Consider the following 144,179-nt stretch of genomic DNA (forward strand, 5'->3'; position numbering starts at 1 on the left):
ATTTGAGTGGAAATAGCATTTTTGTCCCCTACGGTGGTCTTTTTGGTACCCAAAATTTTATTTAACAAAATTTATATTTTTTATAATGCAATTTTAATAAATGTTTTATAAAGTGTGTATGTTTCACTAACCCCTCCCCCCCCCCCCCCAATTTTTAGGTAGTACTACTACTCCCAGCATGGAACAGTCCATAATCATCCATAATATAGCAGAGAAGTGGAGCGGCTCTATACAGCACTCGCATCTCTGCTCTGTGCTCCGACCAGTGATGTGAATAGAACATCACTCATTCATATTTTCCGCCCAGAGTGGGGATTGGCCGGATGGTTGCAGCCAATCACCGCTTTCAGTGGGAAATATGAATGAGTGATGTTCTATTCACATCTCCGGCCGGAGCATAGTGCAGAGATGCGAGTGCTGCATAGAGCCGCTCCACATCTCTGCAATAGATAGGACGATCACAGCAGCTGTCAGGAGTGATACCCACTGTGATCTGTTCTTAAATGCAGGTACTACTACTCCCAACATGGAGCACACTCTGCTCCATGCTGGGAGCTGCTGTACCTGCATTAATAGACAGATCGCATTAATAGACAGATTGCAGCGAGTGTAACTTCTGCCACCTGTTGCGATCTGTCTATTAATGCGGGTACTACAGCTCCCAGCATGTAGCAGAGTGTGCCCCCTGTTGGGAGTAGTAGTACCTGCAGTTAAGGAAAGATCACAGCGGATGTCACTCCTGACACCCGCTGTGATCCTCCTGTATAATATATAGATGCGGCCGGCCGTTCTTCTATGGTCCCCTGCACTGCCCTATATATACACCTATTCATATTTCCCACAGAGAACTGTGATTGGCTGGAACCATCTGGCCAATCACAGCTCTATGCGGGAAATTTGAATAGGTGTATATATACGGCAGTGCAGGGGACCATAGAAGAGCGGCCGGCCGCATCTATAAATTATACAGGAGGATCACAACGGTGATCTGTCAATTAGTACAGGTACTACTACTCCCATCATGGAACAGTGTGTTCCATGCTGGGAGTAGTAATACTACCTAAAAAAAAATAAAGAAAAAAAGTGAAAAACACACACAGAGTACATTTTTATTATTGTCGGCTAAATTTTTAGTGCCCTGCCTGCCCACATAAATTGATCCCTGTTTTCAAAATTAATAAAAATTTTGTTAAACTTCGTTAGATGCAATTTTTTTTCACTACTGTATCTTTTTTATTTTTGTTTTTTTAATGGTACCCTATGACATTTTATTAAAAAAAGGTATCTCCATCACTTTTTTGGATGGCTAAAGTCCAAAAAAGAATAAAAAACACCTGCAAAAACGACAAAGTTAAAACCCACATGTTGTTTTTCTTGGTGTTTTTTTCCCTCCCATAGACTACTATGGGAGAAAAACGCCATGATTTCAGGGGGAAAAAACGCCATTGGCTCAACATGCTGCGACTTTGCAAAACCGCCAAGGAGCAAAAAAAAGAGTGAAAAAATGCCAACAGGATTAAACAAAATGGCAAACTGAAAAACGCCAAGTGGAAAAATAATTTAGCTATTTCTCATTGATTTACAGCTAACATCTGGCCGCAGCGTTTTTTGTCTGAAAAAACGCCATGCAGCAGAATTGGCGTTTTCTTGGCGTTAGGATCTAACATGATTTTATCCTCCAAAGTTACCTGTTTTACAAGGGGCAGGAAAAACACTGTGTATAGGAGGAAGAGACAGGGTGTTTCACCTTTGTGTTCTCTTTTAGTAGAAGACTATTTCAGGTGTGCTGAGTTGGGAACATGGCCCTAGAGATAAATCCACACACATTGCATAGTCACACCCCTGTTAATTTACTATGTTTTTACAACCAGAACTCCAATGAACCCAGAAATTGCCTAGAACCTTGTGAAACATTCGCTTAAAGGCAACAATAGACTTCTCCTTTAAAGCCACATTCATATTGAACCAAATTTAAAACTTAGGGATCTATTTTGGGTCAAAACAAAACTAAAGAGTGCAAATGTGACGGTTAGTTACAGGGGATCCAGGATGGTAAATGTATGGCCACTACAGATCCACTCTGATCTACTTACTTTAAAGGGGTACTCCAGCGCTAAGACATCTTATCCCCTATCCGAAGGATAGGGGATAAGATGCCTGATTCGTGGGGTCCCGCCGTTATAATCCGCCGTGTTCGCTCCGGGTCTGATTACTGGCATGTCACGCCCCCTCCCATAGGCTTGCATTGAGGGGGCGGAGCATGATGTAACACGGGGGCGGGTCCGTGATGTCACAATGCTCCGTCCCAGTGATTGCCAGCAATCAAACCCGGAGCGAACACGCTCCGGGGACTGATTCTAACGGGGTGCTGCGTGCAAGATCACGGGGGTCCCCAGCGGCGGAACCCCCGCAATCAGGCATCTTATCCCCTATACTTTGTATAGGGGATAAGATGTCTTAGCGCTGGAGTACCCCTTTAATAGTCAACTCATAAAATGAATTGTTTGCCTGAAAAAAACGGACTGAGTCTATTTTATAATTGTTTCTACTATTTCTACAAGTAAAGATTTATTGCGGATAGTTGAGCCTTCGTAAGAGCAAAAAATAAAAAAAAAACGAAATCTCTGTATAAGGCTCTTTACATTGCCAGCAGGGCTTCCATATTAGCAGGATCCATGGCATAACAGTTTTGTTATGATCTTTTTTTTTTATTACCCCCATTGATAGGTCTGTCAGGAAACCTTATTGGGGATAAAACGTACACAAGTGTGAGCGGATCTTTACTAAGGGATCGTTCAGACCACAATATGTGTTGTTAGGGTAGAGGGGAGCATCCTGTGACTTCCATATAAATAGGATATGGAGACTTCCATGGACATGCTGCAGAAACATCATTATTCAGATGGATTGGAGCAATTTCCTGTTGTGAAAAGTTCAGCAACAAATCTGCCATGTAAATGCAGAGAGTCTTAATCTAACAAGCCAGTAAGTGACATTCATGCACTCCTCAACGACACTGGCTGTCACTGCAAAGTGGAAATATGAAAACACAGTTCACCATTAGCTTTTCTCCAGACTCTGACTGGCTCTGCTACTGCTTTTTACTATTGCCTCTTCTGCTGGAAATCTTAAGGGGGTACTCCGGTGGAAAACTTTTTATTTTAATCAACTGGTGCCAGAAAGTTAAACAGATTTGTATATTACTTCTATTAAAAAAAATCTTAATCCTTCCAGTACTTATTAGCTGCAGAATACTACAGAGGAAATTATTTTCTCTTGGAACACAGAGCTCTCTGCTGACATCATGACCACAGTGCTCTCTGCTGACATCTCTGTCCATTTTAGGAACTGTCCAGAGCAGCATATGTTTTCTATTGGGGATTTTCTCCTACTCTGGATAGTTCTTAAAATGGACAGAGGTGTCAGCAGAGAGCACTGTGGTCATGATGTTAGCAGAGAGCTCTGTGTTCCAAAATGAAAAGAATTTCCTCTGTAGTATTCAGCAGCTAATAAGTACTGGAAGGACTACGATTTTTTAATAGAAGTAATTTACAAATCTGTTTAACTTTCTGGCACCAGTTGATTAAAAGAAAAAAAAGTTTTCCACCGGAGTACCCCTTTAAAGGTAGGGGAATTACATTTTTTAAATCAACTGGTGCCCGAAAGTTAAACAGATTTGTAAATTGCTTCTATTTTAAAATCTTAATCTTCCCAAAATCTTCCCTGTTTACTTGAATGGCACAACTCAATACAATCACCAGTGCGGATAAACATTTAAAAAAACGGCTGCTGTGCTTAAAGGGGTACTCCGGTGGAAAACAATGTTTTTTAAAATCAACTGGTGCCAGAAAGTTAAACAGATTTATAAATTACTTCTATTAAAAAATCTTAATCCTTCCAGTACTTATCAGCTGCTATATGCTCCAGAGGATTTTTAGTTGATCTTTTCTGTCTGACCACAGTCCTCTCTGCTGACACCTCAGTCCATGTCAGGAACTGTCCAGAGTAGGAGCAAATCCCTATAGCAAACCTCTCCTTCTCTGGGCAGTCCCTGACATGGACAGAGGTGTCAGCAGAGAGTGTGGTTATACAGAAAAGAACTATACAACTTTCTCTGTAGTATACAACAGCTGATAAGTACTGGAAGGAATAATTTACAAATCTGTATAAACTTTTTGGCACCAGAAAATAAGAAATAAATTGTTTTTCACCGAAGTACCACTCTAAGCGGCAGCTTCTTCAGACAGCTTATCTACTGTATTCGGACCCCTGCAAAACTCAAATCTAACATTGATGGCCTATGTGGAGGATGACGTGACAGCACAACGTTATAAGGAAGCAGCCTCTGATTGGCTATTTGCAAGTAGCTGTCTGTCAGTCAATGGAAGCATTTACAGCCAGGGAGGTTTGCATGGAGTGTAGCTGTTTGACTCAAGTTTTGGTGGACTGAAATGGAAGGCATGGCCGATAGCTGAATTAAAAGGGCTGTTAAAGGAAAACTGTCAGATATTTTCTCCCGCACTATCCACACTACTGGTGGATAGTACAGGAGACTCTGATTAAAATGAGCCCTACCTTACCCGGATCCGCCTGGCCGTTCGCCCGCAATTGTGGTTTTATTCTATGTGTATATCTTCCTGTAACTGGCACGGGCGGGGCTTCTGCAGGTTATCTGGCACTGACGTCAGCGCCGCTTATGAATATTCATCCCCCCAGTTAGGAGCAGCAAAGAGAGGGAGAGCTGGAGGGAGGGGGGGTGAATATTCATAAGCGGCGCTGACATCAGTGCAGAAGCCCCGCCCGTGCCAGTTACAGCAAGATATACACATAGGGGGAAATGTATCAAAGATTTTACCCCTGTTTTGTGTGTATTTTTTTGCGCCAAATTTTGCGCAAGCCCTTTTTTTGCGCATTTTTTTGTGCCCGTTTTGGTACAGCATGTCCTCCAGATGTGGCTGAATCAGGGTACCTTGGAGTGACATCTATAGTACACATGGATTTATTAACTGCGTACTTTTCCTTTACACCAAAAGTTTTGCCGCAAGAGCTGTTTTTTTTGCGCAAATATAAGCCATCTATGACTTAATGTAGCAAGATGCTCTAAATCATCGATTCTATTTTCCAAATAGTGGATTGAGGAGATTACTATATTTACCCGCAATTTATGAAGCTCATTGCACTTGATTGATAAATTTAGCGCTTCTGCACATAATTTAGAATTCGGGAAAAGGGGTAAAATGCTTCTACCATACACAAATAATGATACATGTCCCCCATAGAACAAAACTACAATTGCGGGCGAACGGCAAGGCGGATCCGGGTAAGGTAGGGCTCGTTTTAATCAGCGTCTCCCACACTATCCACAGGTAGTGTGGATAGTGCGGGAAAAATATCAGACAGTTTTCCTTTAAAGAAAGCAGGGTGAACAGACACTAGTCCTATTTATTATTGGTCAACACTCTATTAGCAGAATAGTCACCACTATTCAGTATTATCAAACTGATTTTCTGTTACCTGTAATACATAAAAAATATATAATAAATTTAGCTTATATAATCATTGATATCAGCTTTGGATTGAGTGCTTGGCAACGCTGAGGTGGGTCATGGTACAGTGTGCAAATATCTAACACAGGCAGACTGCATGCACGTATTAGTAATGTATTAGTCAGCACTGAGGAAGTGGTAACCAGCAGGTGCAGGAATTTAAGGAAAACGTTCTTTATTCCTTGCTTAGTTTTATATGTGATTTTTGTTTCAGTCACAGGGATTCTAATTGAAACAACTTTATTATTATTGTTATTATTTTAAAGGGATTATCCAGGAATAGAAAAACAGAGCTAATTCCTATTAAAAACCACTCCCAGTCTGTCTCCTGGTTGGGTGTGGTTCTGCAGCTCAGTTCCATTGAAGTGAATGGAGCCAAGTTGTAAAACCACACCCAACCTGGAGACAGACGGGGAGTGTTTTTTAAAGAATTTAGCCGTGTTTTTCTATTCCTGGATAACCCCTTTAAGGTTCAGATTTTATATATTAACACTAACAACTATTGCTTGTAAAAAAATTTGAAGCTGCTTGTAAAATTTTAGAATAGTGGGTAAAATCTTAAAATAATGTTAATAACAATTTTTAACAAAATTGTTAACAACTTTAACAATTTTGTTCACTATTGTTTAGAAAAGTTATGGCATGAAATCCGAAGCATGCCATGTGACCTTGGCAGCCAATTGCTTTGGTTGTGTCTACATCTCCTCCATAGTGACCACATGGTGATGATTGGTTTGGTCGTGTCTATATCTCCAACATAGTGACCACATGGTGATGATTGGTTTGGTCGTGTCTATATCTCCAACATAGTGACCACATGGTGATGATTGGTTTGGTCGTATATCTCCTCCATAGTGACCACATGGTGATGATTGGTTTGGTTGTGTCTATATCTCCAACATAGTGACCACATGGTGATGATTGGTTTGGTCATGTCTATATCTCCAACATAGTGACCACATGGTGATGATTGGTTTGGTCGTGTCTATATCTCCTCCATAGTGACCACATGGTGATGATTGGTTTGGTCATGTCTATATCTCCAACATAGTGACCACATGGTGATGATTGGTTTGGTTGTGTCTATATCTCCAACATAGTGACCACATGGTGATGATTGGTTTGGTCGTGTCTATATCTCCAACATAGTGACCACATGGTGATGATTGGTTTGGTCGTGTCTATATCTCCAACATAGTGACCACATGGTGATGATTGGTTTGGTCGTGTCTATATCTCCTCCATAGTGACCACAAGGTGATGATTGGTTTGGTCATGTCTATATCTCCAACATAGTGACCACATGGTGATGATTGGTTTGGTCGTGTCTATATCTCCTCCATAGTGACCACATGGTGATGATTGGTTTGGTCGTGTCTATATCTCCTCCATAGTGACCACATGGTGATGATTGGTTTGGTCGTGTCTATATCTCCAACATAGTGACCACATGGTGATGATTGGTTTGGTCGTGTCTATATCTCCAACATCGTGACCACATGGTGATGATTGGTTTGATGTCGCTGGGAACTTAGGGTTATTTTGTTCAAGTCTAAAACTAAAGCGGTCAATGGAAGGCAATGCCAATAAAATAAAACCCAATTGATACATTAAAGATATTACAAACGTATCATCTTAATATTTTAAGCCCATGGCACCCTGTTCTTAAAACCCCAATTACATCAATTCACCAAGTATTGCCTGGCTGATCTTTATATTTTCATATACCCAAGTATTAAAGTTGGGACAATTTACTAACATTCTGACTCCTCTCAAAATATTCTTAGGAAAAAAGAAAAAAAAAAGGATGAAAAGGCTTGTTACCCCAGGGCAAATCGATCACAGGTCTTTTCTAATAAGAAGCCTTCACAGCACTAACACTCCTATCTAAATTATTAAAAACTCATCTCTTAGACATGCTACAGGGGTTTGAGTGCACTACAGTTTTGCAACACAGTAAAAGTAGAAGCTTACAGATCCCATGATGCCCCACTGTTTCAATGGTACGGATGGATTTTCATAGTGTTTTCAGTTAGCCCAGGGTAAATTACAAGATAGCATCCACTAGTGAACCTAAAAGGCAGTGGGCCCAATAGCAAACAAACTGCATCACCTTCCTGAGTCTGTCCACCCTACAAAGTCTACCAAGAAAAGAAGGGTGTGAACCTTGTATTGGATTATCAAAACTGTAGTGTGCCTGGGGAGGGAGGATAACTATGCAGGTTCTATAGAACACAAGCAGGCTCAGCCCGAAGGTATTGCCAGTGAGGTGCTACCCCGTGTACCGTATTGCACATCCAACAAATTCACCAAAAGATCACCGAAGTGATCCACTAATTCCCTATATTTCCCATATATTTGTTAAAAGGTATAATCTTTATTAATTTCAAAACACCAACAAAAAAGGAGTTAAAATTTGCAGTGTATCTCTCCTCCTGTATTGTTAATTATCTGTGCCAGCCAGGCATCACCTATTATCTACCTGTGTGTACCTGCAGTGTACACACGGTTAGTGGAGGAGTCTGCACTGTATATTAAAAAACCTATCCTATGCCCCCCTCGACATGTTTCGCCGCAGAACGCGGCTTTGTCAAGAGGCTTAAGGGCACTGAATGAAAAAGCGCCAAAACAGGGGTTAAATAACCTCCTATTGTGACATCATGGTGGGGTGATATTCACTTCTGATTGGTGGGACGCCATCCCATCCAATCATCCTCTATTTAATTTGATGGACATTTCCATGCACCTATTGCTGCTCTCATAGTTCAACCAATCCGCATGGTTGTTTATTGGTTGCCTCGGTAATGCATCACATGATTACTGCGTCATGATCTCAGAGCCGATGTTCACATCCGCCTCCTGCGCTATGACCCCTGCGCGAGCTCTTGTACCAGTGCCGATATTCACATCCGCTTCCTGCGCCGTGACCCCTGCACGAGCTCTTACACCAGCGAGTGCACCTTGCTGTCGGAGCTGCGCAGTTCTGTATGCGCGGGGACTTAGTCTCCACGGGCATTTCCAAATAGATATAATAGTCAGTCACTATGTAATTTCATATGTGCCAGAATTTTTTATATATAAGGGCTGCGTGATGTAATCTGCGCACATACTTGGTCTTCCATAGTGCTCCATGTTAATAGGGATAAGATCCAATAAAATACATTATTGCTCTATATGATATTCTATATTATTCTATATTGTATATTATTATCACCATAGAAGTAGTTAATTATTTAGTGATAATTAAAAGGCAGCATATTGGTCCATCATGGTTAGTCCATCTACAATTCCCTCCCTGATGTCACTTCGGCAGGGTGTTTAATAATTGTGTTGATAATTGTACACGATGTTTATACATTATGGCAGCTATTCTAAATGAATGCTGAGAAGGTAAATCCCTCATTGAGTCCATTAGGGCTCAGGCTTTTGAGTCGCTGTATCCATCTTGCTTCTTCACGGAGTAATTTCTTATCTAAGTTACCTCTTCTGGGGCCCAATGTCATCTTGATTAGTCCCCAAAATTTAAGGGTTTGTATATCACCTCTATGAAAATTTCTAACATGTCTCGCCAGTAGGGTATCAGTCCCGGTGCGGATAGTGCTGAGATGTTGAGATATCCGTCTTCTCAGTTGCTGTGTGGTTTTGCCCACATATAGCTTACCACATCCGCACTGGGCAATATATATTACTCCAGAAGTCTGGCAGTTGATAAAATCCCTAATAACATATTTCTTGTTATCAGTTGGGTTAACAAATTCTTTCATCCTAGGCAGGAATCCACAAAAGGTACACTTTCCACAGGGATGAGACCCTTTTATTGTAGACTTGAGCCATGTTCTTTCAGTTTTTTCAGTATAGAGGCTGTGAACCAGATGTTCTCTGATGTTTTTCCCTCTCCTATATGTGATCGAAGGAAAAGGGGGGATGACATCTCTCAAATCATTGTCTGCCTGTAGAATAGGCCAGAATTGACGTAGAATATTCATTACCTGACGACTATTTTCGTCAAAAGTGCCAATACATCGTACCGTCTTAGTTATTGTTCCCGTTGTCTGTTTACTTTTCAGTAGCTCCTGTCTTGGGGTGTCACGAGCCCTAGCAAAGGCTCTATGAAGAACCTTCTTAGGATACCCCCTACTGATAAATCTGTTGTATAAAGTCCTGCATTCCCGTAGGAATGCTTCATCTGTGGAGCTGTTTCTCTTGGCACGCAGGTATTGTCCCACGGGGATGCCTCTCTTGAGGGGGGCAGGATGATGACTGCCCCACTCAAGAAAGCTATTGGTAGACGTAGGTTTCCTATATATGCACGTTTGGACGCTGCCATTGGGCTGCAGAGAAATCTGTAGGTCAAGAAAGTTGATGGTGGTCTGGTGAATTTCTGAAGTAAAAAACATCCCTATTGTATTGTTATTAAGTGTGGTGACAAATTGCTGAAATAGTGCTTCTGTGCCGTCCCAAAATAATAAAACATCATCAATAAATCGTGCCCAAAATAAAATGTGCGAGGTATACTGGAGATGGGTGTCTGTGAATACAATAGTGTCTTCCCACCACCCTAAGAAAAGATTTGCAAAATTAGGTGCACATGCCGTGCCCATGGCTGTGCCTTTGTGCTGTAAATAAAAGTGACCATCAAAAATAAAATAATTGTGTATAAGTAAAAAGTGAAGAAGTGACAAAATAAATTGATTGTGCTCAATAAATTGTGTTCCTCTCGTGTTCAGAGATTCAAGATGACATTGGGCCCCAGAAGAGGTAACTTAGATAAGAAATTACTCCGTGAAGAAGCAAGATGGATACAGCGACTCAAAAGCCTGAGCCCTAATGGACTCAATGAGGGATTTACCTTCTCAGCATTCATTTAGAATAGCTGCCATAATGTATAAACATTGTGTACAATTATCAACACAATTATTAAACACCCTGCCGAAGTGACATCAGGGAGGGAATTGTAGATGGACTAACCATGATGGACCAATATGCTGCCTTTTAATTATCACTAAATAATTAACTACTTCTATGGTGATAATAATATACAATATAGAATAATATAGAATATCATATAGAGCAATAATGTATTTTATTGGATCTTATCCCTATTAACATGGAGCACTATGGAAGACCAAGTATGTGCGCAGATTACATCACGCAGCCCTTATATATAAAAAAATTCTGGCGCATATGAAATTACATAGTGACTGACTATTATATCTATTTGGAAATGCCCGTGGAGACTAAGTCCCCGCGCATACAGAACTGCGCAGCTCCGACAGCAAGGTGCACTCGCTGGTGTAAGAGCTCGCGCAGGGGTCACGGCGCAGGAAGCGGATGTGAATATCGGCGCTGGTACAAGAGCTCGCGCAGGGGTCATAGCGCAGGAGGCGGATGTGAACATCGGCTCTGAGATCATGACGCAGTAATCATGTGATGCATTACCGAGGCAACCAATAAACAACCATGCGGATTGGTTGAACTATGAGAGCAGCAATAGGTGCATGGAAATGTCCATCAAATTAAATAGAGGATGATTGGATGGGATGGCGTCCCACCAATCAGAAGTAAATATCACCCCACCATGATGTCACAATAGGAGGTTATTTAACCCCTGTTTTGGCGCTTTTTCATTCAGTGCCCTTAAGCCTCTTGACAAAGCCGCGTTCTGCGGCGAAACATGTCGAGGGGGGCATAGGATAGGTTTTTTAATATACAGTGCAGACTCCTCCACTAACCGTGTGTACACTGCAGGTACACACAGGTAGATAATAGGTGATGCCTGGCTGGCACAGATAATTAATAATACAGGAGGAGAGATACACTGCAAATTTTAACTCCTTTTTTGTTGGTGTTTTGAAATTAATAAAGATTATACCTTTTAACAAATATATGGGAAATATAGGGAATTAGTGGATCACTTCGGTGATCTTTTGGTGAATTGGTTTAAATAACCCTCCATATATTGGTCCGCAGTTGGATCGCACATCCAACAAAGTAACACCATATAGCGCACACTCAATATTTCATTAATAAATGTCAATCTGTATTCAATATACAAAAATTACATAAACACATCTAATAAGACAGATCCCCATTAAAAACATTTAACCTGTTGGGGACGGAGGGCGTACCTGTACCCCCGTGGGAATTTCAGTCTCCGCCGCAGACCGGGATGACTGCAGATATCTATCAGCAGGCATCCCGTGGCGATGCCTGGGGGGGTCCTTAGACTCCCAACATTTAAATTCAGACTGGCGATTTGCGGCGATTCGGGGCCAATTGGGTCACTGCTGACCCCATCACCTGGAAAACAACAGTGATCGGAGCTGTCAGGCTGACCGACCAATGACAGTTGGGGGCGAGAGGGTTAAAGTTAATTTCCCCCGCTCTGCCCACCGATTGAAGTTTGGGCAGAGCGGGGGTAATGAATGCGACGAGGGAGGTGGTTGCGACGGCTTACCGGAGCGTTGTAATCGGAGCAGCCGCGGTGGGAGAGACCATCAGGTGGCGTCGGAGACATCAGGAGGAGTGCGGTGGTGGAGGAGGCTGCAGTGATGGAGGAGGCCTTCTAAAAGTTGTGAAACTACAACTCCCAGCATGCCCAAACAGCCAAAGGCTGTCTGGGCATGCTGGGAGTTGTAGTTTTGCAACATCTGGAGGGCTACACAGTTTAGAGACCACTATACAGTGGTCTCCAAACTGTAGCCCTCCAGATGTTGCAAAACTACAACTCCCAGCATGCCCAGACAGTCAGGGATTCTGAGCAGTGTAGTTCTGCAATATCTGGCCCTTCAGATGTTGCAGAACTACAATTCCTAGCATGCCTGGACAGTGTGGACATGCTTGGAGTTGTAGTTTTGCAACATCTGGAGGGCTACAGTTTGGAGACCACTACTTAGCGGCCTCAAAACAGTTTTTCCCCAGTTGTTGCATAACTACAACTCCTAGCATGTCTTTGGGATGTCAGTGCATGCTGGGAGTTGTAGTTTTGCAACAGCTGTAGGCACACTGGTTGGGAAACACTGAGCTAGAGTCTGTTTCCTAACTCATTGATTCCAAGCCGTGTGCCTCCAGCTGTTGCAAAACTACAACTCCCAGAATGCAATGACAGACCGTACATGCTGGGGGTTGTAGTTTTGCAACAGCTGGAGGCACACGGGTTGGAATCACTGAGCTAGAGTCTGTTTCCTAACTCAGTGGTTCCCCACCAGTGTGCCTACAGGTGTTGCAAAACTTCAATTCCCAGCTGTCAGTCTGTCAGTGCATTCTGGGAGTTGTAATTTTGAAACATGTGAATATACAGGGTACATTCACACAGGCGGGGGCTTACAGTGAGTTTCCTTCTACAAGTTTGAGCTGAGGCAAATTTTTCTACCACAGCTCAAACTCCCAGCGGAAAACTCACTGTGAACCCCCCGCCTGGCAGGCTGGGAGTTTTGCAACAGCTGGAGGCACGCTGTTTGGGAAACATGGCCATAGGGTTTTGGTGGAGACAAGCACCATCCTTGTATCCGGGTCCGCCCCTATTGCAAATTCCTAATATAGGCCTTAAATGCACATGGCGCTCTCTCACTTTGAAGCCCTGTCGTATTTCAAGGAAACAGTTTAGGACCACATATGGGGTATTTCTGTACTTGTTGGGGGGATTTTCTCCTTTTACCCTTTATGAAAAGGAAAAGTTAGGGGCTACACCAGCATGTTAGTGTAAAAAATAAAAAAAAATTACACTAACCTGCTGGTGTTGCCCCATACCTTTCATTTTCACAAGAGGTAAAAGGAGAAAAAGACCCCAAAATTTGTAACCCAATTTCTCGTGTGTACGGAAATACCCCATATGTGGATGTGAAATGCTCTGCGGGTGCACAACAGGGCTCATGAGTGAGAGAGCGTCATGTACATTTGAGGCCTAAATTGGTGATTTGCACAACTTGTGACCCCATTATGGAAACTACACCCCTCACGGAACGTAACAAGGGGTATAGTGAGCCTTAACACCCCACAGGTCTTTGACAAATTTTCGTTAAATTTGGACGTGAAAATAAAAAAAAAAATTTTTTTCTCCTGAAATGCTGGTGTTACCCCAAATTTTTCATTTTCACAAGGGGTAATAGGAAAAAAGCCTCCCAAAATTTGTACCCCTTTTCTTCTGAGTATTGAAATACCCCATATGTGTAGGTAAACTGCACACTACAGAGTTTAGAAGAGAAGGAACGCCATTGGGCTTTTGGAGAAAGAATTAGGCTGGAATTGAAGGCCATGTGCGTTTACAAAGCCCCCATGCTGCCAGAACAGTTGACCCCCCCTCATGTGACCTCATTTTGGAAACTAAACCCATCACGGATTGTAACAAGGGGTGCAGTGAGCATTAACACCCCAGAGGTGTCTGACAGATTTTGGAACAGTGATCCATGAAAATGAAAAATTTTATTTTTCATTTTCACAGCCTACTGCACTGTTCCAAACATCTGTCAAACGTCAGTGGGGTGTAAATGCTCATTGCACCCCTTATTACATTCTGTGAGGGGTGCAGTTTCCAAAATGGGGGTCACATGGCCCCCGACTTCCATTTCCAAATACTCATAATTCCCAAAACCCAATGGCGCTCCTTCTCTTCTGAGCATTGTAGTGCGCCCGCAGAGCACTTTACATCCACATATGGGGAATTTCCATACTCAGAAGAAATGGAGTTACAAATTTTTGGGGCTTTATCTCCTATTACCCCTTGTGAAAATGAAAAATTTGGTGTAACACCAGCATTTTATTGAATTTGTTTTAATTTTATGTCCCACTTTAATGAAAGTTCGTCAATCACCTGTGGGGTGTTAAGGCTCACTTTACCCCTTGTTACCTTCCTTGAGGGGTGTAGTTTCCAAAATAGTATGCCATGTGTTTTTTCTTTTTACTGTTCTGGCATCATGGGGGCTTCCTAAATGTGACATGCTCCCCAAAAACCATTTCAGCAAAATAGGCTCTCCAAAAGCCAAATGTCGCTCCTTCCCTTCAGAGCCCTCTATTGCACCCACAGAGCACTTTACATCCACATATTAGGTATTTCCTTACTCAAGAGAAAATTAATTACAAGTTTTGGGGGCCTTTTTACCTTTTACCCCTTGTAAAAATGAAAACAATGGTGCAACAATAACATGTTTGTGTAAAAAATGGAGATTTTTTATTTTTCTCCTCCATTTTGCAGCTAATTCCTGTGAAACACCTAAAAGGGTTAACAAACTTTTTGAATGTCATTTTGAATACCTTGAGGGGTGCAGTTTCCATAATGGGGTCCATCATAGGGGATTTCCAACATAAAGACCCTCAAATTCACTTCTAAACTTAACTGGTCCCTGAAAAATTCTGATTTTGAAATTATCGTGAAAAATTGGAAAATTGCTGCTATACTTTGAAGCCCTATGATGTCTTCAAAAATTAAAAACATGTCAACTTTATGATGCAAACAAAATTAACATATTGTATATGTGAATCAATATGTAATTTATTTGAGCTTCAAATTTAGAAAAATGCTAAACTTTCAAATTTTCTCAGAAATTTGGGCATTTTTCCCCAACAAATGAAAAAACCATCTCTGAATCAAATTTATAAGTAAAAGCATCCAAGAGTTATTAATGCATAAAGTGATAGAGGTCAGATTTGAAAATAATGCTCCAGTCATTAGGGTCATAAAGGGCTGCATCCCCAAAGGGTTAAAAAGGCACACAAACACCCTCCCACAACAGGGAGAAGCCCAAAGGACCTCTCCCAGGGAACCTGAATGTTGAGTATTTCCTATACTGTCTCATAAATGTCATAAACACATAAATGCATAGTAGACTCAATACACATATGCATTCCAAGACCAATATATAAGGTTTAACCTAGCCCCAAAACGAGTCATTGACAATAGTACAACCTGTCAGTCGGCAGTCCCACATATACATATAGGGGAAAGGCGCTCTAAAACAAGGGAACCAGACACAGTATGCAGTAATGATAAATGGAGCAGGTGCCCTCCTGAACCCCACGCGTTCCATCACCTGTGGATGACTTCCTCAGGGGTGTTATGGTTTGATCCATATCCTTATCTTATATATACATCCTTTCTGAATAATTAATGGACGATAGCTGTTGATCCATGTGAGCACTGCATACATACTTCATTCAATGGCGGCGATGGCCATCTTGCACTTCCTCTGTTCAGCTCTCAATATCCACGCATGCGTATACAACTATCACTCCCAAGGCGCACAATGCGCATTATATTCGCATGCGCATCGGCACCTATGTTATATCAACCAAACTTCACATTGTACCTGCGCACCATCGCGTTCAACTCCCATGCATCAACGCGCGTGCGCTTACAATGTATCAATGCGCATGTGCATACAATGCGTCCACAAATCACTCAAAGTACCATTCTATTTCCATATCCAAAACTTCTATTGCGCCTGCGTGCCACTGCATCTGTCCCATGCGCATTTAATTTGCCATTTCTCTTAAAATATATTCATTTACATTCATTATTCTGAACCAAGCAAAACGTACCGAGCGATATACACAATTGGTATACCTAAACACTTATCCTTATATCTAGTAGATACTGAGGTAGCATGGTAAGAATTAGTAACACATACTAAAATAGCAAATCCACATCTAGTTCAGCATAACATATACCAAAGAGCCGACATGTCTATCATTCTAGAATATACCCCTTTTATTACATGAAACGGCACAAAGATTTTATACCTGAGGAAGATAAACACAAGTTCACCCAACGTAACTTATGTACTACATAAATAAAAATATCATAACATTCTATCCATCTCTATACATGATTGTTGTAACATTCTATCAAAATTTTTACCACCACCTTAGTGATTCCTAAAAATATTAATGTCCTAAACACTATAATGAATACTCATACCCCTATCTTATTTCTATATATCTCATCCAGTGTTTTCCCCCCTGTATAAAGGGTGTAAGCCATAACAGGTATAAGTATTAAGTACTTCATGCTTCATATCCCCAAACATACTACTGCACATTCATTCATCACTCACATATTGGATCTCAGGCACTGTCCATTGAATACATATAATTAAATGCTATTTACATCTAATACACCATTTTATTCTAATTAGGAAACTTATCACAAGTTCCATCTATTTCCACATTTTAGGTAATCCCAATGATTTCTTCTTCCTGTGGCCTCTCAGAGCATTTAGGAAATCCCAACATTATTTCGCCTTACTGTCCACCGTACAAGTATAGCTAAATATGGAGTTCCTCAATGTACAGATCCCTGCTTGTCCTCGGTGCACAGAGCCCCGCTTGTCCTCGGTGCACAGAGCCCCGCTTGTCCTCGGTGCACAGAGCCCCGCTTGTCCTCAGTGTACAGAGCCCCGCTTGTCCTCAGTGCACAGAGCCCCGCTTGTCCTCAGTGCACAGAGCCCTGCTTGTCCTCAGTGCACAGAGCCCTGCTTGTCCTCAGTATACAGAGCCCTGCTTGTCCTCAGTGTACAGAGCCCTACTTGTCCTCAGTGTACAGAGCCCTGCTTGTCCTCAGTGTACACAGCCCTGCTTGTCCTCAGTGTACACAGCCCTGCTTGTCCTCAGTGCACAGAGCCCTGCTTGTCCTCAGTATACAGAGCCCTGCTTGTCCTCAGTGTACAGAGCCCTACTTGTCCTCAGTGTACAGAGCCCTGCTTGTCCTCAGTGTACACAGCCCTGCTTGTCCTCAGTGTACACAGCCCTGCTTGTCCTCAGTGCACAGAGCCCTGCTTGTCCTCAGTGCACAGAGCCCTGCTTGTCCTCAGTGCACAGAGCCCTGCTTGTCCTCAGTGTACAGAGCCCTGCTTTTCCTCAGTGTACAGAGCCCCGCTTGTCCTCAGTGCACAGAACCCTGCTTGTCCTCAGTGCACAGAACCCTGCTTGTCCACCCTCACTTCCTGTATTTGGACTCCTCATAGAGACACACAGGCAATAGCTGCAGGGACAAAAATATAAATTTTAACCAATTTATATTACAAATATACATAGAATGGTATTAACTACACTATATAAAAAGTTTTTGTTGACAACAGGTCCACTTTAAGTGGTATTATTACAAAAAATCATATTTCAGACTGTTCTGTTGCCAGAATTCTGCGATTTTACTATCTTATATTGTGTGTGTGACTACTGTAGGTTATATACATGTTAAAAACATGGATAAGCTATGTCTATGTGTAAATCTATGTGTATATGACATGTGAAGTGTTGTGTTGTGCAACACTCATACCGCCCAATCGAAACACCACATCTATAACCCCATGTGTATGGAAGAAAAAAAGTGGAAATATAAAAGATATGTTGAATAAAATGTGGATTTGATATCTGCTATTTTTTGTATGTGTTACCACGCATACTTACCATTCTACTAGTATCGACTAGGATAAGTGGTTAGGTATACCATTTGTGTGTGTCACTTGGTGCATTTTGCTTGTCTCTGAATAATGAATGTAAATGAATATATTTCGAAGAGAAACAACAAATTAAATGCGCATGGGAGAGATGCAACAGCACGCAGGTGCAATAGAAGTTTTGGATGTGGAAATAGAATGGTACTTTGAGCAATGATATGTGGACGCATTGTATGCGCACGTGCATTGATACATTGCATGAGCACGCGCATTGATACATGGGAATTGAACGCAATGGTGTGCAGGTACAATTTGAAGTTTGGCTGATATAACATTATAGGTGCGCCTTGGGAGTGATTGGGAATTGTGCGCCTTGGGAGTGATAGTTGTATGCGCATGTGTGGATATTGAACAGAGGAAGTTAAAGTTTGACCTGGAAGTGCAAGACAGCCATCACCGCCACTGAATGAAGTATGTATGCAGTGCTCACATGGATCAACAGGTACCGTCCATTAATCAGAAAGGATGTATATAACATAACACCCCTGAAGAAGTCACCCACAGTTGACAGAACGCGTGGGGTTCAGGAGGGCACCTGCTCCATTTATCATTACTGCATACAGTCTCTGGTTTTCCAGTGCCTTACCCCTATATGTATATGTGGGACTGCCGACTGACAGGTTGTACTATTGTCAATGATTCGTTTTGGGGCTAGGTTAAACCTTATATATTGGTCTTGGAATTCATGTTTGTATTGAGTTTACTATGCATTTATGACACAGTATAGGAGATACTCAACATTCAGGTGCCCTGGGAGAGGTCCTTTGGGCGTCTCCCTGTTGTGGGAGGGCGTTTGTGTGCCTTTTTAAATGTTTTTAATGGGGATCTGTCTGATTAGTTGTGTTTATGTAATTTTTGTATATTGAAGATTGACATTTATTAATTAAATATTGGGTGTGCGCTATACGGTGTAGTTTTTCTTCTTTGTTAACTACGCCCATATCTTCCATAGCCACAAGAAGGGACATTTATCATTGTTTGCTTTGGTAAGCAAGTTCTGAAGTCATTTTTATTTATATTTGTGTGCTTTAATTTTGCTTATGTACTACATATTTATCATACTATGACAGGGGGTCAATAAATTTGGAGCACATAAGCAAAACAAAAAAGTCGCAGCTGAGACTTTTGTGAGACTTTTTTAATTTGCTCACATACAGGAGTTTTGTACTTCGGGTCAGACCTGGAGTAGATTTGATTTTTTTTTGCCTACGTGCGACTTTCGCACATCATAAATACCTGACCACTGCAAAGTGAAAACTGAAATTTGCTTAGGTAAGGCTGTTTGTGAGACTTTGGTGAGTAAGCAAAAAGTTACAAAGACTTTTGTACGCAAAAAAAGTCTCTAAATACCTTGATAAATGTCCCCCAATATGGTTGCAACATTGGCCACCATGATACATGTGAAGTTGAAGTGAATGCTCATGCCAATCAAACTAGTGATTTATCTCTTTCCTTGGCCTATAAACAGCTGATAAATTGACCACTAACCATCTCAAAAAATGATTGTCCATATAATACATATATGGATTAGGTCTACCTGAGATCTAGATTCTCTTTGCAGTTCTCTGCTCTGGTTTATAAAGGATATCCCAATTAAGGGACATCATATGCCAAATGGGTTGCCTTGATCACTGTCTTTTGCACAAATATAAAATTTGGTAAAGAGATATGTTTGTCCCAAAATATATTACTTACTAGGCTTCTTTCCTTGCTCTACTCTTCACCTATCTACTAAATTCAGCATTCACTCTTCAAAAAGTGCGAAAAGTCCACCACACGACTGATCAGCTTTCAGAGGGAGCAAGTCACCAAGAAATTTCTATGGCGAGAGGAGGGGGAGTGGCTGGAGAGATACAGAACTGATCTAATATCTAGATCTTATCTCTCTTCATGCTCCCACCACCCCTTCCCCAAGTGCTGGACTCAAAGCTTACACTGCTCAGTACTGCTCTATAATGTCATCTATGCGGTTGCTTGAGAGAGTGAGATATAGAAATATAGGGGAGCTGGTTCCCTCTTCTGTGTGTGCAGTTTATGGGAGCCATCATAGCAGATACTATGCTGCTCCTCATGTACACACACAGGGCAGTGCATCGTGAAAAGTCACCTGAAATGACAGGTACACTTCAAAAGACTAGTTTTACCAAATAACTTTCTTACATCAAACTAACATTTTAGTATTTTTGAATATTAATACATACACAGTGTATAAGACACAATAAAAACACAGACCATATTCCACATAAATCAGTGTGGCACATTTATTTCCAAGCCAGGGTACACATTTTTTTTTTACTTTTTTGGCAAACCTATTCTTACATATGTGCCAAATAGAAACCTCTTACTACTAAGCATGTTGTATATATGTACCAACTGCTTTATACACTAAAAAAGGAAAAAAGAAAAACAAAAATTTCTAGTGCAACCACAATATAATTTAAACCCCTTACAATTCTGGGAAATAGCAAAAGCACTGACCAAACTTAAGGGCACCACAATCTCTTCAACATCCTGTGAAGAGGATTCCCTGTGCCAAGTGTAGCTGTGTCACATTTGCTGGGTACAAAAGAGGTACCAGCAGAGGGAAACTAATTCACAATGTGTAGAAAGATGGACCACCAGTGGCAGGAGCCATCTCTACTCATTTTTATTATAGTCTAATAAGGTGACAAAGCTTCAAATAGAAATATATGTACAAATACAAGATAGGTGTTAATGTTGCGGCCATGGAAAGGTGGTGCTCTTCTGTGTACGGTATAAAGATCTTGTGGGTTCACATTAGTGGTACGGTTTGGAAGACTTGATTTTCTTTTGCTCCTCTCGATGCTTCTGTCTCTTCCTCTTGCTTCCTTCTTTGTGTCCTAAAGAAAAAATTAGTATTACAATTTTGGCAGGTTGTAAGGTTCATCACGTACATGTCGAAAATATATGAGAAAAATAACTGGCAACTCTTGTCTTTACAGACCATGACTATATGTTGTCAGTAATTTACTATTAACTTACTTGCATCCACTGTACCAATCCACCACAGTCTGGGTTTGTGATGTTCTGCGAATCCATAAATAAAAAAAAGCCAGCACCGCTGTCAGGTCCTTTCACATAAGCTTATGATTCAGATCCAAGGGTTGTGTCTGGTATTGCAGCTTGGATCCACTTAAGTGAATAGGCATAGATGCAATATCACACACATCCTCTGGACATCGATGGCACACTACTCTTGGCAGAAAGAAGCCATGTTTTTCTAACTCTGGTCAACCCCTTTAAAATCTTCCCACACATTGTAAAAATTATTGAAATGGGTTATCCAGTAACCAACAAAACAGAGCTAAACAGCACCCCACCTGTTCCCAGGCATTACTTTTTGGCTCCATTGACTTAGATGGAATGGAATTGAGCTGCATACCACACACATTCTGAGGCCTGGTGCAGTTTTGCAAGAAATTAGCTCCGCTTTTTTATTCCTTGATAACCCCTGAAAGGAATTTTTCCCTTTTTTTCAAAAATTTGCAGAAAAGCAGAACTTGAACTATATGAAATAAGCCTGTAAATTCTAGCACTCTCTGTCTCCTGTGAGCCAACTACTTTGCTTATTTTTCAGACAGCAATCTCTCCCTATATGAAACACATCGATACAAGCTCATCCAAGCCTGTATGTGTTCCTAACACATCGATGCAAGCTCATCCAAGCCTGTATGTGTTCCTAATGGGGAAAGGCAAAAATAAGCTGTTGTCAGACTCACTGTTGCTTATCTCCGTTCAGAACAAAAGGATTGGGCTTGTTGAATTCCAACTGCCTGATCCTTCTCTCCCCTTATATCCGCCATTGTGGAGAGTCAGGAGCCTTCCATACACATTAGATGGATGGCCGGTATCACCAAAGTCAGTAGGTCTGACTGACAGTAAGCCGATGTGTACTCAGCTTAAAACAGATTATGGTCATCTAATGTCTTTGTTCACCTTAACATAGTTAAACTGCTTTAAAAGTAGGTCCTAATGATGCCCCTAACTTTATTAAAGAAGTATTTCAGCCTGAAGCATTTATCAACATTTAAATAATTGATAGGTGATAAAGGCTAGATCAATAGGGATTCGTCTGAACCCCTATCAACTGCCAGAGCAGCACTTGGCTACATGCACCAGTGCCATAAACTTTAAATGGAAGGTGTGGGGACCATCCAAGGAATCGTGCAGAAGAAGGATGCTTTACCGTGCTGACCAAGCAAAAGATGTTAAACAGTAACAGATTCCAGAAAAATAATAAAATGTATTAAAATTGGCACTGTCAACTTTTTATATTTTGTAAAGATATTGCTAGATGAGACGGAAAAAGGGCATGATTAGGAGACAAACTTACTATATAAGTCTATAGGATTGTTTCGGGCAGTGTGTCGTCCTCTCCCCGCCCATTCTAATGATTGGTGGGGATCTAAACACTTACACCCCAACAGATTAAAACTTTCGATTTGTTTTTAGGACATGTAAAAAGTTTTTCAAAGCAACGGGTATACTATAATAATCAGGTCCTGACTATTTGAAACCTTTGAAGTGCATTGTGTGTTGACTATTAAATAAATCTTTATTTTTTTAAACCCTTTATGTTTGTCCAGAAACTGTTACTGTTTAATCTCTTTTGACGTGTTAGTGCCGCAAAGGATGATTCCTCTGCGCAAATCTTTGGCTTATCCTCTTGACTTCTCAGTACATATGTGGTCAATGCCTGTTGTTCAAGGTATTGTACTTGTAAACCAGTGTTTTTCATAGTGTGACTCCAGCTGTTGCAAAACTACAAATCCCAGCTTAGCAATTTTCAGCTAGTTTTGCAACAGCTGAAGGCACGCTGTTTAAAAAAAAAAAAAAAAACAGCTTTAAAAACTCATATAAACTATATACAGAACTAAAGGTTAGCTAATAATTTACTTACATTTGAATACAGCAACTATAACCCTTTTCCCTGTCTTGTACCTTGAAAGGTTAATACTAAATGTTATCTGACCATGATAGTCTTCACTTCCACAGTGTACTCAGAATGCAGGAAACGTCAATACGTCATGCAGGGGGTATTACTATCATTTAGGATAAGTAGAGGCACTACAGCACCATATGTTGTTACATTTTTCAGATGTCTTGCAGTTAGTATTAAAGGGGTACTCTGCTGCTCAGCGTTTGGAAGAAACTGTTCCGAACACTGGAGCTGGCGCCTGGAGCTTGTGACATCACACCCCGCCCCCTCAATGCAAGTCTATTGGAGACTGTCACCCATAGACTTGCATTCAGGGGGCGGGGTGTGACGTCATGAGGGGGCAGGGCTATGACGTCGCCAGCTCCAGCGTTTTGGAACAGTTTGTTCCAAATGCTGAGCAGCCGAGTACCCCTTTAAGGTTACATAATTGTATATCATCCTGTGTCCAGAAAATACATATACAGGCGGCTTGCAAATACAAGGCTCTTTGTGTCATACGATATGTTATATTATTTCATGACTCCATCAAGTCTGGATCTGCCCTGTGCACCTGGAGTTACAGGGGAAAAGGTTAAAGAGTGAAGCACTGGAGCCTGAATGATCACCTGAGAATGCAGCTTTGTACACTGCTAGCGGAGCTTCTTTTAGAATGGTTATAGCTCCACAGTAAGAAGCATTCTAAGCAAAGGAGAGGATTACACTGGACCGTGCAGCTCTAAGAAGGGCTAGGATTCATTTAAGTCAATAAAGGATATGCTAAGTCTGACTGCAAGAAGAACATGCAAATTCCACTTTTCTACAACAATGCCAAAGACTTGAGAGCAACAGAGCAGAACGGTGCCATTCCATAGCTGCACGGGGGAGGAACACGCCATGGTGAGAAAGGTATTACTTTATAGTTATATTTACTCTTTACTCTTTTATTTCTTTCTTTATTACATTCATTTATTTATTTGAAAGGGGGGTGAGACTGCATAAATAAATTAATGAATAAAATAAATTAATTAATTAATTTGAAATAAAAGAAATAAATGAATAAATAAAGCATTACTTTCCATGCTATTCTGCCGCTCTCCTGGTCCTTTCTCAACACACACCTACACAAAAAAAAATTGTGTTTGGTCAAGAGGACATTTCCAGCCACCTCCTGTGTGTCGAGATGGGACCAGGAAGCAGGGTTGCCAACCCGATTTAATAATTATGGACAACCAATCTTTTTTTTTCTTCTTTTTTTACAAACAAATTGTAAATTAATAAAGCGTAAAAGAAAATAAAGCTAAATAAAACTATAAAGAAATAATGATTATAAGGTATACAATTCCATAGCTCAATATACTGACATAAGACCATTATAGGCATGAGCTTTAAAACCTCACAATCACCTGCTAAAGTGCAATCTGTCTTAAAAATGGGGAGATTTCTTTTTAGTAATACACGTTTGTGATTTAAAAAAAAATAAAATTATGCACTGTCCCAGAACTTCTGAATTGTTGGCAGCCCTGCCAGGAAGTGGGCAATCACTGGGTGCTCAGTAATCATCAGAATGGCATTGGCAGAGGTGTCATTATTTTTTTCTTAATATGTCTTAAAGGGATACTCTGCCCACAAACATTTTATCCCCTATCCAAAGGATAGGGGATAAGATGTCTGACAGCACGGGTCCCCCCCTCCCCCCCGCCCCTCAAATTAATGAATTATCAGCCACAGTGCGCTGTCCCCAGCCAGCCAGCTCCTTACATGACAGTGCGCTCAGCCTATCACCGGCCGAGGCGGGACATCTCTGCAGCCGGTGATAGGCTGACGGCTCTGTGAACGTTCCCATCCCCAGGAAGCAGCAAGAGGACCATGAGGCCGGTTCCAGAGCAACGGGGGAACGTAGGAAGAAGCAGAGTTAAAGTTTATTTTTAATATTTTCAGCCCAGGAACAGGAATACAGAGTACAGTACAGCGCAGCGGCTGATAATTATTTGGCAGGGGGGAGAGAAGCAGTGCTCCCGGGTGACTTATGAATAGTCCCCCGATGTGGGGACAGCGCAGCGCTGGGCTGATAAACCGGGGAGCAGCGCCCATCAAATGATGATGGGGGGGGGGGGTAAATACCGTTAAATACTGTGGAACTGCCATAATTTACCAAAATACCGTGATACACATCTTTGGTCATACCGCCCAGCTCTAGCACCCGGCATTCTAAACCGTAAATTTAGAACGCTGGGTTTCCACGGCCGCGACCTTTGAAGAGGGGATAAGATGTCTGTGGGCAGAGTACCCCCTTTAATTATTATTTATACATTTTTTTTACAGGTTGTTTTTCTTTGCTCAGGACTATACTGATTGAGGCCAAAGCCTACAACCCCCGCTGATCAGCTGTTCGACACCCCGCAATACACAATGAATGGGACAAGAAGCCCTGAGATGTTTACTGTAAAGTGGTGGCACTTGGTAACTACAGCACAGCTCTCTATATGAAGAACGGTGCAGGGTTTCCAGTCCCATTCAGGCCCCATTCACACAGTGGAATTTATGAGCACCTGCTGCCTGCGAAATATCTGGCCAAAATGTTTCTGTCTGGAAATGCCACCATGTGAATGGGGCCTCACTGTATACTGCAGAGCGTTGATCAACTGAGCACCCGGGGTGTCAGGTTTGCATAGACAATCAGAATAGTCCCGGGAAACCCCTTTAACAAATGTCTAATTCAGAAATGGAACCATCTGAATAAAATAAGTCATCAACTGCAGGAATTATCACTGCTGATTTTATGCAGCCAACAGTCTGTAGTTGTGGACGTTAAGCTGTCAATAGAAGTGCAATTGTGAACATATATAGTATGTGTATGAATAGATCCATGAAGTGAACGTTCACCCTTAATTCTTATTTACGTTGGAAATTCTATGTTAATTTCTTTATATATCTTAATATTAGATACAGCTATGTTTATCTGACAACTCCAGATCCCACACAGACATGTAGCCTGCAGCCACCTCTAAAAGGAAGCTTATTGCATACTGGCTCAGATTAAACTCTGTAGTAAGGCCCCTTTCACACTGCCGTTGCTCCCCATCGAGAACAACCGTCAAAGTCTTTTTTTTTCCCCCCCCCGCCTTTAATGGCCGTTCTCATGACTGAGAGCAACGGGCAACAATGGGTCCAGGCAGCTCCCATTTACTATTATGGGGGCCGTCGGCACTGTTTATGAATAACGGGACAAAAAGACGGCACAAGCAGTAATTTTTCTCCCACTATTCTGCCCGGCTCTCTCGAAAGCAGTTATACAACCGTGTACTAACAGCAGTGTGAAAGAAGCCTAAGACAGTATGCAGCAATCTCCCTCTTGTGGTGGCTGCAACCAGTTAGGCCAGGTTCATATCAGCGTCAAGCTCCATCAGACAGATCAAAATGAGTGGATGGAACGCAGGTGTGAACCCGGCCTTAGCACGTGATCTTTGCATTTCTGCCTATGCAGGAGATATGACTGTTGGAAAAGGACAATGGTAATTCTATGTAGCTGGATTTCTACTCCTAAATAATCCTACGTGGATTGCAATTATTTCATAAGGATACACTGCAGATAAGTGGACAATGTTCCTGGGGATAGTCAATGGAACACATGAAGAACAATAAATTCTATTTATGACAACCGTAAAATCCACATCTTTAAACCTTATTTTTTGCAGACATGGAAACCTGGTTTTATTACAGTAGAACGCAGCAGCATTTGTGCTTTTTCTCTGGTAGTGTTGTGCATTTACTTGACTGGCTAATGTACACATTATCATCTGTAACCCCCTCACCGCTCTCTTTTTGCACACCTGAAGATAAAAAGTGAGAATCCCCATAAACGTTTGAGCCTCGCGGCCTGTCATCCTCCTCCTCATCACTTATGTAGTTGTGACCATGCCTGGAAAGGGCAGGAGGTCTGTGAGATCTGGAAGTCTTACTGCTTGAAGGCAAAGCATTCTGTCCCCGGCGTCTACATTCTTCTGCAAGGGCCAGTTCATCTGCCACACCTATAAGGGGAAAAAAGGGAGAGAAGGGTAAAAGCTTAGATCATATCTAAATGTCTTGTAATAACATGAAAAGAAGGGGAGAGACAAGGTTTTCATCACATAGCCGGAAAACTAAATTGCTATAGAAAACATTTGCAACACGTTATGTATGGTAAAATCTCATAATTGGTTCCCTTCAAAATGGGACTGTGGTACTTTTAATCTTATCCCCTTATCCACAGGATATGCGTATGGCTGTGAGGGGTTTAACAGCTAGGACCCCCGCGATCTCCTGCCCGACACCATGGTGTTTTGAGGATTTTTGTCTCTCCTTGTCCACAGAGCTTTGTTGGACAACACATTCTCTCCATGCACTGTCTATGGGAGAGTCGGAGATGCAAGAGTACAGTGCTTGTGTATCTCCAGCTCTCCCACAGACAGTGCATGGATGGAGTGTGCCAACCACCACCACACTGTGCATGAGGAAAGCCAATGTTTTAAACAAAAATCTTCAGAACACAAGGGTGCCAGGCAGGAGATTACAGGGCGTTCCAGCAATCCCCCCGCAATCATAGACTTATCCCTAGAGTTCCCCTTTGAGTACAATGTCTGGCTGAGAAGCTTCTGTCCACCAGAACCAAGCCATATCATCAATAAGGACACATTTGTTTTAGATCCTAGTGGCAAGTACTCTGCTCATAAGTCAGCTTGAGGCTATCAGGCAGCGCTTCATTGGAAAAAGTATGCAAACCTGCTCTCCTCCAGAGGAAAGAGAAAACATCTCATATTGGCCAAACCAGAGAGTCTTCTCCAAAGGGAAGTGTTACCAATCTGTAGACAGTCAGTTCAGGGTTCTACGCCCTCGAAAGCACCGTGCAGGTTACTGGTTGGCTAGAGAGGTGCCCTGTGGAGATACGGACTCTTTCAGATCCGCGCCATGGAGACCTATTTTTAAGGCAATGGCAAATGAAACCTCCCAATAGCTGTCTACAGATGAATGACTCTTCCTTTTGGAGAGACTGGTTTGGCTAGTATGAGATAGTTTTCACTCCCGTGCTTACTTCACACCATCTTAAAACCGCACTAGTGGTATTGAGAAGGGGGCCCCCCACTGTACAATGAAAAACCTCCAAAGTGTCCAAATTTTCTGTCATTTACAGAATTTTCCATCACCGATGTATTCCGAAAAAACAAGGGATGGGTTTTTAAGACAAATGCCCATAAGAACACAACCGTATGTGCCAATTGCATTATGTTACTGCTCACAAATAACCAATTTCTTTTTTTATGGAGAAAACGACGTTATGGCATCAGGTGAGCTCAATAGAATCAGTAAAGGAAAGATGCTGCAAGAGCTGGAAGATGCTACAGTTCTACTACATTGGTGCCATGAATTAATACTTGGTGCCATCTGTAAGCTTCTAGTTCAATAAAGATTATAATCTTTATTTATGGTAATTTTAAAAGGTATCTTCTAATGTTTTCTTCATCTTTTATAAACTGAAGTGTTCTCTTAGGCTGTTTTAAGCATAAAACCATAGACAAAGTAAAGATCATATGTAGAGATGGCGTATTTCAGGCAGCTTTAAGTGTCCTCCCAATTTTTCGACAAATAGTAATTTTCTTATATTGTTAGGGTCAACATGGCACATACATTAGCTCTTGAATGACAGCTTCTATTGTCCACTGGCAAATACGGATGACTGGTTACCCATATCTGTCAGATGTGTCCATCAGTGTTGTAGATAAGCCCGCTCCTGCTGAGAGGAAGTCCCAAGTGTCTCACATGTATGGAAGCTTTGCATAATGAAGGGGGCTTCGCATATCTTATAGTATAGAGAAGAGCTTTGACATTGTATAATCCAGTGTTTTCAAAACAATGCTCCTCCAGCGGTTGCAGAACTACAACTCCCAGCATGCCCGGACAGCCTTCGGCTGTCCGGGAATGCTGGGAGTCGTAGTTTTGCAACAGTTGGAGAAACACTGTTTGGAAATTAATGCTAAAGAGTAATAAAACAAATTACTATAGGACTGTTCTTTGCACTTATGGCTTATATGTTATAAAAATATGCTCTATAACTCATCAATTATTAAACCACAAGCAGGATATAACATGTTTATCTTATACAGGGAAAGCTTTTCTTTCACTGAATAGCCAATAAAGTAACTCATGACATTGAGATAGTGTTCATATAGCACAGGTAAGCAAGAAGCAATGCCCCAGGGGGGTCAAGGAAGTTCCATATTAAAAGAGCCAGAGAACCTTGTGCAAGAATCTTCTTTTATACGACATATTCAATATCGCACTTTATGAATACGATCAAATTCGGACCTTACGAAGGTATTAATAGGGAAACCTAATATAGAGTGCAGATCCATTCGCTCAAAAGCAGACTTTAGGATAGGCTGGTAAAGATAGAGAATTCGGCTATGTACATATGGTGGAATTCCACTGCAGCGGAATGGGATTCTGCTACACAGAAATCCAGAACCAGTTTAATGTTTCTGCAGATTCCACTCAGAAAAGCATTGCCGTCTATAAAGACCGTACATTTACGAGCGATCCTAGTGCCGTCAAAACAAGCAAATGTGCGTAATGTCCGTGTTTACCGGCAGACATTCCGCACATTTTCGGCTGTGCCTTAGGATATGTTCACAATGCGGAAATTCTACAAGGAATTCCTCCATGGATCCGCACCACCCAGAATCAATGTTTTTACTTTTTTTTTTGTTCCTTTTTTTATTTTCCAATACCAAAACTTGTGCTTCGTTTAGTTCAAACCCATCAAAATGTTTAGGTTGCTTTCCTTCAAAATGCTGCCCTAGGACTTTAACACCCTTCCTTAGCCAAAAATATTTTCCTATACCTTAAATAAATTCCATAAATGTTGAATTTTCCCATATCTGTGTAAAATTAAAACTACCCGTGATCTTACACACAACTTTCATTTCTTTCCACACTTTTCGATACAGATAAACCAATGATAAGTGCTCTCAATGTTTATCAACTATAAAAAAAAACTCCACAAACTCCACTATATCTTTATAATGTTATCCCTGGCTCTTTAAAAATGGAGCCACCACCCTGTTGTGTTTCTTGTCTCTTAAATTCTGCAATTTATTGGCTAAGACATAAAATTTAAGTTTCGGCAAAGCCTAATCCCACTTCACCTTCCAATCCAACCAAATCTGTGTATTTCATGCATGCCCCGTCCCCATATCAATTTATCCAATGCTGCTTCTAGGCCTCGGAACCATATATCAGGTATCCAAACAGGTGCAGCGAACAGTAAAAACTAAATTTACAGCAATACTACCATTTTTACCAAACTAATCCTATCTGCTAAAGAAAGAAGTCATTTCCTTCAAATTTCAATTTTCCTTTTCTTTCCAGAATCAATGTTAATTTGGTGCCAAAATTAACCTCTGAAATTCAAAGCCCCATAAACAAATGGACTTTTCCGGGAAGATTCTGCTGAAAGAATGAGCATGTTTATTCTTTTGGCAGAATCCAATACTGCCACAGAACTTCCAACATGTCAACTGAGCAGCAGCCTCCCATGGAGAACAATGGAAGGCTGCCACAAGCGAAATCCGCTCAGAATTGCCAAGTGTGGACAAGCCCTAAGGGTCTGTTCAAAATCCAATTCCTTGTGGAAAGTTCTGCAATGTATTTCCGCCATGTGAACAGAGCAACAGAACCCAAATGAAAGCAATGGGAGGCTGCTGCAAATGGAACCAGTGCAGAATTTCCTTGTGAAAATTTCATAGAAAGTCTGCTAGGTTGCAAGTCTGCTAAACCATCTGCTAAGACTCATGCATAAGACTGTACTATGCCCTATAGCAGCTCTAAGCTGTAATATGACATACATAGACTTCTATGGGCCTTTATTTTAGATCTGAATGTCTCCAATCATAAATAAAAAAAAAATATATATATATATATATGAATTCTGTATGGAGGACCATATGACGGCACTCTCCATGAGACTCTGTACAGGGATATTCATTGAAGTAACCAGCATATGTGATCCACCGGAGTTCAAGTATTTACAGGATACCTAAAGGGGTCTCTTCAAGAACAGGAAATGCATTATAAGTGTGAGGCATGACTAGTAGAAACCACAAGACACCTCAGCACGGTGGATATTGGAGTCATAATGATAAAGCACTATATTTCATCATACACTGAGAAGCACAATGTTTTACGTGTTCCACAGGCAACATGAGAGCCCTCCAGGACATGGTGCTGCAATCCGACTAGTCATACCGCTACATCCAATTATAGTCAGAGGATTAGGAAATGGTTACAGTACATGAGCATTAATCCTAATATCAAGGTTTTTCGACTCCCTTCATCTTTCTGCATACATCTATCTTTAGGTCTAGGCCTACAGGATTCTGAATCTTAGTTACCATAGAAACATGAAGGTAGACTACAATTACAGCGAGCACCAGCAGAGAGGACGGGAGAGATACACCCACACTGGTGGTTAACCCCTTTATTTGTGCACAAGGGTTTTGTAAATATTTTCTTGTCGGTTCTCATCCAGTCTACAGACTCCATCGATAGTAAACATAATGCATTCATAGCTGAGCTGCTTATAAACAGGACCTCCATGACATTTAGGGATCAGCAGCAAGCCAGTCAATATTAAGCCATAAGACATCACCACAGCTCAGGAAGTGGAGAACCATTCTATAGGTTTTATGTAGTCTCATTTACCTCAACAATATACTGTTTGCATCACAGATTCCCATTCATTCACAGGGCTAATGGGTGTCATTCACTGCACAGACTTTTAGCGACATGTAATACCCCAAATATTGCAACACTACAACTCCCAGCCTTCCCTTACGGCCATCTGCAGCAATTATTTTTGTCCAATGAAAATCCTGAAAACATGACCTGTTAGCGGTATATCAGAACAGGGGCTAAAAACACTGACGGTAGAAGACATAAGCTCCTGAACTATATATATATATATATATATATATATATATATATATATACACACACACACACACATCTGTCACCTATAGGCTCGTGGGGAAAAAAAAAAAAGTATATTATTTTTATCACATACAGTTGTACTGTGGTATATTGTTTTTATCACATACAGTTGTACGGAATAGAACTGTCTACTACACTATATCATTTCTTTATTTTTTGCATTATACCAAAAACAGCATCACACCTTTCTTAAAACTTTGCTCCATCCACTTCAATGGAACTGTACAGCAATACCACGAACAAACTGAGGACAAAAGTGGTGCTGTTTCTGGATAACCCTAATTCACTCCAAATACTATAATATTCACCATGCTTGCAAAAGCCTTTAAAATGGAGAAATGAATAAAAAAAAACTTGCAATTCTGTACACCGTGGAGGATAGGAATAAATCACTACACCCATAGAGCACTCTTAATTGTATATCTATGATTCATGGATTGGTTTGTCAAAGTGGCTACAAATCTCTGACATGTCTAAACTAGTCCTAATACGGTCATTATTTAGCATTTCTTTTCTCCATGAACAGAGAACACATTGTATTAGGTAAATGTAAACAAAAACCCCAAAACAATCTAAAGAAACATTTACAGTAAAATGCCTAAATGCACCTTATAGTCATACATTTCACATCACCATCACCACCATCTATTACACAGGGAAATTATTGGCTAAATAGGCTAACATTACCCTGTGTAAGGGCTCCTTCACACGGAGTAATTCAAGAGGAATTTACTCGAGTAATTCCTCTTGAATTCTCCGCTCCAAATTAATGCACATCTCCTCTGCCCATTGACTATAATGTTTTTTTCCGCTGTCCTGTTCACACTGCGGAAATTCTGCTAGAGGAATTCCGACGATTAATTCCGTTCCGCTTGAAGAAAGAACATGTTCATTCTTCAAGCGGAATCCACTAGCAGAAATCAATAGAAGTCAATGGTAAAAAAAAAATCCGCCCAACATTGTTTTCGTGTGGAATTCGCGCGGAAATGGCTGAAAAACCCTTCACTTCTTTCTCCCCAATTTCGCGCGAAAATTTAATTATTTTCCGCCTGTAAATTTTTCGGCATGAATTACTCTTGATTTACTCAGTGTGAACATAGCCCAATACGGGCATCGATCAGCTGACAAATGCGCAAACACTCATTCATTGGTTAATCAGGTTGTTTTTGACCCACTTAATAAATACAACTAATTAGATATTTAATAGGTAATCAAATTTTATGCAAAAAAAACAAGTGCCCTAAGGGTTCATTTACGCGATCATTATTGACTGTTACAAGCGCCATTGATTAGCTGATTGCAGGACCTCTTATACAATACCAGGATGGGGACTGTTCTAACAAATGTTCACCCAAAGCCAAGGAAACCAATAAGGAAGTTCTTCTAAACAAGTGGTTAATGCATAGATTGTATCACTGTTTTAATTTAGGCCATTTCTCTTGAGGAAGTTATTTAAAACAACCCAGAATATTTGAGAATCACAAAGTCCTATTAATGGTGGATTAGAGGAATTTTTTATTGTATATTCTTCTCAGTCAAGAGGCTATATGTGGATATGATTTTGTGTGGATACATACACACACATGAACACTTTAGAAATGTAACAGCATGTTTGTCTGGACACTGCTCACTCCTATGATCATGTTTTGCTATTTTCGCATTAGGAGGGGGACTGTGATATTTGCTCTGGATTCTGTTCAGCATTTTTCTGAAGTAACATCTACTACTTCCCTTCAAGGAATGAAAAATAGAAGAAAACAAACATAATATTTAAGGAAAAATAGACCACTAGCGACTATTATGCTACATTATCTTCAAAAGTAAGTAAGTATAAAAGGTAGCAACTAGCAGCAAGACGAATGAAGAAAACAAATGAAGCTTATAATAGCTACTTCTATTACACGGTTGGTGGAGTTGTCTGGCGGGGTACTATCTATGGGTGCCAGGGCCGCAAAAAAAAAAAAAAAAACTGTCTGCTTTGGTCAAGTTATGCATGGGGTTTAAGGGGTTCTCCAGCTTGGAATGGCACATGGATTTTCTGAGCCCCAAATTTTATGTTGGAGAACGACCTTTACATTACCATACTATGGTACAGTTAGTCAGCTCCAAATCTGAACAAAAAGGAACTTTATCTTTTAAATTAAAAGTTAGGTTCAACATTCATGAATATTGTTAGTTTAGATGTAACCTAAGTGTGGTATATCTGTCATAATGGTTAATCACATCAAGAGGACATCGTTGACGTACCAACCATACCACACCATACACTGGGCAAATAGTTTTATTTGTATAAAAACTGTAAGTTACACGACAGCAAAGAGAAATAGTCCTATCATGTAATACAGCTATGTACATGAGTCTAACATTTGAGGGATTGTGGTCAAAAGATACAAGCCTTGATTAAAAAATAAAAATAAAAAAAAGAATTCTGAATGACTTGGTAAGTAACAGAATAGTGTGTACGGACACCCATCAAAAGCCTGAAATCGTCACTTACATACATTAATAGATTTCATATACATTTTATTTGAAATGTAATGCATCTTAACACGTGCACTACTAGACAGGAAGCACATTAGTCATTTAGAACTGCCACCTAACATATGTCAAAGACTGCAGAACCAGGAGAACAAAAGTGACACACTGAACTCTGGATCCTCAGACTACTTTCCATTTCTCGTACCTTCTAAACAGACGAATAGTTGTGGATGCATCATGCAGAACACAATGTTCCCCTGATTAGGAGCAGATCAGTATTCATACAGCATGATGTACTTGCTTGCTATAACTGCATTACACCGATACACTAACACCAGAACAAGCCAGGTGTTCAAGAACATCCCAAGGCTTTCGTCAGAATATTAGAGACAACATCCAGAGTTTAAACGAAAGTCAATGTAGTCCTGAGCACAGGCACATGTGTATAACATATTAGGAGCAAATGAGAATCAATTGACAAGCAAGTTGAAGAATAAGAAGAATCAATGTTACGGGGCCGAGAATGGTACAACGGAAGCAACAAATCTGTATTCACCTAGAACTCCAACATAAGAATTTGATATTAAGACTAAAGAGAACAGACCACATAAGGCATACAAGGATCATACTGAAATGGATGACTAACCTGCTTCTCTTTTTAAATCTTATCAATAAACTGCCAGAACAAATAGTTAAAAAAAGGTAAACCCTTAAGTTAAGAATTACCTGGATTTCTGCACTGAATTCACACACACAAAAAAAAATGTGGTCCAATTGTTAATTTTCCCACCTTGCAAAATTATCCCCGGATCTGCAGGACTCCAGCAGTCAGACCCCCGCGATCAGATAGTCATCCCCTTTGCAAGATGCCTTGTAAATTTGTGTTAAAAAGTTTTGCTTCTGTCTTAATTGCCCATAGAACATTTCCCCAGAAGAGTTCAGGAGGCCTTAGGCAAACTTAAAAGGGGTTGTCTCGCATAAAAAAAATGTACTTCTCTCTTGGTCCTAACAGTCTCCAGTCCACTGTTCCTGGTCTCCCCTTCCTGGTGCTGGGGGTAAATACGTCACAGTGACGCTCGGCCAATCAATTGCGAAGGCCAGAAAACACTGCAGCTGGTGACGAGCTGAGCTGTCTCCTGCCTACCCCAGCACCTGGTCTCCAATAAACTTCACTTCCTGGTGCTGAGGCCCTATACATCCCATTGACACTCAAGCAAGAGGCAAGTATAGACTTTCCTTGTTTAAGGAAGCTGCCTGGGTATGTTTTTAGAAAAAGCTTTTTCACTGAACAACCCCTTTAACATGTTTCAGGAATTATTTTTTATATATTATTTTTTTTAAGCAGCGGCTTTTTCCAGGGTGTCCATCCAAGAACATCTTTCCAGTTTAAATGTTTTCTAAGGGTAAGTCCACATAAGTGATTGGCTGCATACAGCCAAGATGCGGCTGCCAATGGCCACATCATTTTGCCAGCAGAATCATGCAGCTAATGCCAACACATTTCAGCTGCATGTGGCCTCATCACAATAGTGGATACATAAACAGAAGTTTTTCAGTCTGTAAAGTGACCTGTGTGTGTTTTTTTTTTTTTTTTTTTTTTACAGGATTGCCCATGGTGCTTTTGGCGTGAAGGGGTATTTCATGATCTTTTTTAATTATGCTATAAAACTAGTGTTTATAACAGTGTCTGTACTTTTTTTTTTATGGTGGCCTCGCAATTCTTGCTATTTTTGCCCCAAGGTTTATTTTTAACAGCATACAACATGACAGTTCCAAGTTGTAGTTCGGTCCAAGATATTACATTACTAGTCAGGTGTTCAGAGGGAGCCTGTCTTTCCTTTAATCAGTAGTGCGCCCGCTGGGTGGAAAGTAGATCATTCTGCAAGAATTGTAATTTTGCAACAGCTGGAGTCACCCTGGTCAGAAAACACTGGTCTATTGCATTGAAGGGATCACAGGGGTGTTTCAATGGGTGGGGTAGGCTGAAGTGTGGGAGGGAGAAAAGTGACCTCAAACTTACAAACAAGGAATTATGGGATTTGTTATTTGAGGGAATGAACTCCAACAGTAAATAGCCTCAAGACAAGAATGGATTCTTCCTAAGCATGGCTATTTCTGTCTGCCAGGTAAATACTAAAATCACTTTATGGTGGATAACCCCTTTAACAAGCCCAGTCCTAGGAAGACTAACTACATTTTAAAATTTTCTTTTCTTGCAAACAGACAATCTTGGATTGATAAACACTAGGTCCTTATGAACACTTTGTAGGCTTTCAGCTTCATGCATCTCTGAAACAATTCTTCTAAAAGCTTGTCAAAGTATGGTACATACTAACCATTTATTCTGGAGAAGTATAGATTTCTAAGTAACCAGACTTTGTGTGTCTTTATTTAAAAGAGGTAAAGTGCCTATCAAGCGTACACATCTCACAGACATAGCTTTTATGTTAAGTAGGAGTTAATAACGCAGAGGTTGACTCACTTATCCCCTGCACTGTGGATGTTTACTTAATGTGCTCAATAAAGGACAGTAACAGTAATTCAGTTTGTGTGTTACTAGTTTAGGTAGTCTTATCACATTCATGGTTATACAGAAACACAAATCAGACAACATTTTATTACTAATCAATGCAAAAATGCCAGAGTAACTTTCTCCTGCAATTGTAGAAAGAGTTATCAATACAGCCACTCATATGTAAAAATTGTAAGCCCTTTGACATAAAGCAGTGACATACTGATCTAGGGCTCATGTCTACTGCAGTCACAACCTGCAGTTGATCATACACAGTGGCCTTGGACGTTAGCATGGCATTTCTTGGGCCATTCTAAAACAAAACTACATTTAACTTACAAGACATTGCTAAGTTGCAGTGAATATTTGACGGTTTATATATTTTTTATTGATCTGAAGACTTTTGAATGACCAGATTTATCTACATTTAATTTACAGTGTTAATACTGTAACTAGAAGGAGCGCTGCAGTGCTATGCTAGCAGTATTTGGTTATTAACTGCAAGACTAAAAATGATTCCTATAAAACTGTGTGGTTTAAACTTAGACTGGGAAAACCGGATCAGCGCTTAGGGTTCTTAGTGCAGACATATGGAGGATTTGAGTTTACTAGCAGAATTATACACTTCTTAAACAGCTGTAAATGCCATAAGTCATAAAAAAGTGTAGGCAAGGCCTCTGAAAGACACTAATCAGCATGTGCATTTCTCTAGAATGTATCCCTAATATGATTTATATAAGTGCTCGAGCAATCTTAGACTATAAGAATATAGGTTGTTTATACAGTTCCTGTTAACCAGTTGGCAACTACAGTGAATAAGAAATTCACCATCTAAACAAGTTCTCTAGGGAAACTAGGGGGAAAAAAGTTTCTAAAAATATAGAAATTTTTTTTTAACATTGAAATGAATGGAGCCCATGCATCTCATTTTGACATTGTCCCAACGTATTCATGCACAATTGTGATGTGAACCTAGCCTAAGATGTAAAAGTATAACACAAACTCAAGGTTTTCTCCCATTAAGGCAACAATGCCATCGTGCCCTGTCCCGTTCTGGATCCGTTCGGCTCTCTCTTTGCACCAAACAGCCCTAAATTGGGTCGGAGCACAACTGACTCCACCGAGTTGCCACCAGGTACCGATGGAGCCCACTGACTTGAATGTGGTCCGTTGAAGATCTGGGAGTTTACTTTAGAGAAAAAATAATGCATGCACTATTTTTTTTCTCAGTTAAACTCCTGACTTTACAACAGACTTGCGGATGGAGCTTCATATAGCAGAGTTTGACAGCAATGTGAACTTGGCCTTAGGAGTATATTGTGAAGCATGTTAAATCACTAATGCCTGACAGATGCGGAGCTTCCATGTCTTGGACATCCACTTATCAGAAGAATGGGGATCCTTGCCCCCATATATAAGGAGTGCAAAGACTTAAATAAGACTAATACTTCTTCCTTTTGTATCCTGTGTTCTCAAATACTGCACGTATGATTCCTGTCTAATGTCACATTGTGCTTCCACTTTCAGTAAAGGTTATTTTTATGAGTCTCAGTATACACAGTCATTGCTCTGTAAATGTCACGATAATATATAGTTAATGTAAAACAGACTATTTGCTTCTAGCTTTGTATGGTAAAAAGGTTGGCCACTGCCTAGGAAACCATGAAACAAAATATATACTGTAGGTTGTAGTTAAAAGGAACAGTAACATGATTTATTGGGAGACATACAGCTACTATGACAATACACTAATGTCAGAGACAACATACAAAAGACAGCTGGAGAATTAGTAGTATGTGTAATCTAATCACCTGGGAGGGGAAAAAAAAGGTTAATAGAAGAAATCAAACAAAGCTCCGGTTTGGAGCAGCATTTCATATATTAACCCCTTAAGGACGCAGGACGTAAATGTACGTCCTGGTGAGGTGGTACTTAACGCACCAGGACGTACATTTACGTCCTAAGCATAACCGCGGGCATCGGAGCGATGCCCGTGTCATGCGCGGCTGATCCCGGCTGCTGATCGCAGCCAGGGACCCGCCGGCAATGGCCGACGCCCGCGATCTCGTGGGCGTCCGCCATTAACCCCTCAGGTGTCGGGATCAATACAGATCCCGGCATCTGCGGCAGTTCGCGATTTAAATGAACGATCGGATCGCCCGCAGCGCTGCTGCGGGGATCCGATCATTCATAACGCCGCACGGAGGTCCCCTCACCTTCCTCCGTGCGGCTCCCGGCGTCTCCTGCTCTGGTCTGTGATCGAGCAGACCAGAGCAGAAGATGACCGAAAACACTGATCTGTTCTATGTCCTATACATAGAACAGATCAGTATTAGCAATCATGGCATTGCTATGAATAGTCCCCTATGGGGACTATTCAAGTGTAAAAAAAAATGTAAAAAAAATGTAAAAAAAATGTAAAAATAAAAGTAAAAAAAAAGTGAAAAATCCCCTCCCCAAATAAAAAAGTAAAACGTCCGTTTTTCCTATTTTACCCCCAAAAAGCGTAAAAAACATTTTTTATAGACATATTTGGTATCGCCGCGTGCGTAAATGTCCGAACTATTAAAATAAAATGTTAATGATCCCGTACGGTGAACGGCGTGAACGAAAAAAAATAAAAAAAGTCCAAAATTCCTACTTTTTTAATACATTTTATTTAAAAAAAAAATTATAAAAAATATATTAAAAGTTTTTTATATGCAAATGTGGTATCAAAAAAAAAGTACAGATCATGGCGCAAAAAATGAGCCCCCATACCGCCACTTATATGGAAAAATAAAAAAGTTAGAGGTCATCAAAATAAAGGGATTATAAACGTACTAATTTGGTTAAAAAGTTTGTGATTTTTTTTAAGCGCAACAATAATATAAAAGTATATAATAATGGGTATCATTTTAATCGTATTGACCCTCAGAATAAAGAACACATGTCATTTTTGCCATAAATTGTACGGCGTGAAAACAAAACCTTCCAAAATTAGCAAAATTGCGTTTTTCGTTTTAATTTCCCCACAAAAATAGTGTTTTTTGGTTGCGCCATAAATTTTATGATATAATGAGTGATGTCATTACAAAGGACAACTGGTCGCACAAAAAACAAGCCCTCATACTAGTCTGTGGATGAAAATATAAAAGAGTTATGATTTTTAGAAGGCGAGGAGGAAAAAATGAAAACGTAAAAATTAAATTGTCTGAGTCCTTAAGGCCAAAATGGGCCGAGTCCTTAAGGGGTTAAGATAATAAATCATGAACTTCCATAAAATTTTTTAAAATTGCTCTCTCTGTAAATGGAAGCAATTCTGGATGACAATGAATGGCAGTGGAGGAAAAAAGATCCCCACCATTGCCCTGCAGACCACACTTGCAGCATAGAGGTACTAGTGATGGCACTCTACTGTGAATGGGGACACTGCCAACCAGCATTAATCTGCGATATAAAAAAAATTGCTGGCAGAGAAACTGAATAACCCTGATGTCTTCTCCTCCTTCATAATCTGGGTCGATAAAGGCTGTAAAGGGAGCAAAGCCCATAACAACATCACATATTATATAATATAGGGTTTTTTATTCAATTATTCGATAATATAAACTGGATCTCAACAGTTTACCCAAATTTAAGAGTACCTGTCGTCAAACCATATTTTTAAACTCAGATTATATTCACTTACTCCTAACATCCCTCCTGTTCTTAATTTTTTTTTTTTACAAGCTTTAAAAAGCTGTGCATCATACCTTTCCCCTTGCTCACATTGTGTGAGCTCCCGGCATGAGAAAGTTGGCGTTCCCCAGCAGGCGCAACGTCACTGAAGCCTGCGAGAGCTGTGCCTCACCCTGCTCCGCACGCACATCCTGAGTTTGGTCTCCTGCCAGGCCGGGAGGAGACCAAACTGTTAGACTTGCGTCAGGGAACAGAAGAGAGCCACCTAGTGGCAATTTTTTCAATCATATTAAAAACATATAAAAGGTTGAGAATTTTAACAGCAAATAAATAGCAAAGTGTCTTATAATTACATAAGGAACAATATATTAACCCCTTAAGGACCGGGGTTTTTTGCATTTTCGTTTTTTGCTCCTTGCCTTTAAAAAAATCATAACTCTCAATTTTTCACCTAAAAATCCATATGATGGCTTATTTTTTGCGCCACCAATTCTACTTTGTAATGACGTCAGTCATTTTGCCTAAAAATCTACGGTGAAACGGAAAAAAAATTATTGTGAGACAAAATTGAAAAAACCCCGCAGTTTTGTAACTTTTGGAGGCTTCGGTTTCTACGTAGTACATTTTTCGGTAAAAATGACACCTTATCTTTATTCTGTAGGTCCATACGATTAAAATGATACCCTACTTATATAGGTTTGATTTTGTTGTACTTCTGGAAAAAATCATAACTTCATGCAGGAAAATTAATACGTTTAAAATTGTCATTTCTGACCCCTATAACTTTTTTATTTTTCCGCATATGGTTCGGTATGAGGGCTCATTTTTTGCACCGTGATCTGAAGTTTTTAGCGGTACCATTTTTGCATTGATTGGACTTATTGATCACTTTTTATTCATTTTTTCTGGATATAAAAAGTGACCAAAAATGCACTATTTTGGACTTTGGAATTTGTTTGCGCGCACGCCATTGACCGTGCGGTTTAATTAACGATATATTTTTATAATTCGGACATTTCCGCACGCGGCGATACCACATATGTTTATTTTTATTTACACTTTTTTTTTTATGGGAAAAGGGGGGGTGATTCAAACTTTTGATAGGGAAGGGGTTAAATGATCCATAGGGACCTATAACACTGCACACACTGATCTTTCACATTGATCACTGGTTTCTCATAAGAAACCAGTGATCGATGATTCTGCCGCTTGACTGCTCATGCCTGGATCTCAGGCACTGAGCAGTCATTCGGCGATCGGACAGCGAGGAGGCAGGTAGGGACCCTCCTGCTGTCCTGTAAGCTGTTCGGGATGCAGCGATTTTGCCGCGGCTATCCCAAACAGCCCACTGAGCTAACCGGCACACTTTCACTTTCGATGCGGAGTTCAACTTTGAACGCCGCGTCTAAAGGGTTTATAGCACGCGGCACTGCGATCAATGCCCGCTATTAGCCACGGGTCCCGGCCGGGCCCGACCCGCTATCACGCCGTGGCCCCACATTATAGATTGGGAGCGGACACATGACGTTCCAGTACGTCAAGTGTCCTTAAGGGGTTAAAAGTCTAGTTTGGTGACAGGTACTCTTAGGTGTATGTTCATAAGAAGAAGGTAAGGAAGACATCGGCCACTCACAAGATTTCAGTAGAAAGTATCTTCTTTATTGAAGCATACTCACATACACATTCATCGGAAGAGGTTGGTGGGGGGACAGTGATAGACGACCGAGCTCTATTTCGCACGACTTGTGTCGTGCTTCCTCCGGCCACCTGACTATTCAGGGAAAAGTGAGAAGGATAGGGGATAAGATGTCTGATCACGGAGGTCCAGTGAACGGGACCCCCGCAATCTCCGTGCAGCACCCAGCATTCTAAACATTATGTTTAGAACGCTGTGTTTGGAGTGGCTGTGGTCATAAAGTCACAACCCTTCCCCTCGTGACATCACGCCACGTCCCCTTCATTCAGGTCTATGGGATGGGGCATGGTGGCCATCACATCCCCATCACATAAGCATGAATGGAGTGGACGTGGCACAACCGAGCCACAACCGAGCCAGTTGCTGCACAAAGATCTTTTGGTTAGGGAATAAGATGTCTATAGGTGGAGTACACCTTTAAACCCAGATTAACAATTAGTCATGTCATTTATCTGCAGTGGCATAAAAAGTGCCAATACCGCCATGTGTGGCTACAGCGGAGCAGTGGTTATCTTAGATTTTAGCTTCCAAGCAAATAGAAACACAAAAAAGCTGAACATAGCGGTGGTCATATCTAAGTATCAGTGTTGCACTTTCAGTATGACAATTTATCACTATTATATAGTGTATAAGATTTTAATCACCGATAGTAAACCTTAATAAACTAATTCTTAACTTGGTAACAGAAGTTTCCCTACACTGATGCAATGGTAAACTATGTTTTTCATTAGCTAAACACTTCTCTATATTTGATAAAATCTGCTTCGGCTAAAAGCAGCTGTTCTCATGAAAAAGCAATGTCTGGAATGCAGTGAAAAAGACTGTCGCAACATGAAGTTCATAGCATTCCCGAAGTAACACGAAGCGCCACAACTGCAGTCACCTTATTTTTTTCTGTACATTCTCTAAAGAAAAGCATTTTGGTTAAAAAGAGAAAAACAACTATGTAAAGCACATGGATAAAATGCAGTCTGCACAGCCATATATAGTGAATGTACGGTAGGAGGGAAACCTTTGAGGAGGTATCTAGTGCTAATAAGAAGCACATGACCAAAAATGGCTTAGCATCAGGTTTAAAGGACATACACTTCCATTTGTTTTCCATATCAGCTCCAGTGCCAAAATATCGCTTTATTCTAAAGATGTAAATTAGGCTCAAGTGTCCAGAGGGTGTTCCCCCAATGCTGGAAGAGACCAGACTTTGTTATAAATCTTGTATGGGTTGACAATCGTGTATTACATAGTATCTAGAAGTTTACTCAATGCAGTGTTTATATGAGATTGAATAATTTAAATGGGATAACCTTTTTAAGAAGTTTTGGAAAACTGTGAGACAGAAGTTATAGCAGATTTTTTTTGTTAATGTAAACTCTACATGACACATTTGTTCAGGATATGTTTGATACTAGGATGAAACGTTTGTTCAATCCTCTTAAAGTGTACCTGTCATTAAAAAAAATGTATATACTCTAGATAATACAATTATATGTATCTTTGTAATATACATTGATTACATTTTTTTTTATATTTTTGGGTGAAAAAAATGCTGTCCCTGCAGCTATTGCCTGTGTATCTCTATGGAGGAGACCAAATACAGGAAGTGATGGCAGGACAGTTGTCAGACCCCGCTCTATGGAACCAAGATGGTCCCCAGAGACTTGCATTATGAGACTGTTTGGTCATGTGGTATAGAGGTGGGAAAGATCACATTTAGTGCACACTTCTCCTGGCATCTAGTGATCAGTCAGGGTCTAAACATCCAGACCCTGTCTGATCAACTTCTGATGTGTTTTTATGACAGATCAAAGTTTCTATTAACATTACAGTGCCCATTTATATATCCAAAAGTAGTTAACAGGGCAATAACTTTTTCTTCATAGTTTTTTTTTTTAATAAGGCAGAACAAGCTTTACAAGAGAACATTCAACTTAAGAAAATTATTTAAAAAAGTCTGCAATTAGACAAAAAGAAATGATAAGTGCTGTACAGATGTTAGCTATAGTGGCACCTATCAATAGCTAAATGGTAATCCACACATGTGGATTATATATATGTGTGTGTGTGTGTGTGTGTGTGTGTGTGTGTGTGTGTGTGTGTGTGTGTGTGTAAAAAAAATAAATAAAAGAAAATCTGCAAAGTCTTCCAACTGTCAAATGACATGATTTAACCCCTTAACGACGAAGGACGTAAATGTACGTCATGGTGCGGTGGTACTTAATGCACCAGGATGTACATTAACATCGGACCGATACTTGGGTCACGTGCAGCAGATCCCGGCAGCTATCAGCCGATGGGGACCTGCCGGTAACAGCGCACATCAGCGATCCCCGCTGATGTGTGCCATTAACCCCTCAGATGCCATGATCAATACAGTATCTGCGGCAGTGCAGTCACTAAAATGGATGATCGGATCGCCCGCAGCGCTGCTGCAGGGATCAGATCATCCAGCATGGCGGCCGGAGGTCCCCTTCACCTGCCTGCGGCCGTCTCCCGGGGTCTTCTGCTCTGGTCTGAGATCGAGCAGACTAGAGCAAAAGATGACCGATAATCCTGTTCAGTGCTATGCCCTAAGCATAGCACTGAACAGTATTAGCAATCAAGTGATTTCTATAGATCGTCCCCTATGGGGACTATTAAAGTGTAAAAATAAAAGTATTTAAATAAAAAAAGTGAAAAATCCCCTCCCCAAAATAAAAATGTAAATTGTCCCTTTTGCCCATTTTACCCCCAAAGAGTAAAAAAAAAATTTATAAGAAGATATTTGGCATCGCTGCGTGCGTAAATATCCGATTAAGATCTAATGTTAATGACCTCGTACGGTGAACGGCATGAACATAAAAAATTTAAAAAAAGTCCAAAATTGCTGCTTTTTTGTAACTTTTTTTAATCAAATTTTTTTAAAATAAAGTTTTATATATGCAAATGTGGTATCAATAAAAAGTACAGATCACTGCGCAAAAAATGAGCCCTCATACCGCCGCTTATACAGAAAAATGAAAAAGTTAGATGTCAGCAAAATGGAGGGATTTTAAACGTACTAACTTTTTTTTTTTTTTTTTTTAAGCGGTACAACAATGGAAATAATGTAATCATGGGTATCATTTTAATCGTATTGACCCACAGAAGAAAACATGTAATTTTTAGCATATATTGTACAGCGTGAAAACGAAACCTTCCAAAATATGCAAAATTGCGGTTTTCTTTTCAATTTCCCCACACAAATAGCATTTTTTTGGGTTAAGCCATACATTTTAAGGTAAAATGAGTAATGCCATTACAAAGGACAACTGGTTGCAAAAAAAAAAAAAATTAAGCCCTCATACTAGTCTGTGGATGAAAATATCAAAAAAGAGTTAAGATTTTTGGAAGGTGGAGAAAAAAAATAAATAAAATGTAAAAATAAAATTTGCTGAGTCCTGAACCCCTTAAGGACCAGGGGTTTTTCCACTTTCATTTTTTCCTCCTTACCTTTAAAAAAAATCATAACTTTCAATTTTGCACCTAAAAATCCATATGAGGGCTTATTTTTTGCACCACCAATTCTACTTTGTAATAACATCAGTCATTTTACCATAAAAATCTACGACGAAACAGAAAAAAAAAAATCATTGTGCAACAAAATTGAAGAAAAAACAATTTTGTAATTTTTGGGGGCTTCCGTTTCTACGCAGCACATTTTTTGGTAAAAATGACACCTCTTTATTCTGTAGGTCCATACGGTTAAAATGATACCCTACTTATATAGGTTTGATTTTTTCGTACTTCTGGAAAAAATCATAACTACATGCAGGAAAATGAATACGTTTAAAATTGTCATCTTCTGACCCCTATAACTTTTTCATTTTTCCGCATATGGTTCGGTATGAGGGCTAATTTTTTGCACCGTGATCTGAAGTTTTTAGCGGTACCATTTTTGCATTGATTGGACTTAATCGCTTTTTATTCATTTTTTCTGGATATAAAAAGTGACCAAAAATGCACTATTTTGGACTTTGGAATTTGTTTGCGCACACGCCATTGACCGTGCGGTTTAATTAACAATATATTTTTATAATTCGGACATTTTCGCACGCGGCGATACCACATATGTTTATTTTTATTTACACTTTTTTTTTTATGGGAAAAGGGGGGTGATTCAAACTTTTAATAGGGAAGGGGTTAAATGATGATCCATAGGGACCTATAACACTGCACACACTGATCTTTCACATTGATCACTGGTTTCTCATAGGAAACCAGTGATCGACGATTCTGCTGCATGACTGCTCATGCCTGGATCTCAGGCACTGAGCAATCATTCGGCGATCGGACAGCGAGGAGGCATGTAGGGACCCTCCTGCTGTCCTGCAAGCTGTTCGGGATGCCGCGATTTGCCGCGGCTATCCCAAACAGCCCACTGAGCTAACCGGCACACTTTCACTTTCGACGCGGAGTTCAACTTTGAACGCCACGTCTAAAGGGTTTATAGCACGTGGCACTGCGATCAATGCCACGGTCCCGGCCGTTGTTAGAGGCTGGGCCCGACCCGCCATCACGCCGTGGCCCCGCATTATAGATTGGGAGCGGACACATGACGTTCCAGTACGTCAAGTGTCCTTAAGGGGTTAAAAGTATAGTTTGGTGACAGGTACTCTTAGGTGTATGTTCATAAGAAGAAGGTAAGGAAGACATCGGCCACTCACAAGATTTCAGTAGAAAGTATCTTCTTTATTGAAGCATACTCACATACACGTTATTAGGGCTCATTTTTTGCGCAGTGATCTGAAGTTTTTAGCTGTACCTTTTTTGTTTTGATCGGACTTTTTGATAGCTTTTTATTCATTTTTTCATGATAAAAAAATGACCAAAAATACACTATTTTGGCCATTGACTGTGCAGTTTAATTAACTATATATTTTTATAATTCGGATATTTCCATACACGGCAATACCACATGTTAATTTTTATTTACACTTTTTTTCTTTTTTATGGGAAAAGGGGGCGATTCAAACTTTTATTAGGGAAGGGGTTAAATTATCTTTATTTGCTTTTTTTCCCCCAGTGTTATAGCTCCCATTGGGGGCCTATAACACTGCACACACTGATCTTTTACATTGATCAATGGTTTCTCATAGGAAACCATTGATCAATTATTCTGCCGCTTGACTGCTCATGTCTGGATCTCAGGCACTGAGCAGTCATTCGGCGATCAAACACCAGGAGGCAAGGTAAGGGAGCCTCCTGTTGTGTCACAGCTGTCCGGAATGCCGCGATTTTACCGAAGCCATCTCGCACTGCCCCTTGAGCTAACCGGCATTGTTTTACTCTCACTTTAGACGTGGCATTCAACTTTGAACGCCGCTTCTAAAGGGTTAATGGTGTGCGGCTAGAAAGGGAAAGGACTCAGGACGTACCATTATGTCCTTGGTCCTTAAGGGGTTAAGGCCAAAATGGGCTGAGTCCTTAAGGGGTTAAACCCGGGTATAAACAGTATAAAGAGTGTACAATATTTTTAGGCTAGTAGAACACTATTTGTTCTTTTATACGCCTACATTTCGCAAAAAAATTAAGTCACCAAAACCTTTCAAAACTCCAAATAATTATTTTTTTAACGCAGCCCACATGCTGTAAAATGCAATTAGAGAACACAGCGTTGAAGGTTAACACGGGGAAAAGAAATACATATTAATTTGCACCTTTTTTCAAGTTACAAAGACTGAATGAACACTAAGAATTATTTCTGGACTTTAAGTCATGGACATTTTACAAAAAATATAACTCTGTTCTTCTACTCCAATAATATAGCTAATATAGTCCAGTAGAGCTTGAATAAAAAGGAAAAAAGTTTTGCTTTAAAAACAGCAGTTAAAAAATCTGCAACAGAATTCTGGACAGAAGTCAAACTGTTCATACAATGTTCAATGTACACAAAAAAAGTAAATATGTCTAGGAGGGGAAAACATCTCCAGGCTTGGTTGATAAAAACATTACAGGAGCTGTAGTTAAGTTAGATAATGTAGTACAAGTATCAGGAAAAAAGAAGCAACTGATAGTATAGCATTATGCTGATCTGGAATGCAGAGTTTGGGATAGATAGATTTTTTTTAATATTATATATATATATATATATATATATATATATATATATATATATATATATATATATATATATATATATATATATATTCACCCACTCCTAAGGCACTTCTGAACTATTCAAACCATTAAAGCATAACCCAGCTGTTGCTCTGTCAGCAGAATTCCTGTTTGAATATCCTGGCAACTTCGAACCCCAGCCTAACGTGATCAAAATACGGATTTGCTGTAGATTCCATCGACTTCCATGGACGATGAACCCCATTCAAGCCACTGGGATCTGTTGTGACCTCAGCCGAGCTCCAAATAAAAAATAAAATTTTTTTTTTTTTTTTGGGGGGGGGGGGGGGGATTGGTTCAAACGGACCTGAAACGGGTCCACTTTCTAAGTATCTGCATCTATTATGCATGTGCTCTGTGTACCAGCTAGATAGTAAGCACATAAATTGTATGTTGTATACAGAGTGGGTTGAGATCTCTTGTAAGTACACAGAAGCGAAGGGGTCATTTACAACCCTGTTAAAAGGAGCAATAGCACTCATCAATAAATAAATTTTCAAACAGTCTGCGTACCAGAAGCGTAACACACACACACTATATATACCGTATATATTAGTATACAGCAGAAGTTATTAAACCTATGAATATAAACCAGACAGTTGTGACAATGTCATAGCTATAAAATTGAAACACTGATCTCAGAAGTTGGTAAATTGTGGAAAACCTAAAATGTTGTAAGATGTGGGCTGCTGTAATGTCTACACTACTAGCTGGAGATGCCAATAAATATACAGAACAACCCCCAACAGCATTACACTAAACCACCAGTTTTCTGAAGAGGTGTTGGGGCAATAAAAAAAGAGTTGCCCCGCCTTCATTCCCCATGTACCTCATGTCTCCTTTCTTCTGGTGACTGAATTCTGCTGATAAGCTTGATGCACAAAAATGTTTTCTACTGCTGCTGCTGTGCACATTACATCTCTTCGTGTGTTGCAATTGCTGACATTTAAGAGGGATATTTAATATTGCCAAATAAAGCCAAGAGAGGCGCTAGCTTATTCTGTAGAGTCACTTGAGATTTTACATCCAGAATGAAGCAGATAGTTAGAACATTAGAAGACATTCTCTACTTTAGCTGCAAAATTAGCTGTCACCGTGTGACACCTTTAAAAGGTAATGGGTCATCAGAAAATGATTTGTTTAAATTAGGTTTTTATCTTAATATTTTTAATTTACGGTCTATGTTTTATATAAATACTGAACTCCTCCAGTTTCCATTCTGTCCAGTAGGGCTTAAACTAAGCTAAGATTTCCTGTTCTGTACAGATCATTTCCAATTAATACCTTTCTTCAGAGCACAGACAGGCCCTCCTCTCAGGATTACTTCATTTGGTGAGGCAGCAAGGTCTAGGAAGAGTCCTGGTTGTTTCAAACTTCTATTTAAGAATTATGGAAACCACTTGTCTCTTGAAAACTTTCAGAAAAGTAGAAATGTTCTGTCCCCTTCTCCAGCTCTGTGCCTCCACACAATCCTATCTTTGAACACTACAGGCAGGCCTTGTGGCAGGGTTTGTGCTCCAATATACAATGTCAGCTGTGAGACCTTTAGACAGGGCTGTGTATTTCCAAATCCTGTCCAATCAGCTGAATTCAGCATAGGTGACTCTAATCAGTGTAGAAACATCCATTTGCCACTTCTCTGCCCAAGCTGCCAGTTTATACTGATCCATTTGTAAGAGTATACCGTATACTATTCTTTTATGTACTCACATTTTGCGCCAGCATTCTTATTTTATGTAACAAAACCTTTAATGAACATTATGAAATTCTATGTCCAGCCTTGAACTTACCTCCTCATAAAAGATGATCAGATTGGTTTACCAGAACCTATCCTCCATAAACCCATGCTGAAACGGAGTTTTACATTCATTTTCACTCAGTTACCAACTTTTACGGAAAAAAATATTTAAAAAATAAACTCCTTTTATACTCTTATGAATATTGGTGCCATATTTGCTATGTACCCATCCTGCAAAAGAGACCCTGTCACTATAGAGTTAAAAATAAGGGTTGACTTTAACTCCCTTAGAATACAGGGGTGAATGCCATCTGGTCCTGCGCTGCACATTCTACTTGGACAGACGTCATTTAATTGACCGCTTCCTATCCCACAACATTGCTCCTCCTTTATTTTATGAACAGTGTGGGGGGGGGGGGGGGGGTAGAGCCTAATCTCTTCACTTTCTACTCAACACCTGCTACAATTTCTCTTGCTTCAACTTTTTTCAAGGGCCAACACATTCAGGTTTTAAAGAAGTTTGTAAATATTATCTTTGACAATGAGCCTTTATTTCCAGCTATGCTGCCTTCATCAGTTTTTTCACGTTTTATTTTGTGTCCTCCCCACCACCCTTTTGGAAGTAGCTTTTTGTCAGAACTTATCAACCATTGCCTGCTTTAAAAAAAAAAAAAATTGAGGACTACTTCAGTGCAGTAAAACATGGATAGGGGATACATTTTAGATTGCCAGGGGTCCGGCTCATGGGACCCCCCTTGTGATCTCCTGCATGGCACCCCAGCAGTCCCCAGCAAGGAAGCATGTTGACCCCTGCACGAAGTATAAACACCCACCCTTCATGTAGCTCTAAAGGGAGAACAAGAGGTTCATATTAAATCCAAAAGAGTGCCTCTTCCCCTCTAGATAGGTCTTGCATCACACACACACAAAAAATGTTTTCTGTAAGCATTTACTTTACTTCCTGGCAAAAGCCCATATGCTTTAGTTTCCCCAGTATATCAGGGTAACTGAGGTTCCCTATACACCTTCCTCATTGTAGTTTGTTGTCTTATCTATTGGGAGTAGATTTTCTGTGAATTCTGGTATTCCCCTCCCTAATATGTCTACCCGTAGCAACAACACTTGTTACTTTCCATCACATATATCTTCCCATTGTGTTGGCTTTAGACAAAACTTTACATAAATGGTAAATCCCCCTCACACTTTCTATGATCCTCTCTGAATAAATCCTGTTCAATAACTGCCCAGCAAGCTTTCTATTTGGAGAAGACTCTAGTTTGGCCATTATGTATTATGTGAAACTACAGCAAATGTCAGGAGAGAGGAGGAGGAACAAAACAAAATGGATTGAGCACGATGCCTTTCCATCCCCTCTACAACAGATGCCATTAGCAGTGGCTTATTTCCATCATTCCACTGAAAACTATGCTTGGCATAGTAGGAAGTAATAGCTGTAAAGACATAGTCTAGTTAAGAGATTACTGCATTTTGTTGCAGCATAAGAGAATAAAGGTCACAAACCACTGACATGGAAGCCCTAAGCCTTTGCTTAGTTGCATAGTAGCATTTCTTGGTCTTAGTAGAAAGTGGGTAATCTTGGAGAGAGCAGAAGGAGAAGTAGTCAATAAGTTATAATAAAAGCAAATGGTATACAAGCAAATGCAGCTATTTTTATAACCAACAATTATCTTGGCATAGTGTTAGCTTTCAACAGAATCAGAATGGTCAACTATAATAAAGGGGAGATCATGTGGATTCTAGAGAAAGTCAAATCAAAGGATCTTTCCTAGCACAGGTCTAACAAGTCGTGGGGAACTGTAGCCATCAAATGTAGATTAAATAAATGATATGCCATCACTGCTTTTTCAGGGACAACCCCCTTCAAGGTTGAATCTCTACTTAAAAGGGATACTCCATCCCTAGACATCTTATTCCCTATTCAAAGGGGTGCGGGTTTGGTGAAACCAATGGTACTCCTGTGATTTCCGGGACGGCACTGTGGTGTTCAGAAAAGGAAAGCTTGGAGCTTGTGTTCACCACGCCCCCTCCATTTATGGCTATAGGAGGGGGTGTGGAGACTAGTACATAGCCGACATGCCTCCTCCCATAGACATGAATGGAGGAGCGTGACAGCTGTGGTTGCCCATCATCTGGCAGAAAGCGGAGCTCTGTGTGTGGATGACTGGGGTTTATCCTTTGGATAGGTGATAAGATGCTTAAGGGCAGAGGACCCTTTTAAGTGTAGTTAACTTCATTAAAAAGGTTGTTGGAGCACTCTATGGGGGGGGGGGGGGGGGGGGGGGACTGAAACAGATGGTGTGAAGTCACAGCCACTTATGCCTAGAGCACCAATGCAGCCCTTTTTTTTTTTTTTATGACCGTAACACCTTAATATTAAATAAGCTTCAAAGACAAGTAAAAGTTAGTTATTCTAACAAATTTGATTTATATGAGTTACAGTTCAGTCATTGCTTGTTACCATTTGCTGTAGAAAGTTAAAAAGGTGGATGGTCACCTTTCCACATGTTTATTAAAACCATAATAAGAATAAAAAATGTGCACCTTCCTGATTTGTAAAACGATGCAGCCCCCTTCCGATCCTCCATTGCTGCCCAGACAGCTCAACCATCAACTAGATGGCACACTATGGCAGAGCACATGACCATGCAAAACTACAACTCCCAGCATGCCCAAACAGTCTTTGGCTGTCCGGGCATGCTGGGAGTTGTAGTTTTCTAACAGCTGGGGGCACCCTGGTTGGGAAAGACTGCCATACATCTTCTGTCTCCACCACTGGAAGTGCATGTTACATGCGCCTCTAGAACACACCATTTTTTTTAGATGGATAAGCCTTTGAGATGCAAATGGGTGGAAAGGGGAGCTTGAAGCTGCATCATTCTACATAAAAGGGGCACTATCACTCTGGTTACAGTTAAAATGGTTTTTAATAATCATATTAAAAAAGTGGCCAATCCCTTTAAATAAAGCAGGGAAGACTTGTCAAAACTTGTGCAGAGAAAAACTTTTTTTTTGCGGGCAAAGAACTGCAATTGGATAGATTGTCATGGGAAACTACTGTAGTTGCCCATTCATCATGTTAAAGGGGTACTCCGCCCCTAGACATCTTATCCCCTATGCAAAGTAAAGGGGATTAGATGTCTGAACACATGGGTCCCGCCGCTGGGGACCCCACGATCTCCCTGCTTCACCCGACTGTCGTTTAGAGTGTCAGGTGCAGCGCCGGAGGCTCGTCATGGCCACGCCCCCTCAAAGTCTATGGGAGGGGGAGTGACGGCTGTCATACTCCCTCCCATAGACTTGTATTGAGGGGCCGTGGCATCACAAGCCTCCACCCCCACATCACCAGTCAACCAGATCAGAGTGAAGTTTTCTCCATGAGAAAACTTTCACTTACCTTCCTACGTTCCCCCGGAGCTCCACAACAGCTGATCGGTCAGCCTGGCTGTCTACTTCTCTTAGTCTGGCACGTCACATGGCGCTTCAGCCTATCACCGGCCGAGGCGTGACATCGCTGTGGCCGGTGATAGCCTGGTATGCCACACGGTGCTTCAGCCTAAGGGAAGTGAGTAGACAGCCCGACCGATCAGCTGTTGCGGAGCTCCGGGGGAACGGAGGAAGGCAAGTGAAAGTTTATTTTCACTTTATTGCAGCCCGGGCAGAATGGAATAGGAGAAGTCCACACCGGACATCTCCTTTAAGCTTTTCAGAGAAATGCAAGATCAGTATTTTCCATACCAATCCATGGTGTTCGGAACATTGGGTCAGAGTGAAGGTGTACACTAAAATCATGCACATAGATGTTAACTTATTAGTAACGTACATAAGTATATACCCTTTTAGCTGGTCGTACACATTTCTTGGTATTTGTCTCCTCATATGATTGAGTGCTCTATGAAGGTCTATGACCGTTTGCTATGCCAGTAGGTAGAAAACGCTGCTTGATAACCAAGAAAAACCCAGATAAAAAGGTAGCATGTGCAAAACTTCTCCAATTGTAGTTGGCACCGAAATGTGGCATGTGTAACTAGGTTTATTGCCATCTATCAACCACAAATGAACATAGAAATTAACGTAACCAGTTGCTGCTAACAATGATCATTGTGCTTTGTGTGAAACCAGTGCCATAAACCATGCATGTGGGGAAATGCATACAGAAAGCACTTCAAACATCTGTATACTGCATGCAGGGGAAACCATCCATACTTGGGGAAGCCCTGCATTCTGGTCAGTGTATACACTGTATGTGGGTGCATGAGGAGAAGATCCTGATATCAGACAATTAGATTCTCAAAAGTAAACTCTTGTTAAGAAACCAGTAAAACTGATTGTGCATATAGATTTCGTAATTGTTAAATTTGGGGTTCTATTACCGCCATAATATGGCAGAACTAATTTTATATTATATACACAGAATATTCTAAATCTTACTGCATTACCGATATCTTGAGATTTTTTGAATATAAAAAAAATTATTGAACTTTACATTTGTGTCATGACTGGTCAGATGTAAAGTGCTATGCAAAGGAATTGTTCTAACCAAGCAGGGAACAAGGAAAAATCTTGGTTGCAATTTTTCATGAATATATCAATCTCCAACATATACTGTACAAACCAGTACACAATGTCCCCATACTCACAATACTCATCAGGTGAGGGGCAAGGAGGGGGCATGGTGACCTCACATCTCCAGTCTCAGAAACTCAAGAGTCCTGCACAGAGATCGCGAGGGTTCCTTTTAGATAGGGGATAAGCTGTGTATGGGCGGAGTACCCCTTTAATATCAGATTGGTGGGTGTCTGACTCCCTGCACCTCCGATCATTTGACAAAGTACCATGGTGTTTCTTAGAGTGCCAAACACTTTCATTGTTTAAAAGGGACACCACCATACTTTTTGTTTCAGTTGATACATATTGTATCCCACAGCCACTAAGTCAGTCAGTTAAGTACCAGGCACCGTCACAACAAAGTGTATAAAGTTGTGCCTTGTAAGCATAATAGTGGTTACCACACTTTCCGTGATCCCTTTAATAAATTTGATTGTTGGGGTTCCAGAAGTCAGACTGTCATTGATCAAGTAACCCCTTTGACATGAAGCACTGGAGTTACAAGAAACATAGCATTATTGCAATCAAGATTTCTCCATTTTGTAGTTGGGAGCAGTGTGGTGTCAAGAAGTTCACACAAGAGAAGCAAAAGCAAGTGGTAAAGAGCGCAGCTGGGAATTTGATTTGGAAGAAATTCCCTCATTTTATTCCCAGCCCTGAAGTGAGGGAGACTTGCTCATCTGTGAGAGAAGCAAATCTGTTGTGAGCGTGACCAAAATTACCCACAGACACAAGAATGCTACAAGCACCAAGAATAAAAGAATGCACTACAAATATTTGCATTTATTCAAATCCAACTTTTAGCAAATGACAAAATGAAAAAATAAAATAAAAAAAAAGTGTTTGTTGTCTCTTGCTTGGTCAGTGAAGTTACAACAGCTGTCAGAAAAGTGTGCCACATTGTTAGCACTCATGCACAGATAAAAAACAAACCTGAAAATACAGAAACTGGAAATCCGTCAGGGTTTAGCATCCTCTAGTTTAAGAAGATGAAGTTCATATGTGTTTGGCTGGGAAGTTGGATTAATAGCAGGTTGGATAGCTAACACTTGGTTCACATTTTAAACAAAATGAGTAAAAATTCATGCGGTTAGTGAAAGTTTCGCTCAACCACTAATGAAATATCACGGCTCACTTCTTGTTTAGCCCTTCGGATGCCAGGGAGGTCTACAAAGCGCTGTGCTAACATGACCCCATCAAGCAATTTGAAGGTAAACGCTTAAAAGTGCATACAGAAACTTACGATATTAAGACAAAGAGCAAAACAATATATTAAAAAAAAAAAAATTATGTATGGTCCTATGAGAATGGTCCCAAATTTGAGCTGAGAGTCTGACAAATACCAGAAACTCTCCATGAGCTTCTTTTTAGTTTTGTCTTAGAATACGTACAGACAAGTTCTTTAGATTTCTTCAAAAATGTTCCTGATAATCCACAAATGGTGCTTGTTTAGTTTAATATTTCTGATACATGCGTGCGTTGAATTTACTTGTTATCCAAGCGTAGCTGTTGCTCCTTACCATTTATTGTTAAGGACTTTAACTGACCGTCTTCTTCAACTTCAACACGTTCCTGTCCGTTCTCAAGAATCCTGCAAAACCGACAATAGAAGCTAGATATTTCATACATGGCCCAAGAATAGAGAATAAACATTTTCTGAGCAGGGTTTAATACAGCATTATCTAATGGGAAAGCAAAGTACTATATGGTGTCTAAAAGGAGTTGTCTCTTCAGAACTTTATAGGGGAATGAAGATGGCAAAAAAAAAACTCAGCTGATTGCTGGAGGTCTGACTTCTAACACACATTGGGGGGGGGGAATGCATCAAAACCTGTGCAGTGGAACTTGACCAGTTTCCCATTGCAGCCCAAACACATGGAAAGGTCAGGACAGCCAAAATGGGATCAATTGGTACTTTGCACTGCTATGCCTGAAGGTGTTAAACAAACCAAAACAAAAAACTCTAGGGTTTAAGTATATTGAGCAGTATTAATACCACACACACACGACCGGTGTGGGTCTGTTTCTTGTAGAATGCAGCCATTTTCTAATCTTGGATAACACCTTTAATAACAGTCATCTCTGCAGGTATAGCCCATTCAGGTTGACTAAGGTGGGACACCACTGTGGCCAGTGATTGGCTGCTCCAACAATCCCCTGAGATCAGATAACGCATATAAGGCAAGAGCAGCTTTACAACATCTGAGAGTTGCAACAGCAGAAGAGCCACAGGTTGGGAAACACAGGATCAGCGAGTCAACATACCTCTTTGTTGTAATTTTCCTGCCATTTATCATTTTGGTCGAAGTTGACACAGATTTGAAGTTGCCCATTCCAGAACCGCCAAATGATGAAGAGGAGAAGGAAGAAAACCCACCGTGTCCAATGGAACCAAAGGATGAAGTAAAACCTGTTTTTTTAAATAAAAAGTTAAAATCAGTAAACTCTCAGTACAGTATGACAATAGGGTGCAGACATAAAGTTTGAGGTTTTTGCTTAACTCTTTATTGCCAAAGATATAACATTTGATTTAAAACACTTGTGGTAACTAAACTACTAAGCTAATGGCTTAGACCTTGGTGAATTAAAATCCAGAATCTTCCATTTAAATAACCAGCATTAAAAGTTTCTGGCTCTGTGCATGTAGGAATGGTGGGAGGTAACGCTACAAGTAACAGCAGGAAGAAAATTCCCAGTGTGCTACAGTTTATTCCCCTGTACAGCCTCTAGTGACCCCACAGGGTGATATATGGATCTTTCACACTACAAAAGAAAAAAAAAGAAAATATATGTGCTTTCCGACTGTCAACGTAGGAGTTCCTTTCTTTAACTTCCCTTCTGAAGAGGTGAAAAGATGAACAGTTGTACAGGCAGCCAGGGCACCTCATTTAAAACTAGGATTGTGAAGATTTTTAGTGCTTTCATTTGATTGAGCAGCATGAACATTAGTGGCATGTATAAACATTGGACTTTCTAGGAGAGACTTTTAGCCTCAAATATTAATTTTTATATAAAATGTTAAATAGCAATGCAAAATAGCTTGAACGTGCCCATAATTGTCAAAGTAGCAATTTTAAATTATATCAAGGGAATTTAGAAACCAAAGCAGAGATATAATAGAATTGAATATTCTATCTGATAATTTATATTATGTATTGCAACAGTGTCAAGAATGCCCAAGCAGTGAAAGGATCAATGTCTCAAATGAAACTAATGGCAAAACCATACTAAAGCTAACAAATCCAAATAAAGTAGAAGTGGGCCTGTAGATAAACGATACTGTAGGGCAGAACCCCTTTCCACAGTCATAGTTTGAGTGGTGGGCAGAGTTGTTTAGCACATAAATGTGTAGAAGGCCCTGACTATCCAATGGGATGCAGAAGAGGGAAGGCAGGAAGGTTAGCGACAGAGTGGGCGATACCAAACCACTCGTCACAAAAAGAGCAGCAACACAGTCTTACATAGGTGAACTGACACCAAGCGGACCCTAGTAAAACATTCTGATTATTTTAGGCATTCCCCTGTTTAAAAAAAAAAAAAAAAAAGCCTTCATGTGAATCTCACATGTGAGCAAGTAAAACATATATGCAGCATCACATTTCATATGTAACAAACTAAAAGAAAGTAGAAACATTGTACAGGGTGGGCAATTTATATGGCTCCACCTTAATAAAATGGGAATGGTTGGTGATATTAACTTCCTGTTTGTGGCAAATTAGTAGGGGGGAAACCTTTTCAACATGGGTGGTGACCATGGCGGCCATTTTGAATCCAACTTTTGTTTTTTCAATAGGAAGAGGGTCATGTGACATCAAACTTATTAGGAATTTCACAAGAAAAACAATGATGTGCTTGGTTTTAACGTAACTTTGTCGTCGAGGTTAACGCATGAGGAGCAGAGAAAAATTGTCTTGATGTCTGGTGAACGCAGTAAACGGGTCATTGCGGCAGATTTCAATGCAAGACACCCTACGAGACAACCCATCTCCCATGCTACAGTTAGGAAACTGCTTGCCAAGTTTCGTGAAAGTGATTCAGTGTTGGATTTGCCAAAATGTGGAAGCATGAAATCGGTCATTAATGATGAAACATCAGTGGATGTCCTAGCTTCAATCAGCAAGAGCCCACAGCGTAGCACTCGCCGCATGTCACTGGAGAGTGGCATTAGTCGAACATCCCTTCGGCGGATATTAGCTACTCATAAATGGCACCCTTACAAATTCCAGCTACTGCAGCATCTCAACGAGGATGACCCAGATCGGCGCACTGAATTTGCAGAATGGGCAAAACAAAATTTGGAACAGGACCCTCAGTTTACGCAGAAGATTCTGTTCAGTGATGAGGCAAACTTTTATGTGAAGGGTGAAGAAAAACAAAACCACCGCTATTGGTCTGACACTAACCCACATTGGATAGATCCCTCCAAGACTGTTGGAACACAAAAATTGATGGTATGGTGTGGTATATGGGGTACAAAGATAGTGGGGCATTCTTCATCAATGGAAACCTCAAGGCCACTGGATATGCGAAATTGCTGCATGATGATGTGTTTCACTCTTTATGCACTGAAGCTGGCACGTTCCCTGAGTTTTTTCCAGCAAGATGGTGACCACCACATTATGGGAGTCAGGTCCGAGCAATCCTAGATTAACATTTTCCTGGAAAGAGGATTGGTCATCGTGGGCCAGTTGAATGGCCCCCAAGGTCACCCGATCTGACCCCCTTAGACTTTTATCTTTGGGGTCATCTGAAGGCAATTGTCTATGTTGTGAAGATACGAGATGTGCAGGACCTAAAACTACGGATACTGGAAGCCTGTGCTAGCATTTCTCCTGCGGTGTATATAGTAGTATATAGCAGTGTATATGGATACTGGAAGCCTGTGCTAGCATTTCTCCTGTGGTTTATATAGTAGTATATAGCAGTGTATACGGATACTGGAAGCCTGTGCTAGCATTTCTCCTGCAGTGTATATAGTAGTATATAGCAGTGTATACGGATACTGGTAGCCTGTGTTAGCATGTCTCCTGCGGTGTTGCTATCAGTGTGTGAAGAGTGAGAGAAGAGGGTTGCATTGACAATCTAACACAATGGGCAGCACATTGAATACATTTTATAAGTGGTCAGAAACTTGTAAATAACTCATGAAAGAATAAAGTTACGTTAAAACCAAGCACTTTGTTGTTTTTCTTGTGAAATTCCCAATAAGTTTGATGCGTCACATGAAATTGAAAAAACAAAAAAGTTGGATTCAAAATTGCCACCATGGTCACCACCACTCTTGAAAAGTCCCCCCCTCACATATACTAATGTGCCACAAACAGGAAGTTAATATCACCAACCATTCCCATTTTATTAAGGTGTATCCATATAAATGGCCTACCCTGTAGTTTGCTTATCAGTATTTATGTTTCAGCACCATAAACCAAAAATTAGGGTCAGCCACTATTAACCTCATCTCCCAAATAATCTGTCTCTTGGGAGAACCCTTTAGAGACCAGGTTTCCACACAGGTTTTTTTCTGGGTTTTTTTTTTAAGCCAAAGTCAGGGGTGGATCCAGAAGGAAGAAGTAGTAAAAGTCCTTTTAAGTTTTATTCCTTTTGAATACACTTCTGGTTTTGGCTCAAAAGCTGCAGTGGAAGGTTTCAAAAAAAAAAAAAAAAAAAAAAAAAACAGGAATAAAATAGAACCTGTGTGGAACTATAGCCTTAAATTTACATAATGAGTAAGCCGCTTGCATGAGCATGCCAACAAGTGACCCCTACACATCAAATTCAACCATAAGGGGTATAGCTGGGTTAGTTTCCATGTATACTTTCAACCATTTAGTTGTTGGAGTTTCTGTAAATGTATACAGAAAAATAAATGTGAAAATTACTTCACTGGTTATGATAAGTTAGAACAAACTTTGACGAGAAAGGATTGCCATTGAATTCAGCAGAAAATAGGTGGGAATAAGATACCTGAATCAAAGGAAGAAAAGCCAGGACCAAAAGCTGGGAAACCGCCAAAAGCGGAGAAGAAAGAACCTCCTGGCCTTCGGTTTCCTCTGTGGCCTCTTCTAGAACCAAAGAAGTCATCAAAGGGGTCATCTATAGCAAGATAAACAAAGTGAAGAAAAGCATAAGATAAACAATACTTTCACAGCTCTACACTAAGCAACTTTAAGAGCATTAGCCAGGTTAAACAATATTCAGCCATTTTACATAAATATGATCATAAAAAAAATATGATCATAAAATCTAAACAGTTAACATATGTGCTATGGAATATAAATGTACCATCTGGCTGCAAAACCAAATTACAAAGCCCAATATCACTGCTGTAAAATCATAGTAAATGCCCAAAACACTGTGAATCCAGTCTTGAAAGAGATGTTATTATATTGTAATTTAATACAAAAACAGCAAGCCAATGCAAAATAAAGCACTATACCAAAAAAGTCAAATGAAAACGGATCTCTTCCTCCAAAGAACTCCCTAAAGACATCATCTGGGCTTCTGAATGTAAAGCCGAACTCAAATGGATTGTCATAATGACTTCCACCTAGAAAGAGAAGAAAAAAATAAAAAAAGGACACATTGTTATGGCAGTAGAATATAAAGTCAGAAACAAAGCAAACGCTTAGATATTTAAGCTGTATCAATAAGGCCTCACCAGTGTGTCACTTGTGTAATTGTAGTTAACAGATGAAAGTAGTAAACAAAAACCTAGTAAAAACGTGCATAATACTTACCGCCACCACCACCTCCTCCTCCCGTTAGGCCTTCTTTGCCAAATTTGTCATAGAGGTCTCTCTTCTTGGCTTAAAAAATGTAAAAAAAAAATTTACGAAGTTTACAAAAAAAGAAAGCCAGGAATAGCATTGTCTATAGACAGCAGCAACATCATGGACTGGACAATATGGCTGTGCAGATCTGCCTTACAGTGACATAGGGGCCATGTGACAGACCTCCCATCTATCTGGAAGTTACCGTATATACTAGAGTATAAGCCGACCCGAATATAAGCCGAGGCCCCTAATTTCACCCAAAAACCTAGGAAAAGTTATTGACTCGACTATAAGCTTAGGGTGGGAAATACCGTATTTATCGGCGTATAACACGCACTTTTTAGGCTAAAATTTTTTGCCTAAAGTTTATCTGCGTGTTATACGCCGATAAGCCGCTGCATTTCAATGATTTAAAAGCGGGCGCTTTCAATCAATGAACTGCAGCAGCTTTGCAGGAGCAGAGACCTGCCGTCGCTGCCGCTTCTCTATCCCTGCTTGTCCTGGGGTCTAGAGCCCTGCTGCCGGCCCTTCTCTCCCCCTGGCTATCGGTGCCGCTGCCCGTTCTCACCCCCTGGCTATCGGTGCCGCTGCCCCATTGCCGGCACCGATAGCCAAGGGGAGAGAAGCGGCGCCGGCAATGGGGCAGCGGCGCCGACAGACCGGGGGAGAGAAGTGGCAGCGGCACCCATTGCTGCACCCATCAGGCCTCCAGTGTGCGTCCCCTGCGTCGTTGCTATGCGCTGCGAGACGCAATGACGTCACTCGTCATTGCGCCGTGCATAGCAACGACACAGGGGGCGCACACTGGAGGCCTGAAGCAGTGCGGACCCAACCCCGGCAACAGGTAATTATACAACCGGGGATGGGGGGAGGCAACGGGGCAGCGGCGCCGGCAATGGGTGCCGCTGCCCCTTCTCTCCCCCTGGCTATTGGCGCCGCTGCCTCATTGCCGGCGCCGCTTCTCTCCCCCTGGCTATCGGCGCCGGCAACGATAGTCAGGGGTAGAGAACGGGCAGCAGCGCAGACAACCAGCAGGAGATAAGCGGCGGCGGCAGCAGGGCTCTAAACCCCAGGAAAGGCAGGGGGAGAGAAGCAGGAAGCGACGGCCTCTCTTCCCCTGCCTTTCCTGGGGGCTTCTGCGGGGGTCAGAAACAGTGTATCGGGTATACGCATGCACATACACGCACGCACGCACGCACGCACCCTCATTTTACCAAGGATATTTGGGTAAAAAACTTTTACCCAAATATCCTTGGTAAAATGAGGGTGCGTGTTATAGGCCGGTGCGTGGTATACCCCGATAAATACGGTACATCATTCCCCCCCCCCCATCATTAACCCCCAAGTAATCATCACCCTGTCATTTTCAACCCCCCCCCCCCTTTCATCATTAACGCCCTGCATGCTGGGAGTTGTAGTTTTGCCACATCTGGAGGTCCACAGGTTGAAGACCACTGCGGCCTTTGTCATCATCCAGACCCCCCTTTAGTTTTCTACTCACCTTCCCTCGGTGGGAAGGAAGGGTGAGCTGGTCCGGGCCATCTATGCTGCAGGAACCGTCCGGTGGGGAGGGTTTGTCGTTCCGGCCTGTCCATTTTCACCGGGAGGCCCTCTTCTCAGCTCCGTGCCGGCCCCGGACTAGTGACGTTGCCTTGACGATGATGCACAGGGACGTTCATGCGCAGGTACGTCTGCTGCGCACGGACGTCCCTGTGCGTCATCGTCAAGGCAACATCACTAGACGGGGGCCGGCAGTGGTGTCGCGGAGGGTAAATAGCCGATAACTTATACCGATAGTCCGGTATAAGTTATTGGCTCTAACCTCCACCGATTATCGGCCCTAAAAAAAACACGATATCGGTCGATCCCTACATCATGGTATACAAAGGCATTCCTTTTTTGTAATGTCTGGACTCCAACATATACCTAGGAAGCTCTGCATTAACACAGTGTAAACCCAGAACAATTTCATAGAAATCCGTTTTAAAGATAGCTCTCTGCCACTGCTCCGCATGTTGCTGAGCTTGATCGAAAGGTCATGCACCAATTTGTGTTAAATTCGTGCCCCGTCAATCAAAGCCAGCAAGGTAGGGTGCATAGAGCCACCTCTTTGGCTGTAAAACCAGTTCCCAGGTAGTTTCTAAAACTATGATTTCTTTGAAATGCCACAGAAAATTTCAGAGAAAATCACAGGGCATTGTAGAGAGGGAGCTTCTCTTTTCCTCCTGTCTGTGGTTCAGGCTTACATTTATGCTTAAAAGGGTTGTCCAGGGTTAGAAGACTGCCGCATTCTTGCAAAAACAGCACCACATCTGTTCACAGTTTGTGTGTAGTACTGCAGTTTAGACCCATTCACTTCAATGTAGTCGAGCTGCAATACCAGAGACAAACTGTGGACAGGGGTGTTTTTGAAAGGAAAAAAGCAGCGATTTTCAAATCCCGGACAACCCCTTTAAAACCTCCCCTGGTTGAACTACGTACAAAATGTACCGGTAGATAAAATGCCTGATAATTTTTTTTATTTTTATTTTTTAAATGAAACTTGAGCAAGAATGTTTGTGCATTTGGGGTAATAAATTCTGTTAGCTCTTTATTCATAAGTAAAAGATCTGTAATTCTCCTTTTACAGCTGTTCATAAGAAAGACCTCAAGAAAATGACAAAAATAAATAAAAAAAAAAAAAAAGCTTACCATCTGATAAAACTTCATAAGCCTCTGCAACTTCTTTAAACTTTCGCTCTGCTTCGTCTTTATTATCAGGATTTTTATCGGGATGCCATTTAAGGGCTAATCTGCGATACCTAAGGGATACCAAAAAATAAAATACATTAGAAAAATACTGAAGAAAAGCAAATCCACTGCTACAGTATTTCTGTTCTGAAATCTAAACACACCGAAAGATCTCACTGACTCCCAACCTGCTTGTAAACAAACAGGTTTTATCAGCATTCAGAGTTTGTTTTTTTGTTTTTTAATTATAAGGAAGAAAATAAGGTCAGAAATATTAAACAGTTACTAAAAAAAAAAAAATAAGGAAATAATGGTCATGAGAACTGATGATGAAAACAGCATCCCATATATAAAAAAAAAAAAAAAAAAAAGTATCCAGCACTAAACTTTGTATATAAGTGAACCAAGAACAAGGAGATTTTTTAACACTTACCGTAAAATCTCTTTCTCGAAGGATCCATTGGGGGACACAGACCTTGGGTGTATGCGGCTGTCTCTAGGAGGTGTGACACTATGGCAACAAGAAAGTCTGCTCCTCCCAGCAGGATATACCCGCCTCCAGGCCCTGAGCTAATCAGTTTTAGTACCAGAGCAATAGGAGAGGACTGACAGGTCAAGGGAAAAAAAACACGTACTGTCCGAGAACCAGAAAAGATATAATTGAACACACCCTCGGACAGAGAACCAAAGAGAAGCCCAAAAGGGTGGGAGCTGTGTCCCCCAATGGATCCTTCGAGAAAGATTTTACGGCAAGTGTTAAAAAACCTCCTCTCTATCGGCTCCATTGGGAGACAGACCATGGGACGTACCAAAGCCGTCACTTGGGTGGGCAGATAATCAGTCAGGCAGACAGCTGATCCACTGCCGCCTGCAGCAGTTTAGGGCCCAGACTAGCATCAGCCGATGTGAAGGTATGAACCCGGTAGAACCTCGAGAAAGTGTGCAAAGACGACCAGTAGCCACCTTGCAATCTGCGATTGCCAATCGGCCTTGTTCTGAAGAGCCCAGGATGCCCCAACAGAAACTGGTAGAATGAGCCACAACCCTGAAGGGAGGAATCTTCCCCCTACAGCGATAGGCTTCTGAAATGGCAGACCTGATCCACCGAGAAGTGGTGGCCTTGGAAGCAGGTTGTCCCTTACGACAACCTTCCATAAGGACGAAAAAGGAATCGCACTGACGAAACGAAGAGGAGATAGAGAGGTAATACCTAACAGCCCGAGCCACATCCAGTTTGTGGAGTAAATGCTCCTTAGGATGAGAAGGAGCGGGACAAAAAGGACTGAAGAACAATGTCCTCATTGACATGAAAGGCCGAAAGAACCTAAGACAAAAAGGAAGGATCTGGTCGGAAGACAACCTTGTCCTGGTGAATCACCAGAAACGGAGAACGGCAGAATAGAGCTGCCAATTCAGACACCCTCCGAATGGAGGTGATAGCAACAAGAAACGCCACTTTCCAAGAAAAGAGGCGCAGGGACACCTTCCCTAAGGGGTTCAAAAGGTTCACCTTGGAGGACACCCAGAACCAGACTCCCCAAGGGGGAGAAGGTGACCGATAAGGAGGGGCAGCATGCGCCACTCCTTGAAGGAAGGTCCGGACATGAGAATTAGAAGCCAGAGGACGCTGGAAAAGAATAGAAAAGGCCGAAGCCTGACCCTTAAGGGAACTGAAAGACAACCCCAGTCCCAATCCCGACTGCAAGAAGACGGGGGACAGAAAAGGGAACAGGAGACAAGACCTGGGCTTCACACCAACGAAAATAAGACCGCCAGGTATGGTGGTAAATTTTCGCAGAAGAAGGCTTGCGAGCCCTGAGCATGGTGCGAATGACTTGGGAAGAGAAACCACGGTCTCAACCGCCACGTCGTCAAAAGCAGCGACTGTAAAATGGGGTGGCAAAGAGGACCCCGAGAGAGCAGGTCCGAACAAAGTGGAAGGCGCAGTGGAGTGTCGTCCAGGAGCCTGAACACGTCGCCGTACCACGACCTACGGGGCCAATCTGGAGCTTCCAGTATGGCAGGAACGTCCTCCGCTTTGAGCTTCCTCAGAACCCAGGGAAGGAGCGGAAGGGGAGGGAACAGATAGGGCAGAGCAAACCCCGCCCAAGGAATCACTAGGGCGTCCACGGCTAGAGCCAGGGGGTCCCGGAACTTTGACACAATGGAAGGATCTTCCGATTGTGCAGACGCGAAGAGGTCCACGTCTGGAATGCCCCAGAGGACGCAGATCTACGCGAAGACCACTGGATGCAGGGACCACTCTCTGGGGTTGGCTGAGGACCGGCTAAGGAAATCCGCTTCCCAGTTGAGCACACCCGGAATGTGAATGGCCAAATGGCCGGAACCTTGCTTTCTGCCCAGATGAAAAACCTTCATCACCTCGGCCATGGCTGCCGAGCAGCGAGTGCCGCCTTGCCGATTTATGTACGCTACGCCGTGGCGTTGTCCGACTGGACACGGACAGGGCGGGACTGAAGCAGGGACTCCCACAGAAGACGACAAGAAGAATCAACCTCAGTTCCAAGATGTTTATTGGAAGAAGGGCTTCCCAGGGAGACCAGAGGCCTTGAACCGTCTAGTCCCTGAACACGCCGCCCCAGCCCAACAGACTGGCATCCGTTGTAACTACCTGCCAGTGGAGGGGGAAGAGATGATCGAACTTGAAGAAGAAGGGGGGAGCGGAGCCAGAGTAGAGACTGACGGATCCGACGAGGGAGAGTAATCTTGCGATCGAGAGACAGAGGAGATCTGTCCCATCGAGATAGATTCGCCAGTTGAAGGGGAAGGAAAGGAAACTGGGCAAAGGGTACAGCTTCCATGGCCGCTACCATCCGACCCAAGACTTCCATGCAATTGCGGATGGAAACTGGGGCCTGGGCCTGAAGAGAGCAGACTCCTGACAGGAGCGTCAGACGTTTGTTCGTCGGAAGGCAAGTCCGGGCAGAGGCAGAGTTGAATTGAAGTCCCAAGAAAAATCAGAGACTGGGCGGGAGAGGACAGACTTGTCCCGGTTGACCATCCGCCTGAAACGATTCAGGGTCTAGAGAGAGTGAGATCCACATTCTCTAGAGTCTAGACTCTGGCGGGAACCTTGATGAAAAGGTCGTCCAGGTAAGGGATCACCGAGACTCCTCTGGACTCAAGGAGCCGAGGCCAGATCAAGGGGAGGGCTATGAATTGAAAATGCCCCTCCGGAACCGCAAAGCGGAGATACCGCTGATGGCCGGGAAATATTGGAACATGGAGGTAGGCATCCTTGATGACCAACGAAGAAAGAAACTCACCTTGTTCCATGGATGCCACTACTGAACGGAGAGATTCCATTCGGAAGTGACGGAGAAGATGACGGTGAGACACTTGAGGTCCAGAATCGGTTGCACAGAACCGCCTTCCTTGGGGCCCACAAAAAAAAATAAAAAAATTTTGGAATAAAAAACTCCGAAAACATTCCCCTGGAGTAATGGGGACAATGACTCCCTGGGCTGGGAATGGAGGGCCCCTGGAAACTGCTTCGCCAGAGAAGGAGACCAGGCGGCTCGGGACTTCCTGAAAGTGTGTGGTCCAGATGTTTCGAAGAATTGAGAGACAACCTCCCACCCGAGAAAAACCGGCGGGTGGTGGCTTCACTCCATGCAGAAGTGGGATTGCGGTTACCAGATTTGGCCACAAAACTGCCGGAACGGTTGGTGTCCGACTTCCAAGACGGACGTGCCCGGAACAAGGGAGACCTTTTGTCCCGCGAAGGCGCCTGCCCAGACCCCTTATTGGGGCCAAAGATCCGAAAGCACCAAAATGCCAGTGGGATGTAACCCAGGCCAGTGGGCTCAGCAGAACCAGACATTTTTGTCATAATATTTCATACAGACAAAATAGAAGACTAGCAGTCTAGTTATCAGTTTAGAGGGAGGAACAGATTTGTGTCCCCTATGACAGTAAAGTTTTAACCCCAACACTGTAACTCTGTCCCAGCTGAGAGGAAACTCCGCTCTATGCAGACAGAGAGGAGAACAGGCTAGCCAATAGCCTGAGAGGGGCGTTCCTGGAGCAGGGGCACTGATTGGCCCCTGCCACCTGAATCGCGTGCACAGCGCTGATTGGAGGGCGATTCGCGCCTCCAGTAAGCTCCGTCGGCCCTGTGGGCGGAGCTATAGCGCCCCGGCCGCCGAGAAGAACCACAGTAATGGCGCCCGCTCCTTGCCCCGAGTGCATATGTTAGCCACACATGCACCCGCGGGGAAGTGAGCGGGCGATACACATATCCGCCGGCAGCCGTCTGTGCCGAAAGTGAAAGCAAGTCGGCGCTTCATGCGCCCGAACAGTACAAGCGCCGGGGCTGTAAGCATAGTATAACACACACGTGCATAATAAAGTAAACCATACATTCCCAAATATGCCATTGCGCCCCCTTTTTTAGAATAAAAAAATAGAGCCCCTAACAAGCCAGCCCCTTGGACCCTGAAAGGTGGGCCAAAAAATGAGGGTCTCCAGATGTTGCAAGTCAGCACCTAAAAGGGAGAAGAATATATACTCACCTCAGTCAGAAGAACTTACCTCATGGAGTCTTCTGTGAGGTCTTCAGTCAGCTTTCTGTTACCTGCATCATGCCGAGCCACCATGTGCGAGTGAGGCGAGCAGGGAATAGGGGGACCCGGACCCATGAGGTACAACCCTCGGCGCTGACTGTTGGCGAGAGGGGGTTAACAGCACATATACGCAATGTCTGTGCCCCCTTACTCGCAATGCGGAAACAGTGAGCCGCAGTTCCCGAGTCCCCACCTGAAAACATGAAAGAAAACGGAATAAAAAAAAAAATAACATTCCCTAACTAGGAAAATAATAAAACCGAAGACCTGATCTGGAGAAATCCAGACCATGTCCACCTCCTTCGGACACTAAGCTAAAACTGATTAGCTCAGGGCCTGGAGGCGGGTATATCCTGCTGGGAGGAGCCGACTTTCTTATTGCCATAGTGTCACACCTCCTAGAGACAGCAGCATACACCCACGGTCTGTGTCCCCCAATGGAGCCGAGAGAGAAATATTATTTTGCTCATGTTGCTCCGGCAAAGCCAGTACATTTAAACAAGTTAAACAACAAGAAATAATAAAGCCTAAACAAAACATGAACAAGGTAGTATACCTTCAAGGAGGGATTTATTGTAGATAATGCAACGCGTTTCACCACGCATGCGTGGCTACCTCAGGCTGCTGATTTGCATGCCTGAGGAAACCACGCATGCGTGTTGAAACGCGTTGCATTATCTACAATAAATCCCTCCTTGAAGGTATAACTACCTTGTTGGTGTCCTTATCTCTGTCAGCGCCGATCAATTCTTGAACCAGAAGCCCACCCTGTCGTTACTGTTCACATCAGGAAGGCTGCATATTCCGGACTATTAATCCACGCGATCTCCATTGTTGTGTATGGGCTACACAACTATATCGTGTGAGCGGTGATTTTTTTTCCCCCCATTCCTTCCATATTGAAGTGAATTTACTCCACAAGGAGCGCCTCCACCTCTTTTCTACAAACAAAACATAAACCACATTTACTCAGGGCCCCCACCGACCCACTACTCACGCTTTCTTAATATCCTCTGGAGAGGCATTCCTATGAACTCCCAAGACTTGGTAATAGTCGACCATTGTTTATTTGGAACGAGTCTGGTAGGAACCTGCAAAAATGTTAAGACTTTGTTTTATTTGTAAAATACTAGTGTTCTAAATAAATTATAATAAAACAATCATCATGCAAAAACATTAAAGCAATGGGGGAAGGGAGCATAGGGCAATAACAAAGAATCAGCTGACTTTACAGGCTAGAATCTAGGAATTGTATTTTTAGAAGTGCTCGCTCACAGCGATGCCGCAGGATTTAATCAGGTCATACTGTGACCTGCTGCATGTGATGTGTGTATTCAATGCACACAAGAAGACAGCCAAGGGTCTGAAGTACAAAACACGGGCACTGCTACTTGAGGGTAGCAGAAATCGCCTAAAGCAAAGACATTACAGGTCTCCAAGATCTCTTTTGATGAAAAGTTCCCAAAATGTTACCCCTTTCTTGTTACAGCGATCATTTTTTCCACTTACTTTTTTCGCTCCTTGCCTTCTAAATGACATAACATTTAAAAAAAACAACTCCCATTGAGAAAAGTGTGAGAATCTTTACTTTTATGGTAAAATGAAGGCTGTGTCACCATTTTTAAACCCTATAAATAACATTTTTTGAGCAGAGATTGGTACCATTATGGGGTACATGGAACTTTGAGGAAAGCAATACACAATTCTGATGCTTTTTCATTTACGCCGTTCACTGCACAGGATCAAGTTATATTTTTATCGTTCAGACAGACACTTTCACACGAGCCAATACCAAATGTTAATTTCTTTAAAGAATAGATTCTTTTGTCTATTGACGGAATGGAAAAAAAGGGGCAAGTTTTTTTGTAAAGGGAGATTTTTGTTTTTTGTTTTTTTTTATAGGAAACTTGTATAAGCAATCAGTCAATTACTTATACAACTCAATGCAATACTATTGTATTGCACTGAGCATCGAATTTGGCACTCTACTATTGCGAACTTCCTGTGGCAGACTGTACTAGCAGAAGCAACAAAGGCTCCTTGGTCTGCCACACTGCTATTGTATCACCACACAGCAACTCTTTACATGCTGCAAATGCTACCAATCATGGTATTTAGAGAATTAAAAATTATTTCCCCTACCTGGCGCATGAAGTATGCGTAGGTCATATGTCAGGAAGGGGTGAAAGTCAGCAGCTACAAAACTGATACGCAAGTCAGTATTTTTCCTTGCGGCTTTCTAACAGCTTTTATTTAGCTCTATTAGGGCAAAAATATGATCTGTAACTACAGATTAGCAACAGTGTCTGGGAACAGGGAGTCTGAGAAATATCACCGATTTAGGCTGCTCGCTCCCTCCACAAGCAACTCTGCTTCCTCAGATTAAAAAAGGAAAACTGTCACCAAATCCCCCCCGCACTAACCAGAGGTACTGGCTGGTAGTGCAGGGGATGCTGATCAATATCAATATGCTGCCTACCATGCCCGGATCCGCGCCGCCGTTCGCCCATTATCTTCATTATGCCAGATATGCAAATCCTCTTCTAACTGGCACAGGCGGGGTTACTGCCTTCATCTGACACCGATGTCACCGCCGCTCTGCCTGCAACACCACATGGCCTATGCATATTCATGCCCTCCCTCTCCTCCCAGCTCTGTATGAGACTCCACTGCGCTGAGGCTGCTTCCGAGTGTACACAGGAAGCCGACACATGCGCAATGGAGTCCTGTACAGAGAAGGAGGAGAGGGAGATATGGAGGGAGGGCATGAATATGCATAAGCCGAGTGGTGGAGACGTCACAGTGCCAGATGAAGGCAGTTAGAAGATAATTAGCATATCTGGAATAATGAAGATAACGGGCGAACAGCGGGGCAGATCCGGGCATGGTAGGCATCATATTGATCAGCGTCCCCCGCTCTACCAGCCAGTCCCTCTGGTTAGTGCGGGAGTGGTCTGGACATACACCTCTGTAATAGAGGCTCTATTCAGGGCCTTGCAGATTCTGTTGCAGCATTAGAAAACAAAGTCAGCCAGTACACTACAGACATGACAGGCCACAATGACTATGAAGCATTACAGTCATTAAAATAAAAAAAATGCAGACATGTCAAATGTTTTTACATGCATAGACCCCACAATCCCTAGATAGACAGATGAAGTACATGGAGGAATCATAGGAGGATGTCAGAAATATAAAAAAATAAATAAAATACCCACAGGTAGTGCGCAGTCAAACAGATTTCAGCAAAATACAACACACGTCCTCCATCTACCAAGTAGGACCACACAACTCAATTCTTTAGCACAGATGGGTTGTAACATCACTTGACCGGTTCAAGTGTTATTGCTGCTAAAGGGAAACAGAAATACAAGACTCGAGTAGACAGCAAAATCTGGATCACTGAGTATTGGGAAAGCATTGCCTGGCAGGTGCCAACAGTTCAGGCAGGTAAAGAGTGTGGGGTAGTGATTTCCCAACCAGGGTGCATCCAGCTGATGCAAAACTACAAAACCCAGCATGCCCGGACAGCCAACGGCTGTCCGGTCATGCTGGGTGTTGTAGTTTTGCAACAGTTGGAGGCACCCTGGTTGGAAAACACTGGTGAGGGGAGTGTACTCTTGGCACACCCTTGGGCGTCTGAGACATGTGAATGGACATTTGGACAGTAGGGCTTATCTCAAGCATTATGGCTGACTAAATCCATGGCCTCTCATGCCACATGCCATGCATAATGATGGATTGGCTCCATGACTGTTTTACTTTCTTTCTTGGCCTTCACACAGTTTCCCCCTGTCCCAAATCCTAGAGAATGTCAGGGCCTTAATATAATTTGCTGAAACTATCAGAACATCTTGCTTGTGTGCAGCAGCCAATAAACTAGCAGGACACTTTCAACACCTAGAGGAATCTATGCCATGTCCAATTGTGCAGTTCGAATGTGTGTAAAGGTGTCTAGACTTCCTCGTGAAGACCTAATGTTGGCAGAAAGAAGGGTTGGGATTGTGGGATTTATACATGTATGGGCCTTTGTTCTCAAGGGAGATAAGTTGCCTTCAAAAGGATTATTCCCTTCTTCCTAATGAAAAGCAAATGTATACTCAGATAAGCATGTGTTTGGGGAAAGGGGTGAAGGTAATGGCTCTGAGGTGAAGGAGGGTTCGACTGTCAGCTATGTAGGGTGCATGACCACCTTTTGTGTGGGTGGGAGGAACCTGGAGAATTGCTTTAATTACCTATTGCTATTTCCAGAGAAAAATAAGCAGATTTCCATCTCTGGCATTCGGAAATGTAAACTCTTTACGTACAACAATGAAACTTGTAGCAACTTGCAGAAAGGAATCAGATACAATATGGTGTAACTTTTACACAGAAAATTCAAATATGTGCTGTAACAACGGAAATACCAGGACTACTATATTCATAGGCAATATGGCAATAAAAATATAACTCACAATGACATTTATACCTAAAAGACCAGTACTATCTTATTATATACCGTATATACTCGAGTATAAGCCGACCCGAGTATAAGCCGAGACCCCTAATTTCAACCCAAAATCCCAGGAAAAGTTATTGACTCGAGTATAAGCCTAGGGTGGGAAATACCTCATCCCCCCCTGTCATCATCCAGACCCGTCATTAACATCCTCATCATCATCATCCCGTCATCATCCCACACATCCCCCCTTCATCATCCCCTTATCATCCCACACATCCCCCCTTCATCATCCCCTTATCATCCCACACATCCCCCCTTCATCATCCCCTTATCATCCCACACATCCCCCCTTCATCATCCCCTTATCATCCCACACCCCCCCCCCTTCATCATCCCCTTGTAATCATCCCACACCCCCCCCCCTTCATCATCCCCACACCCCCCCCCCCTTCATCATCCCCACCCCCCTTCATCATCCCCACACCCCCCCCTTCATCATCCCCACACCCCCCCTTCATTATCCTCTTCTCATCATTCGCCCTCAGTGGTCTTCAACCTGCGGACCTCCAGAGGTTTCAAAACTACAACGCCCGGGCAGCCATCGGCTGTCCAGGCTTGCTGGGAGTTGTAGTTTTGAAACCTCCGGAGGTCCGCAGGTTGAAGACCACTGCGGCCTTCAACATCATCCAGCCCCCTCTCACCCCCTTTAGTTCTGAGTACTCACCTCCGCTCGGCGCTGGTCCGGTCCTGCAGGGCTGTCCGGTGAGGAGGTGGTCCGGTGAGGAGGTGGTCCGGGCTGCTATCTTCACCGGGGGGCGCCTCTTCTCCGCGCTTCCGGCCCGGAATAGAGGCGTTGCCTTGACAATGACGCAGAAGTACGTTGGCAATGAACGCACCTCTGCGTCGTTGTCACGGCAACGTGACTATTCTGAGGCCGGGCCCGAAGCGCTTAGAAGAGGCGCCCCCGGTGAAGATAGCAGCCCGGAACCACTATGCCACCGGACCACCTCCTCTCCGGACAGCCCTGCAGGACCGGACCAGCGCCGAGCGGAGGTGAGTACTCAGAACTAAAGGGGGTGAGAGGGGGCTGGATGATGTTGAAGGCCGCAGTGGTCTTCAACCTGCGGACCTCCGGAGGTTTCAAAACTACAACTCCCAGCAAGCCCGGACAGCCGATGGCTGCCCGGGCTTGCTGGGAGTTGTAGTTTTGAAACCTCTGGAGGTCCGCAGGTTGAAGACCACTGCGGGTGGGGGAGTTCACTCGAGTATAAGCCGAGGGGGGTGTTTTCAGCACGAAAAATCGTGCTGAAAAACTCGGCTTATACTCGAGTATATACGGTAGCTAGATATTGGCCTACTGACATTACTGGTTCTGAAAAGCACTACTGTCATTCATATGCAAATACACATCTGCAATTGTAACTAATTTACAGAGATTTATTAAAAATCTTTTATGGTTTTGTGTCTACTGCTCCTGTACAAACCTATGTATCTTCATGGTGAGGCTGGGTTCACATATCTGGCTCATATTACTCTACACTTGAGACCAGTGGAGTTTATCACTATAAAGGTCTTGTTCATACAGTAGGGCTGCACGATATACCGCAAAAGCAAATCAAATTGCGATTTTTGCTTTTTGCGATACAGCCCCCCTGGGAAAACATGCGATTATCTGCTCTGGCTGGCTCCAGTGGCGGGGGCCGGCCAGAGCAGGTAAAAACAAATTTAAATACTAAAAGTCAGTGTTTCCCCAACCAGGGTGCCTCCTGTTGTTGCAAAACTACAACTCTTAGCATGCCCGGACCGGTAAAGGCTGTCCAGGCATGATGGGAGTAGTAGTTTCACAACAGCTGGAGGCACCCTGCTAGAAAAACTGAGCTAAGGGCGCAGGGAGAGAGAGAAAAAAAAAAAAAAAAAACCTTCTGCTCAACTAGTCCCGGTCCCTGCAGATTAGTCTCTGTGCACTCTGAGGTGTCCTCTCTTAGTACAGTAGGACCTTTCCCCTTTCAGCCAATCACTGGCCGCAGTGGTGTCACATGTCAAGCCAGTGATTGGCTGATGGGGAGAGGTATTGTACTGCAGCAATACACTAGGTTTCCCGGGACCCGTGGAAGATTTGAAATCCGCCCGGGAAACCCAGAAACCCAGTGTATTTTGCTGCAGTACAAGAATACAAGCATGTGTCAGAAAGGGGGGGGGGGGTATTTCACAATTTTTTTTTTTATTATATTGCATCGCAATATTTAGGCCCAAAATCGCAATCGCACATTTCCCCCATATCGTGCAGCCCCATCACACAGTAAACAAAATAAAATATATAAATATTCTAATAGGCTGAGCAGGCTATTCCAATGTGCCAAGTGCAGCTTAGTAGCAATGTTTTCATTTTCCCTCCCCACAAATAAATTAACTATTTAAAAAAAATAAAATAAAAATGTAAATTATAATGACACACACACACACACACACACACACACAGTGCTGGGCGGTATACCGGTTCATACCGAACACTGAATTTTTTTTCCTGCACGATATGAGTTCTTCCCATACCGCAATATGGTTGGGCCCCTCCCCCCTCGAATGAATGAATTATCAGCCGCACTGTCCCTCATCGGGGAACTAATCATATGTGACCCTGGGGCGCTGTTCCGCTTAAACCCCCCCAATGAATTATCAGCCCAGCGCAGCACTGTCCCCCACATCTAGGAACTAATCATATGTCACCTCGTCCTCCTGTGAGTTGCGGGCCACCGGCGCTAGAAGTCTGTACCACATATTCCTTTTGCCCCGGCTGCAAAAAACAAACAAAATAAACTGTAACTCCCGTTCCCACATTCCCCTGTTGCTCCGGTAGCGGCCTCACACTGGGGATGGGAACATCACAGAGCCGTCAGCCTATCACCGGCCGAAGCGATGTCCCGCCTCGGCCTGTGATAGGCTGAGCGCACTGTCATGTTCGAAGCTGGCCGGCGGCTCACAACACACAGGAGGACGAGGTGACATATGATTAGTTGGGGGACAGCGCAGCGCTGGGCTATACCTCCACCTAAAAATGTTTTGCAAAGCAGAAAAATAAAAAGACCCTTTGTATTCCTGGCTTTATGCAGATGAGCGGGTGGCAAATACTGAAGATGTCTCCCATCCTCTGCACAGGATAATCCCCAGTTCCCCAGCTGCAGACAAAGGTAATCCATATATAACACTCACAATACTGAAGTAGGGACACAGAACCAGTTGGGAAGATTTCTGCATATTGACAGCGTTCATTCTTACAGGGATAGAAAACTAATGTGATCATAATGTGCGAGACCAAACTGGACAAATCCTTGATGATCATTAGCTGCACTTCACAAGTAGCGTATGGAAAGTTGAAGGTCATGTTGTGAGAATTCCAGCTCTTCCAACCCACCCACACAGGCTATATTTATAGTGCTCAGCTCTTCAGAGTACTGATACCAAAATGCTGAGCCTGTTTATTAAAAGATTCTCACATCGGCAGATGATTCAATAACTATTCATTTTATAAAGCGAAACCTTAAAAAAAAAAATAAAAAAAAAAACACACCACCCGGAACCTTAAAAAGGGGTCTGGTGAAATACAATTGTTTTAAAATCAACTGGTGTCAGAAAGTTCAAACAGATTTGTCATTTACTTCTGTTTAAAAATCTTAATCCTTCCAGTACTTATCTGCTGTATACTACAGAGGAAGTGGTTTTTCTTTTTGGAGTTATTTCCAGTCTGCCCACAGTGCCCTCTGCTGACACCTCTGTCCATATCAGGAACTGTCCAGCGCAGAATAGGTTTGCTATGGGCATTTGCTTGTTCTCGTGACATTTCCTGACATGGACAGAGGTGTCAGCAGAGAGCACTGTGGTCAGACTGAAAAGAACACAAAAAAGGAATTACAAACTTCCTGAGGAGCATGCAGCAGCTAAGTACTAGAAGGATTAAGATTTTTAAATAGAAATTATATACACATCTGTTTAACTTTCTATCACCATTTAAGGAAAAAAATAATAAATAAATGGTTTTCCACCGGAGTACCCCTTTAGGGTCTATTCACACACAGCATGCGCAGGATTTCATGCTCTGTTTAGTGATTAGACCATTAAAAGGGGTACTCCGGTGAAAACCTCTCTTTTAAATCAACTGGTGGCAGAAAGTTAAACATATTTGTAAATTACTTCTATTAAAATATCTTAATCCTTCCTGTACTTATTAGCTGCTGAATACTACAGAGGAAATTCTTTTCTTTTTGGAATGCTCTCTGATGACATCACGAGCACAGTTCTCTCTGCTGACGTTATTATAATAATAATAACGCTTTATTTATTGTTGTCCTTAGTGGATTTGAACCCAAGTCCCCAGCACTGCAAGGCAGCAGTGCTAACCACTGAGCCACCATACTGCCCTTAGCATACATCTGCTATGCATGGTTGCTAAAATGGACAGAGATGTCAGCAGAGAGCACTGTGCTCGTGATGTCATTAGTGTTCCAAAAAGAAAGGAATTTCCTCTGTAGCAATTAGCAGCTAATAAGTACTGGAAGGATTAAGATTTTTTTAATAGAAGTAATTTACAAATATGTTTAACTTTCTGCCACCAGTTGATTTAAAAGAAAAAAGGTTTTCACCGGAGTACCCCTTTAAAGTTACAATCTAAAGTAACCGCAACACAATTATAAATGAATTAGGTCTGATCCCATATAAAGACACCTAAAACTAACCCTGCTGCCAACTCTGAAAATGGATTAGAAGGTAATGAAATAGAATTGCGGAGTCTGACAACAGAATCACCACACTAACCTGCTGTAATGCCTGTTAGTGCAGTTGCCGCTGATCACAAATGGTGTTAACCTTTTTTTTTTTTTTTCCCCCTTGGTGCCGCTATTTCCAATATATCCCTAGAAATCCTTATATGTAAATGAGAGTCTGTGTACTTTGAGTTCCCTAGCCTCCAGTTCCACTGACCCTCCTTCCCAGCCAGCCCTAAATTCAGGCCTCCTAACAAACATCCAAAATTCTCCTCCCTCTTCAGCACAAAGCCACTACATGCACAGTAATAGCGCTGGAGATCTGATACTTTATTTACATATAAGGATTTCTCGGGATACATCAGGAACCGCAGCATCCAGGAAAATAAAAAGGTAAACACTAGGGATGCACTGAAAGGGAAATTTTGGTCCGAAACTGAAAATTTACACTGTGCTTGGCAGACACACTATAGGGGTACAACTACATACCTATCTGATTGGTTGCTATGGGCAACTACATTTTTCCCACAGCACATTTTGATAAATTTCCCCCTTAAAAAAAAAAATTTATAATAATCAGTACGCTTAAAATGTTCTCTTGATCCCTTGAACTTAATTTTCCCATATATGGGGTTGTAGAGGGGCAATTTTTTTGCACTGTGATTTTATCAGTACCATTTTTATTATGATGTGACTTTTTGGATTACTTTTTTTTTCTGCTACATTAAGTGAACAAAAATCAGCAATTCTGTTTGTTTTTTCATCACACACCCACACATTTAAAGGGGTACTCCTGTGAAAACCTTTTTTCTTTTAAATCAACTGGTTAAACATATTTGTAAATTACTTCTATTAAAAAAATCTTAATCCTTCCAGTACTTATTAGCTGCTGAATGCTACAGAGGGAATTCCTTTCTTTTTGGAACACTGATGACATCACGAGCACAGTGCTCTCTGCTGACATCTCTGTCCATTTTAGAAACCATGCATAGCAGATGTATGCTAAGGGCAGCATGGTGGCTCAGTGGTTAGCACTGCTGCCTTCCAGTGCTGGGGACTTGGGTTCAAATCCCACTAAGGACAACAATAAAGCGTTATTATTATAATAAAGTCAGCAGAGAGATCTCATCCGAGAGCATTCCAAAAAGAAAATAATTTCCTCTGTAGTATTCAGCAGCTAATAAGTACAGGAAGGATTGAGATTTTTTTAAAGAAGTAATATACAAAATGTTTAACTTTCTGCCACCAGTTGATTTAAAAGAAAAAAAGGTTTTCTCCGGAGTACCCCTTTAAGCAATTTACAAGTTCTGATATTTATGCACACGGCATGATCAAATATGTTAACTTTAATTTTAAAAAGGGGAGGGGGGGTGATTTAAACTTATTTAGGGGAAGGGATTTTCTTATATTTTTTTTTTACAAATTTAATTTTCACAATATTTTTCCCCCCCATAGGGTAGTGTTTCCCACAGTGTGCCTCGAGTTGTTGCAAAACTACAACTTCCAACGTGCCCAGACCACCAATGGCTGTAGGGCATGCTGGGAGCTGTAGTTTAGTAACAGCTGGTGACACATGTAATTTTTTTTACTTCTTGATACTGATCAATGCTGTAGGAGCCTATAGCACAGCACTGATCAGTGTTATTGGCGCTCCATTATCACAGGCTGCTAAGGCCTGCATTATTAGAGTGCCGATCAGACAGGACAGACAAAAGGTAGGGAACCTCTGCCCATACTCTCCACTGAGCTACCGCAGATTGTTTTCGGCATTTTAGATGAAGCAATCAAGTTTGAGGGTTAATGCTGGACATCAAATGGATCAGCGATGTCCGGCATTAGCCTCTATGAAGCAAGCTCAGCTGCACCATATGCACACAGCGGTAAGCAGTGTAAGGGTTAACTCACCTCCACCCAGCGCTTGGCACTGCTGGGAGGAGAGACAGTCAGCCAATAATGGAGGGCCTGGACCGGACTGCACCGCACGAGACCTGGGAAAGGGGGGCCTGTACTGCTGACTGCCCAAGTTACCTACCATAGCAAGGGGGGGGGGGATGATGAGGCAGCGTAGCACCGATGTGAGGTGCCGGAGTGCAGTTCTGCACCTCACATCGGTGAGTATAAAGTGAAAGCCACGCCCACCAAAATTATCGGTAGGCAATCCCCTTAGCCGAAAACGGAAACGCAGAGGGGGGCATTTTCAGACGATAATTTTCGGCTGCCGAAATTTCGGTGCGTTCCTAGTAAACACAGTTTTGATCAGAATTACCAGCACAAGTGGGTTAGTAAGGGTGACACATAAGCAATATTGAACAGAGTATGAAGCAGTGTGTATTAACCCCTTAAGGACCCATGACGTACCGGTACGTCATGAGTCCGCTACCGTTCTATAACGCGGGGCCACGGCATCATAGCGGGTCGGGCCCGGCCTCTAACAAAGGTCGGGACCCGTGGCTAATAGTGCGCGGCACTGATCGCGGTGCCGAGCACTTTTATCCATTTAGACGCAGCATTCAAAGTTGAACGCCGCATCTAAAGTGAAAGTAAACTAATGCCGGTTAGCTAAGGGAGCTGTTTGGGATCGCTGCGATGAAATCAGCGGACAGCTGGAGGATCCCTACCTGCCTCCTTGCTGTCCGATCGCCAAATTACTGCTCAGTGCCTGAGATCCAGGCATGAGCAGTCAAGCGGCAGAATTATTGATCAATGGTTTCCTAAGAGAAACCATTGAACAATGTAAAAGATCAGTGTGTGCAGCGTTATAGCCCCTATGGGAGCTATAACAGCCAAAAAAAAAAAAAAAAGTGAAAAAAACTATTTAACCCCTTCCCTAATAAAAGTTTGCATCACCCCTCTTTTCCCATAAAAAATAAAATAAAAAAAACAGTGTAAATAAAAACATATGTGGCATCGCCGCGTGCGGAAATGTCTGAATTATAAAAATATATCGTTAATTAAACGGCAGGGTCAATGGTGTATGCGCAAAACAATTCCAAAGTCCAAAATAATGAATTTTTGGTCCCTTTTTATATCATGAAAAAATTGAATAAAAAGTCCTATCAATGAAAAAATGGTAATGCTAAAAACTTCAGATCACGGTGCAAAAAATGAGCCCTTTTACCCGCCCATACACAGAAAAATAAAAAAAAAGTTATAGGGGTCAGAAGATGACCATTTTAAAACGTATACATTTTCCTGCATGTGGTTATGATTTTTTCCAGAAGTACGACAAAATCAAACCTATATAAGTAGGGTATCATTTTAATCGTATGGACCTACAGAATAATGATAACGTGTCATTTTTACCGAAAAAGGCACTGCGTAGAAACTGAAGCTCCCAAAAGTTACAAAATGGTGTTTTTTTTTTCCATTTTGTCTCACAATGATTTTTTTTTCGTTTCGCCGTACATTTTTGGGTAAAATGATTGATGTCATTACAAAGTAGAATTGGTGGCACAAAAAATAAGCATCATATGGATTTTTTTTTAGGTGCAAAAGTTAAAGCATTAAGATTTTTTAAAGGTAAGGAGGAAAAAAATGAAAACGCAAAAACGGCAAAACCCCGGGTCCTTAAGGGGTTAAACATAACGGTGAAGAACTTTTCAAAATCTGTGCAGAAGAAAAGTTGACCAGTTGCCCATAGCAACCAGATTACTTTCATTTTTAAAAACATGAAAAAGCAATCTGGTTGGTTGCTATGGACAACTGGTCAACTTTTCTTCTGCACAGGTTTTGAGAAATCTCCCCCAGTTTTTTGGTACTGTTAAAGAGTACCTGTCACCAATTAAACTTTTAATATAGTATTCCTTGTGTAATTAGAAGACAATTTCCCATTTACTTGCTTTTAAAATCATCATGAGAAATATGTTTAAAATGTTATAAAGTAATGGCCACTAGGTGGCTCTGTTCTGTTCCCTGACAATTAATACAATGAGTTTGGTCTCCTCCCAGCCTGGCAGGAGTCTAAACTCAGGAAGTGCTTATCTGCACTGAGCTTGATTGACAGCTGCACAGACAGTAAAAGCTCCACAGATTCTTACAGAAAGCAGCACAGACTGAAAGCTGCATAATTTTAGTAAGTTTTACATAGAGGTCTATGGGTATACCACTGCATATGCATCTTGCAGCGTACTGCTGTGTAGAAGTGAACAAGCCCTAAAGAGCAGCCACTTCTGGTGCCGATTCTGTCGGCTGGCCTGCACCAATGCACAAGAAGATCCACATGGTCTAACTGAAATCCTGACTATCTGAACAGGACAGATCAGGTTGACATCCTGAGATGTAAAACAAAGTCACCAAATCTGTCAAGTACTTAAAGGGGTAGTCCAGTGGTGAAAAACTTATCCCCTATCCTAAGGATAGGGGATAAGTTTGAGATCGTGGGGGGTCCGACCGTTGGGGCCCCCTGCGATCTCTCTGTACAGGGGCCAGGCTCTCCGGCCAGATAGCGGGTGTCGACCTCCGCACGAAGCGGCGGCCGACACGCCCCCTCAATACATCTCTATTGCAGAGCCGGAGATTGCCGAAGGCAGCGCTTCGGCTCTGCCATAGAGTTATATTGAGGGGGCGTGTCGGCCGCCGCTTCGTGCGGAGGTCGACACGTCCCCTTCCCGCGGGCAGTCGGGGCTCCGTACAGGAGATCGCAGTGGGCCCCAGCGGTCGGACCCCCCGCAATCTCAAATTTTCCCCCTATCCTTAGGACAGGGGATAAGTTGTTCACCACTGGGTCACCACTGGACTACTCCTTTAAGCTACACTGTTAAAGACTTTGGATTTGTTTACATCCGCACTGCCAGGAAATATTCATACACTGGTTCCAGCACAGTGGTGCTACTTGCTTACGAACATAGCCACTGAAAAAGTCTCTAAAACTACACCATCCCAGACCTGGCAAGTGTGACCTGCACAAAAATGTATCAAATGCTCTGTGAACATTTAATAAATTTGGTTCTCCTACACATTACCAGCACACACACACAAAAAAAAAAATAAAAAAAAAAAAAAAAAAATTAAAAATAAATATGCTTCACTTGCACATACAATGATAAATGTGGGCCATATAGTGGAGATACTTTAACATAAGTTGTTTAACAGGTTAAATGTCATAATGAAGCCATACACCTGCAAAACAATGGAGACACTAACCTTTTATATTTATTCTCCTATATCACAGAGGAGGATCATATAGAACTTCTCAGCATAAAAACAAATACACCACTGCTGTGCTCACATATGAAATCATTTGTATTAAAAGGTGTGGTGTCTCGTTTAAGGTTTCCGTGTACAAAAACGTGTCTGTTCTTCCTGTTAGCCATCGATGACTACAAGGCTCAGTGTCATAAGCCAACTTATCCTCTGGGCATTACTGAGCGAGTGATTTAAATCTATAAATGCTCCGAGATACAGTCAGGTAATCGCTAGAATTATTTAACACTTCCACAGCTAACTGATGCAATAGTGGAACAGCAAATTGTAATATGGCTCTGTACAAGACATTTCATGAATTAGACAGGCTTAAAGGAATAATCTAGTGTTTTTGTTTTCTTACAGAATAGGAACTCATACAATCTTTTAATATACATACATTTTAAAGGCCTGAATCCGTATAGCCTCAAAATGGGGATTTCCCTGGATGAATACAATACTAATATTGGGAAAGTTGAATGCCATCAGGGCAGACTGCCGATCTACTTTGTGTTTGGCAGGCTTGGATATCTTCTTACTGCACCAGACATGCAATACTAATTTTTTAGTATGAAGACTCTGGTACATTTGTTCTTCCACCAGATACCCCCACTGTTTTCCCGGCCTTTTTGTTATCACCTATGGATAATGTTTTCCCATGCTTGTGATTGCTGTGTGTGGCTTCCTCTTTACCTAACCAGTCCACCCTCCTTTCCTCATTATCTAGATTGTTTTTCTTTATGCTGTTATCTTTGCATTTGGATTCCCTACCTTCCCTAATTCCCCGCAGCTGACTCCTGTCTGCAAAGTAGAATGGAACAGCCAATGGATTAGGCTGGGTCCACACTACGTTTTGTCCCATACGGGAGCGCATACGGCAGGAGGGAGCTAAAAGCTCGCGCTCCCGTATGTGACCGTATGCGCTCCCGTATGCCATTCATTTCAATGAGCCGACCGGAGTGAAACGTTCGGTCCGGTCGGCTCATTTTTGCGCCGTATGCGCTTTTACAACCGGACCTAAAACCGTGGTCAACCACGGTTTTAGGTCCGGTTGTAAAAGCGCATACGGCGCAAAAATGAGCCGACCGGACCGAACGTTTCACTCCGGTCGGCTCATTGAAGTGAATGGCATACGGGAGCGCATACGGTCACATACGGGAGCACGAGGTTTTAGCTCCCTCCTGCCGTATGCGCTCCCGTATGGGACAAAACGTAGTGTGGACCCAGCCTTAGTACTGTGTAATACACCTATGGCTAACTGGATAGTCACATGGCATTAGTCTCGAAACAGTAAGCAAAATGGAGGCTTCTATGGGATAACTATGTAGGTCTAATGGTGGAATTTTTAAATTCCATGTTATGGCCAATCTGTATGCATTTATGTATTCAATTTAGGTGGGACCCAACTGCTGTAACATACTTTGTCCTGGGACCTGCTTAAAGGGGTACTCCAGGGGAAAGCATTTTTTTTTTTATTAAATCAACTGGTGCCAAAAAGTTATACAGATTTATAAATTATTTCTATTTAAATATCTTAACCCCTCCAGTACTTGTTAGCTGCAGAGGAAGTTGTGTAGTTCCTTTCTATCTGACCACGGTGCTCTCTGCTGACACCTCTGTCCATGTCAGGAACTGTCCAGAGCAGGAAAGATTTTCTATAGGGATTTGTTCTAGGGATCGACCGATCATTGCTTGGGCCGATAATCACGATTTTGGGCATTATTGGTATCGGCAATTACCTTGCCGATAATGACAAACCATGGGGGGTCAGGGCGGTGCAGTGGGGGGGGTGCGACGCGGCGCAGTGCGGAGGGGCAGTAGGGGGCGCGGAGCAGCGGTGGGAGCAGTGCGGCGGTGGGGGTGGTAAAGCGGTGCGGCAGAGATCGGACTCAGGACCCCCGGACAGGCAGGGGGAGAGAAGTGGGTGGCGGCGGCGGCGGTCTATGGCACCGCAAAAGCCACTGCAGCCCGCTTTAAATCAATCAATGATCTGCAGTGGTGTCGCGGGGGGATAAATAGCCGATAACTTATACAGATATTCCAGTATAAGTTATCGGCTATCAGCCCTAACCTCCACCGATTATCGGCCCTAAAAAAACAAAACAAAACAATATCGATCCCTAATTTTTTCCTACTCCGCACAGTTCCTGACATGGTGTCAGCAGAGAGCACTGTGGTCAGACAAATGAACTTTACAACTTCCTCTGCAGCAAACAGCAGATGATAAGTACTGGAAGGATTAAGATGTTTATACAGAATTTATAAATCTGTAGCTTTCTGGCACCATTGATAAGAATAAAAAAAATAAAAAAAATTGTTTTCCACCGAAGTACCCTTTAAGCAGTGAAGGGGTCGTGGGGCTTCCTTCTGCTGATGAGGAGTAACATTGGTGGCCTATTCTAAGACTATACCAATAATGTGATTCTGAAAAACATGTGTAGATGAAAAAAACACAACAAGTATAACTAAGATAACCAAACTTACTCTTCAGAAGCCAGAGAACACACACCAAGAAACAGTCACATCTACGTGCAGAACAAGTAAAAGACAGATTTTTCGAAGACTTTATTAGATGTCTCAAGCACTTGACAAATACCAAATGTCCAAACATGGATTTATAAAAGCTCTCACTAAAAAAAAAGATCTGCTGCTTGTAAAGATATAATTTTCAAATCATGTACTACACAGAGAATTACATAAAACCAGAAGATGTTTAAGAAAAAAAAATAAGAATAAAAAATAAAAACCTTGTCAGGAAGTGAAGGGCCAAGAATAGATTGTGTGTGGGGCCTGCACAGTCACCTGCAGATAGTCAGGTCATACAGAGACTTCCTGTGTCCTTAAAGGTGGTATTCCGCCGCACACATCTCCCCTACATGAATGGAGGGGGTGTGGTGTTCGGGACATCATGCCACACCCCCTCCATTCATGTCTATGGGAGGGGCAGTGACGGCTAGTACAGAGCCTTCATGCCTCCTTCCATAGACTATAATGGTGGGGGGGTGGCGGCCTGCATCACCAGTCATCGGGTACAGAGCAGAGTTTGGTCCATGACCTGAATGACAGGGGTGCCATCCCAGAGATTGCGGGGGTCCCCAGCAGCGGAACCCCCGCGATCTAACATAATTTCCCCTATCCTTTGGATAGGGGATGTGTGTGGCGGAGTACCCCTTTAAAGGGGTACTCCGCCCCTAGACATCTTATCCCCTATCCAAAAGGATAGGGGATAAGATGTCAGATCGCCGGGGTCCCGCTGCTGGGGACCCCGGGGATCGCTACTGCAGCACCCCGCTATCATTACTGCACAGAGCGAGATCGCTCTGCATGTAATGATGGCCAATACAGGGGCCGGAGCATCGTTACATCACGGGTCCGCCCCTCGTGACGTCTCGGCCTGCCCCCGTCAATACAAGTCTATGGGAGGGGACGTGGCGGTCGTCAAGCCCCCTGCCATAGACTTGCATTAAGGGGACAGGCCGTGATGTCATGAGGGGCGGAGCCATGATGTCACACTGCTTCGGCCCCTGTATCGCCCGTCATTACGCACAGAGTGAACTCACTCTGTGCAGTAATGATGGCGGGGTGCCGCAGCGGCGATCCCCGGGGTCCCCAGCAGCGGGACCCCGGCGATCTAACATTTTATTCCCTATCCTTTGGATAGGGGATAAGATGCCAGGGGCGGAGTACCCCTTTAAGTTATCACAAAGAACAGGAGTAAATACCTGGTGTGTGTGGCAGACATGACAAACAGAAGAGAACTGGAGGAAAGTGATAAATACTGCCCCCAACATTTCTGAGCAATCTTCATAAGCTATTAAACTCTGCTAGGAACATCTTCCAAGCGTAGTTATGGTGTCTCTAGTCTCAAAACACAAACTAAAATTTGGGCTTCATGTAAATCACTATCCAAAACTACCCACAGCATTTCACTACTATACAGTAAATATATAACCTAACTATACCCCAGTATATCCTAGAAAGACAAATGCTTCTCTAACAAGATCCTACACACTTTTCAACCTGGTGATCTGCATTAAAAAGCTTAAGTTTTCCTCCAGAATCCCATTTGTTTGTATTGGAATAGAAAGACAAGAGCTCTGATCCAGACCATCAATGAAAAGACAATAGTGAAAAGAAAACAGTCGATAAAAGGCAGTTTATAACTTAATTCCAACACTGGCTATACACACACCAGATAGCAGCTGGCTGCACAATTGTCTGGCTGAAAGCTATCTCTACTGGCTCTCCCTAACATGCCTGTTCTGCTCCAATGAGCATGTCTGTCATTTCCGTGGTAGGGGGATGAGATCTTAGGGGGGGGGGAGAGAGGACAAAAAAAATAAAATTAAAAAATAGAAAACACACACACCTTTCCAAATTGATGACCACAGAGGAGTAGTCAGGCTGGCTATGGTCAGCTTTTAGCAGATAGAAATAATTCAGTTTTAAAAGACATCTATGTACAAAAGGATAGGTAAGGCCCCTTTCACACAGCCATTGCTCCCTGTCAAGAATCGACACGTACGTACATACATACATACATACGAGACACTTCTCGGCTTGACAGTTGCTGACTTTTCCTGCATAAATTAGTTCAGCTTTCCGGTGCTCCGGTGGGCTGGAAAAGGTGGATACAGTCCTAGGAGAGAGTCTCCAGCCCACCGGAGCACCTGAAGCTGAACTAATTTATGCAGGATAAAGTCAGCAAACGCAGAGCCGAGAAGTTTGTGACGAATCGAATCACTAAATTCACTCATCTCTATTATTATTGTTTTTAATAAAAGGCTTTTAAAAATAAAAGCAGCGACCTGAATGGTTGCTTTAGGCTACTGCGCCACTTTTCATTTGCACAAATTTTTACAAATCTACCCCTAAACTTTTAACCTGTTCAGGATGCAGGGCATCCCGGCACATCACCGAGGGGGGATCCTGAGTGCTGACCAATGGCAGTTGAAGACGGGGGGGGGGATGTCGGGCAGAACGGGCGGAGGAGATGGCGGCCGGTACAAGTGGAGAAGATGCCATGGGGACCGCCGATCGTCAGTGACATCAGCGGAGATCAGCGGCGCAGGTAGGGAGGAGACAGCGTGGAGGGAGGTGGCAGTAAAGGCTGTCTGGGCATGCTGGGAGTTGTAGTTTTGCAACATCTGGAAGGTCACAGTTTGGAGACCACTATTACAGGGTACATTCACATGGGCAGGGGGCTTACAGTGAGTATCAGGCATCCCCCGCCCGTGTGACTGTACCCTAAAAACACTACACGAACACAAAATAAAAAAAAAACACATACATATACACCTGCCCCTACACAGCCCCCCTCCCTTCCCCAATAAAAATGAAAAACGTCTGGTACGCCACTGTTTCCAAAATGGAGCCTCGAGCTGTTGCAAAACAACAACTCCTAGTATTGCCGGACAGCCGTTGACTGTCCAAGCATGCTGGGAGTTTTGCAACAGCTGGAGGCACCCTGTTTGGGAATCACTGGCGTAGAATATCCCTATGTCCACCCCTATGCAAATCCCTAATTCAGGCCTCAAATGCACATGGCGCTCTCACTTTGGAGCCCTGTCGTATTTTAAGACAACAGTTTAGGGCCACATATTGGGTATCGCCGTACTCGGGAGAAATTGCCTAACAAATTTTGGGGGGCTTTTTCTCCTTTCACCCATTATGAAAAGGTGAAGTTGAGGTCTACACCAGCATGTTAGTGTAAAAAAAATAAAATGTTTACACTAACATGCTGGTGTTGCCCTATACTTTTAATTTTGACAAGAGGTAAAAGGGGAAAAAAGCCCCCCAAAATTTGTAATGCAATTTCTCCCGACTACGGAGATACCCCATATGTGGGCGCAAAGTCCTCTGGGGGCGCACAACAAGGCTCAGAAGGGAGAGTGCACCATGTACATTTGAGGTGATTTGCACAGGGGTGGCTGATTGTTACAGCGGTTTTGACAAACGCAAAAAAAACAAAAAAAAACACGTGACCCCATTTCGGAAACTACACCCCTCCACTGGTGTCTGACAGATCTTTGGAACAGTGGGCTGTGCAAATAAAAAAATTTTGTACAGCCCACTGTTCCAAAGATCTGACAGACACCAGTGGGGGGGGGGGGGGGGGGGTAAATGCTCACTGTACCCCTTGTTACGTTCCTCAAGGGGTCTAGTTTCCAAAATGGTATGCCATGTGGGGGTTATTTTGCTGTCCTGGCACCATAGGGGCTTCTTAAATGTGACATGCCCCCCAAGCAAAATTTGCTCTCAAAAAGCCAAATATGACTCCTCCTCTTCTGAGCATTAGTGCACTTCAGGTCAACTTATGGGGTACCTCCATACTCAGAAGAGATTGGGTTGCAAATTTTGGGGGGTATTTTCTGCTATTAACCCTTGTAAAAATGAGAAATTTGGGGGGAAACACATTTTAGTGAAATTTTTTTACATATGCAAAAGTCGTGAAACACCGGTGGGGTATTAAGGCTCACTTTATCCCATGTTACATTCCCTGAGGGGTCTAGTTTCCAAAATGGTATGGCATTTGTTTTTGTTTTTTTTGCTGTTCTGGCACCATAGGGGCTTCCTAAATGCAACATGCCCCCCAAAAACCATTTCAGAAAAACGTACTCTCCAAAATCCCCTTGTCGCTTCTTCGCTTCTGAGCCCTCTACTGCGCCCGCCGAACAATTTACATAGACATATGAGGTATGTGCTTACGCGAGAGAAATTGGGCTACAAATATAAGTATAGGGGTGTGAATCGCCAAGAATTTGGCGATACGATTCGAATCGCGATACCAGTGTGGCGATTCGATATATCGCGATACCGTCTAGGTGACGATACATCACGATATATCCCGATACATCGCCCACCTGGGAGCATTCATAGATCCCAATAGACGCGGCGATTTAGTAGTCCGGCACGCACTTTTCTCATTTTATCCAGTCTGGGCTGCAAAATAAAAGAAAACACACTTTCTCTTACCTCCCAACGAGCCCCCGGAGCTCCGGTACACTCCGATACAGGTGATCGGTCCCCGGGCTGTATTCTTCTTACTTCCTGTTAGCCCGGTACGTCACACGGAGCTTCAGCCTATCACCAGCAGAGGCGGGACATCGCTGCGACCAGTGATAGGCTGAAGCTCCGTGTGACGTGCCGGGCAAACAGGAAGTAAGAAGAATACAGCCCGGGGACCGAACACCTGTACCGGAGTGTACCGGAGCTCCGGGGGCTCGTTGGCAGGTAAGAGAGAGTGCGTTTTCTTTTATTTTGCAGCCCGGACGGGATAAAATGAGAAGTGTGCGCACCGGGGTACTCCTTTAATAGCCAGCCGCGGTGATCGCCGCATGCTGGATATTAGCGGTGGCCCCCTGCTACTAAAATCAGCCGGGGGGTCGCATAGTACGGAGCGGGCACGAGTTGGAGCCCGCTCCATACACCCAGAGCGCCACCGTGTCAGATCCGGCCTGCCCGGCTCCACAAATGTGGAACTTGTATCTCCTGATGCCCAGGACATGCTGTTCCGGGCGTCAGGAGATAAAAATTCCACATCCCTAAAAGAATCGATTCAAAAATATTTGGAATCGATTCAGTATCGGCAAATGAAAAAAATTGTGATTATCGCGAGAATCGATTTTTTTCTTACATCCCTATACAAGTATAAATGTTCTCCTTTTACCCCTTGTAAAAATTCTAAAATTGGGTCTACAAGAACATGCGAGTGTAAAAAATGAAAATTGTGAATTTACTCCTTCACTTTGCTGCTATTCCTGTGAAACACCTAAAGGGTTAAAAGGCTGACCAAATGTCATAATGAATACTTTGGGGGGTGCAATTTTTATAATGGGGTCATTTGTGGGGTATTTCTAAGATCAAGACCCTTCAAATCCACTTCAAACCTGAACCGGTCCCTGAAAAATAGTGAGTTTGGAAATTTTGTGAAAAAAATCGGAAATTTGCTGCTGAACTTTGAAGCCCTCTGGTGTCTTCCAAAAGTAAAAACACGTCAATTTTATGATGGAAACAAAGTGGACACATTGTATATGTGAATAAAAAAATTGGAATATCCATTTTCCTTCCAAGCAGAGAGCTTCAAAGTTAGAAAAATGCAAAATTTTCAAATTTTTCATAAAATTTGGGGATTTTTCACCAAGAAATGATGCAAGTTACCAAAAAATGTTACCACTATGTTAAAGTAGAATATGTCAAGAAAAAACAATCTCGGAATCAGAATGATAACTAAAAGCATTCCAGAGTTATTAAAGTTTAAAGTGACAGTGGTCAGATGTGCAAAGAAATGTCCGGGTCCTAAAGGTGTAAAATGGCCTGGTCCTTAAGGGGTTAAATGGATAGTTACATTGGTCCTTTTCAATGTGGTGTTGTGTGCAAATCTGTAGTTCATCTTTTTTTTTTTTTTTTTTTTTTTTTTTTAAATATGCTTCTTTCTATTTAATTTTCCACTTTGAAAAAATGACCACTAGGGGTCTCCCTACCAGTCTTTTTTTTTAATAGATTTCAGACTCATGCACGAGTCCTAAATCTCAGACTGCAGCCAGAACACAGACAAACTCATCACTGCTCACTGCTAGGGAGTAGTGTTGAGCTTGTCTTAGCCCCGGCTGCAGTCTGAGATTTAGGACTTGTGCATGAGTCTGAAATCTATAACAAAAAAAAAAAAAAAAGGACTGGTAGGGAGACCCCTAGTGGTCATTTTTTCAAAGTGGAAAATTAAATAGAAAGAAGCATATTTTTTAATAACATGCAATTGAAAAGCTATTCTGGATACATTAATCTATAATATATCAAAAGTTTTTTTGATGAAAGGTACCCTTTAATAAATATACAATAAATCTTAATACCTATTAGTCAGATACAGTTCTGTCATATGGACACCGCTTACAAACAACTTTCACAGAGGAAAGGGCTGATGTTTCCTGTAACCACAATTTGTGAGGGTCTCATAACATTGACAATTTTACTTCCAAGCATGTGTCAACTTCAGGCTTCTAGTTGCTAGATTATACGGTAAGTACAGTAATCCAACTTACAATGGCCTCAACATACAATAGTCTTTTCTGGACCATTGTAGCTTGAGACCAGATTCAACATACAACGGTACAGACAGTCCAGATCTGCAAAACGTGTCAATGTTTTCAACCCGAAAAGGGGTGTGGCCATTAGGGAAAGGGGTGTGGCATGTCCTCAACATTTAAAAAATAAAAAAAAATACCAACATATTTACTAAGGTTTCCACAGAAAATGTGGTGGATTTGAGCTGAGGAAAACCCGACAGATCAGAGCATGTGTAAAAAAAACAGCAAAATATAGGGAAAACTTCGTAAATACCGTGGAAAAATATCTGTTGTACCATTTCTGTTTTGATCAGACTTTGATAATTTTTTTATGGTATAAAAAGTTACAAAAAATATGCTATTTTGGACTTTGGATTTTTTTTTTACTTGTACGCCATTGACCATTCGGACATTTACGCACGCGGCGATACCATGTTTATTTTTAAATGGGAAAGGGGGGGGGGTGATTCAAACTTTTATTAGGGGAGGGGTTAATTATAATATTGCACACACTTATCTGCTCCGGCCTGGATCTCATCGGCGATCTGACAGCGGGGAGGCAGGTAGTCCTCCTCCTCCTCGTGTCCTGCAAGCTGCTCGGGAATGCCGCAATTTCTTTGTGGCGGTCCCGAACAGCACCACTGAGCTAACCAGCATTATTTACTTTAGTTTTAGACAAGTTTGATCGCCGCGTCTAAAGGTTTTTAATGCCGGGCATCAGCCAATCGGTGATGCCCAGCATTAGTCTTGATCCTGGTTGCTTATGGCAACCAGGGCCCACCGGGTATTATGCACGCTCACCACCTGCTGAGAAGACGTCATACCTCGGGAGCCTCAAATTGACAATGAACAACCACTTGCAACAAGGGGTCAATATTATAAGCTTATTTTTACTTTACACTATTGACATACACATGGGGGTATGTGCAGACTGCAGAGCATTGCACCCATGTCTGTAGTACTACCGACACTTGGGTGCAATGCTCTGTACATAACCCCCCCCCCCCCCATGTGTATAGTGGTGTATATGTACTACATACACACATGGGGGTATATGCAGAGCATTGCACCCTAGTGTAATCTGCAGACAATAGGGTGCAATGCTGTGCACATGTCCCATGGGTATAGCAGTGTGTATGTAGTACATATACACATTGGGGGGGGGGGGGGTATGTACACTACAGAGCATTGCACCCTAGTGTCTGCAGATTACACTAGGGTGCAATGCTCTGCAGATGCCCACACCACCATGTGGGTCAATATGCAATGCAGCAATAACAGTGGCAGGGCGCATTAACCAGCAGGACACTGGCCTACTGGCGGCAGTAGTACGGGTGAGATCCTCCAGAGCAGGCTGAGGCTCCATAAAATGGAGGCACAATGTAGAGCGTCCACAGGCGGGAGAGGGGAGGAGAGCACAGCAGCAGCAGCGCACGTGATTGGTGAGCAGTGGGTTAGCGGAGGGTGGGACAGGGACTTCACTTACCGAGGCTGTGGCAGTGCGGGGCCCGCATGCATAATGCCTGACCGCCCACTCCTGTCTGCAGCCTTATGACCGCAGGCGTCCGCACAACTAGTTGTCCAATTATTCGATAACGGGAAAAAAAAAAAAAAAAAAAAAAAAAAAAAAAACACGCCACTCTTAGTAAATCAGGGCCATTGTGGGTTGCAAATATTAAAAAACAAACTTTAACTTACCTTCGTCCTCCATTCCCGCATTGCTAAGGAACCGGCCTCATGGTCCCTCCGCTGTTCTTGCTACGGTCCTGGGGATGGAACGTCACAGAGCCTCCAGCCTATCACCGGCCGCAGCGATGTCCCGCCTCGGCCGATGATAGGCTGAGCCCACTGTCATGTAAGAAGCCGGACGACTCCTTACATGACAATGCGCTCAGCCTATCATAGGCTGATGCGGGATATCGCTGCGGCCGGTGATAGGCTAAAGGCTCTGAGACGTCACAACAACCGGAGGCAGCAAGAGCAGCGGAGAACAGTGAGGCTGGTTCCTTAGCAACGGGGGAACGGAGGACGAAGGTAAGTTAAAGTTTGTTTTTTAATATTTGCAGCCCGAACAGCTTGTAGTTTTGCAACATCTGGAGGTCCACAGATTGAAGACCACTGGCCTAGGTCTTATTTTCGGGGTAGGGCTTATTTTGCAGCCCACCCAGATAATCCAGCTAGGGTGTATTTTCGGGGAAACATGGTAAGATAGGCGAATCTGCTTGATTTGATCAGGTTCAGTACTGCAACATACCACAGAACTGGAGTATGGGAGTGACTGTGTCCAGAACCTTCAGTCACTCCAAAACCCAGAACCAAAGTCAAAGAAGCTTTAAATGATAAATACCATCCACCATCTTACCAGCACTTTCTTACACCCCATTCTTATATAAAAGCATATTTGAGAAACAGATCCAATTAAAAACCCATAACAGCAAAGGCTGCATGCAAACTACAATTCAACAAACAGATCTTGAAAGCAGTAAAAGACTCAAAAATATCTCAACATTTCCTAAGGCTGGGGTGTCACTTGAAAACACGTAGCACATGCTTCATCATACAGCGTGAACCATGACCTGTTTATAACAACTTTTTGCTTTAAAAGCACAATAACACAGTGATTGTTTCCATTATTTTAATAACACTTCAAGTTACCACATATATATGACTATAGTAATATTGTAATGTCAGTGTTTAAGTGCAGATTCATTCTTTCAAATAAAACATAGGGGGGAGATTTATCAAAACCTGTCCAGAGGAAGTTGCTCATAGCAACCAGATGACTTTCATTTTACAGAGACCTTTACAAAAATGAAAGAAGCGATCTGATTTGGTTGCTATGGGCAACTCGGCAACCTTTTCTCTGGACAGGTTTTGATAAATCTCCCCCATGGTTTATGTTATCAACACATTAATAAGACCATCATCTCACCAGGACATAGACAAAAATACTGCACAACAAAATCCATTAAGGAAAATACAGGATTACATTTACCACATCACAATTCTCATAAGACACAGAGGAGAATGCACAAAAGTTCTGGAAAGTCAGTAAAAAAAAAAAAGAAAAATTACAAAAATCTAATTGAAATAGACAACATGTCACTGCTAACAGAAACATTGAGGAATCTGCTGCAGACCTGAGGCAGAAATGCAAGGCGCATCCATGGCTCCCACATGGATTCATACCTTTACTGTGTCACGTTAAAGAGTACCTGTCACCAAACTAAACTTTTAACCTCTTAACGACGCAGGACGTATATTTACGTCCTGCGCCAGCTCCCGCGATATGAAGCGGGATCGCGCCGCGATCCCGCATCATATCGCGTGGGTCCCGGCGCTTATCAACGGCCGGGACCCGCGGCTAATACCACACATCGACGATCGCGGCGATGTGCGGTATTAACCCTTTAGAAGCGGCGGTCAAAGCTGACCGCCGCTTCTAAAGTGAAACTGAAAGTATCCCGGCTGCTCAGTCGGGCTGTTCGGGACCGCCGCGGTGAAATCGCGGCATCCCGAACAGATGATCGGACACCGGGAGGGCTCTTACCTGCCTCCTCGGTGTCCGATCGACGAATGACTGCTCCGTGCCTGAGATCCAGGCAGGAGCAGTCAAGCGTCGATAATGCTGATCACAGGCGTGTTAATACACGCCAGTGATCAGCATAGGAGATCAGTGTGTCCAGTGTTATAGGTCCCTATGGGATAATAATGATCAGTATAAGAGATCAGTGTGTGCAGTGTTATAGGTCCCTATGGGACCTATAACACTGCAAAAAAAAGTTAAAAAAAAAGTGTTAATAAAGGTCATTTAACCCCTTCCCTAATAAAAGTTTGAATCACCCCCCTTTTCCCATAAGAAAAATAAAACAGTGTAAAAAAATAAATAAAATAAACATATGTGGTATCGCCACGTGCGTAAATGTCCGAACTATAAAAATATATCATTAATTAAGCCGTACGGTCAATGGCGTTTGCGCAAAAAAATTCCAAAGTCCAAAAAAGCGTATTTTGGTAACTTTTTATAACATTAAAAAATGAATAAAAAGTGATCAAAAAGTCAGATCAAAACAAAAATCATACCAATAAAAACTTCAGATCACGGCGCAAAAAATTAGTCCTCATACCGCCCCGTACGTGGAAAAATAAAAAAGTTATAGGGGTCAGAAGATGACATTTTTAAACATATAAATTTTCCTGCATGTAGTTATGATTTTTTCCAGAAGTGCGACAAAATCAAACCGATATAAGTAGGGTATCATTTTAACCCCTTAAGGACTCAGCCCATTTTGGCCTTAAGGACTCAGACAATTTAATTTTTACGTTTTCATTTTTTCCTCCTCGCATTCTAAAAATCATAACTCTTTTATATTTCCATCCACAGACTAGTATGAGGGCTTGTTTTTTTGCGCGACCAGTTGTCCTTTGTAATGACATCACTCATTATATCATAAAATGTATGGCGCAACCAAAAAACACTATTTTTGTGGGGAAATTAAAACGAAAAACGCAATTTTGCTAATTTTGGAAGGTTTTGTTTTCACGCCGTACAATTTCTGGTAAAAATGACATGTGTTCTTTATTCTGAGGGTCAATACGATTAAAATGATACCCATTATTATATACTTTTATATTATTGTTGCGCTTAAAAAAAAATCACAAACTTTTTAACCAAATTAGTACGTTTATAATCCCTTTATTTTGATGACCTATAACTTTTTTATTTTTCCGTATAAGCGGCGGTATGGGGGCTCATTTTTTGCGCCATGATCTGTACTTTTTTTTACATACACATTTGCATATAAAAAACTTTTAATACATTTTTTATAATTTTTTTTTTATAAAATGTATTAAAAAAGTAGGAATTTTGGACTTTTTTAATTTTTTTTCGTTCACGCCGTTCACCGTACGGGATCATTAACATTTTATTTTAATAGTTCGGACATTTACGCACGCGGCGATACCAAATATGTCTATAAAAAATGTTTTTTACGCTTTTTGGGGGTAAAATAGGAAAAAACGGACGTTTTACTTTTTTATTGGGGGAGGGGATTTTTCACTTTTTTTTACTTTTACTTTTACATTTTTTTACACTTGAATAGTCCCCATAGGGGACTATTCATAGCAATACCATGATTGCTAATACTGATCTGTTCTATGTATAGGACATAGAACAGATCAGTATTATCGGTCATCTCCTGCTCTGGTCTGCTCGATCACAGACCAGAGCAGGAGACGCCGGGAGCCGCACGGAGGAAGGAGAGGGGACCTCCGTGCGGCGTTATGAATGATCGGATCCCCGCAGCAGCGCTGCGGGCGATCCGATCGTTCATTTTAATCGCGAACTGCCGCAGATGCCGGGATCTGTATTGATCCCGGCACCTGAGGGGTTAATGGCGGACGCCCGCGAGATCGCGGGCGTCGGCCATTGCCGGCGGGTCCCTGGCTGCGATCAGCAGCCGGGATCAGCCGCGCATGACACGGGCATCGCTCCGATGCCCGCGGTTATGCTTAGGACGTAAATGTACGTCCTGGTGCGTTAAGTACCACCTCACCAGGACGTACATTTACGTCCTGCGTCCTTAAGGGGTTAACCGTATGGACCTACAGAATAATGATAAGGTGTAATTTTTACCGAAATATGCACTGCGTAGAAACGGAAGCCCCCAAAAGTTACAAAATGGTGTTTTTTTTTCGATTTTGTCGCACAATGATTTTTTTTCCCGTTTCGCCGTGCATTTTTGGGTAAAATGACTAATGTCACTGCAAAGTAGAATTGGCGACGCAAAAAATAAGCCATAATATGGATTTTTAGGTGGAAAATTGAAAGGGTTATGATTTTTTAAAGGTAAGGAGGAAAAAACGAAAGTGCAAAAACGGAAAAACCCTGAGTCCTTAAGGGGTTAATATATTGTTTCTTATGTAATTATAAAAGACACTTTGCTATTTACTTGCTGTTAAAATGCTCAACCTTTATATGTTTTTAATGTGACTGAAAAAATGGCCACCAGGTTGCTCTGTTCCCTGCCGCAAGTCCAACAGTTTGGTCTCCTCCCGGCCTGGCAGGAGACCAAACTCAAAGTGCATGCGGGGCATGGCGAGGCAGCTTTCGCAGTATTCAGTGTAAGGAGGGGTGTAAGGAGTTGTTAGAGAATATAATCTCAGTTAAGAAAATGTGGTTTGATGACAGGTACTCTCTAAGGGCATTAGAATTCAAAAGCTACACCAAAATATTTAGTACACAGGGGTGCACTAAATGTATTTTGTGTATTAAATATTCTTGATCATTATGAAAGTCTAAAAAAGGTGTCTAACAAACTAATCATACCACGTGTAATATTTTCTTAAAGGAGTAGTCCAGTGGTGAACAACTTATCCCCTATCCTAAGGATAGGGGATAAGTTGCAGAACGCAGGGGGTCCGACCGCTGCCCCCCCCCTCCCCGAGATCTCCTGTACGGAACCCAGACAGGCCGCGGGAAGGGGACGTGTCGACCTCTGCACGAAGCGGCGGCCGACACGCCCCCTCAAAACAACTCTGCCTTCGTCAATCTCCGGCTCTGCCGTAGCAATGTATTGAGGGGGCGTGTCGGCCGCCGCTTCTTGCGGTGGTCGACACCCGCTATCTGGAAGGAGAGCCCGGCCCCCGTACAGAGAGATTGCAGGGGGCCCCAGCGGTCGGACCCCCCGCGATCTCAAACTTATCCCCTATCCCACATGATGATCGCAACATTGTAGCTGCCCTACTACCTCAGCCCACCTCTCTTCCAAGGAAATCCGTCATCAGTATCCCCTGCACTTAACTGTCATACAGGCTTGTAGTGCGGGTGATACAGATCAAAATGATGATACTTACAGCATCCAGAACTGTCATGCCGTTCTGCCATTATTGCTTGTTTTGGGGTATACAAGTTAGGTCCTTGGGGCATGCACCACACAGTAGCACAGCCGTGCAAGCAGGGAGGGGATTATGCATATGGATGAGACAGGCGGAGTGCCCAGAGCTCAGGTCAGACCTCCGCCCATGCCCCAAGGACCTAATTTGCATAACCCGAAAACGAGCAATACGGCGGAACGGATCCGGACGCCGTAAGTATCATTTTGATCACTATCACCCGCACTACAAGCCTGTATGACAGGTTACTGCGGGTGATACTGTTGACAGATTTCCTTTCAAGCGAGGAGGAAGTCATAGTGCAAAGACATAAGAAAGATGAAAGTAAGCAACTGGTTAGCAAGGCAATTCAAATCCTTTTCAGCCTTTGGTTGTCCAGGCATGCTGGGAGTTGCAGTCTTGCAAAAGCTGGGGGCACACTGGTTGGGAAAATCTAGCCTAAACTACAGAAGCAATTAAAGGGGTTCTCCGGTGCTTACACATCTTTTCCCCTATCCAAAGGATAGGGGAAAAGATGCCTGATCGCGAGAGTCCCGCCGCTGGGGACCCCCGTGATCTTGCACGCAGCACCCCGTTATAATCATACCCCGGAGGGGGCCAGACCATTGTGATGTCACTGAGGGGCGGAGCGTGACGTCACACAGGGGCGGAGGCATGGCGTCACACGCCACCGGCCCGGTGGTCGCCTGTAATCAGTCCCGAGGTGAACACGCTCCGTGGACTGATTACAAACGGGGTGCCGCATGCATGATCCCGGGGGTCCCCAGCAGCGGGACTCCCGCGATCAGGCATCTTATCCCCTATCCTTTGGATAGGGGAAAAGATGTGTAAGCACCGGAGTATACCTTTAAGTCAAATTGGGAGGAGAGCTAATCATTAAAAGGTATATTTTAGAACGATTTAAAAGGGGTACTCCGGTGAAAAACAATTTTAAGTCAACTGGTGCTAGAAAGTAGGGATCGACTGATTATCGGTATGGCTGATATTATCGGCCGATAATCACGATTTTGGGCATTATCGGTATCAGCAATTACCTTGCCGATAAGCCGATAATGCCCCCCCCCCACCGCACCGCGACCGCCACCCCAACGACCCGCCGCACCGCACCCCCGACCCACTGCACCCCCCACCGTGATGCTGGGTGATATACCGTATCGATTTTTGCCCATACCGCTATACCGGTCGGGCCCCTCCCCCACCGAGTCAATAAAAAAATTAAACTTACCCGTAATGGGGGTGGTCCGGGCCATCCATCCTTCCTTCCTGTAGTGTCCGGGAGCGTTCCGGGTAAAGAGTGAACCGGTCCTTCTTCTCCGGCAGTCATCTTCTCCACTCTGGGCAGGCTTCGGCCTAGTACGCCGCATAGATGCCGCTACGCCAGGTGCGTCGCTGCGCAGCGGCATCTATGCAGCGTACTAGGCCGGAGCCTGCCCGGAGTGGAGAAGATGACCCCCGGAGAAGAAGGACAGCCCGGACCGGTTCACTCTTCACCCGGAACGCCCCCGGACGCTACAGGAAGGATGGCCCGGACCACCCTGACAGGTAGGGGGAGAGAAGCGGGTGGCGGCGGCGGCCTATGGCCCCGCAAAAGCCACTGCAGATCATTGATTTAAAGTGCCCGCTTTAAATCAATGATCTGTAGCGGTGTCGCAGGGGGTTAAATAGCCGATAACTTATACCGGAATATCGGTATAAGTTATCGGCTATCGGCCCTAACCTGCACCGATTATCGGTATCGGCCCTAAAAAACCGATATCGGTCGATCCCTACTAGAAAGTTAAACAAATTACTTTTATTTAAAAAAGAAAAAAAAAAAATCTTAATCCTTCTAGAACTTAGCTGCTGTTTACTACACAGAAAGATTTTATTTTTGAATTTATTTTCTGTCTACAGTGCTCTCTGCTGACACTTCTGCCCTGCCAGGAACTGTCCAGAGCAAATTAGGTTTGCTATGGGGATTTGTTCCTCCTCTGGACATTTCCTGACATGGACAGAGCTGTCCGCAGAGAGCACTGTGGACAGACAGAAAATAAATTACAAAAGAAAAGAACTTTCCCTGCAGTATACAGCAGGTGATAAGTACAGTGACTCCCCGGCCTACGATGGCCCCGACATACGATAATTTCAACATGCGATGGCCTCTCAGAGACCATCGTATGTTGAAGGCAGCATCAACATATGATGCTTTTGTATGTCGGGGCCATAAACAGCTATCCGGCAGTGCAGACCACTTCAGCTGCCGCGTGTGGTCCGGTGATGGTCACTCACCTGTCCCCGACATTCCGGACCGTCCGCTTCCGGATCCCCTGCATCGCCGTCGCACTCAGTCATCATCATCACGTTGCCGCGCACGCCGTCCCATCATCCAATAGGAGCGATGTGCGCAGCGATGTGATGACGGCGATGAAGAGCGAAGATCCCAGGCAGCGGAGACTGTCCGAAGCGGCGGTGGCAGAGATGGAGGGCGACATCCAGGGCAGCGGTGACGGTCCGGAGCGGCGGGGACAGGTGAGTATAACTTCCTATTCTTTTCATTGCACGGATCCCCCAACATACGATGGTTTCAACAAACGATGGTTCATTTGGAACGGATTACCATCGTATGTTGAGGGACCACTGTACTGGAAAGATTAAGATTCTTTAATAGAAATAATTTACAAATCTGTATAACTTTCTGGCACCAGTTAATTTGAAATAAATTGTTTTCCACCGGAGTACCCCTTTAACAGCTTTTACCCATAGGTGTTGAAATTTTTTTTCTTAAAGGGATATTCCGGGCAAAAACATTTTATTCCCTATCCAAAGGATAGGGGATAAGATGTCTGATCACAGGGGGCCCGCTGCTGAGACCCCCCGCAATCTCCCTACAGCACCCGCATTACATGCAGCTGCTGAATCTCCAGTTTCCGAAACCTCCAGGTTTCCGGGACTGGGGACATCGCGCCACGCCCCCTCCACTCATGTATTTGGGAAGGGGAGTGACAGCCATCACACCCACTCCCATAGACATGAATGGAGGGGACACGACGTCACGCCCCCAGTCCTGGTAACCAGAAACTGGAGATTCCGCAGTAGCATATAATGCGGGTGCTGCAGGGAGATCGTGGTGGGTCTCAGCAGCGGGCCCCCCGCCATCAGACATCTTATCCCCTATCCTTTGGATAGGGGATAAAATGTTTTGGCCCGGAATACCCCTTTAAGTAATTAAGGGGCTGCCCAAGAATACTCTTCTGTCCAATCTGACACAGGAAGTAGAGAGTTGTAACAGCCGGGGCAACAACAACAACTACTGAGTTAAAGATTATGGGGGAGATTCATCAAAACTTGCGCAGAGGAAAAGTTGACCAGATGCCCAAAGCAGCCAATCATAGAACTTTTCAATTTTGAACATGACTCTGAAAAATAAAAGAAGCAATCTGATTGGTTGCTATGGGCACCTAGTCAACATTTTGTGTGCACATGTTTCGATGAATCTCCACCAATATATCCAGTTCAGTAAACTGGCCACAACCGATGACAAAGTCCACTAGTTGCCAATGGGTCTGGCATTCAGTTATTTCTACAGGCTAAACCAGTGATCTCCAACCTGCAGACCTCCAGATGTTGCAAAACTACAACTCCCAGCATGCAGGGACAGCCAACAGCTGTCCGGGCATGATGGGAGTTGTAGTTTTGCAACATCTGGAGGTCCGCAGGTTGGAGATGACTGGGCTAGACTGTGTGGGAGGATGGGGCGCCCATTTGGTGATCTGGTGTACCAATTGAAGCACAGGGTAAAGCTGAACTGATCAGTTGAATCATCACATTCTCTCCGACATTTATATTTCACTGCACCAGAGGGAAACAGACTTATGTAAAGGTGGGGGCTAGTCCACCAAGGGGGCAACTATTTCCTTGACAGTGTACAGATGAAACAAACATCCAATGTCAGATCTGGATTGACAATCATTTAAAAAAAAAAATAAAAAAAAAAATAAAATATATATATATATATATATATATATATATATATATATATATATATATATATATATATAATTATGATCAAAATATACAAACATAATAAGCACAATCATGACAATGACGGCACACTATGGCATCCAGACATACGGCTATAGATAAAAGATCACAATGGAGGTAGCCATAGGCCGAGCAGTCACATGACATCAGGAGAGGAACCAGACAGATAAACAATAGAGAGGGAAGCTGCACAGTATAGCAGATTCTATATCCTGGAAAAACATATGGAGCAACGAGTCATTTTGACAGCAGGATGACAACAGCCTAGAGATGCTGAGACTTGTAGTGCTACACCGTCTGAAATGCAGACCAGCTGCGTCCTAGCCCCACTGCAGCGGCCATGACATGCGCAGAGCCCCGGCACCCAGCGGCTACATCCCCCTCACCCTCCGGCGCCCCCCCTCGCCTGTCTGTTATGACGGCTCCATAGACTGTACTGTAACACGATGCCCGTCTCCACATACTACACCCGGTACCATCTCGGCATGGCTCCTCACCTCCTCTACACGGGGATGTTACCTCACACACGGCTCGGCGGTCGCAGCTGCCTCAGACGCAGTTAACAGCCCAGTACCGGAAGTGTGCGTTACTAACGCGAGCTTTGCTAAACCGTCACTTCCGGTCCGGCTGTTGCCCCGGGTGATAGGTGTGGAAATTTCTGGAAAGGTCCAGAAGTGCGATGATGCTAAGACCTGGGGCCGCTAACGGTCACTGAGGGGAAGCGCGGGGCTTCAGTGCGCGATATACTGAGGGGCTGGAGAGGGGAGCCGGGCGACAACCAATCAGATCGAGTATTTCATCATGTAATCCATAGAGGGGTGGAAACTGCGGTCTAGGTGGAGATCTATCAAACCTTGTGCATAGTAACAGTTGCCCATAGAAACCAATCATAACAACACTATAGGGGTGCTGTTGGCTGCAGACCCCCATTTACACAAGTACAAGTTCCTATTCTGGTAGATTTGTGATCTTGTATTTCATGGACGGTCGTGTATCTGAATGGTCGCCAGAAATACCTGGTTGGTCTAAGTTCCACACGGAGATTCTGCAGCAGCAGAGTCCCATTGAATTCAATTGGATTCTGCTGAGCTGTGCACACGGCGGAATTTTCGTTCCGATTCTGTTGTCCGCAGAAAGAATGCAAATTCCGCCTTCTATGAGGCATTCCCGTGCTGTCCTGCAGAATGTCCGTGTGGAGATTATCCACGCGGACATTTGCCGGTATTCATCATTGTATGTAAGTGAAGCATTTTTTACACCTTTTTTTGTGTGTGTGCTGGTAATGTGTAGGAACACTACATTTTTTAAATGGTCGCAGAACATTTGATAAATTTTGTGCAGGTCACATTTTCTGAAATTTCTCACATACACCAAAAAGCTGAGCTATGTCTGGGCTGGTGTAGTTTTAGAGACTTTTCAGTGGCTTTGCGCCTTTTTTGCCCCTTTTCACAAATAGGCGCAGTTCATAAAACCGTCCATTTCGTGTATTGCCAAAATCAGTGGATTGCAACTCAAAATCAGCAGAAATGTGTAAACCAAACGGCGCAAATAAACCCTGCTTGTGCCTTTTCTAGACACAAAAAAACTGTCTGAAGTCAATGATAAATGTCGGCCATTGCCCCTGTCAGTGGAGCGCCAGCATATGGACGGCAATGCATTCTATATTCATGATATGTCTATTCTTTCTGTGAAGCACAACACCCCTGAGGAAGTTGCCGACAGGCAACGGAACGCGTGGGGTCTTTAGGGGGGCACTTGCCTGGTAACACCTCCACTAACCGTCCTGTGTCACTTCACCACTACTTGCTACATGAGAATACAGGTTGTATATGGGCTGTTGTGATGAATTTAGTGTTATGCGGTAGCTTATTTGTATGACATAGGGACGATATTGATGTACTGTAATAGGCATGTGCCCTGGGTGGGGATCCCTTTGTTGAGGGAGCTCACCCTGTTTTGTGCTTTGGCTGCTTTAGGCCTGTTTTAAATGTTTTTAAGAATCTTGTCTGTCTTTTTGATTCATGTATTAATAAAGAGTACTTTTTTTGATATTTATGGGTGTGCGCTGTTTTGCGTGTTTCTTTTTCTTTCTGGATACTGTATTACATTGATACGTATAGCAGCACCCCTTTTCTAATTGATGTGGCTGAGCCCGCTCACATTGTAGTGAATGTCTATTCTTTCTGTGGACACCGGAATTTGAATTTCTGTGTCAGATGTTTCCAGCGTGGAAATTCTGCCATGTGAACACAGCCTCTCACACCATGTTTCAGGCATCCAGCGGAAGAATTTCAAAGCCAGCTACCAGCATATTTCTGCTGGATTTCATTCAATTCAATGAGCCGGACAGAATCAGTGACTCTGGTTGGGTCATTGTCCGACCGTATCTGGCTTTTGGCCAGACTGAAAACCGTAGTCTGCTGCTGTTTACAGTCCGGACCAAAAGCTGGATATGGTTAGAAGACGACCTGACCGGAGTTACTAGCTGAATACGTCCATCTTATTGAATTGAATGTGGAATGGCAAAGATACATCGGTAGTCGATTTTGAGATTCTCCAGCCAGAAATAGCTGTCGGAGGTTCAAACATGTTGTAAATCTACTCTTAGGCTAAGGTCAAATGGCAGAATTTCAGTGCGGAATTCTGTAGAGTCCCATTGAATTCATTCATTGTCTTTAGGCTAGGTTTCCACTTGTTTTTTTTTGTACACCTAAAAAAAACGCCAGAAAAACTGCCACAGGTTTTTCCTGAGTTTTGGCCGTTTTTCTGGCATTTTTTTCTGGTGTTTTTCCTGGTGTGTGGAGATGAGGAGTGAGGTATACACAGCATCACTACTCACCTCCCTGGCAATATAGTATACAGTGGGGCATAGTGTACCTGTGTATACTATACAGGAGCCGGCAATCCTGTCACTATACTGACAGGACTCCCTGCTCCTATAGCCCTCTGGGCGGTATACAGAATATACAGCTATCTATAGATAGCTGTATATAGTGTATACAGAAAAGGAGATCCCCTTACCTCCCTCGTTTCTGTCACCGCCGGTCCGTTTAGCTCCGTCCCCTAGTGATGACGTCATTAGGGGCGGAGCTACAGACGAGATTCAGGCTAGTCTGAAGCTCTGTTCACTTTTTCCGTTTTGGATCATGGGAACAGACCCTTCTGCCAGTGTCTACCCAGACAGGGAGACTCCAGCTGTTGCTAAACTACAACTCCCAGCATGGCCAGACAGCCAAAGGCTGTCTGGGCATGCTGGGAGTTGTAGTTTTGCACCAATTGGAGGCTCACTATTTAGGTAGACATTGCATTATGGGCGCTCTCCCCTGCAGAGAGCGCCGAGGGGTGCCGAGAAGAGCCGGTACCAACAGGCCCGGAGCATCAAAAATGGCGCTCCTGGGCCTAGGCGGTAACAGGCTGGCGTTATTTAGGCTGGGGAGGGCCAGTAACAATGGTCGTCACCCACCCTGGTAACGTCAGGCTGTTGCTGCTTTGTTGGTATCTTGCTGATACTGAATATACAGGGAACCCTATGCGTTTTTTTTTTTCATAAATAAAAAAATTTAAAAAACGCATAGGGTTCCCCCTATTTTCAGTATCAGCCAGATACCAACCAAGCAACAACAGCCTGACGTTACCAGGCTGGGCGAGGACCATTGTTACTGGCCCTTCCCAGCCTAAATAACGCCAGCCAGTTACCGCCTACGCCCAGGAGCGCCATTTTTGACGCTCCGGGCCTGTGGGTACCGGCTCTTCCTGGCACCCCTGTGGCGGTGGGTACCGGGGTAATAATTGGGGGTTAGCGCCAGCTGTTTTTGGGGCTTACGCTAAGCCCTGACTTAGGCTGGGTTCACACTACGTTTTGTCCCATACGGGAGCGCATACGGCAGGGGGAGCTAAAAGCTCGCGCTCCCGTATGTGACCGTATGCGCTCCCCTATGTCATTTATTTCAATGAGCCGACCGGAGTGAAACGTTCGGTCCGGTCGGCTCATTTTTGCGCCGTATGCGCTTTTACAACCGGACCTAAAACTGTGGTCAACCACGGTTTTAGGTCCGGTTGTAAAAGCGCATACCGTATGGCAAAGAAACCGCAAGAAAACCGTATGGCAAAAAAACGGATGGAACAGTATGGAAAAAAGTAACCGTATGCGTTTTTAAACAGTATACTGTTTTTAAAAGTGCATACAGTTCCGTCAGTTTTTATTTTAAAAAAAACCCATACGTTTTTGAAAATTTTGTCCATTTTTAATGGGAGGGGTCTTGGGTGGGGACTTTAGGATTCAAATGCGCATGTGCAAAGTAAAAACTTATACGTTTTTCCCGTATGGAACCGTATACATGTGCGTTTCCTATTGACGTCCATGTTAAAAAAAAACGTATGCGGTTGCAGTACGGTTTTTAAACCGGAGTCAAAACCGTGGTTGACTACGATTTTGTCTCCGGTTTAAAAAACGTACTGCAACCGCATACGTTTTTTAACATGGACGTCAATGGGAAACGCACATGTATACGGCTCCATACGGGAAAAACGTATCTGTTTTTACTTTGCACATGTGCATTTGAATCCTAAAGTCCCCACCCAAGACCCCTCCCATTAAAAATGGACAAAATTTTCAAAAACGTATGTTTTTTTTCTATAAAAACGGACGGAACAGTATGCACTTTTAAAAACAGTATACTGTTCAAAAACGCATACGGTTTACTTTTTTCCATACTGTTCCATCCGTTTTTTCCCATACGGTTTTTGATAGAAAACGTATGTGGGAACCGTAGTTGAAAAACGTAGTATGAACCCAGCCAGAGGCTGGGTTCACACTACGTTTTTGCCATACTGTCAAAAACGTATGTTTAAAAAAAAAAAAAAAAAACTGACGGAACTGTATGCACTTTTAAAAACAGTATACTGTTCAAAAACGCATACGATTTACTTTTTTCCATAGTGTTCCATCCGTTTTTTTGCCATATGTTTTTCTTTAGAAAAACGGATTGAAAACAGTATGGCAAAAACGTAGTGTGAACCCAGCCTTAGAAAGCCTCCATTACTAAGCCTGACTATTCAATTAAAAAAATACACAACACATTGGAAAAATTATTTTATTTTAAAAAACACTCCCCCACAGCCCTCGTTAACCATTTTATTGAAATGAAAAAAAATCAAGTTCATCCATCGAATCCGTCATAATCCTCTGCATACACGGATCTGAAATGAGAAGAAAAAAACACAAAAAAATGGGTTAGGACATTTTTTGCGCTCTCTGCAGGGGAGAGCGCCCATAATGCAATGTCTACCTAAACAGCATTTGGCTGTCTGGGCATGCTGGGAGTTGTAGTTTAGCAACAGCTGGAGTCTCCCTGTCTGGGTAGACACTGGCAGAACGGTCTGTTCACATTATCCAAAACGGACAATGTGAACAGAGCTTCAGACTTACTAGCCTAGATCTCGTCTGTAGCTCCGCCCTAATGACGTCATCACTAGGGGGCAGAGCTACACGGACCCGCGGGGACTGGACGGAGGTAAGGTGACTTCTCCATCTTCTGTATACACTATATACAGTTATCTATAGATAGCTGTATATAGAGTATACCGCCCAAAGGGTTAACCTACACTGTCCAGCAGTGTAAGTTAACTCTTTCCTTGCCGGGCTGGCTTAGCGCGCAGCACAGCAAGGGGTTAAGTGAGCCAGCAATGTGAATGCTGTATACACATTGCAGGCTCACTGTAAGTTCTTGCTGGGCAGTATGTATACGATGTATATCTCCCGCTCTGTAGCCTTGAGAACAGCTGATCCCGACAGTCACTTCAGGAGGATCGCAGCGGGTGTCAGGAGGAGTGACATCCGCTGTGATCTGTCCCTTACTGCAGGTACTACTTCTCCCAACATGAATCACACTCTGCTCCATGCTGGGAGCTGTAGTACCTGCATTAATAGACAGATCGCAGCGAGTGTCACTCCTGACACCTGCTGCGATCCTCCTGTATAATGTATAGATACAGGCAGCCTCTCTTCTATGGTCCCCTGCACTGACGTATATATACACATATTCCTATTTCCCACAGAGTTGTGATTGGCTGGAACCATCTGACCAATCACAGCTCTCTGCGGGAAATATGAATATGTGTATATATACGGCAGTTCAGGGACCATAGAAGAGCGGCCTCCGCATCTATACATTATACAAGAGGATCGCAAGGGACCCCAGCGATCTTTCAATTAGCACAGGTAACTACTACTCCTATCATGGAACAGTGTGTTCCATGCTGGGAGTAGTAGTACTAACTAAAAAATGTTTTTAAAAAAAGTGAAAAACACGCACACACTACATTTTTATTATTGTCGGCTACATTTTTAGTGCCCTACTTGCCCACATAAATTGATCCCTGTTTAAAAATTAATTAAAATTTTGTTATAAAAAAGATACATTTAGTTAAATACAATTTTTTCATCACTATTGTATCTTTTTTATTATTATTTTTTAATGGTACCCTACTAAATTGTAATAAAAAAGGTATCTCCAACACTTTTTTGGATCGCTAAAGTCCAACAGAGAATAAAAAACGCCTGAAAAAACTCCAAATTTAAAACCCACATGGCATTTTTCTTGGCATTTTTTCACTCCCATAGACTTCTATGGGAGAAAAACGCCAAAGTCTCGACAAGAGGTCATTTTTTAAAAACTGCCAAGGAGCCCAAAAACGCCAAAAGGATTAAAAAAAAAAAAACTGAAAAATGCCAAGTGGATTTGGCATTTTGCAGTTTACTATTGACTTGCAGCTAACATCTGGCCGCAGCGTATTTTCACAAAAAAACGCCATGCGGCAGAATGGGCGTTTTTATTTGCATTTTTGTAAAAAAAAACAAGTGGAAACCTAGCCTTAGACTGTTTTTTGTGTCTAGAAAAGGTACAAAAAAGACGCAAGCAGGGTTTATTTGCGCCTTTTGGTTTACACATTTCTGCTGATTTTGTGTTGCAATCCACTGATTTTGGCAATACACATTATATGGAAGGGTTTTATAAACTGCGCCTTTTTGTGAAAAGGCGCAAAAAAAGGTGCAAAGCCACTGAAAAGTCTGTAAAACTACACCAGCCCAGACTTAGCTTAGCTTTTTGAAGAGAGAAATTTCAGAAAATGTGACCTGCACAAAATTTATCAAATGCTCTGTGACCATTTAATAAATTTGGTGCTCCTACACATACCAGCACACACACACAAAAAAAAAAGGTGTAAATAAATGCTTAACCCCTTAACGACGCAGGACGTATATTTACATCCTGCGCCGGCTCCCGCGATATGAAGCGGGATCGCGCCGCGATCCTGCATCATATCGCGTCGGTCCGGCGCTCATCAACGGCCCGGACCCGCGGCTAATACCACACATCGCCGATCGCGGCAATGTGCGGTATTAACCCTTTAGAAGCGGCGGTCAAAGCTGACCGCCGCTTCTAAAGTGAAACTGAAAGTGACCGGCTGCTCAGTCGGGCTGTTCTGGACCGCCGCGGGGAAATCGTGGCGTCCCGAACAGCTGACCGGACACCGGGAGGGCCCTTACCTGCCTCCTCGGTGTCCGATCGACGAATGACTGCTCCGTGCCTGAGATCCAGGCAGGAGCAGTCAAGCGCCGATAATGCTGATCACAGGCGTGTTAATACACGCCAGTGATCAGCATAGGAGATCAGTGTGTGCAGTGTTATAGGTCCCTATGGGACCTATAACACTGCAAAAAAAATGTTAAAAAAAAGTGTTAATAAAGGTCATTTAACCCCTTCCCTAATAAAAGTTTGAATCACCCCCCTTTTCCCATAAAAAAAATAAAACAGTGTAAAAAAGAAATAAAAATAAACATATGTGGTATCGCCGCGTGCGTAAATCTCCGAACTAAAAAAAGTATATCATTAATTAAACCGCACGGTCAATGGCGTACGCGCAAAAAAATTCCAAAGTCCAAAAAAAGCGTATTTTGGTCACTTTTTATATCATTAAAAAATTAATAAAAAGTGATCAAAAAGTCCGATCAAAATCATACCGTTATAAACTTCAGATCACGGCGCAAAAAATGAGTCCTCATACCGCCCTGTACGTGGAAAAATAAAAAAAGTTATAGGGGTCAGAAGAGGACATTTTTAAACGTATAAATTTTCCTGCATGTAGTTATGATTTTTTCCAGAAGTGCGACAAAATCAAACCTATATAAGTAGGATATCATTTTAACCGTATGGACCTACAGAATAATGATAAGGTGTAATTTTTACCGAAATATGCACTGCGTAGAAACGGAAGCCCCCAAAAGTTACAAAATGGCGTTTTTTAAAAAAAATTTAGTCTCACAATGATTTTTTTTCTGTTTTGCCGTACATTTTTGGGTAAAATGACTAATGTCACTGCAAAGTAGAATTGGCGACGCAAAAAATAAGCCATAATATGGATTTTTAGGTGGAAAATTGAAAGGGTTATGATTTTTAAAAGGTAAGGAGGAAAAAACGAAAGTGCAAAAACGGAAAAACCCTGAGTCCTTAAGGGGTTAATTTACACCTACAATGATAAATGCCGGCCATTGAGTTTTATATATATATATATATATATATATATATACATAGATTTAGTTTATTTTGTGTGTAGGGGTAGTGGAGAGATTTGGGTGGAATAGGGGCAAAAGTGTGACCAGCAGCGGGGCATCGCAGGGGGCGCTTGCTTTTTTTGGTCCGGGGGCCTTGAGTGTTGTCAGTCCGACCCTGACCGTAAGCATATACACGGTCCGAGGTGCTTCTCCTAGGCCAGACACGGGGGGTAAGAAACACACTGATGTCGGGTTACGTATAACTGTCTTTTACTAAGCAGGTGCAGATGGTATTACACACACAATATGGAGCAGAGTGGAAGAGATGCAGTGTAACCCCTGGGAGCCCTGTTGCCTTGCTGGGACTTATGGTGCTTTTCACCCACTTTAAAAAATATATAGACTTGAGATATGAGACTTGAAGATTTCCCACGCTGACTAGGGTTCTGACAAGGTCCAATCACTATCACCACCAGGGCTGGACTCACCACTGTAAGAGGGAACACTTGCAGAATGGCGGGGCTGACTTGAGAAGATATTTTCTGTAGGCTTCCCTCAGGATCCTCCAAACACGCTGGAGTCAGCATAAACACTGTACTCAGCATAAACTCCAACTGAACTGGGGAAACTCCTCCCACCCTACACAATATACTGGTCAATTTAGTGGTTCTCATTGGGCAGACAGGGTCACCTGGTTAACAATGCTTCTTCCATCTTAAAGGCACAGTACATAAATTACATAATACACAGTGGATATAATGAATACAATAAAGTGCTTGAACATAATACATAGTAAACATTTTCACAGTGGGCCCAACACAAGAGCAGCAGGCATGCACGAGGAGATCGCAACCCACAGAACATCCTCTGGTGCTGGGACACCACAAACTTCCCCTGTTAAGAACAGCCATCTTCGGCGCCCAGTCCTGGAGGCTGGGGATTGACGAGGGTAGAGGAATATCACATTCCCTTTTAGAGGTAGAACAGAGTTCTTTAGTGCAAAGATCTGAGATCCTTCATTTATGTGGTTGGTGCCTTTGTTGCTTACCACATGCATTATTGGTGTAAAGTGCCACACATTCTACCTGAGAATTAGGCTGATGAGGCACTTCTGAGCTTTAGAAATAGGGACGGAAGAGGATATACTGACAAAAAATCACACATACACACAACACTTCTTGAGGCTCTTCCTGAGGTTGCAGCATTTAAGTACCAAGGTGACTCTGGAAGGCGGGTCGGAGCTGCCATAGGCTATCTATAGCTACTGGTCCTGTGGCATGGGGCCCATTGGCTTATAACATCTTCTCCCCTCAACTATAGAGTAGAGAACACCTTATGGCCACACCTGAAGGACACGACAAGAGAAATACAGACTCCTTCCTCCGTGCTAAATTCCAGCCAAGGTATCCCTTTGAATTTCGGGGGCACCTCATGCACGTTAGAAGACAATTATTACAGACGACATGGAACATGTAGAGAGAGAACACTACATCCTGACTGAATACATTTATGACTACAAGACATTTGATTACTGTCTGGCTTTATGCATTTTACTAATGACAGTATTGAATAAAACATTAGAAAGACTGAATAAGGCAATATCATACTTTAGAAGACTGGATACATTACAATACTGTCTAGGTTATACATTCCTGACCACTAGGCAATCCTGACTCGAACACTTTAAGGCACAATTGGAAGGCACTTTAGTGGTTGGCACCAAACTAGGAAGGTAGATGAATTCCCAAGAAGTTCACGGTATATTACTGGGCATACAAGCGTAGTGGTTTCTTCTTGGCTAAGTCTAAGGCATATGTCTTGAACTTGTTGCAAACTTGTAAACAATAAGGTGTGCCAGCCTGGGGCATTACACTTAATGTCCTACACAGGCTGAATAACCTGTAACTGATCAAGACCTAAAACAGGAACAGCAATAGGCTTTTGAAACTGGAACAAATATAACTGTAGGTTAGCATTATTGTGGCTCACATTTTTTCTTGGTGTAGATTTAGTAAGTAGGGTATTTGCTATCCCATTGGGGGCGATCGCCACCCCTTTTGGGTTGAGACATGAATCTAGCTTCTCTTCCTTGAGAACCCTCTGTCGAGTTGATGATATTAGTCCATGACACTCTGGCTTGGTTGGGGTTGATAGTGACCACTTCAACAATCCCCTGTGCAACAAGGGGGTGCTCCTTTGAGTTCCACTTTGGGTTCAGCACAGCCACTTGATTACCGTGCCCGGGGGTGGGGCGTTTTGCATGGCGGGAATTCTTTGCGCGCTTTGGCCTGCCTGGATTAACCCCTCCTAGGACGGAAAGAACGTTCTGTCCGCAAATTGCACATGCTGATTGTATTGGATAACAAAATCTCACCTCTTCAGCGCTGGTCGACATAAGCAAAGTCCCATTACAATAAATCTGGCGCACTGTAACGTCAGCGCTCCGGCCAGACACGCTGGCTGTGAGCGCTCTCCTCTCATGTCCCCGCTGCCGGGGGGGCTGGGATTCGCATGCGAGTTCCAGCTCATCACTCACCTCCCTGGTCTTCCGTCTTCTCAGTCCCGGCGTGCGTGCCCCTGCCTCCTAGGGCGCGCACGTGTCTGAGCTCTGTGATTTAAAGGGCAAGTATGCCCTAATTAGTGTAATAACCTGCACCATGTCTATAAGTGTCTGTACCTCTCCCTGCCCTGTGTCGGATCTTTGTTGCCCTAGTGCCCCAGAGAAAGCTACTGTGTTCCTGTGATTCTGTCTATCCATATAGCAGATCCTTGTTCCGTGACCTGACCCTGCTACTGTGCTGCCTACCCTGCCATTCAGCTATCCTGACCTTGTCTTGTCCTTTCCATCTGTACCACGCTTCCCCCCAGCTACCTGTATGGACGAGTCGTGCCAAGGGTGCCTGGGTGCCGCCTGCCACAGCACCTTACTCTCTGCTCCCTGGCACGGCTCACGTCATCATCCAAACAGGCCCAGAGGATACACTACCTGCCGTGACCCTTCAGTAAGATCCGGCCATGGATCCCGCTGGGGTACCTCTGCAAGATGTTTCGGATGTCTCCACCATCATGGCTCAACAGTCGCTCAGCAGCAACAACAGCAGCAGCAACCTGTTCCTGAGCCTCCTCCTGTGTCAGCTGTTTCTTCCGGACTTATGGTGCTTTTCACCCACTTGGAATAGATAGACTTGAGATATGAGACTTGAAGATTTCCCATGCTCACTAGGATTCTGACAAGGTCCAATCACTATCACCGCCAGGGCTCACCGTTGTATGGGGGAACACTTGCAGAATGGCGGGGCTGACTTGAGAAGATATTTTCTGTAGGCTTCCCTCAGGATCCTCCCCACATGACTTCCACCTCCTTTCCACACTGTACAAACTCCAACTGAACTGGGGAAACTCCTCCCCACCTACACTATATACTGATCAATTTAGGGGTTCCCATTAAGCAGATAGGGTCACCTGGTTATCAATGCATCTTTCCATTTTAAAGGCACAGTACATAAATAACATAATACACAGTGGATATAATGAATACAATAAAGTGCTTGAACATAATACATAGTAAACATTTTCACAGTGGGCCCAACACAAGAGCAGCAGGCATGCCCGAGGAGATCCGCAGCCCACAGAACAGCCTTTGGTGCTGGGACACCACATACTTGGTCTTACTCACTAGGAATTGTGTAATGAATTAAAGGGTTTTTCTCATTTAAGTTTCTTGTGAAAATGTCATTAGCAAAAACTTTTTAGACAAGGTAAATAGTACCATTATATGTATGCTAGCTGAGTACCCAGCGTTGTCCATTTTTTCCTTCCTAATCCTTGTTGGGGAGGAAAATCAACAAAGGAGGAAGCTTTTGACTTCATATCCCATCCTCATATATTGTTGTCATATCCCATCCTCATATCTCAACCTCATGTCCCGTCCTCATATCCCGACCTCATATGCTGTCCCCATATCCCAACCTCATATCCCATCCTCATATGCTGTCCTCAGTTGAGACTGATTTGTGATGATAGAAGATAGCTGAAATAGAAGGGAACGTGGTTTTGTGGGACTGGGCGTGATTTGCAAGCCAGACTAATGCACAAAAAGGGTAGATAATAAAAGGAGTGGGGCTTAAATGTGGGTGTGTCTTTGTGAGATGAGTGTGGCTTGCAAGCCGGACTGACACATTCACCAGGAGATGCAGAGCGGAGCTTTTGGAGTAAGGTACTGGAAGTCCCATATACTTGCATGGGACTTGAAACAAAAACCCATCTTTTATATAAGGGTGTATGTAAGGGTTAATTTAACTATTATATATTTTTATTTGACATATAAGTAATATGTGTGCCAGGTATTATTGAAATATCTACAGCTGTACGGAAGTTATGTGGGAACATACATTTCCCATTGATTTGCATGGGACTTTAAACAAAAACCCTGAGCCTCACAAATGGGACTAGTTAAGGGTTCAATTAACTATCCTATATTTTAAGTGGACATATAAGTAACATGTGACCAAGTATTATCGAAATATCTCCAGCCGTTTGGAAGTTATGCAGTAACATATATTTCCCATAGATTTGTATGGGACTTTAAACAAAAACCCCAACTCTGGCAACTGGGGGTGAGTAAGGGTTAAATTACCTATCCTATGTTTGTTGTTGACATATAAGTAACATGTGGCCAAGTTTCATGTTAATATCTTTAGCCGTTTGGACGTGATGCTGGAACATACACACATACATACATACATACATACATACACACATACATACATACATACATACACACATACACACACACATACATACATACATACACACATACATACATACACACATACATACATACATACATACATACATACACACATACATACATACACACATACATACATACATACATACATACACACATACATACACACATACATACATACATACATACACACACACATACACACACACATACATACATACATACATACATACACACATACATACACACATACATACATACATACATACACACATACATACATACATACATACACACATACATACATACATACATACACACACACATACACACACACACACATACATACATACATACACACACACACATACACCTTGAGTTTTATATATATTCTGTAGATTAAGGCAGGCAGAATATAAGTGTTATGTCGAAGAAAATGGGGGAGAAATGCAAAAACCACCCTTGTCCTTAGCAATATGTATATATATATATATGTCTGTGTGTGTGTGTTTTTTTTTTACATTTCTTCCCTCACTTATAGAGCTGTGAAACAAGGTTGGTGACATCACACATGTGACATCACAAGGGATTAGCTATATCTTTGCCTTTCTTATAATCAGGCACCAAAGAAGACAAGAAATTTCATGGATCAGAGGGAGGATGGCCAGGAGCAGCCGAATACAACCAACAACCCAAGAGGATTGGTTCTTAGCATACCTGCAAAATGCCTCGGACAGGATAAGGAAAACATTCAGCAAAGAGAAGTTGAAAGGGGTAATCCAGGATGAGAAAAACAGAGCTGATTTCTTCTGAAAACTGCACCACCTCTGTCCTAATGTTGTGTGTGATATCGCAGCTCAGCTCTTGAAAAGTGAATGGAGAAAACTTGTAATATTACATACAACATGAGGACAGGTATGGTGCTGTTTTTGGAAACAAATAGCTCTGTTTTCTATTCCCTTTTAACAAACTCCTAGGATGCAGCAACATTCATCTGATGGACGGCACAGGTAGGACACTACATGTTTTTCTATACATTTCTCACTATTAACACCAGATTTATATAACTAACACAATCATTTCAATGGCCTCAGTGCTGAACTTCTAGACACATGGGGGAGATTTATCAAAACCTATGTACAGAAAGAGTATCATCTTTCATCCTTTAGAGATTTTTGGGGAGATTTATCAAAATCTGTGCAAAGGAAAAGTTGCCCAGTTGCCAATAGCAATCAGATCGCTTCTTTCATTTTGCAGAGGCCTTGTTAAAAATGAAATAAACAAGCTGGTTGCTATGGGTAACTGGGCAACTTTTCCTCTGCACAGGTTTTGATAAATCTCCCCCTTTATCTTTTAGAGGCCTTTTGAAAAATGAAAGACACTATTTGATTGCTTGCTATTAGAGATGAGCGAATTACAGTAAATTTGATTCGTCACGAACTTCTCGGCATGGCAGTTGTTGACTTTTCCTGCATATATTAGTTCAGCTTTCCGGTGCTCCGATGGGCTGGAAAAGGTGGATACAGTCCTAGGAGACTCTTTCCTAAAAATGTATCCACCTTTTCCAGCCCACCGGAGCACCTGAAGGCTGAACTAATTTATGCAGGATAAGTCATCAACTGCCGAGCCGAGAAGTTCGTGACGAATCGAATTTACTGTAAGTTCGCTCATCTCTACTTGCTATGGGCAACTGCACCATTCTTAGGCAGCACAGATTTTGATAAATCTCCCCCACTGATTCTCTAGGCCCCTCCAGCTGATCTTTATATATTGGTTTAATCATGTGGTGATAAGAACATTTCACTTAAATTCCATGTTAAGAGAGCCAACTAATGCCACAATGGGGGGTATTTATCAATTTTGCCTGTTGACAGTTTCTTTTTACCCTTTTTTTTTTTTCATTTTGGTTTTCGTGGACATTAGTGTTGCTCGCGAATATTCGCAATGCAAATTTTATTCGCGAATATCACATTCGCGAATTCTCGAATATTCGCGAATATAGCACTATATATTTGTAATTTGTAATTTTTTTGGGTTTTTTTCACAGTACACATCACAGTGATCATCCCTCTCTGCTTCCAGCTTGTGTGGTGTAAAGAAGGCTCTAATACTACTGTGTGAGACTGGTGTACGAATTTTCGCATATGCGAAAATTTGCATGTGCAAGTTTTCGCATATGCGAATTTTCGCTTACGTTAATTTTTCGCATACGTGAATTTTTCGTGTATGCGAAGATAAAACGAGAATATTACAAATATGCGAATATATGACGAATATTCGTCCATGGCCTATGCCGCTCAACACTAGTGGACATGCTCCAAATTTATAATTTGGTGCAAGTTGTTAGTAATTTTGGCTCAAATGTTGAAATCAGCTGTTCACAGCGCCTTTTACACAGAACTTACCGCCACAGAGGACGCGTATTTTACCCTGTAGAGCAGCCATTTTGGAGTCCCTCCTGCAGTATATCAGCAAGCGACATGAGTTATTTTCTTTTGTGGGGTTTATAGCCACCATGTGAAATGGATTTTATTTTCAACTTGGGTAGTTTTTTTTTGTTTTGTTACTTTAGTGCAGTGGTTTTCAACCTGTGGACCTCCAGATGTTGCAAAACTACAATTCCCAGCATGCCCGGACAGCCGTTGGCTGTCCGGGCATGCTGGGAGTTGTAGTTTTGCAACATCTGGAGTTCCGCAGGTTGGAGACCACTGCTTTAGTGCTTACCTTTCCTGAACCTGTGCGGCCATGTCCAATGCTGGCTCAACGGAGGGTGAAGGTTCCTCAGAGACAACTATGTCGCAGGATAGTATTGAGCAGCCCTGGAGGCGTCGCTGCTTTCACAAAAACATATTTTTAATGTATTTTGACGCCTTTACATTTTCTGACATTGCTAAGTGTGTTTTCCATGTGCAAAATTTCTTGGTGGGGATTTGCACCCAAAAAAACGGGAATTGCGCCAAAGATCGATTGGCGCAAATTATGAATTACTGACTAAAGTTAAAATCACACACAGGACCATGTGATTTTGAGAAAGTTCTACAAATGACAGTGGAGAAGATGCGCCAAACTTTGGCGCAAAAAGATACTGTGCCAAAGTATTGCGCCAAAGTTACGTTAAAAAAAACACATAAATCCTTTGATAAAACCCCCCAATGTCCTTATCAGTAAAGGATTCCTATCACACACACACGCTTAGATCTATGGTAATGATGTATTGTTTATGTCTGGTTTGAATCTTCTTTAGATCTTGGAGAAATCTATGCCCCTATGTACTATTGTGGATATTGTAATGATGTAGGATAAATTACATATTTTTTAACCCAGGTATGCTGGGTAAGTGAATTCTTGGTTTTTATTTTTCAGTGATATATCCCCTGAATGAGTGCTGCCTAGCTTTTTGATTCATCTCTTTTGAGACTGCCCTTATTGTAAACCAGTATCAGGCTAGGTTTCCACACAGGTTTTTTTTCTGTCAGTTTTTGAGCCAAAGCCAGAAGTGTATTCAAAAAGAATAGGACATATGAAGGAAGGACTTACACTTGTCCTTCCTTATGGATTCACTTCTGACTTCTGGCTCAAAAACTGCAGTGGCAGATATCCAAAAACTGCCAGAAAAAACCCTGTGTGGAAACCTATCCTCATGGTAGTACATATTGGCCCTCATTTACTAATTTCCACCTTTCTCCGTTCCCGGTGGGGAGTGTGGATATCTGTTTTTCTTCTTATACCCAGTCTATATTACAAGTCTATCTCTGTGTTGTATCCCAGCACCGCTGCCTTACTTAAAGGGGTACTCCGGTGAAAACCATTTTTCTTTTAAATCAACTGGTGGCAGAAAGTTAAACATATTTGTAAATTACTTCTATTAAAAAATACTAATCCTTCCAGTACTTATTAGCTGCTTAATGCTACAGAGGAAATTCCTTTCTTTTTGGAACACTGATGACATCACGAACACAGTGCTCTCTGCTGACATCTCTGTCCATTTTAGCAACCATGCATGGCAGATGCATGCTAAGGGCAGCATTGTGGCTCAGTGGTTAGCAATGCTGCCATGCAGTGCTGGGGACTTGGGTTCAAATCCCACTAAGGACAACAATAAATTAAGCGTTATTATTATTATAATGTCAGCAGAGAGAACTGTGCTCGTGATGTCATCAGAGAGCATTCCAAAAAGAAAATAATTTCCTCTGTAGTATTCAGCAGCTAATAAGTACAGGAACTATTAAACATTTTTAATAGAAGTCATTTACAAATATGTTTAACTTTCTGCCACCAGTTGATTTAAAAGAAAAAAGGTTTTCACCGGAGTACCCCTTTAACTGAAGATTATTGTCTCACTACGCTGCTAGCCTGCTTTGGGAGACAATTAACCCCAGTGTTACTTACTTACCACTAGTGGTGCCGTCTTGTGTTCTCTCTATACACGTATATACTAAATATTACAAATACAAATACCCACGTAAGCACTGGGTTCAAAATGTGTAATTTTCCCTTATGCTGATATCCTTTTTATAATCGATAATATTTTTGTCAGGTAGTCCGATGACTTAGCCATCTTTATAATGTTTGGATTGGCAACCTTTATAATTTTTAGGTTCAGGTCATCGGGTTATTTGGCAACTTGAGAGCAGTATGAATGTAAGACTGTTACATGGAAGTAACATGTTGGTTTTCCCAGAGGAATATGGAAGTAAACGGGGGGGGGGGGGGGGGGGGGTATAGCTATAGAGGATAAGCTATTTTTATGGTAAACTCTAGAAGAGAAGAGATGGGGGGAGATTTATCAAAACCTATTGAGAGGAAAACTTGCCTAGTTTACCATAGCAACCAATCAGATAGCTTCTTTCATTTTGCAAAGGCCATGTCAAAAATATAAGAAGGGATCTGATTGGTTGTTATGGGAAACTGGGAAACTTATCCTTGGTAAAGGTTTTGATAAATCTCCTTCATAGTGTTTAGGCAATTATGTAGCTGTAAGATACTTTAGCACAAGCAATTAAGTTATTATTGTGTTTGATAGTTTATGTATAAGATTTCTTACCCATCTCTGTCTAGTGTGAGCCCTTGGAGCACAATGTTTCCAGGAGGGACTGGGCCTCTTAGTTTTGTTATAGCGGTTGTCACGATTCGGCTGGCTGGAGGTGGATCCTCTGTGCCAGAGAGGGATTGACGTGGACCGTGTCGGTGGACCGGTTCTAAGTTGCTACTGGTTTTCACCAGAGCCCGCCGCAAAGCGGGATGGTCTTGCAGCGGCGGTAGCAACCAGGTTGTATCCACCGGCAACGGCTCAACCCCTCTGACTGCTGAGATAAGCGCGGTACAAGGGAGTAGACAAGAGCAAGGTCGAACGTAGTAGAAGGCAGCAAGGATCGTAGTCAGGGGCAACGCAGGAGGTCTGGAACACAGGCTAGGAACACACACGGAAATGCTTTCACTGGCACAATGGCAACAAGATCCGGCAAGGAAGTGCAAGGGAAGTGAGGTTATATGGACAGGGGGAAGGTGGAAGCTAATCAGACTGATTGGGACAGGCACCAATCATTGGTGCACTGGCCCTTTAAATCTTAGAGAGCTGACGCGCGCGCGCCCTAAGGAGCGGAGCCGCGCGCACCAGGACGTGACAGCCGGGGACCGGGACAGGTGAGTGACTTGGGATGCGATTCGCGAGCGGCGCGTTCCGCTATGCGAATCGCATCCCCGCCGGCAATGTCAGTGCAGCGCTCCCGGTCAGTGGGTCTGACCGGGGCGCTGCAGAGAGAGGGACGCCGCGAGCGCTCCGGGGAGGAGCAGGGACCCGGAGCGCTCGGCGTAACAGCGGTGTGAATAGTTGGGCTTTTACCGGATGCATCACAAACCTCACTTGTGTACTGTGTCTGTTTTTTAAGAGTAAATAAAGGTCAACCATTTATACCCACTATCTTCTAAAAAAAAAGTTTTGACCCTCTGTCGTATGTCTTCCATGTCTATTTATTAAGAAGTGCCTTTACATAAAGGCATCCTCTGGGATACTCTACTGACAATTTATCATCCATTGTTCTCTCAAGGTAGTTTAACTATTTAGCCACATCTGCCATGTATGCATGTAGGATGGTTTGAATTGGGAAAATAGGTGAAGGACGACAAATATACGAAAAGATGGCAGCATACGGCAACTTTACTGTTTGCTTTTTCAGAAGCAAAGGAGGAGTGTAAATTTGGTAAAAAGGCCAATTTTGGAGATGGACAGGAAGGCTGATGGGGTGGAGGAGGCCTGAATTTTGAACCTGAAAACCCTACTATCCTTTTAACCCCTTAACGACGCAGGCCATAAATGTACGTCCTGGTGAGGTGGTACTTGAGGGACCAGGACTTACATTTATGTCCTGTACATCACCGCGAGCATCGGAGCGATGCTCGGGTCATGCGTGGCAGTTCCCAGCTGCTGATTGCAGCCAGGGACCTGTCGGTAATGACGGACATCTGCGATCGTGCGGATGTCTGCCATTAAACCCTCAGATGCCGTAATCAATACAGATCACGGCATCTGTGAGAGTGCGGTCAGAAAAATGCATGAGCGGATTGCCCGCAGCGCTGCTGCGGCGATCCGATCATCTGTAATGGCGGACGGGGGTCCCCTCACCTGCCAGCGTCCGCCAGGTTGGGGTTATATGCTAACCAAATATATTACTTATTCCCAGCTACTTATTATTACCAAAATAAAGGGAAGTGCCTAAAGCGTTTATTGATATGCATTAAAATATCACCAATTCAAAGAAGTGAATCCCAAGAAATTAGAAAAAAACGAAAAGGGTCAATACCCTGATATAGCATGAAAATAGCAGCAGCCAAGTGCTAAATCCTTTATATCATGCACACATAGAATTTCTTATCACATGCCACTTGTATAGTATGGTGTAGTTTAATTACTCTAAATCGTCCCTACCAAATGGCAGGGTAGCATAACCCATAAAAATAGTCTTTACCAGTTCCCAACCTACGTTTCTGTCCCACAGTGCTATATAATATTCACAAGGGACGTCCTCAGGGGATCGGTACAAGAAGGTGCATATGCTGGTAAAATAAGTATATGCTCTACATATTAGTCACAAAGGGTACATGCCAAGTGACATATATGGGGAGGTTAAATCTCCAAATAGAGTATGTAGTATCTATAACAACAAACAGACATCCACTGCCTGTAAATGAGTGCATGAAATTAATCTATATATATAAAACTCAACGTGTGTGTGTATGTATGTTCCACAAAAACTTCCAAACGGCTAAAGATATTAACATGAAACTTGGCACACATGTTACTTATATGTCAACAACAAACATAGGCTAGGTGATTTAACCCTTACTTACCCCCATTTGCCAGGGGCGGGGTTTATGTTTAAAGTCCTATACAAGTCTATGGGAAATATATGTTACTGCATAACTTCCAAACGGCTGGAGATATTTTGATAATACTTGGTCACATGTTACTTATATGTCCACTTAAAATATAGGATAGTTAATTTAACCCTTAACTACCCCCATTTGTGAGGGTCGGGGGTTTTGTTTAAAGTCCCATGCAAATCAATGGAAAATGTATGTTCTCACATAACTTCTGTACGGCTGGAGATATTTCAATACCTGGTACACATATTATAGGTCGGAATATGAGGACGGGATGGGAGTTCGAGATAGGAGGTCAAGATAGGAGGTCAAGATAGGAGGACGGGATGGTCGGGATAGGAGGTCGAGTTAGGAGGTCGGGATATGAGGACCGGATATGAGGTGGAGATAGGAGGACGGGATAAGAGGTCGAGATAGGAGGTCGGGATAGGAGGTCGAGATAGGAGGTCAAGATAGGAGGTCAAGATAGGAGGACGGGATAGGAGGACAGGATAGGAGGTCGGGATAGGAGGTCGGGATAGGAGGTCGGGATAGGAGGTCGGGATAGGAGGAATGGATAGGAGGTCGGGATAGGAGGAATGGATAGGAGGTCAGGATAGGAGGTCGGGATAGGAGGAATGGATAGGAGGTCGGGATAGGAGGACGGGATAGGAGGTTGGGATAAGAGTTCGGGATAGGAGGTCGGGATATGAGGACGAGATGTGAGGATGGGATATGAGGTTGGGATAAGATGACGGGATAGGAGGTCAGGATATGAGGATAGGATATGGGGTTGGGATATGACAACAATATATGAGGACGGAATATGAAGTCAAAAGCTTCCTCCTTTGTTTATTTTCTTCCCCAACAAGGATTAGGAAGGAAAAACCGGGCAATGCCGGGTACTCAGCTAGTTCCATGTAAAATACACAGAACCAGTGCATCCCTGGTCACACTGTAGTGAGCGCGCTCAGGAACTGTTCCACCTGCAAATAAAACAATAAATACTAAATTGGAAGTGGACGGTCTTTAACAGAGAGACGCCGGTGTGCTCTCAAGTGCGCCACGTGGGTGAACAGGCTCACTGACAAGTCTCTATATGATTTAGAACAGGTCTCAGTGTTTGGTGATCGTTGTGAGTATACTTATACTTAAGGCGGCATTTGCTATTGCAGGTTTTTCCCCCTAAAACATTGCGCACCCTTGAACATACCATAGATATGTGAGTAGAAGCTTTATGTGGGGATGCCGAATATGAAGGTACTGTGTGACAATTTAGTATTTATTGTTTTATTTGCAGGTGGAACAGTTCTTGAGCGGCGCTCACTACAGTGTGCCCGGGGGATGCACTGGTTCTGTGTATGTTATATGGAATATTTACAGGCAGTAGATGTCTGTTTGTTATTATAGATACTACATACTCTATTTGGATACTTTGTGTATGGGTGGAGATTTAACCTCCCCATATATATGACATGGGCATGTACCCTTTGTGACTGATATGTAGAGCATATACTGTTTTTACCAGCATATGCACCTTCTTGTACCGATCCCCTGAGGACGTCCCTTGTGAATATTATATAGCACTGTGGGACAGAAACGTACGTTGGGAACTGGTAAAGACTATTTTTATGGGTTATGCTACCCTGCCATTTGGGAGGGACGATTTAGAGTAATTAAACTACACCATACGATACAAGTGGCATGTGATAAGAAATTCTATGTGTGCATGATATAAAGGATTTAGCACTTAGCTGCTGCTATTTTTATGCTATATCAGGGTATTGACCCTTTTCGTTTTTTTCTCATTTCTTGGGATTCAATTGGTGATATTTTAATGCATATCAATAAATTTAAGTTTTAGGCACTTCCCTTTATTTTGGTAATACTGAACAGTATTAGCAATCAAATGATTGCTATAAATAGTGCCCTATGGGGACTATTAAAGTGTAAAAATAAAAGTAGAAAAAGTAAAAAATAAAAGTAAAAAAAATTTGAAAAATCCCCTCCCCCAATAAAAATGCAAATTGCCCGTTTTTCCCCATTTTACCCCCCAAAAATGTAATTTTTTTTTTGTAATTAACATATTTGGTATCGCCGCATACGTAAATATCCGAACTATTAAAATATAATGTTAATTATCCCGTACGGTGAATGGCGGGAACGTTAAAAAAAAAGTCCAAAATTGCTGCTTTATTATAACCTTTTATTCCAAAAAAAATCATAAAAAATGTATTTAAAAGTTTTATAAATGCAAATATCAAAAAAAATTTCAGATCACTGCACAAAAAAATGAGCCCTCATACCACCGCTTATATGGAAAAATGAAAAAGTTTTAGGTCAGCAAAATAGAGAGAGTTTAAACACACTAATTTGGTTAAAAAGTTTTGCGATTTTTTTTAACCGGTATAATAATAGAAAAGTATGTAATCATGGGTATCATTTTTATTGTATTGACCCACAGAATAAAGAAAAAACATGTCTATTTTACCGTAAAATGTATAGCATGAAAACGAAACCTTCCAAAAATGTGAAAAATTGCGGTTTTCTTATCAATTTTCCCAAATAGTATTTTTTGGGTTGCACCATACATTTAATGGTAAAATGAGTGATATCATTACAAAGGACAACTGGTCACGCAAAAAACAAGCCCTCATAGTAGTCTGTGGATGAAAATATAAAAGAGTTATGAATTTTAGAAAGCAGGGAGGAAAAAATGAAAACTGTCCAGAGTAGTAGAAAATCCCAGTAGAAAACATATGCTGCTCTGGACAGTTCCTAAAATGGACAGAGATGTCAGCAGAGAGCACTGTGGTCATGATGTCAGCAGAGAGCACTGTTTTCCATAAAGAAAAGAATTTCCTTTGTAGTATTCAGCAGCTAAGTAGTACTGGAAGGATTAAAAATTTATACCGTAATAGAAGTAATTTACAAATCTGTTTAACTTTCTGGCACCGGTTGATAAAAAAAAAAAAAAGTTTTTCACCGGAGTACCGCTTTAACCCCTTAAGGACCCATTTTGGCCTTAAGGACCGGAGCGTTTTTTGCACATCTGACCATTGTCACTTTAAAAGATGATTTTACCTTTTGATTCTGATTCCGAGGTTGTTTTTTCGTGACATATTCTACTTTATGTTGGTGGTAAAATTTCATTGATACTTGCATCATTTCTTTGTGAAAAATTCCAAAATTTGATGAAAAAATTTACAATTTAGCATTTTTCTAACTTTGAAGCTCTCTGCTTGTAAGGAAAATAGACATTCCAAATAAATTGATTCACATATACAATATGTCTACTTTATGATTACATCATAAAGTTGACATGTTTTTACTTTTGAAAGACATCAGAGGGCTTCAAAGTTCAGCAGCAATTTTCCAATTTTTCACAAAATTTTCAAAATCTGAATTTTTCAGGGACCAGTTCAGGTTTGAAGTGGATTTGAAGGGTCTTCATCTTAGAAATACCCAATAAATGACCCCATTATAAAAACTGCACCCCTCAAAGTATTCAAAATGACATTCAGTGTGTTAACCCATTAGGTGTTTCACAGGAATAGCAGCAAAGTGAAGGAAAAAATTCAAAATCTTCATTTTTTACACTCGCATGTTCTTGTAAACACAGTTTTTGAATTTTTACTAGGGGTAAAAGGAGAAAAATCTTCCTAAAATGTGTAACCCAATTTCTCTCGAGTAAGGAAATACCTCATATGTGTATGTCAAGTGTTCGGCGGGCGCATGTGTATATATATATATATATATATATATATATATATATATATGTATGTGTGTGTGTGTGTGTATATATATATATATATATATATATATATACCGTATTTATCGGCGTATAACACGCACTTTTTAGGCTAAAATTTTTAGCCTAAAGTCTGTGTGCGTGTTATACGCCGATACACCCCCAGGAAAGGCAGGGGGAGAGAGGCCGTCGCTGCCCGCTTCTCTCCCCCTGCCTTTCCTGGGGTCTAGAGCGCTGCTGTCGGCCCTTTTCACCCCCTGGTTATCGGCGCCGCTGCCCGTTCTGTCCCCCTGACTATCGGTGCCGGCGCCAATAGCCAGGGGGAGAGAAGCGGCGCCGACAGCCAGGGGGAGAAAAGGGGCAGCGGCACCCATTGCCGGCGCCGCTGCCCCATTGCCTCCCCCCATCCCCGGTGGCATAATTACCTGAGTCGGGTCCACGCTGCTCCAGGCCTCCGTCGTGCGTCCCCGGCATCATTGCTATGCGCTGAACGGCGCGGCGCATGACGTCAGAGCGCCGAGCCGTGCATAGCAACGACGCTGGGGACGCACGACGGAGGCCTGGAGCAGCGCGGACCCGACTCAAGTAATTATGCCACCGGGGATGGGGGGAGGCAACGGGGCAGCGGCGCCTTCTCTCCCCCTGGCTGTCGGCGCCGCTTCTCTCCCCCTGGCTATCGGCGCCGGCACCGATAGTCAGGGGGAAAGAACGGGCAGCGGCGCCGATAACCAGGGGGTGAAAAGGGCCGACAGCAGCGCTCTAGACCCCAGGAAAGGCAGGGGGAGAGAAGCGGGCAGCGACGGCCTCTCTCCCCCTGCCTTTCCTGGGGGTATATCGGGGTATACACGCGCAGACACGCACCCTCATATTATCATGGATATTTGGGTAAAAAACTTTTTTTACCCAAATATCCTTGGTAAAATGAGGGTGCGTGTTATAGGCCGGTGCGTGGTATACCCCGATAAATACGGTATATATATATAAAATGTGTGTGTACAGCATGAATATATATATATATATATGTGTGTGTATATATGTGTATATATATGTGTGTGTGTGTGTGTGTATATAATGTGTGTGTATGTATGTGTATATATATATATATATATATATATATATAGTGTGTGTGTGTGTACAGCATGAACATATATGTATATGTGTGTATGTGTATATATATGTGTATATATAATGTGTGTGTGTGTACAGCATGAATATATATATATGTGTTTGTGTGTGTGTATATATAATGTGTGTGTACAGCATGTGTGTGTGTATATATATATATATATATGTCTATGTGTGTGTGTGTGTGTGTGTGTCTGTATGTGTGTAGTTGTGATTAGTTTTCTTTTTTTTCCCCCTGTATGTGATATGTAGTGGTAAATCTGTCACTAGGCCAATATGACGCCCCTGTCACCGCTCACACTGTCACAAGCGCTGTCAACGCTGCACAATGTGATCTCCCAGGGTCCCTCCAGCTGTTGTAGGGCTCATATATATATATATATATATATATATATATATATAATTATAGATTAGGCATGTGTTAGAAATATACCCTGCAAGGGAGGGGGATAAGAGATAGATATCTATGTATGTGTATAGATGTGTGTTATTGCAGTGTTATTCAGTAGTGTTGAGCGGCATAGGCCATATTCGAATTCGCGAATATTCGCGAATATATGGACGAATATTCGTCATATATTCGCGAATATTCGCATATTCGTTATATTCTCGTTTTATTTTCGCGTATGCGAAAATACGTGCATGCGAAAATTAGCATATGCGGAAATTCGCATATGCGTAAATTAGCATATGCGAATTTTCGCGTATGCGAATTTTCGCGCGCCAGTCTCACACAGTAGTATTACAGCCTTCTTTACACCACACAAGCTGGAAGCAGAGAGGGGTGATCACTGTGATGTGTACTGTGAAGAAAAAAAAAAAAAAAAAACGAATATTCGTAATTACGAATATATAGCGCTATATTCGCGAATTCGCGAATATGCGATATTCGCGAATAATATTCGAATTGCGAATATTCGCGAGCAACACTATTATTCAGTCACGGTTTGTGTTTTTGCAGTGTTCTGGTATAGCATTTTTATTCAGTCACGGTATGGTGGTATTCTGTTCTGGTATGGCATTTTTATTCAGTCACGTTGTGGGGTATTGTTCTGTTCTGGTATATTGTTATTCAGTCACGGTATGGCGGTATTGTTCTGTTCTGGTATGGTGGTAATGTTCTGTTCTGGTATGGCGTTGTTATTCAGTCACGGTATGGTGGTATTGTTCTGTTCTGCTTTGGTGTTATTTAGTCACGGTATGGTGGTGTTGTTCTTTTCTGGTATGGTGTTGTTATTCAGTCACGGTATATCAGTATTGTTCTGTTCTGGTATGGCGGTAATGTTCTGTTCTGGTATGGCGTTGTTATTCAGTCACGGTATGGTGGTATTGTTCTGTTCTGCTTTGATGTTGTTATTCAATCACGGAATGGTGGTATTGTTCTGTTCTGCTTTGGCGTTATTTAGCCACGGTATGGTGGTGTTGTTCTTTTCTGGTATGGTGTTGTTATTTAGTCACGGTATATCGGTAATGTTCTGTTCTGGTATAGCGTTGTTATTCAATCACGGAATGGTGGTATTGTTCTGTTCTGCTTTGGCGTTATTTAGCCACGGTATGGTGGTGTTGTTCTTTTCTGGTATGGTGTTGTTATTTAGTCACGGTATATCGGTAATGTTCTGTTCTGGTATAGCGTTGTTATTCAATCACGGTATGGTGGTATTGTTCTGTTCTGCTTTGGCGTTATTTAGTCACGGTATGGTGGTGTTGTTTTTTTCTGGTATGGTGTTGTTATTCAGTCACGGTATATCGGTATTGTTCTGTTCTGGTATAGCGTTGTTATTCAATCACGGTATGGGGGTATTGTTTACAAATGTTAGAACACATGTTTGCAGATGCTGGGGAGCGGCAAAATAAGGTTTTGCCTAGTGCGGCAAAAATTCTTGCACCAGCCCAGCCGCCCCACCCCCCCTTTTGGGGCCCCACTTTTAATTTTGCAGCATGCCCAGACAGGAAACTGCTATGTGGGCATGCTGGGAGTTGTAGTTTTGCAAGATCTAGAGTGTTCCAGTATAGAGATCACTGCAAAGTGATCTCACAACTGTGGCACTCTAGATGTTGCAAAACAACAACTCCCAGCATGCCCAAACAGCTGTCTGGGCATGCTGTGAGTTGTAGTTTTGCAACATCTGGAGGGCTACAGGTTAGAGACCACCGTATAGTGGTCTCAGACTGTAGCCCTCCAGATGTTGCTAGGCAACTCGCCGGCCTCCGTACGATCCAGCGAGCTGCATAGCTGTCCTCTTCTGCTGCCACCGCCAATCGCGTCCCGCTGCCATCGCCGACGGGTAAGTGGACTTCGGCCCCGGTCCTCTGTCGGTTCCCCGTTCTGCCCCGCCTATTGTGGGTGGGCAGAACGGGGAAAATGAAAGTAAGCCGATCTGCTATTGTTCGTTATTTTGACGACAAATAGCAGGGATAGGAGGGGTGGCACCCCTGCCACCTCACTCCTATCCCTTCAGGTTGTCTTAGACAACCGCGATCCCCCTTATATTCCGAGTCACCATAGACCCGTATGACCCGGAATAGGCGCAAATCGCAAGTGTGAAGCCACTTGCGATTTGCGCCGATCGCCGACATGGGGGGTCTGATGACCCCCCTGGGCATTTGCACGGGGTGCCTGCTGATCGATATCAGCAGTCACCCCGATCCGGTCCCCGCCCGGCGCACGGAGGGGACCGAAATTCTCCATGACGTACGCGTATGTCCTTGGTCCTTAAGTACCAGGGAGCTAGGACGTACGCGTACGTCCATGGTCCTTAACAGGTTAAGGCCCAAATGAACTGAGTCCTTAAGGGGTTAAAGTCCACAATTTTTGGGGCAGGTAGTCCGATAACTTGTGAATTTCGGGTAGAAAACAGACATGGTGCACATCTACAATCTTGTATAATGATCTGATTGCTTCTCAGCATAATATCAAAAACTAACAGGTTGTTAGTATACATTTTTGATCAAAAAGTACAAGCCCACTCGCCACGTCAAGGCCACCTATTTAGAGTGGGTCCCTAACGTCCCTAGTATAAAATGGCATAGCACTGGGCGGCGAACACCACCGCCGCGACACCAGTGCTCACGGGGGGAGGGGGGGGGAAACGACCCACTGGCAGAGCTGCCCCAATGCCACTCAAACCAGTCCATGGGTCGCACCTCCCCGCAGACACGGCGCCACGGCAGCAACGGACGCCGCACAGCACCACACCAGTGTGAACAAGGTGTAATAGCTCACTTACCATGCTCTCCCAGTCAGACTGAGAGGCTGCTAGGAAAGAAATGGCCCTTGTGTAGCTAACTACTACTTATATAGGGTTGGGCTGAGGGGGTGGGGAAGAGTGCAGCACATGTTCAAACGAAAAAAAAAAGGAGGGGATAGAAAACACAGTGTGAATTCGGATAGAAAACAGACATGGTGCACATCTACAATCTTGTATAATGATCTGATTGCTTCTCAGCATAATATCAAAAACTAACAGGTTGTTAGTATACATTTTTGATCAAAAAGTACAAGCACACTCGCCACGTCAAGGCCACCTATTTAGAGTGGGTCCCTAACATCCCTAGCATAAAATGGTGTAGCACTGGGCGGCGACCACCACCGCCGCGACACCAGTGCCCACGGGGGGGGGGAAACGACCCACTGGCAGAGCGGCCCCAATGCCACTCAAACCAGTCTATGGGTCGCACCTCCCCGCAGACACGGCGCCACGGCAGCAACAGACGCCGCACAGCACCACACCAGTGTGAACAAGGTGTAATAGCTCACTTACCATGCTCTCCCAGTCAGACTGGGAGACTGCTAGGAAAGAAATGGCCCTTGTGTAGCTAACTACTACTTATATAGGGTTGGGCTGAGGGGGTGGGGAAGATAACTTGTCCGATAACTTGACAATGTGAGAACAATATGAGTGTAAGATGGTTTGGGAAAATAGGTGTAGAAGGACGAATGGATGAAAGGATGTCAGCATATGAAAACTGCACTGTTTGCTTTCTTCAAAGCGAGAGTGTAAAATTATTAAAAGGGCCAATTTTGGAGATTGACAGGAAGGCTGAAGGGAAGGAGGAGGCCTACATTTTGAACCTGAAAACCCTAATTTTTTGGGGGGTTTAAAATGTGTAATTTTCCCTTATGCTGCTACCATTTGATAATCCATAATTTTTGGACCACGTAGTCTGATATCTTGGCGACTTGAGAATAGTATGGTTTGGGAAAATAGGTGTAGAAGGACAAATGGATGAAAGGATGGCAGCATATGGCAACTTTACTGTTTGCTCTTTTGAAAGCAAAAGAGGAGCGTATAATTGTTAAAAAGACAATTTTTGGAGATGAAAAGGCAGGCTGAAGGGGAGGAGGTAGGCCTGTATATTGGGGTTTGGGTTCAAAATGCGTAATTTTCCCTCATGCCTTATGCCTCTTCTATCCTTTTATAATCCATAATTTGTGGGCCAGGTAGTCCGATAACTTGGCGATGTGAGAACAGTATGAGTGTAGGATGGTATGGAAAAATAGGTGTAGAAGGACGAATTGATGAAAAAAAGGCAGCATATGACAACTTTATAGTTTGCTTTTTTCAAAGAAAAGGAGGAGTGTAAAACTCGTAAAAAGACCAATTTTGTAGATGCACATGAAGGCTGAAGGGGAGGAGAAGACCTGCATTTTGAACATGAAAACCCTCATGGGAAGAGATAGGCCTGTATTGTGAACTTAAAAACTCAAATTGATTTTTGGGTTCAAAATGTGTAATTTTCTCTTATGCTGCCATCTTTATAATTTTGAGGTTCAGGTCATCGGGTTATTTGACGACTTTAGAGCAGTATGAATGTAGGACTGTTTGAAAAGAACATGTTGGAGGCATGTTTACATAAGGGCATCCTCTGGGACACTACTGACTTCATTGTTCTCTTAAGGTAGTTTAACTAACTAGCCACATGAGACATGTATGCGTGTGGGATGGTTTGAATTGGAAAAATAGGTGAAGGACGGCAAATAAATGAAAGGTTGGCAGCATATGGAAACTGTACTGTTTGCTTTTTTCACAGCATAGGAGGAGTGTAAAATTGGTAAAAAGGCCAATTTTGGAGATGGACAGGAAGGCTTCAGGGAAGGAGGAGTCCTGCATTTTGAACCTGAAAACCCTCATGGGTTTTTGGGTTCAAAATGTGTAATTTTCCCTTATGCTGCTACCCTTTTATAATCCATAATTTGTGGGCCTGGTAGTCCGATAACTTGGCTATGTGAGAACAGTATGATTGTAGGATGGTTTAGGAAAATAGGTGTAAAAAGACAAATGGATGAAAGCATGGCAGCACATGGCAACTTTACTGTTTGCTTTTTTTTCAAAGCAAAAGAAGAGTGTATAATTGTTAAGTAGGCTATTTTTGGTGATGGAAAGGCCAGCTGAAGGGGAGGAGGTAGGCCTGTATTTTGAACTTAAAAATTCAAATGGGTTTTTGGGTTTAAAATGTGTAATTTTCCCTTATGCTGCTACCCTTTTATAATCCATAATTTTCCCTTATGCTGCTACCCTTTTATAAGCTATAATTTTTGGGCCAGGTAGTCCGATAACTTGGCGACATGAGAACAGTATGTGTGTAGGATGGTTTGAGAAAATAGGTGTAGAAGGATAAATGGATGAAAGGATGACTGCATATGGCAACTTTACGGTTTGCTTTTTTTCAAAACAAAAGAGGAGCGTATATTTCTTTATAAAAAACTATTTTTGGAGATGGACAGGCAGGCTGATGGGGAGGAGGTACGCCTGTATTTTTAACTTAAAAACTCAAATGGGTTTTTGGCTTCAAAATGTGTAATTTTACCTTATGCTGCTACCCTTTTATGATCCATAATTTTTGGGCCAGGTAGTCCGATAACTTGGCGACATGAGAACAGTATGTGTGTAGGATGTTTGGGAAAATAGGTGTAGAAGGACGAATGGATGAAAGGATGGCAGCATATGGAAATTGTACTGTTTGCTTTGTTCATAGCAAAGGAGGAGTGTAAAATTGGTAGAAAGGCCAATTTTGGAGATGGACAGGAAGGCTTCAGGGGAGGAGGAGGCCTGCATTTTGAACGTAAAAACCCTAATGGGTTTTTGGGTTCAAGATGTGTAATTTTCCCTTATGCTGCTACCCTTTTATAATCCATAATTTTTGGGCCAAGTAGTCCAATAACTTGGCAACATGAGAACAGTATGTGTGTAGTATGGTTTGGGAAAATAGGTGTAGAAGGACAAATGGATGAAAGGATGGCAGCATATGGAAATTGTACTGTTTGCTTTTTTTCACAGCAAATGATGAGTGTAATATTAGTAAAAAGGCCAATTTTGGAGATAGACAGGAAGGCTTCAGGGGAGGAGGCCTGCATTTTGAACCAGAAATCCCTCATGGGTTTTTATGTTCAAAATGTGTAAATTTATCTTAAGCAGCTACCCATTTATAATCCATCATTTTTTGGCCAGATAGTCCAATAACTTGGCGACATGAGAACAGTATGAGTGCAGGATGGTTTGGGAAAATAGGTGTAGAAGGAAATATCGATGAAAGGATGGCAGAATATGGCAACTTTACTGTTTGCTTTCTTTAAAGCAAAAGAGGAGTGTATAATTGTTAAAAAGGCTACTATTGGAGATGGACAGGCAAGCTGAAGGGGACGAGGAGGCCTGTATTTTGAACTTAAAAACTTAAATGGATTTTAGGGTTAAAAATGTGTAATTTTCCCTCATGCTGCTACCCTTTTACAATACATATTTTTCGGGCCAGGTAGTCCGATAACTTGGCGACGTGAAAACAGTAAGAGTGTAGGATGGTTTGGGGAAATTGGTATAGAAGGATGAATGGATGAAAGGGCAGCAGCATATGGAAACTGTACTGTTTGCTTTTTTCAAAGCAAAGGAGGAGTGTAAAATTGGTAAAAAGGCCTATTTTATAGATGGACATGAAGGTTGCAGAGGAGGAGGAGTCCTGCATTTTTAACCTGAAAATTCTCATGGGTTTTTGGGTTCAAAAAGTGTAATTATTCCTTATGCTGCTACCCATCTTATAATCCATAATTTTTGGGTGAGGTAGTCTGATAACTTGGCAATGTGAGAACAGTATGAGTGTAGGATGGTTTGGGGAAATTGGTATAGAAGGATGAATGGATGAAAGGGCAGCAGCGTATGGAAACTGTACTGTTTGCTTTTTTCAAAGCAAAGGAGGAGTGTAAGATTGGTAAAAAGGCATATTTTATAGATAGACATGAAGGTTGAAGAGGAGCAGTCCTGCATTTTGAACCTGAAAATTCTCATTGGTTTTTGGGTTCAAAAAGTGTAATTTTCCCTTATGCTGCTACCCATTTTATAATCCATAATTTTTGGGTGAGGTAGTTTGATAACTTGGCAATGTGAGAACAGTATGAGTGTAGGATGGTTTAGGAAAATAGGTGTAGAAGGACAAATGGATGAAAGGATGACTTCATATAGCAACTTTACTGTTTGCTTTTTTTTCAAAGCAAAAGAGGAGAGTATAATTCTTAAAAAAGCTATTTTTGAAGATGGACAGGCAGGCTGATGGGAAGGAGGTATGCCTGTATTTTGAACTTAAAAACTCAAATGGTTTTTTGGCTTCAAAATTTGTAATTTTCCCTTATGCTGCTACCCTTTTAAAATCCATCATTTATGGCCAGGTAGTCCAATAACTTGGCGACATGAGAACAGTGTGTGTAGGATGTTTGGGAAAATGGTGTAGAAGAACAAATGGATGAAAGGATGGCAGCATATGGAAACAGTACTGTTTGCTTTTTTTCACAGCAAAGGAGGAGTATAAAATTGGTAGAAAGGACAGTTTTTGAGATGGACAGGAAGGCTTGCAAAGCAAAAGAGGAGCGCATAATTGTTAAAATGGCTATTTTGGGTGATGGACAGGCAGGCTGAAGGGGAGGAGGTAGGCCTGTATTTTGAACTTAAAGACTCAAATGGGTTTTGGGGTTTAAAATGTGTAATTTTCCCTTATGCTGTTACCCTTTTATAATCCATAATTTTTGGGCCAGGTAGTCCGATAACTTGGCGACATGAGAACAGTATGAGTGTAGGATGGTTTGAGAAAATAGGTTTAGAAGGACAAATGGATGAAAGGATGACTGCATACTGTTTGCTTTTTTCAAAGCAAAAGAGGAGAGTATAATTCTTAAAAAAGCTATTTTTGGAGATGGAGGGGCAGGCTGATGGGGAGGAGGTAGGCCTGTATTTTGAACTAAAAACTCAAATGGGTTTTTGGCTTTAAAATTTGTAATTTTCCCTTATGCTGCTACCCTTCTATAATCCATAATTTTTGGACCAGGTAGTCCGATTATTTGGCAACATGAGAACAGTATGAGTGTAGGAAGGTTTGGGAAAATAGGTGTAGAAGGACAAATGGATAAAAGGATGGCAGTATGTGGCAACTTTACTGTTTGTTTGTTTTTTTTAAAGCAAAAGAGGAGCATATCATTGTTAAAAAGGCTATTTTGGGAGATGGACGGCAGGCTGAAGGGGAGGAGGTAGGCCGGTATTTTGAACTTAAAAACTCAAATGGGTTTTAGGATTGGAAATGTGTAATGTTCCCCTATGCTGCTACCCTTTTATAATCCATAATTTTTGGGCCAGGTAGTCCAATAACTTGGCGACATGAGAACAGTATGTGTGTAGGATGTTTGGGGAAATGGTGTAGAAGGACGAATGGATGAAAGGATGGCCGCACATGGAAACTGTACTCTTTGCTTTTTTATAGCAAAGGATGGCAAAAGGCCAATTTTGGAGATGGACATAAAGGCTTCAGGGACAGAGGAGGCCTGCATTTTGAACTTGAAAATCCTCATCAAGTCCTGCATTTTGAACCTGAAAACCCTCATGGATTTTCAGGTTCAAAATGTGTAATTTTTCCTTATGCTGCTACCCTTTTATAATCCATAATGTTTGAGCCAGGTAGTCTAATAACTTGTTGACTTGAGAACAGTATGAGTGTAGGATGGTTTGGGAAAATAGGTGTAGAATGACAAATGGATGAAAGGATGGCAGCATATGGCAACTTTACTTTTTGCTTATAGTTTTTTTCAAAGCAAAACAGGAGGAATTGCAGTGGAAGCTGAGGAAACGGTGGAGGATGAGGAGGCGGCGTCGCACACTGTCACAGGACCAACTGCCTGAGAGCGAGAGCGTGGACGCGGTGTGACCTGTCCAAGTTGCTGTTGTTGCTGTGCAGGAACCACATTTACCCAGTGGGCCGTAAAATACAAGTATTGTCCCTGCCCATAGTTACAGCTCCACACGTTGGCCCTGCTGTGCACTTTTGAGCACAAGTACTGGCCCACCTTCTTTTGTACAAACTTATGCAGGGCTGGTACTGCCTTATTCGCAAAGAAATGACGGCTTGGGACTCTCTATCTCGGCTTGGCACAAGCCATCAATTCTCTGAATGGTGCAGAGTCCACCACTTGAAAAGGGAGGGACTGCAGCACCAGCAACTTGGACAGGAGCACATTCAACTTCTGCGCCGTTGGATGAATGGGCGCATACTGTTGTCTCTTGGACATGGCTTCGCCGATGGATTGTTGGCAGAATGGCTGACTAAAAGCGGGAGAAGCAGGAGCATCTGGAGTGACAGAAGGAGGGTTTGACACACAGCTCCCTTCGGCTGAGGTGGTGGAGCCTTGGCTGGATGAAGGAGGGAGCGGATGGCCACTGGGTGATGCAGCAGGCTGGACCACTACATCGGAGCCACAGTTCTCTTAGGCCGCTTTATGGTGGCGAAGCATGTGTTGACGCAGGGTCGTGGTGCTGACATTGGGTCCCTGGCAATGCTTCACCTTCTGCCGACATATCTTGCATGTGGCCACGTGAACCTCCTCCGGATGCTTGATGAAAAACTGCCACACCGCTGAGTAGCTGATTTTCCCACCTACAGTCCACACTAATTGACTGCTACTGGTGCCGTCTCCAGGAACCCCTGTTCCACTACCTCCCGGAAAGGTAGGCTTCCGCAAAGCAGGTGGTCTCCCCCGGGCATGCCAACTGAGGGTTGTGTCTGTGGAACCCACCGACTGTTGACTGGGGGTGTCAGATATCACTTGTGATGATGTGGATGAGCGTGTTAACCAATTGACAACAGCAGATGGGTTGCTGGTCGAGACACGACCGCTGGTGGATAACGGAGCTCAGGCCTCTCGCTGCGACTCCTGCTGCCACTCGCCCCAAGTCAGCTGACAACTCTGCCTGAAGTATTTAGGCCTCTGCCTCTCGTCTGTGCACGTCCTGGCACTTCTATGCCTGACATACTTAGTGCGTATATGAGGGTATTACAATACGCTACACTACTCTTTAAACAGTATTTGTCTAGAACAGCAGCAGGTGATTACTTATGGCTGTCCTTTCACAGTATGTAGGCCCATGCCAGATTAACAGGTATAAAATGGTACACTACTTGGATGTACGTATGCGGTATGCACTGATGAGGGCAGAAAAATGCGCAACAGTACGCAGAAACAAATCTGTATTTTTGTAAAACACCAGCCGGTGAGTACTATTGTTTGGACTTTCACAGTATGTAGGCCCTTGACAGATTAATAGGTACAAAATGGTACACTACTTGGATGTACGTATGCGGTATGCACTGATGAGGCCAGAAAAATGCGCTACAATGAGCCTAAAAACTCTGTATTTTTTGTAAAACACCAGCCGGTGAGTACTATTGCTTGGACTTTCACAGTATGTAGGCCCTTGACAGATTAACAGGTACAAAATGGTACACTACTTGGATGTATGTATGCACTATGCACTGATGAGGGCAGAAATATGCGCAACAATACGCAGAAAAAAAATCTGTATTTTTGTAAAACACCAGCCAGCCATAATCCCCTGCCCCATGTACTCACATGTGGATCCGCCATTTTAGGTCTCCTTTAGCCAGGAACACTGTAAAATGGAATTTAATGAAGCGATTTGCTCGATAGAATCGTGGCGATATTCGCATTCGTTGCGAATAGAATATTTAATGAAATTCGTAACGAATTCGGGTTCGTCAGCTTCGATTCGCTCATCTCTAATCATAACGCTTTCAATTTTGCACAGAAAATTCCATATGATGGCTTATTTTTTGCGCCACCAATTCTACTTTGCAGTGACATTAGTCATTTTACCAAAAAATCCACGGTGAAACAGAAAATAAATTCATTGTGCGACAAAATTGAAGAAAACATTTTTTATTTTGTAAATTTTGGGGGCTTCCTTTTCTACGCAGTGCATTTTTTGGTAAAAATGACATCTTATCTTTAATCTGTAGGTCCATACGGTTAAAATGATGCCCTACTTATATTGATTTTGTTGCACTTCTGAAAAAAATCATAACTACATGCAGGAAAATTTATACGTTTAAAATTGTCATCTTCTGACCCCTATAACTTTTTAATTTTTCCGCATACGGACCGATATGTGGACTCATTTTTTGAGCCGTGTTCTGAAGTTTTTATCGGTTCCATTTTTGCATTGATCAGACTTTTTGATTGGTTTTTATTCATTTTTTTATGATATATAAAGGGACCAAAATACGCTATGTTGGACTTTGGAATTTTTTTGCACGTACGCCATTGACCGTGCGGTTTTATTAACTATATATTTTTATAGTTCGGACATTTACGCACGTGGCGATACCACATATGTTTATTTTTATTTGCACAGTTTTTTTTTATGGGAAAAGGGGGGTGATTCAAACTTTTATTAGGGAAGGGGTTAAATGACCTTTGTTAACTTTTTTTTCACTTTTTTTTGGAGTGCTATAGCTCCCATAGGGACCTATAACACGTCACACATTGATCTTTTACCCTGATCCCTGCAAAGCCATAGCTTTGCATGGATCAGCGAAATAGGGGCTTGATTGCTCAAGCCTGTAGCTCAGGCTTGGAGCAATCAAACGGCGATCGGACGCGACGGAGGTCTCCGCTCACGTCCTAGCCGATTGGGACATTGCGATTTTATCGCGATGTCCCGATCAGCCCGACTGAACTGCCGAGAAGCGTTTACTTTCACTTTCAGACACGCCGGTCAACTTTGATCGCCGCGTCTGAAGGATTAATAGCACGCGGCACAACGATCGGTCCCGGCTATGACTAGCCCAGGGTCCCGGGGCTATCCTTCTATAATCTTTTGGGCCAGGTAGTCCGATAACTTGGTGACATGAGAACAGTATGCGTGTAGGATGTTTGCGAAAATAAGTGTAGAAGGATGAATGGATGCAAGGATGGCAGCATATGGCAACTTTACTGTTTGCTTTTTTTCACAGCAAAAGAGGAGAGTAGAATTCTTAAAAAAGCTATTTTTGGAGATGAACAGGCAGGCTGATGGGAAGGAGGTAGGCCTGTATTTTGAACTTAAAATCTCAAATGGGTTTTTGGCTTCAAAATGTGTAATTTTCCCTTATGCTGCTACCCTTTTAAAATCCATAATTTTTGGGCCAGGTAGTCCGATAACTTGACGACATGAGAACAGTGTGTGTGTAGGATGTTTGGGAAAATGGTGTAGAAGGACGAATGGATGAAAGGATGGCAGCACATGGAAACTGTACTGTTTGCTTTTTTATAGCAAAGGATGAGTGTATAATTGGTAAAAAGGCCAATTTTGGAGATGGACAGGAAGGCTTCAAGGACGGAGGAGGCCTGCATTTTGAACCTGAAAACCCTCATGGGTTTTTGGGTTCAAAATGTGTAATTTTCCCTTATGCTTCTACCCTTTTATAATTCATAATGTTTGGGCCAGGTAGTCTAATAACTGGGAGATGTAAGAACAATATGAGTGTAGGATGGTTTGGGAAAATAGGTGTAGAAGGACAAATTATTAAAAAGATGGCAGCATATGGCAACTTTACTGTTTGCTTTTTTTTTCAAAACAAAAGAGGAGCATATAATTGTTAAAAAGGCTATTTTTGGTGATGGACAGCAGGCTGAAGGGGAGGAGGTAGGCCTATATTTTAAAAATAAAAACTCAAATTGGTTTTTGGGTTCAAAATGTGTAATTTTCCTTTATGCTGCAACCCTTTTATAATCCATCATTTTTGGGCCAGGTAGTCCGATAATTTGGTGACATGAGAACAGTATGATTGTAGGATGGTTTGGGAAAATAGGTGTAGACTAGTGTTGCTCGCGAATATTCGCAATTCGAATTTTATTCGCGAATATCGCATATTCGCGAATTCGCGAATATTCGCGAATATAGTGCTATATATTCGTAATGACGAATATTCGTATTTTATTATTTTTTTTATTTTTTTTTTATTTTTATTTTTTCACAGTACACATCCCAGTGATCATCCCTCTCTGCTTCCAGCTTATGTGGTGTAAGAAGGCTGTAATACTACTGTGTGAGACTGGTGTGCCGTATGATAATTTTCGCATATGCGAATTTTAAGCTCATGTTAATTTTGTATATGCAAATTTTCGCATATGTTAATTTTCGCACATGCGAAAATTCACATATGCGAAAATAAAACGAGAACATTACTCGCGAATATGACGAATATTCATCCATATATTCGCGAATATTCGCGAATTCGAATATGGTCTATGCCGCTCAACACTAGTGTAGACAGATAAATGGATGAAAGGATGGCAGCATATGGCAACTTTACTGTTTGCTACCCTTTTATAATCCATAATTTTTGGGCCAGGTAGTCCGATTACTTGGCAACATGAGAACAGTAAGAGTGTAGGATGGTTTGGGAAAATAGGTGTAGAAGGACAAATAAATGAAAGGATGGCAGCATATGGCAACTTTACTGTTTGCTTTTTTTCAAAGCAAAAGAGGAGCCTATATTTGTTAAAATGGCTATTTTTGGAGATGGACAGGCAGGCTGAAGGGGAGGAGGTAGACCTGTATTTTGAACTTAAAAACTCTAATGGGTTTTATGGTTTAAAATGTGTAATTTTCCCTTATGCTGCTACCCTTTTATAATCCATAATTTCTGGGCCAGGTAGTCCGATAACTTGGCGATGTGAGAACAGTTTGAGTGTAGGATAGTTTGGGAAAATAAGTGTAGAACGACAAATGGATGAAAGGATGGCAGCATATGGAAACTTCTGTTTGCTTTTTTCACAGCAAAGGAGGAGTGTAAAATTGGTAAAAAGGCCAATTTTGGAGATGGAAAGGAAGGCTTCAGGGGATGAGGAGGTCTGCATTTTGAACTTGAAAACCCTCATGGGTTTTTGGGTTCAAAATGTGTAATTTTCCCTTATGCTGCTACCCTTTTATAATCCATAATTTTTGGGCCTGGTAGTTCGATAACTTGGCGACATGAGAACAGTATGAGTGCAGGATGGTTTGGGAAAATTGGTGTAGAAGGACAAATGGATGAAAGGATGGCAGCATATGGCAACTTTGCTGTTTGAGGTTTTTTCAAAGCAAGAGAGGAGAGTATTATTCTTAAAAATGCTTTTTTGGTGATGGAAAGGCAGGCTGAAGGGGAGGAGGTAGGCCTGCATTTTGAACTTAAAAACTCAAATTTGTTTTTTGGGTTCAAAATGTGTAATTTTTGCTTATGCTGCTACCCTTTTATAATCCATAATTTTTTGCCAGGTAGTCCAATAACTTGGCGTTATGAGAACATTATGAGTATAGGATGGTTTGGGAAAATAGGTGTAGAAGGACAAATGGATAAAAGCATAACAGCATATGGCAACTTTACTGTTTGCTTTTTTCAAAGCAAATGAGGAGCGTATAATTGTTCAAAAGGCTATTTTTGGAGATGGACAGGTAGGCTGAAGGGGAGGTAGGCCTGTATTTTAACTTAAAAACTCGAATGGGTTTTTGGGTTCAAATGTGTAATTTTCCCTTATGCTGCTACCCTTTTATAATCCATAATCTTTTGGCCAGGTAGTCCGATAACTTGGTGACATGAGAACAGTATGAGTTCCTCCCCCCCCCCCCCCCCCGTGGGCACTGGTGTCGCGGCGGTGGTGGTCACCGCCCAGTGCTACGCCATTTTATGCTGTCACGATGCCGGCTGGCAGGTAGTGGATCCTCTGTGCCAGAGAGGGATTGGCGTGGACCGTGCTAGTGGATCGGTTCTAAGTCACTACTGGTTTTCACCAGAGCCCGCCGCAAAGCGGGATGGTCTTGCTGCGGCGGTAGTGACCAGGTCGTATCCACTAGCAACGGCTCAACCTCTCTGGCTGCTGAAGAAAGGCGCGGTACAAGGGAGTAGACAGAAGCAAGGTCGGACGTAGCAGAAGGTCGGGGCAGGCAGCAAGGATCGTAGTCAGGGGCAACGGCAGGAGGTCTGGAACACAGGCTAGGAACACACAAGGAACGCTTTCACTGGCACGATGGCAACAAGATCCGGCAAGGGAGTGCAGGGGAAGTGAGGTGATATAGGGAAGTGCACAGGTGATAACACTAATTGGAACCACTG

General features: G+C 42.6%; 1 protein-coding gene across 3 annotated transcripts; it reads right to left on the reverse strand.

Annotated features, from left to right (window-relative positions):
* Nucleotides 1–20,231: 20,231 nt before the first annotated feature.
* DNAJB6 (DnaJ heat shock protein family (Hsp40) member B6) lies at nucleotides 20,232–103,951 on the reverse strand. Of its 3 annotated transcripts, none has more exons than XM_056519568.1 (10): nucleotides 103,761–103,951; nucleotides 69,887–69,980; nucleotides 64,265–64,374; nucleotides 61,538–61,606; nucleotides 61,237–61,347; nucleotides 60,765–60,893; nucleotides 57,066–57,210; nucleotides 56,321–56,391; nucleotides 26,747–26,962; nucleotides 20,232–20,856 (listed from the first exon to the last, which is right to left on the reverse strand). In XM_056519568.1, exons 2-10 carry the CDS (start codon nucleotides 69,949–69,951, stop codon nucleotides 20,774–20,776), a joined length of 999 nt encoding a protein of 332 aa, XP_056375543.1. In that variant the 5' UTR covers nucleotides 69,952–69,980; nucleotides 103,761–103,951; the 3' UTR covers nucleotides 20,232–20,773. The 3 variants fall into 3 exon arrangements, with proteins under 3 accessions (XP_056375543.1, XP_056375542.1, XP_056375544.1); XM_056519567.1 differs by having other exon boundaries at nucleotides 103,739–103,950; XM_056519569.1 differs by having other exon boundaries at nucleotides 26,765–26,962; nucleotides 103,739–103,947.
* Nucleotides 103,952–144,179: the final 40,228 nt, after the last annotated feature.

This window comes from Hyla sarda, chromosome 5, assembly GCF_029499605.1.
Source record: "Hyla sarda isolate aHylSar1 chromosome 5, aHylSar1.hap1, whole genome shotgun sequence".
Lineage (NCBI taxonomy): Eukaryota > Metazoa > Chordata > Amphibia > Anura > Hylidae > Hyla > Hyla sarda.

What these genes read in the sequence shown, in the direction of transcription:
- DNAJB6 (XM_056519568.1), bottom strand. Translation starts at nt 69,951, where the DNA reads ATGGTCGACTATTACCAAGTCTTGGGAGTTCATAGGAATGCCTCTCCA. An exon ending in GTTTTCATTTGACTTTTTTG is followed by an intron (nt 60,894 to 61,236) that starts GTATAGTGCTTT and finishes ATCTTGCTATAG; the next exon opens with ATGACCCCTTTGATGACTTC. An exon ending in AGGAAAATTACAACAAAGAG is followed by an intron (nt 56,392 to 57,065) that starts GTATGTTGACTC and finishes TCGGTTTTGCAG; the next exon opens with GATTCTTGAGAACGGACAGG.